The sequence below is a fragment of the Pelobates fuscus genome, chromosome 8 (genome assembly GCF_036172605.1).
Source record: "Pelobates fuscus isolate aPelFus1 chromosome 8, aPelFus1.pri, whole genome shotgun sequence".
Lineage (NCBI taxonomy): Eukaryota > Metazoa > Chordata > Amphibia > Anura > Pelobatidae > Pelobates > Pelobates fuscus.
Window position 1 is genome coordinate 14,500,834 of NC_086324.1, and position 128,287 is coordinate 14,629,120.

Genomic DNA, 128,287 nt, shown 5'->3' on the forward strand with positions numbered 1-128,287 from the left:
GTTTTATTATGTTACGCTAGCTGCTCGTGAGCGTGAGGCTTCCTGGTTATGTATCTTGTAGCCACGCTTTGTGGGCTTAAACATATATATGCTTTAATAATAATTTAAAGAAATCTAATAGCGCGGAGAAACTGTAAGTAATCTCTAGTCTTATACGTAGTTAACATGTAGCATAGAAATTAAACCAACACTTATGCAGCATGTGTATAAAAAGTTATTGTAGTTGGCCTGTGAGATAGGTGGCAGCCATCTAGTGGAGCTTATGCAATACTGGGTACTTAAATGCAGATAACGCTCCCATATCATCCTTGCATATTTATAGCGAAGACATATAGAGCAATCAAAATGAATAGCAAAAAAGAGAAAAGAAATAAAAACTAAACAACCAAGATGGCAATAGCCTAGGACTCTGTGGTGATCAGATTAGGGCCGTCTATGACACAGCTACCGTGTGACCCCAGTGTGCCGGGTCTCCATCCGTCCTTCCCGTTCCGGACTCAGTCCACCGGCAAGGCTTTCCGTGGCCCTGTGGGCACTCAGAGGCAGAGTCTGTTTGCAGGACCCCCACACCTAGAGTCCGAGAAACATCCGCCTCCTGCACCTCCCCAGCACCTCTCAAGCCTCAGCGGAGTGTGTGCCCCCCCATCCCTTCTGGCGCCGGCCACATACTTGGGGTGGGGGGGTGCGCGCCTCCCCAGGCCACCGGTCCGCCGGAAAGGCCCACACACCCCCGGTCCACCGGGCTCGCAGCACCCGGGGCAGGTCCAGCCGAGGACCACCACAGACTCGGCCAGTCAGGGCTCCCACTCCTCCAGTGGGTCGTCAGTCAGGGGAGTCCATCAGGGTGCCAGCAGCATCTTTGGCCACCCGCGCTGTTCAGGTTAGCACCTTTTCCCGGGAGTAGGCAAATGTGCGGTTGTGGTGAGGTTGAAGTCGGTAGAGTGCAGCTGCACCTAAGTCCTTATCCCCTGTCACCATAGTCTCTGTCCGGGGGCTTCCTCATACCTCTTCCGCCCCGTTTGCTGGCGGGCTCCTTGTCGGCAGCCTTTGCCAGTCCAGGAGGTTGATCTGGGCCCAGCACGGAACTTCCGTCTCGGCCCGTGTCCCCTCCATGAGGCCGGGATTACCCCCACCGGCCGGGGGGGGGGAGCGGGGCCGCGCCCCGAGCCAGCAGCATCGGCCACCAGGATAGGGTTCAGCTTTGTGTCTATTTCTTGACGCGGAGGATCGGCATGCGTACTGACCGACTCGTGGTCGTCCGAGTCTGGGCTTGCGGCCGTGGGTAGGCCTTGAAGGTCGTTTGCGGTGCTTCCAGCCTGCTTTTGGGTTCCATTTGGTAGCATCTTAAAGCTGGTGGTTTCCTCCACCCTGTTTCAGCGGGTATTCTGATCTTTGTGCCTTCTGTGGGCATTATAAAGCCTTTTTTTGGTTGTTGAGGACTGGAGCTACTGTATTTTGCTTCCAGGCAGCTCGGCGGCCGGCCCCGCCCCCCACCAGTAATAATGTAAAATAATGTTACTATATTGAAACGAACCAAAGGATCATTAATAACTGTACATGTGGAACAGTGATATGAACAGATACAAATTTTAGATTTAGCAAAACAAGAAAACTGAAAATAAATAGCTTTAAATGGAAAATGTTTCTAGTTTAGCAATCTTTGCATCAATTTTGCAAATCCCATTTCAAGTCTTCTCAACTCCTGATTTCTTGATTACGCTCCTGCCTGGCTGAGGGAATAGCAGTGTTGAATGCCAGATGCAGTGTCTCACTCATTATCTATATCATGGGTCGTCAACCTGGTCCCTACCGCCCACTAGTGGGCGTTTTAGGATTTCAGGTGGGCGGTAGGGATTTCCAGGTTTTGACGACCTGAAGACCGGGCGGACGGGTGCGAGCCGGCGGTACCCCTGCGACTGGGTACCGCCGTGACAATTTGCGGCCCCGGCCCGCGCGGCAAACCGCCGGGACCGCATATGGAGGGGTCCATCGGGTGGCCCATGCTGTCAGGGCCACCCGATGGATGTGGATTGTGAGGGGGCCCGGTCAGCGCTGGGCGCTTTAACAGCGCAACCGGGCCCCTTGTGATGACATCGCAGAGCTGGGAGGAAGTCACTGCACGTCACTCCTCCCAGCTAACACTGAGAGCCGCGCGGGAGGAAGACCAGGGAGTCAGAGTGGGAACTCTGACTCCCATCCACCTGAGCCACCACTGGACCCCAGGGAAAGTCACCCTCCTGAATCTAAAAGGTAGGAAACAGGAGGGTGACTTAAATATAATGTGTGTGTGTGTCTTTGTATGTATGTCTTGTGTGTGTGTCTTTGTATGTCTTGTGTGTGTGTGTGTCTGTATATATGTGTGTCTTGTGTGTGTATGTATGTGTGACTGTCTGTTGGTGTGTGTGTCTGTATGTATGTGTGTGTGTATGTATGTGTGTATGTGTGTGTGTGTGTGTATGTGTGTGTGTGTGTGTATGTATGTGTGTTGTATGTGTCGTGTGTGTGTGTCCGTATGTGTGTGTGTGTCCGTATGTGTGTGTGTGTCCGTATGTGTGTGTGTCCGTATGTGTGTGTGTCCGTATGTGTGTTTGTCCGTATGTGTGTTTGTCCGTATGTGTGTTTGTCCGTATGTGTGTGTGTCTGTGTGTGTGTCTGTGTCTGTGTGTGTGTCTGTGTGTGTGTGTCTGTATGTGTGTCTGTATGTGTGTCTTGTACGTGTGTCTGTCTGTTATAGTGGACTATATAGTAAGTGGGCTACCTAGCTCAGCCTTCCTACTGGGCATTGCTACAAGGAAGGTTAAAAAATAGAAAAAAGGGGAAAAAAAGGTGGGGAGGGGAATTGAGGAGGGAGAGGAGAGGAGCTGACGCACAAATGAGAAATCATATTGTGCACAAACAGAGAAGTTGTCTGAATATCACTGAAAGAGACCTTTGTTTGTTCCTTACGAAAATCGAACCAGATATCAAATATTTAGTCTCGCAGCATCAACCTCAAGGATCTCATTAAAGGACCACTCTAGGCACCCGGACCACTTCAGCTTAATGAGGTGGTCTGGGTGCCAGGTCCTTCTAGGGTTAACCCATTTTTTCATAAACATAGCAGTTTCAGAGAAACTGCTATGTTTATGAATGGGTTAAGCCTTCCCCCTATGTCCTCTAGTGGCTGTCTCATTGACAGCCACTAGAGGCGCTTGCGTGCTTCTCACTGTGATTTTCACAGTGAGAGCACGCCAGCGTCCTTTCCTATGTGACCGGCTGAATGCGCGCGCAGCTCTTGCCGCGCGTGCGCATTCAGCCGACGGGGAGGAGAAGAGGAGGATCGGAGGAGGAGAGCAGAAGGAGATCTCTCCGCCCAGCGCTGGAAAAAGGTAAGATTTAACCCCTTTCCCCTTTCCAGAGCCGGGCGGGAGGGGGTCCCTGAGGGTGGGGGCACCCTCAGGGCACTCTAGTGCCAGGAAAACGAGTATGCTTTCCTGGCACTAGAGTGGTCCTTTAATCACTAGTAAAGGTAATTTCAATTTACTTTATTGTTTTCTCATTAAACTTTATAAAGTAAAAAACCTTATAAACCTGCATTAAGTAGAAATAAAAAGATATATGTACGTACATTTATTTTTTGTAAAACACCCTCCTTTCTAAAAAAAAATCTGCATTTGCGCGAAAACTGGTGGGCGGTAAGGAAATTTTTTCAACCAAAAAGATGCTGTGGCGGTACCAGCCTTGCCACTGGGCATTGGAGAAGACTGATTGCCAGCCTCCTGCCATGTGACTATGGCCCCTGAGATGTATTGCCTGCTCTCCTGTACTGCTGAGGATTGCTACCCCTTAGGTGGATTTGGCTATGGAGCTTGTGTAGTGCCCTCTGTTGGTAGCAACAGTAATATGCACTACCTGAATAGCAAGACTGGTAATTTGCATATTCGGGTAGATTTGCACATTGCTAATTTTGCATGCAGGAGAGATATTTGTGTTAATTATGGTCTTCCCCACCTATTTATAAATATGTAATTATGTTATAATAAGTCACTGAATGTTGCCTGCTATGATTTGACTGTTTGTAATTTTATTGAGTTTTCACCGCAATGTTAATGTAATGACCAAATGGGCTAGTCCCAAGTAAAATAAAGATTTAGTCAGTTCTACTTCACCCTCAATTTGGAGTCCTGTCTCTTATTGGGGGTATCTGCTACAAGGGATTGCTATGCTCTGCATATTTCCTTGCTATAATCACTCCTAAGCTCTTTTAAGAGCTTGTTCCTGCTTCGCTCTGGAAGGAAGAGAGGTTTGTCCTGCGGTGGTTGTGTTGTCGGCTAGAGTGCTTGGAATCCTCAAGAAGCGCTAGGAGCATCCATCAACGGAGGTACCCAGTCGGGGTGCCAGGTGATCCGTTACATTGGTGGCAGCGGTGGGATGGCTTCCTAGCCTTGGGAAAACCAGCACTACTTCAGAGATGGAAGGCCGTGCAGTATCTCCCTTTGATGCCAGGCTCCAGCAGCGACTACAGGATGTGATGCGCAGTATGGAGTATCCTATCCCAGAGGAAAAAGAGACAGAGTGGAGGGTGGCGCTTCGTACCGATCTCTGGAAGGAGGACATCGACGAAATTCGACCCTTCCGGTTCGAGGAAATCCTGACCACTAACCAGCGCCAAGCAGAACAACTAGAGCTGCGGATGCCATTATTGGGAAACCAGCCCTCAGAGGAATGGGTAAGCGAACTGGAGACGCTAGTTGAGACTGAGGTGTGGCTGGATGATTCCTATCGGGCCCTGCGGTGGCATGCTTACCACCTCTACCCATGGCTGATCGAGTACAAGTGTATTGAGGGGGAAGACTACGATGGCCCTGGTTTGTTGTGGGATACTATTGAAACTAGTCTCTGGTTCGGAGACACCGACATTGCTCGCTTCTGGTCCATCCGAGCTGAGCGGGCAGACAACTGGGACCTTACGGAGATCGATGCCATTCAGCCAGATCTATCTTTTCTTGCCAACCGGGAGTGGGAACTAGAACAGGATTATGTTTCCCTATTCCAATGTATAACGCCGCCTGTCTCTGACATGATGGGGCTTATTGACTGTATGCCACCGGAAGCATTGAGTTTAGTTCTTCCTCCCCAGCAACCAAGCCTGTTATCAGGGGACCTTGGTACTGTACCACATATGTCCCAACCAGCACCAGAGATGGAAGATCTTATTGACTTGTCCTGGGAAGACACCCAGCTGGCAGGTGGAGATGGGACCGAGGTCTCTCTACCGGCCCTACAGGGATGCTGGGCAGTCGGCCCAGATCCCCAGCGGCAGTATGTATCCCAGGGAGCTGAAGGTGCCATCCTTCCTCCCCAGCGGCAGTGTGTGTCCTTAGGAGAGGAGACAGTTGGTCCCTCTTCCCAGCAGTCCAGTGAGTCTCAGGGAGCCGAAGGTGCAGTCCTTCCTCCCAAGCGGCAGTGTGTGTCCTTAGGAGAGGAGACAGTTGGTCCCTCTCCCCAGCAGTCCAGTGAGTCTCAGGGAGCCGAAGGTGCAGTCCTTCCTCCCCAGCGGCAGTGTGTGTTACAGGGAGCTGAAGGTGTCGTCCTTCCTCCCCAGCAGCAGTGTGTGTCATTAGGAGAGGAGACAGTTAGTCTCTCTCCCCAGCGGCTGAAAGTATGTATGGGAGAGGAGCTTGTTACCCCCTCTCCCCAGCAGCTGAAAGTATGTATGGGAGAGGAGCTTGTTACCCCCTCTCCCCAGCAGCAGCTTAACCCACCAAGGGGAGACAGTAAGCTCCACAACAGTGCAGATGGGACCGTGGTCTCTGCACATGCACCACTAGGGGTAGGGACAGTCGGTCCTGTCCACCAGCAGCAGGGCTGTTTAGCCAAAGGGGAGACAGTCGGTCTCCCCCTCCAGCAGCAGGACTATGTAACCAAAGGGGAGACAGTCGGTCTCCCCCTCCAGCAGCAGCCCCAGATCCCGAGAGAGGAGCCTACCAACTCTTCTTTTCAGCATGGCTCCAACCAGGCTACTCCCGTGGTAGCGCTGGCACTCAGCAACCCACCAAGGCAGCCTATCAGTACCCCACACAGCCTTGTTGAGGCACCTGGACATGGACGAGCTAATCTTTTACCCAGGTGTAGTAACCATGTATTGTGGGTAGGCTGTATTACTGTTTGTGCTTCGTGGGTGGGTTGCTGGACTAACCAGGGCACTGACCGGCAGGAGGTCAGATACCCTGTTAGTCTGTTTGGAAAAGGGGAGAAATGTGGCGGTACCAGCCTTGCCACTGGGCATTGGAGAAGACTGATTGCCAGCCTCCTGCCATGTGACTATGGCCCCTGAGATGTATTGCCTGCTCTCCTGTACTGCTGAGGATTGCTACCCCTTAGGTGGATTTGGCTATGGAGCTTGTGTAGTGCCCTCTGTTGGTAGCAACAGTAATATGCACTACCTGAATAGCAAGACTGGTAATTTGCATATTCGGGTAGATTTGCACATTGCTAATTTTGCATGCAGGAGAGATATTTGTGTTAATTATGGTCTTCCCCACCTATTTATAAATATGTAATTATGTTATAATAAGTCACTGAATGTTGCCTGCTATGATTTGACTGTTTGTAATTTTATTGAGTTTTCACCGCAATGTTAATGTAATGACCAAATGGGCTAGTCCCAAGTAAAATAAAGATTTAGTCAGTTCTACTTCACCCTCAATTTGGAGTCCTGTCTCTTATTGGGGGTATCTGCTACAAGGGATTGCTATGCTCTGCATATTTCCTTGCTATAATCACTCCTAAGCTCTTTTAAGAGCTTGTTCCTGCTTCGCTCTGGAAGGAAGAGAGGTTCGTCCTGCGGTGGTTGTGTTGTCGGCTAGAGTGCTTGGAATCCTCAAGAAGCGCTAGGAGCATCCATCAACGGAGGTACCCAGTCGGGGTGCCAGGTGATCCGTTACAGATGCATTAGTGGGCGGTAGGTAAAAAAAGGTTGACTACCACTGATCTATATATTAGTATTGGGTGCAGGTTTAGTTTCCAGATTCATTCCTGGGCAAGTGTACTAGGCACCTGATTTAATGCCTACAGTGTATAAATTGTACATACTGCAGAACAGCACTTTTCACGATTACCAGAACAGTTATGAAGCTGTAGAAAAACATGATGTACTGGTTCACACCAGTTGTGGGTTGCCCTAGATTTAGTCCCAGGCAAGTAATGTTAGAAAAGAAAGTTAGAAACCCCCTGCACCTAAATATCACTGCTGCACCTGTCTCAATATTTTATGTAAACCTTTAACCCCTTAAGGACACATGACATGTGTGACATGTCATGATTCCCTTTTATTCCAGAAGTTTGGTCCTTAAGGGGTTAAAAGCATAGATCATTTTGGCTATTAGATATATGCACCCATCTCTTGACCTCTGCATACTTAGTCCAATACGGCTAATGACTATCATACTGGCTGGAGTTTTTCCAAGGTGAGCCGCTTGAGACAGGTTACACTATATTTTGAATTGCATTGAAGACCAACGTATCAGACTCCCATATCGAGGTCACAGCTCAGTTAAAGGGACACCAAAACAATTATCTTATTTTTGTGTATAGATCATGCCCCTGAAGTCTCACTACTCCGTTTTCTGCCATTTAGGAGGTAAATACATTTTGTTTCTGCAGTCCTAGCCACACCTGGCCTTTCTGTGACTGATGCAGCCTGCATGAAAACAAAAATGGATCCATTTGTAATCAGATGTAACTTACTTTAAAAGATTTAATCTCTTGTTTTGTAAATTAAACTTTAATTACATATGGGGGCTTCTGCAGGGTCTAGCAAGCTATTAACAGAGCAGGAGATAAGACATTTTACATTAAACAGAATTTGTAATAAAGGAAGTATAAACATTAGATGACTCTTTACAGGGAGTGTTTAGGAGAATTGGCAGTGAGACTGCAGGGACATGATCTATACACCAAAACTGCTTTATTAAGCTAAAGTTGTTTGGTCCCTATAATGTCTCTTTAAGCCATAAGTACAAAGTCACACAGGCAGTCTGTACAAGTAGCAAAACTTGAGATAGATTATGTCCTGATCATTGTAGCAAATAGTGGTTTACTGTTAACCTTTTGAGAGTTCCAGAACTGAAATAGCAAAGGAAAGAAATCCTTCCAAACTTTTTTTTCTTATTTTGCTACGAAGGGATTTTTTTTTTTTTATTAAAGGGACACTACAGGCACCCAGACCACTTCTGCTCATTGGAGTGGTCTGGGTGCCACTACCCTTAACCCTGCAAGTGTAATTATTGCAGGTTTTTATAAACTGCAATAATTACCTTGCAGGGTTAAGTCCTCCCCTAGTGGCTGTCTACTAGACAGCCACTAGAGGGAACTTCCTGGTCCCTAGCACTGATCATCTGTGCTAGAGCGTCGCTGGACGTCCTCGCGCTGTGAGAGGACCTCCAGCGCCGCTCTATTCCCCATAGGGAAGCATCGAAATTCATTTTTAATGCTTTCCCATAGGGTGCGCCAATGCGCATGAGCGGCATTGCCGCGCATGAGCGGCATTGCCGCGCATGCGCATTGGGACTCCTCGGCCGGTGGGCGGATCAGTCTCGCCCACCGGCTGACGGAGGAAGAAGGTGGAGCGGCGGGGGGGGGAGGAGCTGCCTGAGGTAAGTGACTGAAGGGGTTTCCACTCCTTCAGTAACCGGGGATTGGGAGGGAGAGGGACCCTCCAGTGCCAGGAAAACGGATTGGAGTTTCCCTTTAACAATGTAGTTGTCAGATTGCACCCTAAAACACCCTTAGAGGGAACATGAGAAGAACACTCAATGTATGTTAATTCTTTTTCAGGAGTACCTCTCCACCGAGGATTTTAGTTCTATTTTTGGGATGAGCCGCATGGATTTCCAGAGTTTGCCAGAATGGAAGAAGCAAACAATCAAGAAAGCAAAAGGACTCTTCTGATCTGTTCTTTCCCCCATCCTTTTGTTTTAATACTCCCAATTTAAGATATTTCCCTGAAAATCCTTTCAAGCCTTACCAGAGCTATTGCATCACTCACAGCGAGGATACATGTCTGGAGCACAGACTGTGGTATTCCTTCATGCCATTGGCTGGTTAAGCATGATGTGAGCTGCTGACCACAGCAGTGGGAGTGCCAGAGGTTTGCTACCTAATGAAAACTGTGCTTCTTATCTTTAAACTTTAAAACCAGAGCATTACTCTGAAGAGAGAAAAAAAAAAAAAAAAAGAATGAATACATCATTGTTGTAAAATAAAAATGTTTCCTTTTAAACTAAAAATGTTTCCTTCTTGGTAAACACCCTTTCTCCATCCCTGTACTGAGGGGGTTAAATAAATAAAAACTAATAATAATAAAGTCAACAGGGCATCCGCTACCCAAAGGGATGCTCAGTAATCTTCCCACAGCCAACAAGCATTTTTGTTTTATGATAAAACACAAAAAACTCCAAAGAAAAACTCTGGAATTCTCCAGGAATTCATCGGTCATTCTTTGGGCAATCAGGCAGATCTGGAACATGTGGATACCATTTAGATTTGGTACATTACAGAGGACAGTACCAGGAAATGTACCATCAATCTCCAATATCTAAAGAAATAGTTGTTCTAACATTAGTGAATATGTTTTATATATCTATTTCACACAATGTATTTTAATAATCAGATCATATGATTCCAGTAAACATACATAAATGGACACGCTAAACGCCTAAAATACTTTAGCGGTCTACTTTACATGTGTCCTCTTTTTCAGAGGTCCAGATTTTAATAGAAATTGGCACTGTTATAAATGAACTCTGTTACAACCCCTTGGGGCTTTCAATCAGACAACCGGTCCGGTTACTTCCTGGATGTCTAGCACAGTGGAATAAAGTCAAGAGGACTTGAGCAGGAATTGCTCAGAGCACCCGTCTTACAAATACTTCTTATTGAGCTGCATTGGGAAGTCTGTGATTGGACAGCCACTGAAAGTCTGGGTGGGGTTAGAAGAGAGGATGCAGACAAAAGATTTGCAGGTGCTGCAAACTGTTTTTAGATATACTTCCAATTAAAAAAAACAAATGCATAATTTCATTAGGGGCATTTCTACTAAAATTGGTAATTAAAAAAAATCCATTGTGTTCTACTTTAATGAGACAGGATCAGCCACCAATAGTATTTAGAATACATCTGTACGGGTAGGCCTTGGTAATCCCACAATCCAGGGAAAACTCGACTAATCAAGAGGATATGAATCAGAAACCGTCCTCTTTTCGGCATTCATTCATATCCAGCATCTTTTTATGATCAGACCCTTCACAGCTTCCACCTTTTTCCTAATCAAAAGGGTATGTTACAAGTCCATACAGTATGATATGATTTCCTTTTGTTAGCTAGATTTAAAGCGAGAGATGGAGGGTGTGTTATAGTAGTCTAGGTTGAAAAAGGATTAATGCCCATCAAGTTCAACCATGAACTTGCACAACTGATGCACAAAAACTCCAGAGTAATAAATAGAATAGTAATGCCCAAAATATCCATTTAATAGATGCACAAATCCAGAATACAATCTAGTATTAAACACATCTGAGAGTCTTGTGTATCACTTTCTTTAACCGTCTCTGTTCAAAACTACTCTTAAATATACTTTTTTTTTTTTTTTTTATAGAACTGTAAAATGTTTTTCTTACCGATCCAGAACCAGTGACCAACCTTGCAAACCATAATCAGTGTGGAGTCTTACCACTTCTCAATAAGTAAACTCATGTATTCATTACTTGGGCCAGAACAACTTCTTATGTGAACCCTGTGGCCATATTATCTACAATTATGCCAAACATTATTCTGACTTACAGACTGCCTATGCTTAACTCCCTTTTAGAGATTACATTAGATTTTTCTTCCCAAACTGCATTAATTTGCAGGTCTACAATAACACTCATCTGGGCACATAGCTCCCTCTTACAGAGAACCATCATGAAAAGTAAATTTTAATAGTCAATGCATATCTTATCAAATTAAATATTATATTACTTTTTCTATTATGTCCTTTCCAGCTCAACGACTTAAAACAGGTGTCATCTTCAGGCTGTAGTGTCCTCTTAAGTATTTTCATTTATTTATATATTTTTTTTACTTTCATTTACTTATATTTACAAGCTTCTCACCTGGTTGCAGGTTTGATAAAAGCTGCCCTAGTTAATTAGAGGTTCAGGAAGGCATTTTAGTGGGTTCTATAAACTAGGTAAAACAAAGGGGCACGCTGGGTATACAGAAGCAAAGTGTTAAGAAGGTCCTGCTTAAATGAGTTTGTCGCTAGTATTCTCATACTGCGGCAATTTATGCCCAGCTTTAAAAAAAAAAAGTGTATGACCAGTTACATCAGCTATGGCACGTGTCATACTGCTTCCCATATGGCATAACCTGAACATCCACTTTAACTGGTCATATTTCTGCCCATTTCAATTTCCTCCGTTACACTATTAAGATTCCAAATACTTTTAATGCTCTGCAGATCCATCAGATGGCACTGCTGTCCAAAGCTACATAGTGGAAGGTTTTACCAGACACTTTGTTAGAAATTCTCTAAGACCAAAATATTTGGCTAAAGGGACACTAGTCACCAGAACAAATACAGCTTAATGCAGCTTGTTGTGCATAGCATGGCATTTCAATGTAAACACTGTCATTTCAAAGAAAAGGCAGTATTTACATTGCTGCCTACAGACACCTCCAGTGGAAGTCAGACAGACACTAGAGGTGCTTCTTGGATCAGTGCTGCACAACGTGAACCTCCCTCTACACCATATACACTGAGTAGGAAGAGTGTGAAGATACACAGACAGCTTGGAATGTACAAGTGTACGGATAAAAGAGTCAGAATTGATCAATTTCTTTTATGAATCTGGGAAACCTGTGCCTGACGTGTTTTAGAAGTTCACTTTGTACTGAACAGACTGGCACATGTCCAATCTCTGAGCAGAGCATTAATCAATTTGTGCTTTATCAGCACTTTATACCTGGGCAGTGCTGGTTTCATACTCCACAGATCAGCATGACAGGTTCCTGGTTGGCTATGCTGCATTCTAGCATGGGCAGAGCTTAGAGACTGTAAAGCCTGTTAATTTGCAACATATGTGAAAGTGTTTTGGGTTTTTTTTGCATTTTTAAAGACATTATCTATATATTTTGCACCAAAACTCGTCACTTCATACTACATTCTAAAACAGTGGCTTCCTGGAAACAGATGTATAAAAAAAATGTCATAAACCTCTGAGAAATGCAGCCCAACAATAAATAAGAGGGCTAAAAAAAAAAAAAAAAAAAGGGCATCCATAACATGGTGTTGGAACATATTGCTATAAAAACTGCAATATTTATAAAAATTTTCCATTAAAGAGAGAATCAGTTATCCATCTTAGCCTGGGTCTAAAAACAAAATTTATATTTATTCAACTTCTTTATAGATCCGGGACTTACAGAATATGGACAACATAAAACAGTTTAAAATAGTTAAATATAATAGAAATATGTACATCTCGGGAAAAAAAAAAAAAAAAGCAATCTCTCTTGATTACATTTTATACAAATAACATTTCAGAACCAAAACCGTGTAAGAGAACAGCAAGGCCCAGAAACACAGCCAAGAACTTATTTAACCCCTTATGGACCAAACTTCTGGAATAAAAGGGAGTCATGACGTGTCACACATGTCATGTGTCCTTAAGGGGTTAATAAAGCAGTAATGGACAACCACAAGTTTCCCTGACTGAACAACTCATAAACCTGACCAGAATAAACCCCTCAAGAACTTAAGAGAAAATCATAAAAACGCACATGCTGCAAGAAAGAAACATCAATAAGAATTGACAAGAAAAATACACAACTACCACTTGAAATCAAGGATAGATACGTAGTGTGTTGATTGTCTAACACATCGAACCATTATAAAATCTCTAGTGACAGCTGCCGGCAGAGAGACATCTCTCGTTTTATCATATTGCTTTTATTCAGCACAGGGGAGGGAGGGGTGTGCTTTTAAATCCAGTTGTCATACTTGAAAGTAACAAAGATAAGTCTATGGAATATAAATGTATTATTTAAGAAAAATAATGAAAAACAGATTCTCCATAGACAGCAACACAGGTTGAAGTTAAGTTTGTGTAACAGCATTAATGCCACCAATCTTCAGCTGCATACAAAAAATAAAAAAATCCGTTGATGGATTTGTTACAATCAAAAAAAAAAAAAAGGGAAAAAAAAGCCTCAATTGTAACAAATGTGCTATAAGAAATAGGGCAGTGTCGGAACACTGTCTGTAGAAGGCAAATTTAAAGTACTTTATCATATCTTATTGCTGAAGAAATGTCAGTTTAAGCTGCCACTGTCCCAAGGCGGAGCTTAGTGATTCCACAGGCAAACAAAAGATTTTTTTTTTGTCTCTCGTTGTAAAGCTTTGAAGAAACCATTTGTAGGATTCCCCAGTGTGCCCCCCTTATATACTGCAATTTCTCCAGAGGCAACAGGCTACACCATGTACAAGTTGACAGATTTCTGTGACATCCAGAGCCCAATGTCAATGTGGAGATGCAGTGGCCATACAGGCTCTTGTAAAGCAAGCTATAAAGCTTTAGGAGCAGTGCAATGAAGAGATCGGAGCTTGAATGTCTCACAGAGGTGGTCTGGCTGGCCTATTCTGCTCTGTGGGTGCAGATTGGGATTTCTTTTCTTCTTCAACAAGTTCATCAAAAACCGCCCTGGAGGGAGGAAACCAGATAAATAGGCAGCACATTAATGAAAACCTGCTTAAACACAAGTTAAAATAGAATATATTTAGAAAACTCAACATGCTGTTGTACTAAGCACAAATTAAACAGACTACATCAGTCTAAACAGAAGAAATCTTCTACAGTACCATGAACAAAGGGAAACTGCTTACTTGTCCATGTAAAAGAAAATGTATCCGCTTTGGTCTCTGTCATTCATCACAGTGCTCTCCTGTGTTCGGGAAACAGTCAGGTCATTGTATGTAAACCAAGCTTGCTTTCGGACATCATACACATCGCTGATGTAATGACCTAAAATAGAAATTGGATAAAACGGAAAAAAATGTAAAACAAAAGTTACAAACACAGAATGCATATTTTTTTTTTTAAAGAACTGAGAATCTTTGCAGCAAAAATATTTCAGTCTCAATTTTTTTTTTTTTTATATCAAGCACTTTAAAATACCTACCAGAGGATGAGGAGTTCCCAATGTGACTGACTACACTGATGAGACGATATGAATGAGGAAGTTCTCCAGTCTGCAAGAAGCGGTAACAGGACAATTAACTTTAATTACTGAACACTGTATATTTTACTTTCACTGTAGTTTTCATCATACATTCCCGAAATTATTGTATTCTTAAATTAGATTATCCGTTAACACCAGTCTAATGTACAGCATCCATGGATAGTAAACTGAACAGTGCCAGGGAAGGAAATTTAGCAATGAATACGGACACCCCACTAAAATATGTCCAGGTTTCAGTAGTCTTCTACAGTTTTGCAGCATGATTACCAGGAAGATCTACCAATTAAACCCCACATCTGTTTTCTCTCTCAAGATGGAAGGAAAAAAAAAAATGTACCTGTGCACTATCATCCTAAATCCCAAATTTATATCCTAAATTTGATTAACTTATGCTTTTAATAAGAGTATAAAGGGCTTAAAAGTGTAAACGCTTTTCTCTAACCACATCTGCAAAAGAAATGCCTTTATAAATGCACAAAAGCGATAAAAACTAAAGTGAAATAAGAACTCCAGTGATAACATTAATCTCATGCTGCAGGTGCCTAAACAGTAGGTGCTAGTTGTCATTGTTACCCGATGAGTGTTCTTGATGTTGAAACCCGGGTTAACTGGACTACAGATATTGACATTAGGTTATCTTTGGGCTATTTTACTTACTTCAGCATTTTTCTTCAGCTCTTCGGCTTCTACTTCAGTATACTCCATGTCAAGGATATCTTCATTCCCAGAATCGTCTTCAGACAGCATTCCATCTACCAAAGAATTGTTGAACTCTGCAAGTTATCATAAAAGACAACACTTCAAGAACAGATATCCAACAAAGGGAAAATCCACTAACTTTTTGCTAAAGGAACACTGCAATAACCATAACAGCACCCTATAGTGGTTATGGTGCCAGGAGGGCCCTAGTACTGTCCCAGTAAAAGTCAAACAGTTTAGTGTTAGTTTGACTCCTTTCCTGGTGTTTGCTGGGCACCTCTCCCTGCCTCCACTGTAGCCTCATTTTAGCTCACTGTAGCTCTCCTGAAGTCTGAGAGTTACTTCTTACACCCTACCACTACGGTGTGCAGTACGGTGCATCTTACTTTATACAATGTAGGGGAAAATCCCAACCACAACAAAATAAAATGCACTCACAAGCAATATTTACAGCCCTTGTTATGAGATGTGTGTGTCTAATATATTTATATAAATAATATAATACATCTCACCTTGTAAACTAAGCTCAGTTGCTCTCTTCAGGTCATCATCTTCCTTTAGCTCCCAAGCCTCCTACAAGATAAAATGATTCCTATTTTTAGTTTTGGATATTTCCAAACTCACAGGAAACTAAAGAGATGTGCAATGAAGATAGTAATTCAACCACAAAAATAAAGAATATATTGTCAATTCAGAGAGGATATTTCACACCTGTAAGATTATTTTTCCAAGTTTAACATTTTACAATCAAGACATTTAAAGGGGCAAACCACTACAGCATGCTGGGTCATAACATTTGCCTTTACCTGGATGGAATTTATTGGCTGTGACCATCAGCTGACAGTCAGCCAATAGAACTCACCCAAATAGGAGCAGGATTGACAGGAATTCCTGTTTAAGAAATATCTGCATAGGATACCTCTCAAGTGGGAGATCCTGAATATGAGTTGTACCATGACCCATCAGAAGACCCGGAGTAAGTTTCAAAAATATTTTCTTAAAAGAACACTATAAAGAAACACTATACACAAACATGTATTCCTGACCCTATAGTGCTAAAAACCACGATCTACCCCCCATGTCCCCTCCCTTACCTTCCTAAATATAGTAAAATCTTACTTTTGTTCAAGTCTGCAGCTGCAGGCTCTGCCCCTGTTCTCCCTGTTTGGCTGACATCATCAAAAAAAAAAAGTGTTGTTCTGAGCCAATCCCTGGCCAATCAGCATCTTGTCATAGAGATGCATCGAATCAATGCATCTCTATGAGGAAAGTTCAGTGTCTGCATGCAGAGGAAGAGACACTGAATGTCAGTTACACTATGCAGCACTGCCCCAAGAAGCAACTCTAGTATCCATCTGAGGTATGGCCAGTGGCGTTATCCTTAGGCCAGGAGTAGGCAACCTTCGGCACTCCAGATGTTCTGGACTACATCCCCCATAATGCTGGCAAAGCATCATGGGAGGTGTAGTCCAAAACATCTGGAGTGACGAAGGTTGCCTATGCCTGCCCTGCAATGTAAACACTGCATTTCCTCGGAAAATACAGTGTTTACGGCATTAAAAAGCCTGAAGAGAATGATTGTACTCAAAAGAACAAATAAAATAAGCTGTAGTAGTTCTGCTGACTACAGTGTCCCTTTAAGGATTATATTAAGAAAAAAAATACATTGTTATATAAATTACATTCTAACTCAAGTACCATAATTCAGGGAAAGGTCCCATGGCTGCCATATCAGAGAATTAATTAGATTCATAGGTAAATAAGTAATACACTTACATGTTCTTGAAGAGACTGAGCAAGTGCCTGCTGAAGTTCCTGTTCCTCTCGCTCCCTCTCCAGATCATACTGAAGCCAATCCACATCATTTTGGGTCCCCTCTGGAGTCTTGTTCTCTTTATTCTCATCAAAGTCCTTAGATGTTTCATTGAACTGAATCACACCTGGCACACGAAATGAAAGAGATCAGCTGTAGAATTCTATGTACGATGTTTACATTCATTATAGTTTATAGCTTACTCCAATCAGAATAATGTAATTATTTCATGTTATGTTATGAATACCTGTCTCTTTAACAGCCTTGGGTTTTTCATCTTCCTCCAAGTTATTCATAGACTCCTGGACATCTTCATCACCTCCAAAGCCTGTATCTGGGCTGCCAGTGATCTCCCCTTCAGCAACACCATCACAAAAGGAAGCCTCTTTCTTTCCAATTTCCAGGACAGCTTCCATTAAATCCTCATCATTAATTGTGTCAAAACCTGTATCTGCCAGCGCTGGACACTTTGTACTCTCCATTATAGATTTCTACTCACAGACACACAAAAAAAATAATATTTAACTCACTAAGAGAAGTTAAGGTGGTGTAAGCAAAATAAATAAATAAATATCGGCTAGTTGCTGGTAAATTTCATAATCTATAGAAGTGGCAACATGTTATATTTGCATAGAAAATGCATTTTTAAATGGCAATATTGTTAAATTACCTAGAAGGGTTTAAATATAAGGCATGCAGCAGCAGGTGTATATAAAATACTGCATGCAACAGCAGGTGTATTTAAAATACTGCATGCAGATGGTAAAAAAAATGTTTGGGGGGGAGAATAATGCAAATGCATAAGTAATTAAAAACTTCATCATGCAATGGGCAGTTATTACAGGAAACAAATTATTTCACACAAATCTAGATAAGAACAAAAGGAATAATTGGCGAGATATGGAACAAACCCATACCTTTTCCTGGTCATCGGTGAGTAGGTTCTTTGTCTGCACATCATAAACCCTTTGACTTTGAGAAACACAGCGTCTAATTTGCTCGTCCTCACTTTCAGAATCCAGGCAAGCAGGCAGGCTGTTGACCGATTTAAAAGTGTGCTTTCTAGAGATACACACAGACATAAAACATTAAGTGAGCCTAATTACTTTCATCACTTGTTTTGCCTGTGCAGTTAAATAGGTGTTATGTTTTTTTCTAAACGGTCATAGATTTAAATAGCAAGCAAAATGAAAATAACTAATGAGATCTAAATATAAAATCAAGTATTTAAACAGACACTCTAGGAAACAACACATGAAGTACATTTGCATATGGCCTCATATGTATGCCGTATATTTCTTCCTTTCTCACATTTCAATGTCTTTAGTTTTAGGCAAGAAAAAAAAAAAGGAGAAAAAACTTTTTGCATTTGTCTGCAGTGCAACTCCACCCCTTAGCCACACTCCCTCTTTTTACAAAGCAACTTCCTTATCAGACATACTTTGAGTAGGTACTCAGCTAAGCCAATGAGAAACCAGTATGAGCAGAGTTGCTGACATGCCTTAGAGCAAATCACTGCCCTCTTATCTGCCACCCATTTCCAGCACAGCTTTGAAATACTATAAAGATAAGAGGAGGAGAGTAATTGGCTGTGGGGCAAAGGAGAAAAATACAGCATGAATAAGACAAAAAATCATCAAATGCACTTAATTTGTGTTGCTGCTCCTTTAAAAGAGGTTAAGTAAATTCAGAACACAAACACACACACAGATTTCGTAGTGCACCACTGCTGTGCATACAAGTCAAGACATTTGGTGAACACATACCTGGTGGGGGTTGAAGAGCTCAAAGAGCAAGAATTAACAATTTGTGATGTTTTTAGCGGCCTTGAGTTCCTGTGTACAAATTGAAGGAAAAAACTATAAACGCCAAAATAATGACAAGACAAAATAAAACAGGTCTACCTCAGGATTTGATTAAATGAACCACACTTAAGAATCAGATGGATCTGTCATGTGCCTATACTTAACACTGGATTTGTTTAAGCCATTCATCGGGTTTTCAAACTAAACTTGGTCTCAATTTCCTTGTGCACAGTGAGCATATTGCTTTATTAGGCAGTTTCAAACGCTGCATTTTTTTCACTTTGGTACACAGGAACACAATGAGGAAATCTGCATATCCCTGTGTTCTACCTGACTGCAGACGTCAGCATTATATTTTGTATTTAAATAGTACCGGTCTCAATAAGGCTGTAGTTTGAAGAAGGTTTAAAACTAGTAATGCAGTTTTCAAGATACCTGCCCACACACTAAAAAGTCATGTTTTCAAAGGCAATTTACATTTATGTACAATATCGCTTAGATGTAAATAATGTGATTAATACAGTTATAGGATGAAATAAATTTTCAAACTGAAAAATGCAAAGAAAAGAGTAGATTTTAAGTATAAACCAACACTAAAGATCCACAGCTTGTGTTTTATAGGAAATAGCACAACTCAGCAAGGTGCAATGGAGATCACCACATTATTTATTTGAGTAGATACAGCAAATACAAAACACATTGAGAAAGGTCTTTCTGCTCAAAACGTCTGTTTTGTTATTGCTGTATCTACATAAATAATGGGTGTAGTGGTCTCTATTGCACCTTTGCATCAACCCCTGCACCGTGCCTATTTCTTCTATTGTGCCTTATATTGCTGTGTGCAGCAACACGGTGTTTAGGCTGTTTGGCAGCATTGGGTTGAAGGTTGTTACTTTTCCCTAGGTAGTGCAGTAGCCTATCCACCTTTTTCTTCTTTTTTGCTTTATAGGAAAGAAATGGTAGATATCCATTTACATTGCATTCTGTGCAGTCCAGCCCAGGGACAAAGGAGTGCGTGTGCTTTCTGTGCAGTGCGAAGACAAAGTAAGATATCGAGGGATGATAACTTGCTGGCCCACTTTGTTATTAAGAGACAGAAGCACATTAAAGCTGTATCGTTTCAGGTGAAGGATAAGGACTCTGAGGGAAAAAAACAAAACAAAAAACCCATAAGCTTTAAAAAATATAAAACATACATTTAAATGGATTCTATAGTGTTAGGAATACAAATCGGTGTTCCTTACACGATAGAGACCTCTGGTACCCCCTCCTCTCTCGCCACCCCACCCCCTGATGGCTAAAGGGTTAAAAATCAGTAATTTACTCGATTAAAGCAGTGATTTCCCTCTGTGCTGGGTCAGTCCTTTGCATTAGGCCCTTCCCATAGGAAAGCATTGCCCCAAGCATTGCAGAGTGCGAGGACGTAAAGAGTCAGGAGACCAAAAGTCGGTTAGCCACCAGGAAGTATCTCTAGTGGCGGTCTGACAGTTACTAGAGGTAATCTTAGTGCTGAACAGGACACACAGAGAGGATAGAAAGTGCAAGAATCGTCTCCACTCTGTGGAATTGTAGTGCAGCGCTAATTTAAAATAAAGTCGACTCACCCTATTAGTATTGGTATGGTGGTTCAACTTAATTGGACATATGTGGAAAAACAAAATAGAAAATATATAGTGCAGGGTTGTTTAAACCACAAATTAGAGTTGTCTGTACAGTGGCACACTCACATGGTAACGAGCCTTTTTAGAAACAGGCCCTAAACTTTCCGGCTGGTATGTTATAGGGTAACATACACCCCCCTTTTTTCTGTCTGGATCTCCTCTCCGATCACACTTCCAATGTATATGGTGGAGAAAAGGAGAGAGGGATCTCTAAGTGAGATCTGCAGGTATAAAACACACTTTTAAATATTATGAAATTTGCTCACCTGGCTCAGAGCCTTCCAAACTGGCTCTGAGTTTCAGAAGTTTGTGTCAAATAAAGGGTGACAACCCCCTCTTGAGCCTGGGCAACACCAAACACTGGATCCGCTTTTTGGACGAAATGCACAAAAAAGTGCTTTTAATAAAATTAAAATTGAATGCAATTCAAGTGCATATAAAAGTACAAATAAAATACAAATAGAAAATATATATAAAATGTCCGTTTGGATCCTCCGAAACGCGTTTCACCTATCCTGTAGGCTTTTTCAATCGTCATGGTGTTGCTTCCTGGTTCCGGTATTTACATCATCAGTCTGGGACTTCCTCTTCAACTCCAATCCTATCAGAATGCGCCTTGGTGCTTGACTCCTCCCTTTCACAGCTCAACTCAATGATCTTACTCCATTAGGTCATCAAAAGATAGACGGGACTACATATCCCGAAATGCATTGCGGCCGTATTGTTCTGTCACTTCCGGTTCGGCAGAAATGACAGTCCCATCACACTTAGCAACACTATAGCGAATTTCGCTCAAATTTAGAAAGAGGAGGGGGGAGAAAGATTTATACAGCATCAATTGGGTAAAGAACTGAATCTGGTAAATGTAAAATAATGAAGAAATATGACTCCGAAATCCACAAGTATATGCATAGTACCTAACCTTATGAAATTCAAAAATCCCTTATATATACACAACTATATACAGTACAAAAAAACCCTGATGTTGAATCAAAAAGAGGACTAATAGCTTCTAATTAGGCAAGGATCTGAACCGGAAGTGACAGAACAATACGGCCGCAATGCATTTCGGGATATGTAGTCCCGTCTATCTTTTGATGACCTAATGGAGTAAGATCATTGAGTTAAGCTGTGAAAGGGAGGAGTCAAGCACCAAGGCGCATTCTGATAGGATTGGAGTTGAAGAGGAAGTCCCAGACTGATGATGTAAATACCGGAACCAGGAAGCAACACCATGCCGATTGAAAAAGCCTACAGGATAGGTGAAACGCGTTTCGGAGGATCCAAACGGACATTTTATATATATTTTCTATTTGTATTTTATTTGTACTTTTATATGCACTTGAATTGCATTCAATTTTAATTTTATTAAAAGCACTTTTTTGTGCATTTCGTCCAAAAAGCGGATCCAGTGTTTGGTGTTGCCCAGGCTCAAGAGGGGGTTGTCACCCTTTATTTGACACAAACTTCTGAAACTCAGAGCCAGTTTGGAAGGCTCTGAGCCAGGTGAGCAAATTTCATAATATTTAAAGGTGTGTTTTATACCTGCAGATCTCACTTAGAGATCCCTCTCCTTTTCTCCACCATATACATTGGACGTGTGATCGGAGAGGAGATCCAGACAGAAAAAAGGGGGGTGTATGTTACCCTATAACATACCAGCCGGAAAGTTTAGAGCCTGTTTCTAAAAAGGCTCGTTACCATGTGAGTGTGCCACTGTACAGACAACTCTAATTTGTGGTTTAAACAACCCTGCACTATATATTTTCTATTTTGTTTTTCCACATATGTCCAATTAAGTTGAACCACCATACCAATACTAATAGGGTGAGTCGACTTTATTTTAAATTAGCGCTGCACTACAATTGCACAGAGTGGAGACGATTCTTTCACTTTCTATCCTCTCTGTGTGTCCTGTTCTGTTTTCTAAATAGTGGGTGATTTTTGGAGCATCCACAAAGTGTTCAAGCTGCTATTATCTAAAACAATCATTAAATAATAAGCGCCTGTAATTCACACATTTGTCTTTCTCTGAATCTTAGTGCTGCAATGTAATCATTTCAATGAGATGAAAAGGTCTGGGTGTCCCTTTAAAAGTAACAGGGTGCAAGAGAAGGTTGTGGAATAAAATGGGGGATAAGTCTGCAACCCAATGATATCACATTATGAGAAAATTCTTACATGTATCATGTTCCAAAGCTGCAAGCTTATTTCTATAGCCTTTCAAGTTCTCCCATAGATAGTGTCTTAAGTGGGTTGTTGAGACATACCCCAAGGGTTTGCAAATACTGCGCACATAAATGTTTCTCTCATATGCCTCAGGGTAAATAATATTCATATTTATGCCCAATTTGTAGTTATACTACCTCTAGGGTCAGCTTTTATTCTACCTTTGAACCTGGAAGTATTCCCCCCCCCCCCCCCCCCCCAACTGTTTTACTAGAAATTAACAGAAAAGTTGCCAAAAATTATTACCTAGGCAATCTGCTGAATTTGTGTGTTACAGTTGCAGATTTTCCATTACATTTTTCACAAGAATATTCCAGGTCTTCCATCTGTGAGGAAAGAATACGTAATGTATTACGGCAAATGCGTGTTATTCAAATATTAATGATTCAATTCTTCTAACTGCTTACATACCCTGAAAAAGAGGTCCAAAGAATCCTGTATGGATCTGCAAGGCAACAATTTCTTTCTCCGTGGAAGATCAATAGAAAGGTCATTAAACTGTTCACGTTTAGTGACTGTTTCACCACACCTGTGGAAGTAGAATATAGAATAAATACTACTGCATATTATGCTGATACAGGACTTCTATTTAAAGGATACCAATAAAAAGGTTATCATCCAAAAAGTAAAGATAACCAGTGCTTACATTTTACAAATGATTGAATGTTGCACCTCAAATTCAAAATTGCAGATCACTGGGCAGGTGTAAACACGGGTAGCAGTGACGTCATCATTTGGTTTTCCACCTGAAATATCCTCTCCTGAAGAGGGTTCAGTCTTCCAGGTTTTGTTTAGTTTACCCACATCTTCTTTGAGCTGGTCAAGGCACTGGCTCAAGAACTCATGGGCATCCTGTAAAGAGTACTGGCTTTAAAACCAGATCAGACAAAAAGGCTGCACAATATCCCAGTAGTAAGGTAACAAGATGAAGGCAATTACCCCCACCCCCTCTTAAAAGAGATCAATACATTTAAAAAGGACCTCACTCCAAGAGTATATTTTAATTTTCTATTTAAAGAAATTGTACATAACCAAGAAATAGTTTTTGTACCACAAGATAACACAAAAATGCAATATTTACCTAATTTAGTAAACTTTAGTATTTTATGGTGGCACATTTAAAAGGACCTTGCAATTATGTGTCTAAGACAAAGCACACTTCAGATTTATTTTATAATTCAATCTATACTTTGCCAACAAAATGAGGAGATTTTTTTCTATCAGTACGGATTTCAAAGACTGACATGTATTGTGTATATTACAAAGCATTTGGTTTAATCACAAAAGAAAATATGAGCACAAAGCATACTTACATTCTGCATGTAGCCAGAAAACCGCTCTGCTGTGGCCGATATGGCATTCTTAACTTTCTTAAGAAGTTCTTTCTTATTCTCAGGGCTGCAGACATCCTTCTTGGCCAGCAGAATGGCAAAACGTCTGCAGTATATATATATATATAGATATATATTTAAAAAAAAAAAAAAAAAAGGCAGAAGCATCATATATATGTAATGAGCCAGTAGCGTAATGAAGCAAGTAGCAGAATGACCCTCTAAGCACCATCACCACAATAGTTTAGTGGTTTATGGATGCCAGGATGGTGCCATTACCAGTGATGTATTTTGGATCTTTGCTGCCCTAGGCATGACGGAACTCGGGCACCCCCTAATTTACATTTGCCCCACCCCTTCCTGTCAAGGCCACTCCTCTTCCCATTAAAGAATAATACACACTTTCAGATACACACACACACTCACTGATACACACACACACTCACTGATTTGACACAATCTGACAGATACACACAATCACGCACACATTTACTGATTATTACTGGTATTTACACACACAATGACGCAGACACACCCACCCACAGGCATACAGAATCATTCAGACACACACACTCACTGACAGGCACAAAAAGTCACACAGGCTCCCCCTCAGACACACACTGACAGACATACAAAATTGGTGTCTGGGAGTGAGTGTAAGTTTTAGATTAGGTGTTTTTAATAAAACTTACAAAATTGATCAGCATCAAAGTAGCTGTCTAGTAGATAAGGGAGTGTGCTGGACTTTCATTTTTACTGTACATATTGGCCACCAGCAGTACCCAATATAAGCATGTTCACGTAAATGCAGCCAACTTATGTTTTCTTGCAGACAGAGAGGTGCGCAGACAGAAGCGCGCACAGACACACACACACACACGGCAAAAATACACCACTGGCAATTACACTGAAATGTAGTGGTTACACTGCTTAAAGTACCAATTGAAATGGGGGCATCATTGCTATTTTATGCATCAACATAGAATAAAACCAAATATACAACATTCTATAATGTAGACCCACAAATTTGAAAGTGCAGCCTATTGCTGGTCATTGATCCATTTGGATCAGAATCCACGCACTGTGGGAAGTCGTATTGTGTTTATCTCACCAGACTTTTTTTTTTTTTTTTTTTTTTTTAAACCTAGTGCCCTTCCCTCCCCCCACCCCATGCATAGAAATGCTAAGAGAGACTGCATACCTGATTAATGCATTCATTGGGATTTTTTTATAAGGAATCCCTTGGCGGAGTAAGTCATTTGCAAATGGTTGAAGGGAAAACAGAGACTGTAATATTGCATTCATATAGCAGGTATTCCCCAAATTCGAAAATCTAAGAAGATACAAAAGAAAATGTTTGTAAGAATGACATTGCTTAGTGATATAGTAATGAAGAGATATTGCAACATGTCTAGTATACTGCACACTTATTATAATGCAAACATGTTTATTTCAATGGGAGATTAGCTGAATAGTGTCCCCAGGAGACCACAAGCTAAGTGCATGCAAAGAAAATTAAGTATTAGAAATCAGACAATATCTGAAATATATATAACACATAGGGATGCTTGAATTATAAGTGGTGTGACAGATAAGCCCCCCATATATGTAGTGTCACAAGAGGAAGGCAGATAACAGGGCATGTGTGCGCTGCTGCCATCGTCTGAGCAACCCCAGGCCAGGAGAGCAGCCGCTTCTCCCGCCCGACGCAGACCAGGCCTCAGGCTCAAGCTATGGGCAGATGAGATCTTGTTGGGTCCCAGACCACCACTCTAGATGTCCTCTGTCGTGAGGACCAGACAGGTGGCCGGTGGAGTCCCCAGTAGAATTCAGTAATGCTGTAGGAAGCTTGTATAAGCAAGATGTGAGAGCTCATGCAGAACACGTCGCATTGCCCTGAAAGTCAGGCCCCGTCCCCCCGCAATATCTTCTTGATATGGGAGAGGCTGTTCACAAAACTGAGGGTATATATTAAAAATAAAAGTCACTTCCATCTTGGGACTTTTATTTCTAAGTGTAGGCTCATTTTAAAAATGACGAGGAAACCGTAAACCCAGGGAAAACTAAACAAATAAAAATACTTCAATATAGGTAAAATAACAAAAAAAATAGCTGAGATTTCATGACAGCATCACGGTTTGTGTAACTCTGGCCTCATTACTGTACTTAAGGAAAATAAAGTACTCAGCCTCCTCAATGTGTTCAAACGGCAAAACCATCACTTCACACACTATACCACCCAATGGTATAAACAGACACATGACAAATTAGTACATACCCCTGAAGTGGCTGTGGCATCCTTTGTTTATTCCACCCAGGATAGTCATGATTGGGTTTCAGCTTTTTTGCAGACAATGGGCTTGTCTGTGGTGGGAGGATTAAACTTCTCTTAGCAGACGGCAGCTGACTAGAGGCAGATCTGGTTCATTTTGGAATTGCAGATAAAACAAAAAAAACACACATTCTGTCAAATATGTTCTATTTTAATCAGCAAAATGTTTGGTGAATATAGGCATTATAGCAAGGAGCACGTGTGTCAATTTTATTCACTAAACAAGGAAAGGTGGGAAAAAGCAAACAAAATACTTCCGTTGTGAACATCCGAAAGACGTGCATTTGTAGACTGGCAAAAATATTTAGAACGGGGCTCAAATTCTGCAATGTTGAATAATAGCAACCAAACAAAAATGGGATAACACTCCAGGACATTTTAATTATACAAATAAAACGTGATTTTTTTTTCTGTCAACATTTCAGTTTTACAATAGAAAACTATATAGCCGTCAGATCTGCCCTGATTACAGTTTTATTATAAAGACTTCGAGTGCTATTTTCTTTGGTTGCCTTTGAGAATGTAGCCCTCTGAATGCACATTTTTTTTAATTTTGTTTTTGAAAACATGTGCCTTCAACTTACAGTAAATAAAAATAGAGATATACAAAACACAATCATTTTCCCTATTATATTCGCCATTTGAAGATTGGAACATGCAAAATGGATAGCAGGAAAAAAATACTGTAAGACATTTATATGATAACATGCAATTCACACAATCTTTTCTGCTGGTGGCGGTTAGCATATGCTTACCGGTCTGTGCACACATTCCCAGGAGTATACTCTTTCGCAGTCAACCTGCTACTGTAAAAGGAAGACGACTGTAAAGGCATTAATCCTGTAAGATAATAATTATGTGTTGTAAAATACGACCATTTAATAATTGCCTTTTAATAAAAGTGAGTAGGTATCAAGGACACATTGGAAGTATTTCCCAAAACATTAAGAACTACATACCTTGTCTGCCCTCCTCAGCCAGTTTCAGAGTCAACTGCTTTTCTCGGCTGCTGTTTAAAAATTTGCGTGCTGGGTCAGTTAATGCCTTATTTGTGCTAAACAAGAGATTCAAACATAGCAAATGGTTAGGTTGAAGAAATTTTTCAAAGTTAAATAATGAACATCTCATGATACACAAGGAGTGGTAAAAAAAAACTTGAAAATAATCACACATAATAGAAGCCCAGATTGTACGGCCTTACAGTAACAGTAACTACGCAGAAACTGTCTGAATGGTATGCATGCGGAATATGAATGGACAGCATAAGAAAGACCTTGAAAACCATTTTTTATGGGACATTTTATTAAAATACATCAAATGTTCTCTATTTACACCTGTGTCACTCAGAGCACATGAAAACGTTAAAGCAGTCTTGCCTTTTACAGAGAATGGATCAAACAATAGCTTCCAATGTAAAGTTAAACACCAATGCGTTCCTATTATGCATGAGAGCAGGATACAAAGCAAATCTCTCATATGTCTGTCACTAGAGTGCATATGTATACAATCATCAAGAGACAGTTTTATACAAGCTTTTCAGTATGAGGAGACAGGTTTGATAAACTTCAAGAGCTGGTGTTTTATATTAAAACTTGGAATGCCCTTCTACCGTCTTATTGAAAATAAAAATAAATTATATGCATAAAACGTGTCAGGATACCAATATCTAAGTTTTTGGTAATCTCTATAATCCTCCAAAATTTACAATAAACAAATATATATATATATCAAAAAATCTAAAAAAAAATCAGCACAGCAAGGAACTGGGGGGAGGGGATCAGTACCCTGCCAATAAAAATGTAAAAAAGGCAATCAATAAGCTTTAACGTTGAACTATAAAGCCAAGCAATTCAAAGCCAAAACTCCAAGCAACCCTTGACCCATCTGATGAAAATTTGGAGCAAAAACATACGTCGATGAATCATTCTCTTTGGGGTAATCTTCGCCTATCTCTGGGCTTGGAGTCTGCATTCGTTTCCTTTTTTCACTCCTGTGAGTGAAAAACACAATTCGAAATGACCTAGGATAAACCCAAGTCTCTGAAAGCCACCAGACTTAAATACCAGATGTGAACCTGAACAGAAAATCTCAGCAAGTATACTTTAATGTCTGAAATAGCAATCATAATAAACATCTATACAGCTTTTATTTTTTTTAAATACCATGTGTTGTAAAATACGACCATTTAAAATTACTTCTTAATTCAAACAGACAAAATCGACTGATATTTACACTTGCAGAGGGGGCCCAATACATCTTTCAAGTGATAAGAAAGTAAAAAAAAATGTTAAGGACAAAACGGAATAGATAAAAAATAAATAAAAATACCAGCAGCACTGGACAAATTTTACAGTTTGGCTATTTTAGCCTCGAATTTGCAAATCCCTAGTCCTTTCTCAAGAGCTCCCAGCGAATAAGCCTGATAAAGAATAAGGGGGATCTGGGATTTTACCGTTAATGTGATGATTTGAAATTACCTTAAATTGGTCCAATTACTTTGGTATTTCCTTGAGTGCCACAGAACTTAACGAAAACCTAAATCACTAGGACTGTGTTCATGTTGACACTAAGCAAGGACTGATTTACAGTTACCTTTTTTTTTTTTTTTTTTTAAAGAATAAAACTTGCTGGTTTTCTTAATTCTCAATACCTATTTTCAGAAAGACCAGTTCTTTGGGGTGTAGACGTCATTGGGGAGATGCCTGTGCGACATGAAGTGATGCCGCTAGGAGACGTTTTACCAGCTGCTCTTCCCGTATGGTTTATTGACATCTTCACTGGAGTTTCATCCTTTGTTGCAAAGCTAACCCTTTTAGATGGAGTCTTTAAACAAGAGCAGGAAGAAGTTTATTTAAAAACAAAAATTTAAATGGGAAACATAGCAAGGATAATAATCTTGATCTTTACACACCTGACTTTTGACGTTTGACATTGGTATGTTTAAATCCCTCTGGCTGCTTCTGTTTCCCAAAATGCCTCCAAAGCTTCCAGATCCTTGGGCAGATTTCACTAGTGTAATACAAGAGTTAATAAAGAGACAAATGCGGTATGTGCAGGAATTGTTCTAAACGGTCTGTTTATTCCCCACCACAATATCAATTTTATAATAAAAGGAGAACTGTGACTTCCCAGTATACACAATATGTTAACTTGTCGCCATATTTAAAAAAATAAAAATAATATATATATATATATATTTATTTATTTGTGAGGTGTGAATTTTATTTTATTTTTTTTTGAAACACCAACTATTAACTGAGCACTTTTATATTAGCTCTCTGTCAATCGTTATTATATGCTCTGTCCTTTACACCTGGCAGACAGTATAGATATATAATACAGCAAAGGGGAGAAATGAAGGGGGGCAACAGATGTTATATAAATAAAAAGTTATGCCTACATGGGAAAAGGTGAGAATGCATTTTAGTAATTTAGGCGACTTTTCAGAATGCCACATTACACATAACCCCAATGTTTCTATTTCTAATGACGGAGCTTGGACTGAATCGGATTGTGAGATTTTTTGCTAAATCTTTAATATAAATTTAAAGAGACAAATGAAGCATCATATAACTACAGGTGTACACACGTTGTAGAGAATTTGTGGTGTTATTTACATTCAATTTGCTACATTTAGAACAAATTTGCACAGTTTGCAAAATTGCAATCATGATTGTAATTCACTGTTTAGTATATAAACTCTACAAGGTTATTCTACACTAAACCGGAATTTGCCGCTTTAGTCAAGTTGGAAAAAGAGATGTAGTTTATTTTTTTATTCTTTATTTTTGGTCAAGTAATAGCATAACAAAGTGATTCAGAATGCATGAATTCACTGTACAAATGGGACAAAAACGAGAAGGTAATGGTACATGGCATCTCATCCAAAGTAAGCAATTTAACATTATGTCTTTAATCCACGTCATGAGCAGTTTCATCCACTCTGTTAACTGTGCACTTAATAAATACAAAAATGTATGTTGTTTTTTGGAACTTGGTTGAAAATAGTAGAAAGAGAAGATATACCTGAAAGGTCCCTTGGCTCTTGTAAGATAGATTTCCGTACCCTGGGTTGGATTGCCTAAAAATGCTCACGACACAGATAGTATGCATACACCCCATCTCGGAGTAGCTTTTTAGAAATACCTATTAATGAATCCTTAGGTCTAGCCAGGGACAGAACATTTCAGGAAAAGGACTGATAGTGAGCCAACGCGTGGAAAGTGAAAAAGAAGAGGATAGGATAGTACGTAGTGGTCGACTGCTAGGGAGGGGAAGATGGAGAGAGGCCTACAGTTCTCCACCAGCTTTCTACTTCAGTCTATCAAGTCACTTGAGTTCCAAGGGTTCCCATATCTTCTCAAACTTATGTACTGTGTTTCTCACCTGCGTTGTCAGTTTATCCATCAGACAATAGTCCTAAGGACTTGAGAGACGGAAGGAACAGTAGGCAGTAGCCAAATCTGGGCTATGGCCCGTTTGGTTGCTAAGGTGACCTTCTAAAGCAGTTTGTTCTGCTCAAGTCCACCCATCTAATGGCTTATTCAGGAGGCACACCCACGGTGTTCGGTCCGGTTGCCTGTTAAAAAGTTTTTCTAAGACGTCTTCTACTGTGGACCAGAAAGGTCCTATCTGTGGGCAGTCCCACCACATATGTAAGTGCGTGCCTTTGAGAGTGCAACCCCTCAAGCACAAATCGGTTGGAGTCTGTTTCATGCGGTACAGTTTTACCGGGGTAGTATACCATTGAAACAGTAATAAAACATTGCTCTTGCAAAGTGATGCATACGGAGGAAGAAGCTGCCGCTTCACAGATATCTTGCCAGTCAATGCCTTCCAGCACCTCCCCCAATTCCGCCTCCCCCACTGTGAAATGTAAGTCAACTGTCCCCATTCCTTTGTTTCCGTACATAAATAAGCTTATAATGAAGTTATGAGATCTCTCCGGGGGATTACATTCAGACACAGGCTTTCATAAAAGGTCCAATATTTATGTGCAGCCTCTTTGACGCATGTCTGCTTTGCAAAGTCTCTGATCTGTAAATATCTTTAAAAAAATAAATAAAAAAAGTCAGATGGAGTAAGTCGCGCGCATTAGTATCAAAGGATACTATCGGTCCACCTTCATATAAATAACAGTCTCTGGAGGCATGCCCTTTCTATATTTTTAAATTCTCGTGCTGACATACCCAGAGCGAATGCCCGGTTTCTTAGTAGTGAAGTGATTGGGGACGGGAATGAAGATAAACGAATTTATAAGCGGCTGCATCCCAAATTCTGAAGGAGTATGGCCAGGCAAGTTGACCGTAATATTACTCTGCAATCTCTAGGAACCCACATGTAGTATTGGGGAAGGTCTGCACCAGTCATTAAAGAATCCAAATCTACCCATTTCCTAACATCCACCGGTGCATGCCACATCCCTTTTCGAGTAAGCTGTGCAGCCAGATAATAGTAAATATGAGTTATACCCAGGCCTCCCCTCGGTTTAGGGCAGTAAAGGACTTTTCTGGATACCCTGTGTCTCTTGTTCTGCCAAATAAACCCCCCTATAGCGCTTTGTAGGGGTGCCAAATATGTTTTGTTTTTTTTCGTAACCAGGAGTGCCTGAAACAGGAATAAAATATGCGGCAATATGTTCATCTTTACGGAGTGAACACGGCCTATTCACGATGTCTGTTTATCAATCCAATTTTCCATATCTCTAATCAATGTTTTTAATAAAGGTCTATAGTTAATTTCGTACAATTTAGAGAGGTCAGCTGTTAAATTAGTCCCTAGGTATTTGAGAGAGCGATGTGCCATCTGAATGCTATAGGTGGATAGAATGAGTGCCGTGCCAAGGGGAGGGTGCTAGATTTATTCATATTCGCTTTATAGCCTGAGATAGTGCCATTCGTAGTCAGTAGATCCTGGAGTACTGCCATAGACCCTACGGGGTTGGTAAGTGATAATAGGACATTATCTGCGTATGCAGAAACCAAAAACTGCTCGCCCCCAACATTGACTCCGTGAATGTCCTTGTGTTAGCGGATAGCTTGTAGGAGGGGTTCCAGAGACAATACAAATAGCAGGGAGGAGAGAGCGAGCATCCCTGACGCGTACCATTACCCAACGTGAAGGGTACATTAGGGGCTCCCGCGAAAGAGTTGGAGTTTTTAGATAAATATCTGCCATGGCAGATTTAAATGGCAATTTAAAAGTTTAGTGAATGACCCTAAAACAATAGAAGAAAAACAAATGCAGAGGCAGACACATTTAATCATAAATGTGCCTGTGAATAAAAGGAGAAACTCAATAACCAGCAGGCCAATACATAAAATCTGTTAATGAAAAAACTACAGCATCAGTGCCTGTGGATGTTAAAAAAAAAACAAAACAAAAAAAAAACCTAATGTTTCAGTGCTTATAGGAATAAAGGCCCATAGTACCAAAGATGACTTGCAGAGATATGATGGAGATGAAACACTAGCGCAGAATTTGGAAATTCTTCAAGAGCAGTAATCTGGCTAGTGCAATGAAGAGACAGGAAAAAAAAATATGGGAAAAATATATATATATATATATATATATATATATCAAAGAAGATTTCTCATTTCTACACCATACTGTATTTACAAGGAGGGTTTGTGATATTGTAACTGAATTTTCTGCAAATATATTTTAGAGAAACCAAAAGTCCAAAAGGAGAAGAGGATTGTGGTTCATACAAGACAAACATTTGCAATGGCCACGTTTCATTTTCCCCAATGTACAATACAATATGATATGATGCAGCACAGTTTTAGTCATACTATGCAGGGTGAGTGACAGTAATGGTTAACTGTTGCTCCTCAAAAATGGGATAACTCTTTTAGAGTCAACAGTTGTTCTAGTCAAGGCTCACAATTTCCACTCCCCACTAGTATGGACCCTACAGGCTTGCAGTAAAGACCTGGCTAGTAGCCTACTACTTAAAAATGCTAAGCCCTGGTCAAGTCTATTGTTTTATTTTATATAGCTTTATTTTTAATTTTGTTGACTGACAACTAGGCAACTTGATAACTTTAGGAACTGTGCAAACCAAAAGTCACAGACCGTGGTGGTGGGAATATGGGTAAGATGTCAAATTATGCAAATAAATACAAATCACACCTGTTCTCTCCTGTGAAATTTTTTTTTAAAAAAAACAACGGCAATTTAGCAATAATTAAATAAATAAAGCAGCATTGCCTTCTTACCTGTTGGACCTTTGTCAACTGAGTCCAGGAAGTGTTTCAACACCTCTGCATCTTTCATTGGAGCCTTATCTACCGTTATGGCACCTGAATCTTTCAATGTGAGCATTAGCCTGCTCTGTTTCATTCCAGTTGGTCTCAGAACAATGTTTTTGATGTTTTGACTTAGCTACAATAGAAACAACATTGCAAATTACTGTAAATGATACTTTCCTGACTAACAACAATCTGGACTTTATATTGTGATTCATGATATGCTAATGATGTTTAGACTGTGGTTCACTTTCTTTTTTTTTTTTCTTTCAATAGCACGTACAGGTGCACATCAGTTTATGGGCTTACGCAGAAGCCGACATTTTCGACATTGTGGCAGAATACAGCGTGACAATCACAATATTATAAGCCTCAGCTTTCTTATCAAAACCGAAGGCGCCTGCCGGCCATTGAAGTTTTTCGTAAATTTTAACTTCACAGTACCCCTTGTGAGTATTTACATCATTTTACTTTCAGCTCAACCAGTAAACAATCTGTTAGGCTAAGGAAGAGGCCAAGTAAATTACAAACCCTCCTTCAGAGACCTTAGTCCTCTGTAACTTTGTAAACGTGGGTCTGAACCCAGACTTGGCACTCGCCGTTTGTAGGGGAAATTTATATTAGGTATATACACAGGCTAGTGGGCTAAAAGTAGTTAGCTATCATATGTGCCAGTTAAAACCCCTAACTGTGCTACCTAGTTCCTCCGTTCGCTAGATCTAGCCTGAGGAAACAGTGTGAAGCGTAGAGAAGAAAGAGAAATGAAGAAGGAAAGAACTTGAGAAGTATGTAACCAGGTCAGAAAGAGGGGAAAAGGGGACATATAGTGTGGTTCACTTTCTTAAAGGACCACTATAGGCACCAAGACCACTTCAGCTCAATGAAGTGACCTGGGTGCCAGGTCCCCCCCTAGTTTTAACCCGGCAGCTGAAAACTGCTATGTTTACACTGCAGGGTTAATCCTACCTCTAGTGGCTGTCTCTCTGCCACTAGAGGCCAGTTCCGCGATTTACACGGAGTAAATTACACTTATTTGACCCTGGATGTCCTCAGGGAGTCCAGTGTCAAAAAAAAAAAGATCCTCACAGGAAAGCATTGAGTAATGCTTTCCTATGGGCAGGTTTGAATTTGTGCGCGCCTCTGGCCATGCATGCGCATTGATCTCCACTCGGAAGCTGACGTCGATGGAGAAGGATAGGTCACCAGTGTCGAGGGATCCCAGCGCTGGAAGGTAAGGTAAGCAAATAAATGGTTAATTAACCATTTATTCACCACGGAACAGGGCCCTAGTCTCTCTATAGCATTAGGATTAAATATTTGTATTCCTAACTCTATAGCAAGCATAGGCAGCCTTCAGCACTCCAGATGTTTTGGACTACACCTCCCATGATGCTTTGCCAGCATTGTGTGTGTAAGAGCATTATGGGGGATATAGTCCACAACATCTGGAGTGCCGAAGGTTACCTATCCCAGCTCTATAGCATGGGTAGTCAACCTGGTCCCTACGCCCACTAGTGGGCGGTTTGGGATTTAAGGTGGGCGGGTGGTGGGTTCTTCAGAAAACACCCGGTGGGCCTCCATGTCCGTGGACCAAGGCCGGCAGGGGAGATCATTTCATCTCCCTAGCCAGCCCATGCAGAGCCAACCTTGCTGTAAGTCCTCTCGGGCTGTTGAGGAGATCAAAGATCTCCCTCAATGGCCTGCTGGTACAAAGTGAGAGAGGGAAGGGCCTGGGAGGTTCTGTGTTCCTCCTGCAAGCAGGCTGGTCCGAGCAGTGCTGCGCGTTACCATGGCAACGCTCCGATACAGCGCTCGCAGGAAGACATTAGAGTAAGCCTGTAGACGGAGGAGCTACAGGCTTGGAGCTACAGGCTTAAGTGAACATGCCACCATTGGACCACCAGGGCTTGCAGCATTATATCCCCCCTCCCTGGTAAAATGCAAGAAGAAGGGAGAGGGAGATCTTAAGATAGATTTTCACATTTCACCCACATACACACAGCATAGACCCTATGCACCCCACACAGACTGTCCCCTCACATACATTGCCCAATCACACACACATCTTTCAAACATACATAGCACCTCACAGACATACAGAAAAAAGTAGAATCGAAAAAAAAAAAGGAAATAAATTGATAAATTTAAGTACATTTAAAAAAAAAAAACCAAAAAAAAAAAACCCTCCTTTCTAAAAAAAATAAATAAATCACACTTGTGCTATAAAACTAGTTAATGTGGCACTGGTGGGCGGTAAGGACATTTTACCATCAACAAAGATACAAAAGTGGGCGGTAGGCAGGGTCGCCATAAAAAATGTTGGGGCCCCTAACACTGCTCAAGGTCCGGTCCCCAGGGGGCCGGCCTCCAAACCCCGCCCACAGGAATACACAAACACACGTAGTGGTACAAAAAAGGACACAAACACACGTACTGGTACAAAAAAAGGACACAGAAACACACATACTGGTACAAAAAAAGGACACTGAAACACACGTACTGGTACAAAAAAAGGACACTGAAACACACGTACTGGTACAAAAAAGGACACAGAAACACACGTACTGGTACAAAAAAGGACACAGAAACACACGTACTGGTACAAAAAAGGACACAGAAACACACGTACTGGTACAAAAAAAGGACACTGAAACACACGTACTGGTACAAAAAAGGACACAGAAACACACGTACTGGTACAAAAAAGGACAGACACACACGTACTGGTACAAAAAAGGACACAGAAACACACGTACTGGTACAAAAAAGGACACAGACACACACGTACTGGTACAAAAAAGGACACAGAAACACACGTACTGGTACAAAAAAGGACACAGAAACACACGTACTGGTACAAAAAAGGACACAGAAACACACGTACTGGTACAAAAAAAAGACACAGAAACACACGTACTGGTACAAAAAAAGACACAGAAACACGAACTGGTACAAAAAAAAGACACAGAAACACACGAACTGGTACAAAAAAGGACACAGAAACACACGAACTGGTAAAAAAAAAAAAGGACAGACGTGCGCACGGACACACAAAAGGTTTCAAATAAGGTAAAATGTTTCAAATTATTTTTCTGTGATTTTAGAGGGCTATTCACTTTGATTTGCTGGACTGAAAGATTCTTACAATAGACTGAATAGTATTAAAACAGCACTGTCAAACCCCCCCCAAAAAAGAGAATTTCATAAAAATAAAATCTTAACGAAATACTCATGACAGTTTTGGAATTTCACTGAAATTGCTACCCAGTCAAGAGAAATACATAGACAAAGTACGGACCACTTGATCTTGATACTTCTCAACACAAGGCGGAGCATGTGTGTCAATCCCAGTGGCCATCACCAGTGTCGGCTGCAAGGAATTGGCTGTGTCTATGGAGGATCCGACATAGACCTCAATGTTGTACTCTTGCACATGCACGAGAGTACAGCAGTGATGTCAACCCCCAAGGAGGACTGCTCCGGACCAATATGACGGCATCCGTGAGGGACAAATGCAGGTAAAGTAAACTCCTTACCTGCCCTCCTTGACCACCAGACCCCCAGAGGCAATGTCACCTTTGGGGGACTTTACAAATTCAGCAAAACTCCCCAAATCATGACAGTGCTGTTTTAACAAGCAAGAACAGTTAAAAGGACAAAAAGAAAGTTTTATAGTATTTTATTTTCACATTAATTGGTATAAAAAAAGATTCCGAGATAATTACCTGAAATTTTGCTGGCACACCTCCAGCATTAAAGTTTACAACCAGAGTGAATTTATTGTCTTTCTCTACGACTTCACAGAAGCCTTCCTTCCATTTCGATGTTCCCATGTTGAGACAGTGGATCCGAATCGAACCCCGCAGACTGAGTGAAGTCATTTGTATATATATGTTTTAAATATAATAATAAAGTGCAGAAAATGTAAAGCCTAAAAATAAACAGATATTAACAAATATAAATATATTATAAATCTACTAATAAACCACCCCTTTAAACCTTCCGCTATCAAACCACATATGTACTCTTTCTTCAATACTAGTACTACTTGCTTCTTGTTAGCAATCTGAAATGCTTTTAGTGGTCTGGAGAGTCCCTTTAACAACTAATAGAATAATCCTTGCCAATATCAGTACTGGCATGATGTGGGATATCACCCTGTAATATTGATCCTTCAAAATGATTTACCTGTTGATCATACTGGGATTTGTGCGGGGCAGTTGGCAAAGCTCAACACCGATGTCAATCGGCAGTAGGTGGGTCTCCTAAGAACAGCCGGCATTTAGAAAATCACGACTACTCTGCCACAGCGACTCGAATGGATTTAATGGGTTGCATGCAGTGATATTTTGGGCGCTGCATACAGCTCACTATATCTGGTGGGAGAAGGGATTTAAACCTGCTCCTCACACCAGACCGCTAGGGTGTGTCATGACGCCTCACATTGTTAAAGCCTGTGCATCGTAAGACGCCATAACACATCCTCACGTCAGATTTATTTACTAAATACAGAACAGTAACGAACTGAAAATCGAAATGCCACATTTACTCCACGATTTTGCGGACTCAGTCTCTCTGAAATCTCTTACAGCCATAACCCCGGCAAAGCATGATGGGAGATGCAGTCCACAACATGTGGAGTGCTGCCCACCCCTGAGATCCTGATATAGGTTACTGGGTTCCATCTATAGAGCTGCCCGGTATAATGTGAATAGCTCAATGTTACTGGGTTCCCATCTATGGGGCTGCCCGGTATAATGTGAATAGCTCAATGTTACTGGGTTCCATCTATGGGGCTGCCCGGTATAATGTGAATAGCTCAATGTTACTGGGTTCCATCTATGGAGCTGCCCGGTATAATGTGAATAGCTCAATGTTACTGGGTTCCCATCTATAGAGCTGCCCGGTATAATGTGAATAGCTCAATGTTACTGGGTTCCATCTATGGGGCTGCCAGGTATAATGTGAATAGCTCAATGTTACTGGGTTCCCATCTATGGGGCTGCCCGGTATAATGTGAATAGCTCAATGTTACTGGGTTCTATCTATGGAGCTGCCCGGTATAATGTGAATAGCTCAATGTTACTGGGTTCCCATCTATGGGGCTGCCCGGTATAATGTGAATAGCTCAATGTTATTGGGTTCCCATCTATGGGGCTGCCCGGTATAATGTGAATAGCTCAATGTTACTGGGTTCCTATCTATGGAGCTGCCCGGTATAATGTGAATAGCTCAATGTTACTGGGTTCCCATCTATGGAGCTGCCCGGTATAATGTGAATAGCTCAATGTTACTGGGTTCCATCTGTGGAGCTGCCCAGTATAATGTGAATAGCTCAATGTTACTGGGTTCCATCTATGGAGCTGCCCGGTATAATGTGAATAGCTCAATGTTACTGGGTTCCCATCTATGGGGCTGCCCGGTATAATGTGAATAGCTCAATGTTACTGGGTTCCCATCTATGGAGCTGCCCGGTATAATGTGAATAGCTCACTGTTACTGGGTTCCCATCTATGGGACTGCCCGGTATAATGTGAATAGCTCAATGTTACTGGGTTCCCATCTATGGGGCTGCCCGGTATAATGTGAATAGCTCAATGTTACTGGGTTCCCAACTATGGAGCTGCCCGGTATAATGTGAATAGCTCAATGTTACTGGGTTCCCATCTATGGAGCTGCCCGGTATACTGTGAATAGCTCAATGTTACTGGGTTCCCAACTATGGAGCTGCCCGGTATAATGTGAATAGCTCAATGTTACTGGGTTCCCATCTATGGGACTGCCCGGTATAATGTGAATAGCTCAATGTTACTGGGTTCCCATCTATGGGGCTGCCCGGTATAATGTGAATAGCTCAATGTTACTGGGTTCCCATCTATGGGACTGCCCGGTATAATGTGAATAGCTCAATGTTACTGGGTTCCCATCTATGGGGCTGCCCGGTATAATGTGAATAGCTCAATGTTACTGGGTTCCCAACTATGGAGCTGCCCGGTATAATGTGAATAGCTCAATGTTACTGGGTTCCCATCTATGGAGCTGCCCGGTATACTGTGAATAGCTCAATGTTACTGGGTTCCCATCTATGGAGCTGCCCGGTATACTGTGAATAGCTCAATGTTACTGGGTTCCATCTATGGGGCTGCCCGGTATAATGTGAATAGCTCAATCTTACTGGGTTCCCATCTATGGGGCTGCCCGGTATAATGTGAATAGCTCAATGTTACTGGGTTCCATCTATGGGGCTGCCCGGTATAATGTGAATAGCTCAATGTTACTGGGCTCCCATCTATGGGGCTGCCCGGTATAATGTGAATAGCTCAATGTTACTGGGTTCCCATCTATGGGGCTGCCCGGTATAATGTGAATAGCTCAATGTTACTGGGTTCCATCTGTGGAGCTGCCCAGTATAATGTGAATAGCTCAATGTTACTGGGTTCCATCTATGGAGCTGCCCGGTATAATGTGAATAGCTCAATGTTACTGGGTTCCCATCTATGGGGCTGCCCGGTATAATGTGAATAGCTCAATGTTACTGGGTTCCCATCTATGGAGCTGCCCGGTATAATGTGAATAGCTCACTGTTACTGGGTTCCCATCTATGGGACTGCCCGGTATAATGTGAATAGCTCAATGTTACTGGGTTCCCATCTATGGGGCTGCCCGGTATAATGTGAATAGCTCAATGTTACTGGGTTCCCAACTATGGAGCTGCCCGGTATAATGTGAATAGCTCAATGTTACTGGGTTCCCATCTATGGAGCTGCCCGGTATACTGTGAATAGCTCAATGTTACTGGGTTCCCAACTATGGAGCTGCCCGGTATAATGTGAATAGCTCAATGTTACTGGGTTCCCATCTATGGGACTGCCCGGTATAATGTGAATAGCTCAATGTTACTGGGTTCCCATCTATGGGGCTGCCCGGTATAATGTGAATAGCTCAATGTTACTGGGTTCCCATCTATGGGACTGCCCGGTATAATGTGAATAGCTCAATGTTACTGGGTTCCCATCTATGGGGCTGCCCGGTATAATGTGAATAGCTCAATGTTACTGGGTTCCCAACTATGGAGCTGCCCGGTATAATGTGAATAGCTCAATGTTACTGGGTTCCCATCTATGGAGCTGCCCGGTATACTGTGAATAGCTCAATGTTACTGGGTTCCCATCTATGGAGCTGCCCGGTATACTGTGAATAGCTCAATGTTACTGGGTTCCATCTATGGGGCTGCCCGGTATAATGTGAATAGCTCAATCTTACTGGGTTCCCATCTATGGGGCTGCCCGGTATAATGTGAATAGCTCAATGTTACTGGGTTCCATCTATGGGGCTGCCCGGTATAATGTGAATAGCTCAATGTTACTGGGCTCCCATCTATGGGGCTGCCCGGTATAATGTGAATAGCTCAATGTTACTGGGTTCCCATCTATGGGGCTGCCCGGTATAATGTGAATAGCTCAATGTTACTGGGTTCCATCTATGGGGCTGCCCGGTATAATGTGAATAGCTCAATGTTACTGGGTTCCCATCTATGGAGCTGCCCGGTATAATGTGAATAGCTCAATGTTACTGGGTTCCCATCTATGGAGCTGCCCGGTATAATGTGAATAGCTCAATGTTACTGGGTTCCATCTATGGAGCTGCCCGGTATAATGTGAATAGCTCAATGTTACTGGGTTCCATCTATGGAGCTGCCCGGTATAATGTGAATAGCTCAATGTTACTGGGTTCCATCTATGGAGCTGCCCGGTATAATGTGAATAGCTCAATGTTACTGGGTTCCATCTATGGAGCTGCCCGGTATAATGTGAATAGCTCAATGTTACTGGGTTCCATCTATGGAGCTGCCCGGTATAATGTGAATAGCTCAATGTTACTGGGTTCCATCTATGGAGCTGCCCGGTATAATGTGAATAGCTCAATGTTACTGGGTTCCATCTATGGAGCTGCCCGGTATAATGTGAATAGCTCAATGTTACTGGGTTCCATCTATGGAGCTGCCCGGTATAATGTGAATAGCTCAATGTTACTGGGTTCCCATCTATGGAGCTGCCCGGTATAATGTGAATAGCTCAATGTTACTGGGTTCCCATCTATGGGGCTGCCCGGTATAATGTGAATAGCTCAATGTTACTGGGTTCCATCTATGGAGCTGCCCGGTATAATGTGAATAGCTCAATGTTACTGGGTTCTATCTATGGGGCTGCCCGGTATAATGTGAATAGCTCAATGTTTCTGGGTTCCATCTATGGGGCTGCCCGGTATAATGTGAATAGCTCAATGTTACTGGGTTCTATCTATGGGGCTGCCCGGTATAATGTGAATAGCTCAATGTTACTGGGTTCCATCTATGGAGCTGCCCGGTATAATGTGAATAGCTCAATGTTACTGGGTTCCATCTATGGGGCTGCCCGGTATAATGTGAATAGCTCAATGTTACTGGGTTCCCATCTATGGAGCTGCCCGGTATAATGTGAATAGCTCAATGTTACTGGGTTCCCATCTATGGAGCTGCCCGGTATAATGTGAATAGCTCAATGTTACTGGGTTCCCATCTATGGAGCTGCCCGGTATAATGTGAATAGCTCAATGTTACTGGGTTCCATCTATGGAGCTGCCCGGTATACTGTGAATAGCTCAATGTTACTGGGTTCCATCTATGGAGCTGCCCGGTATAATGTGAATAGCTCAATGTTACTGGGTTCCATCTATGGGGCTGCCCGGTATAATGTGAATAGCTCAATGTTACTGGGTTCCCATCTATGGAGCTGCCCGGTATACTGTGAATAGCTCAATGTTACTGGGTTCCCATCTATGGAGCTGCCCGGTATAATGTGAATAGCTCAATGTTACTGGGTTCCATCTATGGAGCTGCCCGGTATAATGTGAATAGCTCAATGTTACTGGGTTCCCATCTATGGAGCTGCCCGGTATAATGTGAATAGCTCAATGTTACTGGGTTCCCATCTATGGAGCTGCCTGGTATAATGTGAATAGCTCAATGTTACTGGGTTCCCATCTATGGAGCTGCCCGGTATAATGTGAATAGCTCAATGTTACTGGGTTCCCATCTATGGAGCTGCCCGGTATAATGTGAATAGCTCGATCCCAGACCGGCTGGGTTATCGGGGGAGTTCAGTCACATATCCCGCTCTATGAGGTGGGTAACCATGGAGGGACCCTCAGTTGGTTTCCATGGTGACCCAGGAGCCCCCCCAGATCCCGGTCTCCCCCCTCACCTCTCTGGCCGGGCGGTTCTGACACGGCGCCCCCTGTGCTTTCCTCCTGTCAGAGCGCCGGGGGAAATGGCGGGAAAGTGCGAGTCTCCCTCACACGCAGCTCGCGCAGCACACGGCGACCGAGACGTCACAGCGGCGCGCGCGCTAATGACGTCAGAGGAGCCGGCTCGCGCCTCTCTGCGATTTATTTCCCGCTTCCTCCCGGCCGTTCCCCGGTGATGACAGCCGGCGCGCGCTGCCGTGAGGCGGGATTGTGGAAATGATGCCGGGGGGAGATGTTCGGTGATAGCGCGCGGGGTCAGAGGTCAGAGGCGCGGTGACGCACAGGGGGAAGGGGCGGGGCTCCGGTTGTTGTGGCGATTGAGAGGCGGAGCCAGCGGCAGCGCGGGAGGCGGCAGGACAGACCGAGGGGAGCGGGCCCCGAACATGCACAGCCTGGCCACGGCGGCGGTGAGACAGCCCGGAGACCGGGGGGCTGCACGGAGAGACAGAGACAGGGACAGGCCGGGGGGTGGTGGTGAGAGAATGGAGGCCGGCCTGGCAGTTACTGAGAGAGAGAAAGGGGAAGAGAGAGAATCCCTGCCTCCAATACCCCCTCACTGCCCGGGGTAACATTATATCCCCCTCACTGCCCGGGGTAACATTATATCCCCCTCACTGCCCGGGGTAACATTATATCCCCCTCACTGCCCGGGGTAACATTATATCCCCCTCACTGCCCGGGGTAACATTATATCCCCCTCACTGCCCGGGGTAACATTATATCCCCCTCACTGCCCGGGGTAACATTATATCCCCCTCACTGCCCGGGGTAACATTATATCCCCCTCACTGCCCGGGGTAACATTATACCCCCCTCACTGCCCGGGGTAACATTATATCCCCCTCACTGCCCGGGGTAACATTATACCCCCCTCACTGCCCGGGGTAACATTATATCCCCCTCACTGCCCGGGGTAACATTATATCCCCCTCACTGCCCGGGGTAACATTATATCCCCCTCACTGCCCGGGGTAACATTATACCCCCCTCACTGCCCGGGGTAACATTATACCCCCCTCACTGCCCGGGGTTACTTTATATCCCCCTCACTGCCCGGGGTAACATTATATCCCCCTCACTGCCCGGGGTAACATTATATCCCCCTCACTGCCCGGGGTAACATTATATCCCCCTCACTGCCCGGGGTAACATTATACCCCCCTCACTGCCCGGGGTAACATTATACCCCCCTCACTGCCCGGGGTAACATTATACCCCCCTCACTGCCCGGGGTAACATTATACCCCCCTCACTGCCCGGGGTAACATTATATCCCCCTCACTGCCCGGGGTAACATTATATCCCCCTCACTGCCCGGGGTAACATTATATCCCCCTCACTGCCCGGGGTAACATTATATCCCCCCCACTGCCCGGGGTAACATTATATCCCCCTCACTGCCCGGGGTAACATTATATCCCCCTCACTGCCCGGGGTAACATTATATCACCCTCACTGCCCGGGGTAACATTATACCCCCCTCACTGCCCGGGGTAACATTATACCCCCCTCACTGCCCGGGGTAACATTATACCCCCCTCACTGCCCGGGGTAACATTATATCCCCCTCACTGCCCGGGGTAACATTATATCCCCCTCACTGCCCGGGGTAACATTATATCCCCCTCACTGCCCGGGGTAACATTATATCCCCCTCACTGCCCGGGGTAACATTATATCCCCCTCACTGCCCGGGGTAACATTATATCCCCCTCACTGCCCGGGGTTACTTTATATCCCCCTCACTGCCCGGGGTAACATTATATCCCCCTCACTGCCCGGGGTAACATTATATCCCCCTCACTGCCCGGGGTAACATTATATCCCCCTCACTGCCCGGGGTAACATTATATCCCCCTCACTGCCCGGGGTAACATTATATCCCCCTCACTGCCCGGGGTAACATTATATCCCCCTCACTGCCCGGGGTAACATTATACCCCCCTCACTGCCCGGGGTAACATTATACCCCCCTCACTGCCCGGGGTAACATTATATCCCCCTCACTGCCCGGGGTAACATTATATCCCCCTCACTGCCCGGGGTAACATTATATCCCCCTCACTGCCCGGGGTAACATTATATCCCCCTCACTGCCCGGGGTAACATTATATCCCCCTCACTGCCCGGGGTAACATTATATCCCCCTCACTGCCCGGGGTAACATTATATCCCCCTCACTGCCCGGGGTAACATTATATCCCCCTCACTGCCCGGGGTAACATTATACCCCCCTCACTGCCCGGGGTAACATTATATCCCCCTCACTGCCCGGGGTAACATTATACCCCCCTCACTGCCCGGGGTAACATTATATCCCCCTCACTGCCCGGGGTAACATTATATCCCCCTCACTGCCCGGGGTAACATTATATCCCCCTCACTGCCCGGGGTAACATTATACCCCCCTCACTGCCCGGGGTAACATTATACCCCCCTCACTGCCCGGGGTAACATTATATCCCCCTCACTGCCCGGGGTAACATTATATCCCCCTCACTGCCCGGGGTAACATTATATCCCCCTCACTGCCCGGGGTAACATTATACCCCCCTCACTGCCCGGGGTAACATTATACCCCCCTCACTGCCCGGGGTAACATTATACCCCCCTCACTGCCCGGGGTAACATTATACCCCCCTCACTGCCCGGGGTAACATTATATCCCCCTCACTGCCCGGGGTAACATTATATCCCCCTCACTGCCCGGGGTAACATTATATCCCCCTCACTGCCCGGGGTAACATTATATCCCCCCCACTGCCCGGGGTAACATTATATCCCCCTCACTGCCCGGGGTAACATTATATCCCCCTCACTGCCCGGGGTAACATTATATCCCCCTCACTGCCCGGGGTAACATTATATCCCCCTCACTGCCCGGGGTAACATTATACCCCCCTCACTGCCCGGGGTAACATTATACCCCCCTCACTGCCCGGGGTAACATTATACCCCCCTCACTGCCCGGGGTAACATTATATCCCCCTCACTGCCCGGGGTAACATTATATCCCCCTCACTGCCCGGGGTAACATTATATCCCCCTCACTGCCCGGGGTAACATTATATCCCCCTCACTGCCCGGGGTAACATTATATCCCCCTCACTGCCCGGGGTAACATTATATCCCCCTCACTGCCCGGGGTTACTTTATATCCCCCTCACTGCCCGGGGTAACATTATATCCCCCTCACTGCCCGGGGTAACATTATATCCCCCTCACTGCCCGGGGTAACATTATATCCCCCTCACTGCCCGGGGTAACATTATATCCCCCTCACTGCCCGGGGTAACATTATATCCCCCTCACTGCCCGGGGTAACATTACATCCCCCTCACTGCCCGGGGTAACATTACATCCCCCTCACTGCCCGGGGTAACATTATACCCCCCTCACTGCCCGGGGTAACATTATACCCCCCTCACTGCCCGGGGTAACATTATACCCCCCTCACTGCCCGGGGTAACATTATACCCCCCTCACTGCCCGGGGTAACATTATACCCCCCTCACTGCCCGGGGTAACATTATACCCCCCTCACTGCCCGGGGTAACATTATACCCCCCTCACTGCCCGGGGTAACATTATACCCCCCTCACTGCCCGGGGTAACATTATACCCCCCTCACTGCCCGGGGTAACATTATACCCCCCTCGCTGCCCGGGGTAACATTATACCCCCCTCGCTGCCCGGGGTAACATTATACCCCCCTCGCTGCCCGGGGTAACATTATACCCCCCTCGCTGCCCGGGGTAACATTATACCCCCCTCGCTGCCCGGGGTAACATTATACCCCCCTCACTGCCCGGGGTAACATTATACCCCCCTCACTGCCCGGGGTAACATTATACCCCCCTCACTGCCCGGGGTAACATTATACCCCCCTCACTGCCCGGGGTAACATTATACCCCCCTCACTGCCCGGGGTAACATTATACCCCCCTCACTGCCCGGGGTAACATTATACCCCCCTCACTGCCCGGGGTAACATTATACCCCCCTCACTGCCCGGGGTAACATTATACCCCCCTCACTGCCCGGGGTAACATTATACCCCCCTCACTGCCCGGGGTAACATTATACCCCCCTCACTGCCCGGGGTAACATTATACCCCCCTCACTGCCCGGGGTAACATTATACCCCCCTCACTGCCCGGGGTAACATTATACCCCCCTCACTGCCCGGGGTAACATTACACCCCCCTCACTGCCCGGGGTAACATTACACCCCCCTCACTGCCCGGGGTAACATTACACCCCCCTCACTGCCAAACATTATTATATCCCACTCGCAGCCCGGGAGGTTACAAATTAGGAGGTTAGAATTTGTAGTTGAATCACACTGTAATTAAAGGAAGCTAAAGACTCCTTTTCAGGAAGTGTGTAGTGAAATTATGAGAGTCACAGCCAGGGGATGTGTGGTGGCTGCATTAATATGGTGATCTGACTCCTAAATGAAAGAGAAAATAGAGCAGTGAGACCGCATGGGCATTATCTATACACCAAAACAGCTTCATTAGGCTAAAGTTGTTTTGCTGCTTAGTGTTCTTAATGTGTTTTGTTTTTTTATTGTATCTAACAGCCTGTGCCAACAGCACTAGCCCAAGTGGATCGAGAGAAAATTTATCAGTGGATTAACGAGCTGTCAAGCCCAGATACCCGTGAGAATGCCTTATTGGAGCTTAGCAAAAAGCGTGAATCTGTTCCAGACCTTGCACCAATGCTATGGCATTCCTTTGGCACGATTGCTGCACTTCTACAGGTTTGTAATAATTAAAAAAAAAAAAGTGTGTATATATATATATATATATATATATATATATATATATAAATTGTTATTTTTTTTTTTAATTTTTGTCAATCTTACACCACTTTTAAATCTTTCTCTGTGGGTTAAATTTAATTGTTTCTATTTTCCTGTAGGAAATTGTGAATATCTACCCATCAATTAACCCACCTACTCTGACCGCACATCAGTCTAACAGAGTCTGCAATGCATTAGCTTTACTGCAGTGTGTTGCATCACATCCTGAAACCAGGTATTGCTTTTCTTCATCCTATTTCTATGGTGTTTGTCTTTTATTGCAGTAGATGCTATTGTGTATAGCGCAACAATTGTGGACCTTTCAAACCGCAGCTGGGACTATATTATTCCTGGTCAGCCATTAATCTGTATTGTTTTGAATTATTTTTTTATTATTATTATTATTAAAGTATAGTTTGTACTGTGAGAGGTACCTGACTGCTTTCTATTGTCAATCAATTACCTTTTAGGTCTGCATTTCTCGCTGCCCACATTCCTCTGTTCCTCTATCCCTTCTTGCACACTGTTAGCAAGACTCGACCGTTTGAATACCTACGACTTACCAGCCTTGGAGTAATTGGTAAGCTGTGATAAATAGTATCTATAAAATGCTTCAGTTATTATATACATATATATATATTAAAAGTATTTATCCCCTTACACTTTTCATTGGTTGGTTTCCCATTGTAAATGATATACCATTGTTTTATATATATTTATGTATATACACACACCCCTCACGTTGTTTTTTTGTTAACTTTTTCATCATTTTATAAAAAAAATTTATAGTAAATTATGATATGATGAAAAACAGAAATTTTTACTCACTGTAATTTTTTTCTTAATATGGTGATAGTACCTATGGGTTGTGCTTCCTAATTGGGACAAGCATCTGCAAGATAGGTGATTAGAAAAGTCCCTCACCTTTACCCTATAAATGGCTTCCCCGGCAAACCCACCTCAGTTGTTGCAAGAATACACACCTAAGCCACACACTGTAAGCAAAATTGTAATTTAGAGGGAGGAAGATTTGTACTGCCACCATATTAAGAAAAAAATTATTTACGGTGAGTAAAAATTAGTTTTTTCTAACATATGGTGGCAGCACGTATGGGATATAGCAAGATTTCCAATTGGGTGGGCCTTATGCCTAAACAGCTTGAAGTACCTACACCCTAACGAAATTTTAGAGGCCGAGAGTATATCTAGCCTGAAAATGTCTGACGTTTTTTTAAGGTGCTAAAAAGTGGCCAAGAAGCAGCCATGATGATTTCTTCAGGTGAAGCAAGAGTTTTTCTCTGCCCACAAAGTGGCCATTGCCTTTGTGGAATGCACTGTGAAAGACACTGGCGAATCAATACTACTAAAGCATAGGCCATTATGATAGACGAAATAACGAGAAATAGAATTACGAGAGGTTTCATTCCCCTTAAAACTTTCCTAGAAATTGACCACAGGTGATCTGATCTTCTGAATTTGGCTGATATTGATAGGTACATCTGAAATGCCCTTTTTTAACTCTAGAATATGCCATCTAGTTCCAGCAGGGAGGTGGCATAATTATAGAAGGATGAGCTAATTAACGGCTCCAAAAGATAACTCTGGAAGAATTGAAGTTTTAGGATGAAACACAACTTTCACCTTGATGGAAAATAAGAAATTCCACTGAAGTAGATATATCCTGAAGCTCAGTTTCTCTCTTGGCAGAGTTAATGGCCACTTAAAATGCTGGTTAAGCTTTAGCATATTAAAAGGAACCACCTCCAAAGTAAAAGGGGACCTGAAAGACTGAAGAAAGATCCCAGGAGGGAAACAGAACTTCCTGTGTGGCCGAAGAAGCCTATTGCTTTAATGGAACTTGTAACCAGCATATATGAAGACCAATCCCTTCTCAGAAAGAACTCAGGAAATACAATTTGGTCTTAAAGTGACTCTCCAGTGCCAGGAAAACAAACGGTTTTCCAGGCACTGCAGGTCCCCTCTCCCTCCCACCCCGGGTTAAAACCCCTTCAGTAACTTACCTGTATGCGGCGCTGGGTCAGGCTCCGCCTACGCTCCTCCACGCGCATAAGGCTTTCATTGCTTTCCTATGGGGATTTCGGTGACGCTGGAGGTCCTCACATAGCGCAAGGACCTCCAGACCAACTATTCCACGTGAACTATCTGTCCTGTACAGAGAGGCAAACCTGAGAATCTTCATGTTCTCCCTCTTTGCCATATGGTCTATCCCGGGCACTCCAAATCTCTCTGTAGACAGTGAACATGATCAGATCTATAGACCCTTACTCTTGATCCCAATTTCTTGTGTTGAGGTTGTAGGTGATGACATTGTCGACACATCATGAGTGGAATGCAGAGAGGACCTCCCAGAGATCCTGAACCCAGTACACCGTTTTGGTACATAGCTGAAACAGACCTTGCCTCTGGCACCGCCCTGTCTGTTGACGTGAGGGCAACCGTGTCGTGGTCTGACCGCATTGTAATAGGTCCCTTAATCAACCAAAATCTGAATTGGTGAGGGGAGTGAAGAACTGCCTTAAGAGCTCTGGAACTGGACTATTTTTCTTAGGACCAAGAACGCTGGCACATGAGAGAATTTAGACGAGCAACCCAGCCTGTGTTAGATGCATTCTGTGGAGAAAATTACTCCTTCTATAGGCTGAAAGGACAGCTTCTGCTTTTTTTGAAGAGAGTCTAGGAGACAGAAATCCAAGATTTCCACACTTTGACCCAGATCAGAGAATGTTCCATGGTAGCGCCCAAATCCAGATTTTGCCCAGTTGACCGAAGGAATTGAAGATGTCAGACATCCGAGCAATCTCATTTCCTGTCCTTATGGAGGAATTTTTGCTTCATCAGTGATTGGACCTTTTCTTTATGAGTGCATTAGATGCATAGATAATGTTTTAAGGTTAACATGAACCTCAAATAACTCTGTTTCCTGGAGAAGAAGAAAATACATTATCGTCTTCATATCCAACAGTGTTGCTGTAGCGCTCTGCTAGCTACCTAAACATACTTAAAGGGCAACCGTCCCGATTAGCAATAAGTAGCCAAACTCCCAACTAGGGGGAATGCGTTGTTCCCTAAAATATGGTGTTATGGGAGTGTTTTGAAGAGCAATGAAATCTCTTCAATCCACTTATTATGGCATTTTTTTTTTTAGAAAACTTCTTGAGGGGCCGCAATAGGGATTTGTGGAAATATATCTCTATGATCTATATACACCATGAAATTCCTTTCTGCAGAATCAGTTAAAGAAGCAGAAATTTTGATTCTGAACCTCAGGAGAGGAACCAATTAATTTCAATTCATAACCGGTTTAAAGGAATGTTTTTAGAGTTTGATAACCAGGAGTTACCTGAGGAATCTAACGAACTTCATGATTCACAGAACCATATCTCAAACTCCTTGAATCCAACAGGAACACTGTTTCTGTAACTAGAGTATTAGATGTGCGTAAGATTATGGATTGGGTAGATTTGAAGAGTAAACAGTGCCCTCTTTAACTAGATCAAGAAACCAGTGATTGGAAGTAGGTTCTACTAAAAAGGCAGGCAAGAAACCTTCAGATATTTACTGGTTCCCAAATGCATCCTGGGAATGTTAAGTGACCCCATTGAATGGTACTCCAGTCATCTACTTCAAAGGGATGAAGGGCTGAGTCAGCCCTGCAGGGGAAATTAACCTGTGAACCCCAAGGGTTGAACAAGGTCTAAACCCACTGAGCTATCCATACTTTGTATAGAAATGCATGGTTACGCCTCCAAGCTTCTATGCGTCTGAAACGCCTACCCATGTCGGGCCTAGTTTTACTTTCCTAATGGGAGTAAACGGGGCACCGAAAAGGACGGTGATCTGCCATCCAAGCTTAAGCCACCAGGATAAAAGGGAAGCAGCAGATCAACCATGATCTTGGCTGTCATTGTCAAATTTTATTAGTCAAATCCATATAAAGTATGTGATAATCACAAATAAAACCAGAAACCGAGGAGCTGCTTATCAGGAGACTTAAATAACCTCCATTAACGATTGTAAACCATTTAAGTTTTGGACACTGCTGCACCTGCCAGCAAAGACCCATACCAAAACCCAGCAGTCTGGAAAGATCGTGTGCAAGAGGTCTCAGCCTTCATGACGACAGGGAAAGCAGCTACTTCTGCAGAATTTTATGGAATCCCAGTGTACCTGGGGGTGTAACAGTCACCCATTTGATGGTAAACATATTAAACGTCGGGCAAGAAAGGCTTGTTACAGTGTTTCCATCTCTGCATATAAGAAAGACATGGGGTTTGAGGAACCGTTAACCCTCGTTAAAGTTTAGCAGATTTATCCTGCCCCATGACCGATTCATTCCTAATGAATCTTCTCCGTACATCAGGTGGGAACCAACTCCACACAGTATGATGAACCAGACATGTCTTCAGAAGAGGTAAATAAACATTTGTCAGACATTAGAAGTAATCGAAGGACGCTTCTCTTCTGTCTCTGCGGAACATCTCCGGCAGAGCAGCTGATAAACTATTTCATTATCTATAAGATTCAAAGATAGGAATGATTGCATATTGTCTGCTTACTTTTACCTAAGAAATTGCAGCACCCTGGTCATTTTTATAAACCCCAGAACCATATTAAGAGGAGTAGCACAGATACAATAAGCTATAGCTGTGTATAGCCGAGGCATTCCACGGTGTACAAACAGTCCATATTGCACATACAGTCCACTTTCTGCAAAACCATTTCAATCATAACTTGCATTTTTAATCAGAACAGATTTTTAAAGCAAAGATTAGCCAATCTTACCTTGAAAACCTCTGAGCCGTGTGGGGGGTTGGTGACAGGGGGAACCCTTCTAACAAGCTTCCTGCTGCCAGAGGGAATAGCACAGCGATACGCACTTGGCGGTTTCCCGAAAGTTCCGGTTCGCGCATGTGCAATAACTCAACCGGAACTTTAGTGGAACGCAACACCACCCGGGAATAATGAAGGCGTCCCCTTGCCTGCCCATACTCTCCAAGCCGGAACATACTCTGCGCAGAGTTAAATAGAAAGGGCTCCGGAACCTCCACGGACGGAGCCATGCCACTCAGCCCTACCCCGGACCGCAACCTGTGTGCCTCACCTTCAACAGACGCTTGATCCATCTCGTGCTGGGAAAAGGAACTGAGGTGGGTTTGCTGGGGAAGCCCTTTATATGGTAAAGGGGAGGGACTTTTTTTTTAATCACCTATCTTGCAGATGCTTGTCCCAATTAGGAAGCACAACCCATATGTACTGCCACCATATGTGGATAATGGTATCTTTAGAAAGAATATGTAATGGCGAGAAAAACTATATACAATATGTGTGGGCACAACAAAAAAAGAGTAAGTGAAAAATTACAGCTAAACACAAACACCGCAGAAATGTATAAACAGCCCTGGTCCTTAACGGTAAAAAAAATTGAAAAACAGTCTGGTCACTAAGGGGGTTACATTAATCAAACTTTATTGTTGCTAAAGTATTTTCTTTATCTGTTCTAATTTGAGCCAATCATTAGGCAGTAGGCGAAAATGGAACTCATAGAAGTGTCTCTCCAGAGCAGTGATGGATAACTGTTGTACTGCAGATTTGCACAAAGTACTAGATGCTCTGCCAACCTGGTCCTCCTCAAGCTAGTCAGGATCTAGTCTAAACTGAAAAACAGTCAACACAAGTAATTTACGTACAGAGACAGGAGTTGAAGAAGACCCTGCTCAAACCAGCTTTTTTTTTTTTTTTTTTTTTATAGGAGCACTTGTCAAGACAGATGAACAAGAAGTTATTAATTTCCTCCTAACCACAGAAATAATCCCACTGTGCCTGCGTATTATGGAGTCTGGTAGCGAGCTCTCCAAAACAGTATGTTTTGTTTTTGCTTTTTCGTTTTCCTTCTTTGCTCTTAATTGTCGCTTTCCTTTAATTAGCTGGTTCATGTTTTTATTTCTTCCTATCTTTGCTGCTGTGCAGCTTCCTGTCTCTCTCCTGTCTAGTGTAGAGTTTCTTAATATTGTAAGGTACATGCCTTATCAGCAGTAGTGTCTAATTACTGGTAAGTTTGCCAATTCTTCTAAAGCACATTTTTTTTATATTTCTACAGGTTAATCCTCTGTAGCTGAATTTGTAAATGTTAGAAATATTAGATTATGTGAACAAGTACAAAGTTCTTGTTTTTTTTTTTTGTTTTGTTTTTTATGCACATTACTCTCCGATATCTTTTGCTTGTCACTTGTTTTCTAATTGCACATGGCTAACGCTTCTCCTTCTGTCTGTCTGTGGTAGGTTGCTACGTTCATCCTTCAGAAGATTTTGCTGGATGATACAGGTTTGGCGTATATCTGTCAGACCTATGAAAGGTTTTCTCATGTTGCTATGATTTTGGTAAGACTTTACTTTTGTTTTGGTTAAACTAGTAGAGGTAAATAGATTCTACTATGGTTTGTCTGATGCTTGCATTACGTCATAATGTCTTTATCACAAATTAGAAAATAGTTTGGAATTGAAAGTGGAATTTAAATTTAAGTTCCATATACCTGAACTGGAAACATATGGGAAGGGGCTAGTTTAAACATGCCAGTCTGTTGGGAAGAAAAAAACAGTAGTAATAATAGTGGCAGATCTGCTTTAAGTGAAGGTCAGACAAATGTGTTGCACTTCGGTTACCTAGATTGAAGTGTATGTCCAAGCAGAGAGTGGTTGTGCCCATTTTTAACATGCTTCCTCAGTCAGGGTTTATAAGGGTGTACAATATGCTGTGTGTTGCAATGGGGTTGTCCAGCCGTGTCCCTTCTTTTTATCCTTTTCTTTGTGTTCTTTCTTGATTCTTACTTTTTTTTTTTTTCCTGTATGTTATGGTTGGATATGTCTAGTAGGTACATTAGGTCAGAACACTGGGGCGTTAGGCAATATTTTTAATCCCATGATTGTTTGCTTGTCCTAGAATGAAAAAGATAAATACGATGTTTTGATATGACTATTCATCAGATACTGGTAGTGAATAAATCTAACAGCCTTTCTAACTTCTTGTCACTTAGGGTAAAATGGTGCTGCAGCTTTCTAAGGAGCCATCCGCCAGGCTACTGAAACATGTTGTCCGTTGTTACCTTCGCCTGTCTGACAACCCAAGGTAACAGAAACGTTTGGTTGTGTGTATGTATGTATGTATGTATGTATGTGTGTGTATATATATATATATATATATATATATATATATATATATATATATATATATATATATATATATATATATATATATATATATATATATATATATATATAAATAAAACAAATCTCTTGTGTTCACATTAGGGTGACTGTTGGTATGAGTGTTAGGGCTCTTTTTGTCTGGTCTTGTCTGAAACTAGTAGCCGACAGTTACCATTATTCATTTAGAGCCTCCAGGAAGTGTAACTTCAGTTAATCTCTAGCTGACCTTGATAGGTATGTCCTTGTCCTGCTGCTACCTGAGATTGCGTCCTCCTTTAAAATTCAGTTGGACTACTTGTTTGGATTGCATATCCATCCAATACAGGGAAAATATAATTAGGGAAATGGGAGAAGTCACTGACTTTGTTTTAAATTCTATTATTTCTTTTGTTTAAAGTAGGGGTACACAACCTCTGTGCTGAAATGGCCAAATATCAAACATGACCTACTATCGATCTCAAAGAGCTGACTGGCAGATTGCAAATAAGAGTGTCAGCTCTAGAACTGACAAGTGGCATGCTATAGGTATTTTACCACAGACTCCCGGATTGTGGCTGCATGTTGAGGTGTTAGAGTGAAGTTGCAGTTCCCTGTGGAGGGGATGGGATATGTCCTTTTTTTTTTCTTTTCAATGGCTCACACAGGAGCAGGTAATGGAAGTTTACCTTTAGAGATTGTGCAGTGGAAATGAGTGCTCCCTGCCATGCTGCAGGACAGAAAGTACCAAGGTGTCTGAAAATGGATATTGGGGCTGTGGTAGAGACATACTTACACATACATTGTGGGAGGAAGAGAGACAGACACACGGAAGGATTGTTAAAGGGAGACAAACAGAAGCGGGTTTGTAAGAGAGAAACACAAAAGGGGGCGGATCTGGGAGGGACTCGCAATTGTGTGGTGAGAGAGAGAGACAGAGAGAGAGACAGAGAGAGAGACAGAGAGAGAGACAGAGAGAGAGACAGAGAGAGAGACAGAGAGAGAGACAGAGAGAGAGACAGAGAGAGAGACAGAGAGAGAGACAGAGAGAGAGACAGAGAGAGAGACAGAGAGAGAGACAGAGAGAGAGACAGAGAGAGAGACAGAGAGAGAGACAGAGAGAGAGACAGAGAGAGAGACAGAGAGAGAGACAGAGAGAGAGACAGAGAGAGAGACAGAGAGAGAGACAGAGAGAGAGACAGAGAGAGAGACAGAGAGAGAGACAGAGAGAGAGACAGACGAGGGTTCTGACATTAGAAAGATCACTTCCAAGATTTAAGCAAAATCATCTCATTGACTTCATATGTCCGTAGCCCCCGCAATTTCAGCCATTCGTATGGCCTCCTTTCTAAAATGGTTCTGCCCCTCTAGCTTACAGAGACACATTTGTGAATAACCTAGAGACATGTTTCACGCTTTAGGATCCACGAAAGATATTTGAAATGTTTATACACTGAACATGCTGACTGCAGGAATGTCCACCAGAGCTGTTGCCTGTGAATTGAATGCTCATTTCTTTACCGTAAGCCGTCTCCAAAGGTGTTTCAGAGAATTTGGCAGTACATCCAACTGGCCTCACAACCGTAGACCATGTGTAACCACACCAGCCTAGGACCTCCACATTCAGCATCTTTACCTTCAAGATCGTCTGAGACCAGCCACCCGGACAGCTACTGAAACAAACTGTCAGAAACTGTCTCAGGGAAGCTCATCTGGATGCTAGTCGTCCTCATCGGGGTCTCGACCTGACTGCAGTTAGTCGTCGTAACCAACTTGAGTGGGCAAATGCTCACATTCAGTGGCGCCTGGCACTTTGGAGAGGTGTTTTCTTCACAGATGAATCCCGGTTTTCACTGTACAGCACAGGTGGCAGACAGAGTGTATAGCGTTGTGTGGGTGAGAGGTTTGCTGATGTCACGGTTCTGTAACAAGTGACCCATAGTGGCAGTGGGGTTATGGTATGGGCAGGCATATGTTATGGACAACGAACACAAGTACATTTTATTGATGGCATTTTGAATGCACAGAGATACAGTGACGAGATCCTGATGATTCATCCATGACCATCACCTTATGTTACAGCATGATAATGCACTGCCCCATGTTGCAAGGATCTGTACACAATTCCTGGAAGCTGAAAACATCCCAGTTCTTGCATGGCCAGCATATTCACCGGATATGTCATCCATTGAGCATGTTTGGGATGCTCTGGATCGGCGTGTACGACAGCGTGTTTCAGGTCCTGCCAATATCCAGCAACTCCGCACAGCCATTGAAGAGGAGTGGACCAACATTCCACAGGCCACAATCAACAACCTGATCAACTCTATGCGAAGGAGATGTGTTGCACTGCCTGAGGCAAATGGTGGTCGCACCAGATACTGACTGGTTTTTGGACCCTCCCAATACAGTAAAACTGCACATTTTAGTGTTGCCTTTTATTGGGGCCAGCCTAAGGAACACCGTTGCAATAATCATGCTGTCTAATCAGCATCTTGATATGCCACATATGGCAAAGGAGAACACAGATTTAGACAGATTTGTGAACAATATTTGAGCGAAATGGGCCTTTTGTGTACATAGAAAAAGTCTGAGATGTTTGCGTTCAGCTCATGAAAAATTGGGTCAAAAACAAGTGTTGTGTTTATAATTTTGTCCAGTGCATAAAATGCTCATTTGTTTACCATATGTGACTTTTCTTTCAATGCCATGATTTTGTTAAACTGTGTATTTATATATGTGCAATATGCTTCTGGCTTATTGGTCACTCTCACTCACATGTTTTCTGTTCCAGAGCACGAGAGGCATTGAGACAGTGCCTTCCCGACCAGTTAAAAGATACCACGTTTGCCCAGGTACTGAAGGATGATACCACAACCAAACGCTGGCTGGCACAGCTGGTTAAGAACCTGCAGGAAGGTCAAGTCACTGACCCCAGAGGAATACCTTTACCTCCTCAGTGACATCCTGCCCAGGATGGAGGAGAATGACAGACGCAACTGTTCTTTCTAGACAGTACAAGTGGGTGACACAAGGAGAGAACATTTTGAGCTAAGAGAGATTTCTGATACTTGGTCCTTAAGCTCACTTGCTTTTTGGTGATGATGTTCTTGCATGGAATCAAGGAGTAAATTACCAAATGCCTGAGAAAGCGAGAGTACAGGTTTTTACACCAGCAATCCAAAAATCAGAACTGTAAGCGTATTGTTTTCTTGTTGACCAAGACTCTGCTGCTTCAGTGTTTTTTGTAATCCCTCCTGAATGATGTTGAGGAGACAGTAGTTGGGTTGTAGTCTTTGTCCAATGGGCAACTTCTGGCTCCTGACGTTTACAATAAAGCTAAAATAGTCAGACCTTACCTGGAGCTGTTTTTGTATTGTTGATGGACTGGGCTTGAAACTAATGAATCACGTCATTGTCTGCCTGCTATTTGCTACAATATATTCATCCTCTTTTATTTTGGCTGCAATTTTTTTTACATTTTATTTTATTAAATAGGGGATGAATTTGAAGCAAGTTAAATTATCCTTTTTTTTTATTATTATTATTATTATTTTTTTTTTTTTTTTTTAAACCACCATGTGTTAAAAATGGCCTATAATCGAATGAATAGGCTAATCTGATTCCAGGTTCTAATAAGTTTGTCTTTCTTCAGGATATTGAATATATATACACATATATATTTCCTGAATTATGCAACCAACTTTAATTTCACCATGCTGCAGTTTCATAGATTATTAAAAGCACTTACTTGGGGAACCTTATGTTCTTTATTTTGGGTTTTTATGAAATATACTTTTTTGGGGGTCTAAAATGTTTGATCACTATAGCCTATCCCATGTAGTCTTCTGCCCATCAACTCACTGACTTTTCTGATCTACAAACTGTAATAGGACTACTGCTGTACCGATGTGAGCTTCATTTTTTGGCAGAGCATATTTTAGTCTGTAGCAGCTGGAGGCCCAGATATTTTCTACCCTTAAATTGCACTAGTATGTGGATTTAGAGGAAGGGTACATCCTCATGTTCTGCTGGCTCTTTGGCGTTCTAATTTCTCAGTTTAAACTTCATGAGTTTTAAAAGTCTGGAAGTCTTGACTTGTACTTAACCTTGCCATGTTGGGCCAATCTCTCAAATAAAAGAATTGTTTAAGATCAATGTGTAATCATTTGAGGAGAACACCCTTCGTATTCTCAACCTGTCATTCAATCCTTCTTGTCATTGAATCCTTCTTATCTTGCCTCAACCAATTGCAACATCTATATTATACTTTCGTATCAGTCTATAGAATGATGGCATATAATCTAAATAGCAAACAGTGTGTTTTAAAGTAGGTCTGTCATCAGGGAAAATAGCTTTACGGCAAAGCTGTTTTTTAGTTTTATGTTTTTCTTCTGTTCGTTTCTTCTTTATACAGCTTAAAATTCTTCACATCTAACTTTTTTCTAACTGCTTGTGAATGCTGAAGCCCTCTTTGTCTTAGTACATTTATCTTGACTGTTGAAAGTCGAGCCCAATTTTAGAATCTGTTAAATAAAAAAAGCGGTGCATAGTCCAATGCAAAAATGTGGCAAATCTGCTGTAATCACTTTATTTATTTTTTATTAAACCACTCTGCTGTCATTTATTTACCTTCAAACGGTTCCATAGGTTTCAATAGTTTTGAAATTTTTTTAAGACTTTTACATTTACCCGTGTTTAGAACAAATACTCCAACATGTACCGTATTTTTCGCTCCATAAGACGCACCTCACCATAAGACGCACCTAGTTTTTAGAGGAAGAAACCCAGAAAAAAAATATTCTGAACAAACTGTCCCATAGTGTTTCTTACTATGGGACAGTTTGTACAGAATATTTTTTTTCTCCCCTGTCCCATAGTGTCCCCCCCTCCCATAGTCTTCATCTCCCCCCCCCTCCCCATAGACTTCATCTCCTCCCCCTCCCCATAGACTTCATCTCCCCCCCCTCCCCATAGACTTCATCTCCACCCCTCCCCATAGACTTCATCTCCCCCCCCCTCCCCATAGACTTCATCCCCCCCCCATAGACTTCATCCCCCCCCCATAGACTTCATCCCCCCCCATAGACTTCACCCCCCCCCCATAGACTTCATCCCCCCCCATATTCTTCTCTCCCATACTGTCCCCCTCCCCTTGTCCCATAATTACTTACCTGTCTTGCAGCGTTGGCCGGCAGCACAGGGCGCACCGCGGTAGTGGAACTTGAATTTCATGTTCCGGTTTCCGGCGGGACTGAAAGGAAGTGCACACTCAGCTTGTGCACACTTCCTTTCAGTCCCGCCGGAAACCGGAACATGAAATTCAAGTTCCACTACCGCGGTGCGCCCTGTGCTGCCGGCCAACGCTGCAAGACAGGTAAGTAAAGCTTCATATTCGCTCCATAAGACGCACAGACATTTCCCCTCACTTTTGAGGGGAAAAAAAGTGCGTCTTATGGAGCGAAAAATACGGTACATGGTATATTTCCTCACTGGATGTTAAAGGCACACTACAAGCACCATAACCACTACAACCCACTAACAGTCTGACCACTTACTTGGGGATTCCCAGGTACCAGTCACCTACCCTATTTACACTGGAGGAGTGCCTGGGCCCTTCTGGCACCATAGCAACTTCAGCACAATTGGAGTGTTCCTTTAAAAGGTTTGTCCTATTAATTTTCTTTTTTTCTTTAATATAGTTTATAGACATAGGTGTTCTACTTTTTAAAACAAAATATATATATATATTTATTTTCCAATCTTTACATACTTTAGAGATTCAGTTGTTGTATTTATGCTGTTCTTTCTTCCAGCCGCAGCCTATTAGAAAACTCAAAATCTTTTGTACATTTTGCATTTCATAGAGAATACCGTGTGTATATATCCCAGGAAGGAAATGATGCATTTATCAATGTTGTCAGATGAAAATTTACTTTCCTCATTCTATTGTGACAGCATTAAGGGGACACTGTAGGCACCCCGACCACTTCAGCTCATTGAAGTGGTCTGGTTGCAATGCCCCATGTCCCTTAACCCTACAATGGTAATTATTGCAGTTTTCTTCAATAATTACAACTCTAGGGTTAACTCCTCCTCTAGTGGCTGTCTACCAGACAGTCACTAGAGGGACTTATGGAATTTGGTCTGTTATCTGACGCTGGACATCCTCACCCTATGCATGAGGACCACAAGTGTCAGATTTCCCCCCCATAGGAAAGCATTGAGTAATGCTTTTCTTAGGGAAATCCTAATGCAAGTGCGGCCATTGCCGCGCATGCAAATTAGGCCTCCCCCTGACGACAGAGGAGGAGTGTGGGCAGAGCTTGACCCAGCTGAGGGACATTGGCACTGGATTCAGGTAAGTGACTGAAGGGGTTTTAACACCTTCAGCCATGAGGGAGGGGGCACTGCAGGATTCTACAGCCATTTTCCTGGCACTAAAGAATGCCTTTTAAGTATAGTCACCAAAAAAACTTGAGCGAAATGAAACAATATTGGTGTGTTGATTATGCCTCTGAAGTCTCACTGCGCAATTCGAAATTTAGGAGTTAAAGGAATACTATAGGGTCAGGAACACACATGTATTCCTGACCCTATAATGTTAAACAAAACTATTTAGCCCTCTTAAATAGTATAAAAACCTCCCCTTTTTCCAACGCTGTGCAGGGCTCCTCTTGTCAATGTGCAGCAGGGACCTTCAGTGTCTCCACGTTCTGCATGGTGGCTCTGAACTTTTCCCATAGAGATGCTTTGATTCAATGCTTCTCTATGAAGAGATGCTGATTGACCAGGGTGGTGATTGGCTCCGCCCCAACCCACCTCCTCGGCTGACATCAGAATTCATTATCTCCGCCAATCACAATGCTTTCTCAATTCTGATGATTTCAGCCAACGAGGAGGGGTGGGGGCATAGCCAAACACCGCCCTGGCCAATCATCATCTCCCAGCATCGGTATCACTACTGGGCGCACGAGGGACATGTGCAGAAAGAGCACAATGTTCCAATCACAGCAGCAACCACTGGCCACCAGGAAGAGGATCCCGTCCTGCCCACCCAGAGCAAGATAGGGAGGCTGGGTGAACCTCTTAAAGGGACACTCCAGGCACCCAGACAACTTCTGCCCATTGGAGTGGTCTGGGTGCCAACTCCCATCACCCTTAACCCTGTGAGTGTAATTATTGCAGTTTTTTTAAACTGCAATAATTATCTTGCAGGGTCAAGTCCTCCGGGTTACCTTCTGCGTTCTTAAAACACGAAAAGTGTTTTAAAAGACACTGCTACGCATGAGGACCTCCAGGGTCGCCGGAAAGCATTGAATAATGGTTTCTAATGGGGAGGTCTAATGTGCGCGCAGTCATTGCCGCGCATGCGCATTAGGTCTTCCCAGATGACTTCTATATGTCTGTGATATTGTGTGTTGAGTATCTGTATAGGTCTGTGATTGTGTGTGAATGTCTCTGATTATGTGTGTATTTGTGCGTGTCTGTGATTGTGTATGTCTGTGTATAGGTCTTTGGTTGTGTATGTGTATACAATTGCATGGATTTAGTAGATGGCTCCCTAATTTAGTATACGTAAAGGGAAACTATAGTGCTAGAAAAACAAAGATTTTTCCCTAGCCTTATAAAATCCCTATAGTACCCTCTTCTCTCATTGTGGCCAGGGGAATCCATAAAGTTGGACACCCATGCTTTAACCCCTTAAGGACACATGACGTGTGACATGTCATGATTCCCTTTTATTCCAGAAGTTTGGTCCTTAAGGGGTTAAAGTTGTAAACTACATTCCATTGATGCTTTTCCAGCAATATGGCTGTAAGAGTATTATGGGAGATGTAGTCCAAAACATCTGGAGGGCGGACGGTTCACTACCCTTGCTTTAACCCCTTAAGGACCAAACTTCTGGAATAAAAGGGAATCATGACATGTCACACACGTCATGTGTCCTTAAGGGGTTAAAGGGACACTATTAGCATCCAGACCACTTCTCATTGAAGTGGTTTGGGTGCACTGTCCCCTTAACCCTGCAATGTAAAACATTGCAGTTATAGAGTGCCTCTAATGGCTGTCTATAATTGACCTATTTAGAGTCATGGATTCATCATTGATGTAAAAGGAGACTTGGTGCTGACAGTCTTATGAAAACCAATTTTGACACATGAACTAGCTGGATTTTATTATGCCATTGGAAAAGTTTCTTTGAATATTTTAAAATGCGCTCATATCTTTTAAATAAAGAAATATAATGCAAATAATTCATGGGTGCTTAAAAATAAAAAACAAAATACATATTTCAAATGTGACATATCTTCATTTATAAGTTTAGGAACTCTGTACAAACTTACATTTATTTTAGAAAATAATGCATTATATCTCTGATGACAATATAACCACATGTTAATTGTTTACTTAATTATCCCAAATTCCCTTCTTACCCATTCCCACAGTCCCTCGCTGCATTGTTACCCTGTCCTACTAATGGTAAAATGTTAATAAATACCATATACATTACATTTTACTGTAACGAATCACAACAAGATGTGTGCGATGAAACCAGACTAAAATTTAGTGAGTGAAATGTATTTTCTTGCAAAAAAAGCCTCCCCCCAACCATTCTAAATTGGTGTCCTAAAATGTGCTGCTCTTTTGTTCCTATCAAATTCCAATTTGTAAGAAGACCAACCATTTATCAGCGTGCTGTAAATGGTTTCAGTATCCTTGGCTTTCTGTTGATAAAGCTTACACCTTTCCTCTCTGATTACTGCCACTTTCTTATACTTGGCAAAGTAAAAGCCCAACGTACCAGAGAGACATCACTGCAACTGGCCACTTGTATTAGTACGACGGAAAGTCTTTGACCTCTCGATCGTCTTAAGACTGAACAGCTTCCATGTTCCGGGACGGGTCCCTACAGGTAGCCAGGCCTATGATCGTCTTTCCTCTTCTCATTAATATTGCAGATAAACAGCAGTCATGATGGAAGTGGGGTTTCATTTTCCAGTGAGAGAATGCTATATGATGGGAGTTCTGTACAGACTATTCTTGTGTTAAACATAAATGAGGTTATTTGCTAATGTGGGAATTGTGGAGACTTGACAAGGGAATCAGAATTTGTGGGCATAAGCAGCCGAGCTGGAAATATAGCTTAAGTTACAGAATTTTTCCATTTCAGCTATCTTGACATACATTTTGCAATCTCCTCATTTTTTCCCCTCACTTTCTGGTTACTCTATTAGTCAACTAATGGATGCAATCAAGTGTTTTTTGGTTAATAGCACTCTATATAGATGGCTCTCTAATAAAGTTTATTATTAATGAACAATGTGCCGTTAATGTACTCACATGACATTCTTCATTTTACACATAGTATTTGAAATGCAGCATCTTAAATTACTTCTAGTGTTTTTTTTGTTATTTATTCATAAATGTAACTTTTAAAGTTAATTAGGTGTTCTTGTCATTTAAGTTTAACCATACATATAATCAGCCCATTTCACCCCCCCCCCCCCTCCAGTGAAGAAAACTTTGATAGAGGCTATCAGGCAGATCAGCACCTCCTGAACGCAGCATTATGTCACACAGTGTGAGTGACAGCCATAGACAGCATGGTTTGTGCTTCTTTAAGAATGGATAGAGAGAGAGATGAGGCAAGGAATGGGCAGGGCTGCACATAATTATAGTAACTGATCCTGTCCTTCAGTCCCAGACTCACTCACTGCACACACATAAGGGAGCAGAGTCTGCAGAGCAGGGGAGAGACAGGGGGAGCTGCAGGACCCCCTCCCCCAATTACAGCCCTGAATTACCTGGCTGTAGGTGGGATGCCCCTGACCCAGGTATGGTACTCACAGCAAAATGTGGGGAGGGAGGGCGGGGGTCTACCTGTGTATATACGCTGTCATGTGTTGCTTGTTAGAAATACTTTTGCAATTACCCCATTGTAATAAATGATAATGACATTTTTCAAACACTTGTCCATCCTAAAGCGTCAGACTGGGTTAAATGAGAGATAAAGGGATACATTTCAAGTTATTTTTTTCATGAAGCGTTTAAAACTTTTGGATGATTTTGTGACCTGGAGGGAATGACTTAACACATCAAGATGATAAAATAACTATGTCATTTGTATATTATAAATATCCTCATGTTTTTCCTCTCCCAGTTTCCCTTAACTGCCCATCTCTCCAAATAACATGTTAAACTATTGCCGTACTATTTAATATTATCATTTCACCCTCTAGCATTGTAGTGTCTGCACCTTGCTACAAATTGAAAAAAAAATTCTAAAAAATATTAAAATTTAGGGTAATAATTTTGTTTATTTTTTGCTCTTGCTTGAGCCCAAATGTTCATATTTTTTTTTACATTTATACTTTTTATTAACCATTTAAATATAAGAGGGAATTCTCTTTTACTTTTCAAAATTCAAGGAAAATTACCAAAATTGTATTTGTACATATATATTTTAGATGCAAGCAGTGTAAATAAATCAGTGTATTACGGTGAATAAAATATGACTGTAAATGATAAATGCTTTTAAGGGGCTATGTTTGGGGATCATTAAATGCAATATTTGTAACTTCAAGAAAATAATGAGCCTTTCTCGGCTCTACCGCAAGCTGTTCTGCAGCAGCTGCAGTCTTTCACAAGCTTATTTTCAAATGCCTATAATCTCCTGGAGTTATCAAGCAAGGTTTCCTGTTAAAACCAATCTATACAGTAGAGGCAATTTCTGTCAATGGGCTGGAATCTGGCCAATTTTTATTCTCAGACAGGTCTAGTTTAACCCTTGAGTGTGACTGGTTATTCTCCTTATAAATTCTATAGACAGCTGAGACATTAGATGGTCAGCATTTACTTACTTATTTAGCATATTTTGACCCTAACGCTATTTATTGTTGGACCTCACCGCCCGTAACTCCCACTCCTCTTTTAACATATTAAATATAGCAGTTTTGTGTAATAATATGATAGCAGGTAGACTGCTGGGTAGCTTTATATCATCTTAATGTCCGCTCCCCTTAAGGCCTCATCTGGTACATCATTAAAATAGATTTAATATTATTTGCCCATCCTCCTCCTTGTGTTTCTGAATTGCACTTGGCCTTAAAACACTGGACATCTCTGATATAAAGGATTGCTGATGACTTGGCACACTAATGCAAATGCAGTTATCCCTGTAGAAGAGAGGATAACACACCAAGATTAGAAAATTGCCAACGCAAGGTCACTCAGAATTAATCCTGATTTCATCAGGAAAGCAAAAAAAATAAATTATGAAATATTAATCTTGCAAATGGATGGACTGGGGTACATCCAGGTGATATTTATTTATGTAGGGCACTATTATGGTTAATGCGAAATGGAACACATCAAAATATATATTTTTAAATTTCTTTTACCAATTTGCCATACTAGCAGAAGTGGAATACACTACATTTACAAAATATATTTATATATGAATCCTGTATATCGTTTAGATCTTAGGCATAGCAGTTTGAATTTTATTGATCACATTTTGTGTATACTGATTTGCATATAATTGCATGGCATTCTGGGAGTGTAATGTAAATAATGATTGCATTTCTTAAAGAAGATTTTCTTTTACCATATAGAGAGAGTGATAACGATAGACAGACACACAGGCATTAAGTAAATACTGGATCTTCTAACAGTAACAGCCCTTGAAGCAGTTTTGAATGCTACCTCCACTCTTTTAGTGACAAAAAAAGACCTAATTAATGTTTGGCAGTAGTCCATGTTTTATCCAAGAACCCAATGGGAAAAAGTTTGCAAGTCTCTGTATCCACAGGCAGCTGTTTAGGAATTAATTAAGAAGGGATGCATTGGAAGATATGAGCTTGACTTCTTCAATTATTTTCAAAAGAATTGCAATTCGTCTGCATTTTGGCCGATTGGCGTTATCCGGATTCCATAATTAGAAAAACACTTTATGGGTATATCATTAACAAACGACACAAGTAATGGTCAAACAGTTTTGTTTGATTTGTGATTTAGAGTCCGGTATGTCACACTCACAAAAAAAATATATGTATTCCTAAACACCGCTGAATGCAAATGGGAAAACAATAAGCATTCTCTGCTTCCCCAACTACTAGACACCAGGAAATGTGCTCCAGCCCATGTTCCACATGCCTACTATTTGGGACCCAGGAGGCAGATTTGGTGACTGTAACTGTATGTGGCTGTAATTGTATGTGTGACTTCAACTGTAACTGTTTGTGTGAGCCTGTAACTGTATGTGTCTGTGTTTGTTCTGACTGTGCGTCTGAATGTATGATCGTGTGTGTATTTGACTATGTGTCTGTGAATGAGTATGTTTGTTTGACTGTGCGTGTGCATGTGACTGTGTGTATATAATTGTATAATGCTGTGAAATAGGGCCACGGAGCCCATAAAAAAAAATGTCAGATGTGTATAAAGTTTGACCTGGAGCTCAAGAACGGGAGTACACTGTCACACATGTAACCATTTAGCCTGTGACTCTGTGCGATTGTGTGCCTGTGTATGTGTTTGTGCATGTCCATGTTTGTATGTGAATGCAAGTATGATTGCATATCTGTGTATGCATGCATGTCACGTGTCAGTATGTGGGGGACAAAAAATAAGAGGGTTAAGAAATAGGCAAGAGATAAGGGGGTTAAAAGATGGAGAAAAAGTTACGTGGGTTGGAAGACACACAAAGAAAGTGAAAGAAACACACAAGATTTGAAGGGGTTTAGGAGAAACACACAATGAGAGTTAAGAGATACACACAAAGAGATGAGTGAAGGGCCCTGGTGAAAAATTTAATTAAATATATTAATCCCTCTTCTGTATTTACCTGTGTCGGTTTCGTCCATACTCCACAACCTGTATCCTTGATCAGAGTGCCTCCCTCTTACCTCCCATTGGAGCATAGTAAGTGAAGGGGGAGTTACAGAAACAATGTTTACATGTCTCCTACTAATTTGCAATGTGTGTTTGTGTGTGCGTTTATGTATTATGTTCTATTTTCAGAACCTTGCCATAAGTTAAATGTAGCTGTGTTGGTACCAGTTTGAAATTAAAGCAAGTATTCAGTTCCTTTTGTGACAGTGTCTAAGTGTGATCCTTTACAGGAGCCCAGTGACAGAGTCTCAGGGCCTGGCCGCTGGCTGTACTGCTCCTTGGTGTTTGGGATCAGCTACAGAGTTTTAACACCTGTGAGCACCAGAGCTGGGCCTCCGAGCCAAAAAGCATCTTTAAAAGGTGATGCCAGGAGTAGGCAGAGAGATTGCTCCCTGCCAGAGTGGCAGAGGAATCACTGTAACGGAGCTCCAGTACTCTGCATTCTCGGGACCCTGGAGCACTTGAGACCCAGTCGCCGAGGCTTGACTGGGATCACTGAGGGCATTTTCCACACTGGACCAAACACCAAATGACACTTAAAACAGCAACTAAATGTAATACACATAGCACTCACATTTAAGCCCCCAACAGCCTCATTTACATGCAATACATTCCACATACCCTGCACCAATAATGGGCACAGGGTGACCAAAACACAAGAGGAATCTTGGGACCCACAGATAGTGTCTCTCTTCCGTCCCCAGTGACGGTGACTACCGTCACAATCCCTATCTGTCAGAGAAGATGGAGCAGGAATCGCTGCCTGCCAGAGAAGATGGAGCAGGCCAAGGGATCACTACCTGCTTGAGAGGACAGGGCAGGCAGAGGGATCACTACCTCCCAGAGAGGATGAAGGGAGCAGAGGGATCGCTACCGGTCAGAGAGAACAGAATGGGGAGAGGGAGCACTACCTGTCAGAGTGGATGAAGCAGGCAGAGGAATCACTGCCTGCCAGAGAAGATGGAGATGGCAGAGGGATCACTACCTGCCGGAGAGGACAGGGCAGGCAGAGGGATCGCTACCTGCCGGAGAGGATAGAATGGGATCTCTACCTGCCAGAGAGGATGGAGCGGGCAGAGGGATCACTAGCTTCAAGAGAGGATGGAGAGGGCAGAGGGATCGCTACCTACAAGAGAGGACGGAGCGGGCAGAGGGATCGCTACCTGCCAGAGAGGACGGACCGTGCAGAGGGATCGCTACCTGCCAGAGAGGACGGAGTTATAGGGCTACAACTACCATAATTCACAGGAGAGCAGGCTCAAACCATTGAGTGGCTAAGGAGTGAATTTGTCCCTCTCCAAAAGGTGGAACATGTTTTATGTAGGATCTTACTGAAACATTACTAAGTAACATTCCAAGTAAAAATGAGACAAAGTATCTGTCGTCTGCACAAAAATAATATTAGAAAAATTAACATTTAATAAAAACAAAACATTAGTATCTGACCAAGTGCTATCGTATATTTCGTTCCTAAGAGAAGCGGGATATAGTCCATGGCCTGTCATCTTTACTTAATGGTGGCCACGCTTAACTTTGCTGTGGGGGGGGGGGAGAGCTGTATCTGCTGAAATCTTAGCCCAGCCCCCGTTGGGAATGCATTGGGATAAATATTAAAGGACGACTCTGGTGCCAGGAAAACATACTCGTTTTCCTGGCACTAGAGTGCCCTGAGGGTGCCCCCACCCTCAGGGTCCCCCTCCCGCCCGGCTCTGGAAAGGGGAAAAGGGGTAAAACTTACCTTTTTCCAGCGCTGGGCGGGGAGCTCTCCTCCTCCTCTCCGCCCCGTCGGCTGAATGCGCACGCACGGCAAGAGCTGCGCGCGCATTCAGCCGGTCGCATAGGAAAGCATTTACAATGCTTTCCTATGGACGCTTGCGTGCTCTCACAGTGAGAATCACGCAAGCGCCTCTAGCGGCTGTCAATGAGACAGCCACTAGAGGATTAGGGGGAAGGCTTAACCAATTTATAAACATAGCAGTTTCTCTGAAACTGCTATGTTTATAAAAAAATGGGTTAACCCTAGCTGGACCTGGCACCCAGACCACTTAATTAAGCTGAAGTGGTCTGGGTGCCTAGAGTGGTCCTTTAATACTTCCTCCTAAACACCGTGCAGTGATGGTAACTGTTTCTACTGATTGACCTTGTTCATCCTACGATCAAAAGACAAACAGCGGCCTGTATTTAATCTTTTCAGCTGAGGATCCGATATGCTCTGGTATTGAGGTTCTGCAGCAGCTGGGTAATTTGGTTGTGCAGACACACATTGGTGGGTTATAGATACAGTGTGAGGCTACAAGATGTTTTTATGGCCACTGGCCGCATCAATGCCAGCCACAGTCTTTTTATATGTGACTCAGCAATCAATAATGCGAAAAACCTCCATCTACATAATTACGTAACTAATGCATGAATGCATTCAGTGTCAAAGTGGTTTTGATCAGGGTTAGATGCAGACATTGAAGGCTGGACATGAATGTGTTGGCCCCCTGGCTCTCCAAGGGTTAAAATATTTAGCTGGAATTAGAGAACGCAATAAATCACATTTATACAGTACTTGCAACCAGCAAAGTCCCTTACTTAGATTATATGAGATAACCCCCATACATCAATCCTCATACAGGAACTGTTACTAATCAGATTGCCTGATTCCTTAGAGGGAGCGGCTGTTGTATTTTCTGTATGCTTTGTTTAGTATAAGCAGGATATGCAGTATGTACGCCTCATTATATGTGTTGTGTCACGCTGTGTTGCTCAGCGAATGTACTATACGCAGTTAGCAAATTGTCTATGTAAATACTGTTTATATAATGTCAGTGATTTGGGCCAATGATTCTCAATATTAATTTCATAATTATTAGACACTGTTAAGGTATTATCTAGAACAGGCCTGTCCAACCTTAGGTAATCCGAGGGCTGCATGCAAAGTTATAAATCCTTTACATATTACCTTATTACATTAGACCTTATTAGTTATTCAGTCTGCATATTAAGGTGTAGCAGCCGTACAAGATCAAATCTATTTAGTAAAGAAGAATTGTCACTTTGTAGCTAATTGCTCTAGGCTGTGCTGGCATCCCATGTAAAAATTGGGATGTAATATCTAAAGGGGATGCAGTGTGTGTAAAGGGTGCAGTGTGTACGAGGGGTGCAGTGTGTATGAGGGGCGCGTGTGTGTAGTGTGTGTATGTGTGTGTGTGTGTGAGGGGAGCTGGCATCCCATGCAAAAATTGGGATGTAATGTCTAAAGGGGATGCCGTGTGTGTGAGGGGTGCCATGTGTGTGTAGTGTGTGTGAAAGGGGGGCAGTGACTGTGAGAGGGATGTGTGTGTGTGAGGGGTGCACTGTGTATGAGTGGTGCATGTGTGTGTGAGAGGGGTGCAGTGTGTATGAGGGGTTGTATGTGTGTAGTGTGTGTGAGAGGGGTGCAGTGTGTATGAGGGGCGCGCGTGTGTGTGTGAGAGGGGTGCAGTGTGTGTGAGGGATACATGTGTGTGTGTTCAGTGTCTGTGAGAGGGATGCGAGTGTGTAGTGTGTGTGAGAGCTGTGCAGTGTGTGTCTGAGGGTGCATATGTGTGCATGTAGTGTGTGTGTGAGGGGTGCAATGTGTGACTGTGTTATGGGGCCTATATATTGTGTGGGGAGGTTAGAGGAAAACTCATATTTATTTTTATTTTTTTAAAACAAGTAACTTTATGTCCATTCTACATACCTTTTTCTCAGGGAGTGGGGGCCTTGCAAGCCCTGATGGTCCGGTGGTATGCAGTATCTCTAGCCTGCAGCTCCTCTGGCTGTAGGCAGAGTTTAGTCCTCTCGAGAGCTCCTCAGAGCTGTCCAGCTTGCGGGAGGAACATTCACCCTCTCGGCTCCTCCTCTCCCCTCGGCCTCCGCCGCAGCGAAATGCCTTGGAAAGGTGAAGGATCTGTGATTTCTTCACTGGCAGTGAAGGCACGTAGCAAAACCAGCACTTGGATAGCACTGGCTCTGAATAGGCTGGCAGGGGAGATCAGAAGTCCGCCTGTGGCTTGTGTCATTGGACACCCCTGATCAAGAATATCACTCACCCTGTTTGCAGGACGCTTACCTCTGCTTAACAACTGTACTAACAATTTATATGTCTACACTATATCTCTATGTCTCTGCCAGCCTTTCACTTTGTCCTTTAAGAAATCAGTAAAATAAAAAAAAATGTTAGGAAAGGAAAATAACGTACATTGAAATTCTTTTCCCTAGAGCAGTTTAACCCTCATCTCACCTCGCACAGTTTGCACGTCTACATAATCTTTACTATTATACAGTTATCACCCCATACGGAATACTTTAATTTTAGGGGTGTGACTGGGGGTGTGGCCAGGGGCAGACTGTTCTGAGACATTTTAGGTGACTTGCTAATGAAAATTTTACAATTAAAATGTAATTTAGAAGAACAATGTATCTTATTTACACAGACTGATTTCTAGACACATTTATTGTAGTTTAAAGACCCATTACTGGGAGTATTATCGCTGTGGAGCTCTGTTATACACTCAGACACATTACTGGGAGTATTATTGCTGTGGAGCTCTGTTATACACTCAGACACATTACTGGGAGTATTATTGCTGTGGAGCTCTGTTATACACTCAGACACATTACTGGGAGTATTATTACTGTGGAGCTCTGTTATACACTCAGACACATTACTGGGAGTATTACTGCTGTGGAGCTCTGTTATACACTCAGACACATTACTGGGAGTATTATTGCTGTGGAGCTCTGTTATACACTCAGACACATTACTGGGAGTATTATTGCTGTGGAGCTCTGTTATACACTCAGACACATTACTGGGAGTATTATTGCCGTGGAGCTCTGTTATACACTCAGACACATTACTGGGAGTATTATTACTGTGGAGCTCTGTTATACACTCAGACACATTACTGGGAGTATTATTGCTGTGGAGCTCTGTTATACACTCAGACACATTACTGGGAGTATTATAGCTGTGGAGCTCTGTTATACACTCAGACACATTACTGGGAGTATTATTGCTGTGGAGCTCTGTTATACACTCAGACACATTACTGGGGGTATTATAGCTGTGGAGCTCCGTTATACACTCAGACACATTACTGGGAGTATTATAGCTGTGGAGCTCTGTTATACACTCAGACACATTACTGGGAGTATTATTTATGTGGAGCTCTGTGATACACTCAGACACATTACTGGGAGTATTATTGCTGTGGAGCTCCGTTATACACTCAGACACATTACTGGGAGTATTATTGCTGTGGAGCTCTGTTATACACTCAGACACATTACTGGGAGTATTATTGCTGTGGAGCTCTGTTATACACTCAGACACATTACTGGGAGTATTATTGCTGTGGAGCTCTGTTATACACTCAGACACATTACTGGGAGTATTATAGCTGTGGAGCTCTGTTATACACTCAGACACATTACTGGGAGTATTATTGCTGTGGAGCTCTGTTATACACTCAGACACATTACTGGGGGTATTATAGCTGTGGAGCTCCGTTATACACTCAGACACATTACTGGGAGTATTATAGCTGTGGAGCTCTGTTATACACTCAGACACATTACTGGGAGTATTATTTATGTGGAGCTCTGTGATACACTCAGACACATTACTGGGAGTATTATTGCTGTGGAGCTCCGTTATACACTCAGACACATTACTGGGAGTATTATTGCTGTGGAGCTCTGTTATACACTCAGACACATTATTGGGAGTATTATTGCTGTGGAGCTCTGTTATACACTCAGACACATTACTGGGAGTATTATTGCTGTGGAGCTCTGTTATACACTCAGACACATTACTGGGAGTATTATAGCTGTGGAGCTCTGTTATACACTCAGACACATTACTGGGAGTATTATTTATGTGGAGCTCTGTGATACACTCAGACACATTACTGGGAGTATTATTGCTGTGGAGCTCCGTTATACACTCAGACACATTACTGGGAGTATTATTGCTGTGGAGCTCTGTTATACACTCAGACACATTACTGGGAGTATTATTGCTGTGGAGCTCTGTTATACACTCAGACACATTATTGGGAGTATTATTGCTGTGGAGCTCTGTTATACACTCAGACACATTACTGGGAGTATTATTGCTGTGGAGCTCTGTTATACACTCAGACACATTACTGGGAGTATTATTGCTGTGGAGCTCTGTTATACACTCAGACACATTATTGGGAGTATTATTGCTGTGGGGCTCTGTTATACACTCAGACACATTACTGGGAGTATTATAGCTGTGGAGCTCTGTTATACACTCAGACACATTATTGGGAGTATTATTGCTGTGGAGCTCTGTTATACACTCAGACACATTACTGGGAGTATTATAGCTGTGGAGCTCTGTTATACACTCAGACACATTACTGGGAGTATTATTGCTGTGGAGCTCTGTTATACACTCAGACACATTATTGGGAGTATTATTGCTGTGGAGCTCTGTTATACACTCAGACACATTACTGGGAGTATTATAGCTGTGGAGCTCTGTTATACACTCAGACACATTATTGGGAGTATTATTGCTGTGGAGCTCTGTTATACACTCAGACACATTACTGGGAGTATTATAGCTGTGGAGCTCTGTTATACACTCAGACACATTACTGGGAGTATTATTACTGTGGAGCTCTGTTATACACTCAGACACATTACTGGGAGTATTATTGCTGTGGGGTTCTGTTATATACTCAGACACATTACGGAGAGTATTATAGCTGTGGAGCTCTGTTATACACTCAGACACATTACTGGGAGTATTATTGCTGTGGAGCTCTGTTATACACTCAGACACATTACGGAGAGTATTATAGCTGTGGAGCTCTGTTATACACTCAGACACATTACTGGGAGTATTATTGCTGTGGAGCTCTGTTATACACTCAGACACATTACTGGGAGTATTATTGCTGTGGAGCTCTGTTATATACTCAGACACATTACGGAGAGTATTATAGCTGTGGAGCTCTGTTATACACTCAGACACATTACTGGGAGTATTATAGCTGTGGAGCTCTGTTATACACTCAGACACATTACTGGGAGTATTATTGCTGTGGAGCTCTGTTATACACTCAGACACATTACTGGGAGTATTATAGCTGTGGAGCTCTGTTATACACTCAGACACATTACTGGGAGTATTATTGCTGTGGGGCTCTGTTATACACTCAGACACATTACTGGGAGTATTATTACTGTGGAGCTCTGTTATACACTCAGACACATTACTGGGAGTATTACTGCTGTGGAGCTCTGTTATACACTCAGACACATTACTGGGAGTATTATTGCTGTGGAGCTCTGTTATACACTCACACATTACTGGGAGTATTATTGCTGTGGAGCTCTGTTATACACTCAGACACATTACTGGGGGTATTATAGCTGTGGAGCTCTGTTATACACTCAGACACATTACTGGGAGTATTATTGCTGTGGAGCTCTGTTATATACTCAGACACATTACGGAGAGTATTATAGCTGTGGAGCTCTGTTATACACTCAGACACATTACTGGGAGTATTATAGCTGTGGAGCTCTGTTATACACTCAGACACATTACTGGGAGTATTATTACTGTGGAGCTCTGTTATACACTCAGACACATTACTGGGAGTATTACTGCTGTGGAGCTCTGTTATACACTCAGACACATTACTGGGAGTATTATTGCTGTGGAGCTCTGTTATACACTCACACATTACTGGGAGTATTATTGCTGTGGAGCTCTGTTATACACTCAGACACATTACTGGGGGTATTATAGCTGTGGAGCTCTGTTATACACTCAGACACATTACTGGGAGTATTATTGCTGTGGAGCTCTGTTATACACTCAGACACATTACTGGGAGTATTATAGCTGTGGAGCTCTGTTATACACTCAGACACATTACTGGGAGTATTATTACTGTGGAGCTCTGTTATACACTCAGACACATTACTGGGAGTATTACTGCTGTGGAGCTCTGTTATACACTCAGACACATTACTGGGAGTATTATTGCTGTGGAGCTCTGTTATACACTCACACATTACTGGGAGTATTATTGCTGTGGAGCTCTGTTATACACTCAGACACATTACTGGGGGTATTATAGCTGTGGAGCTCTGTTATACACTCAGACACATTACTGGGAGTATTATTGCTGTGGAGCTCTGTTATACACTCAGACATACCAACAATATGGAGCTCTTAGTAAAGAGGGATAGTAGGATAGAAAAGTGAGACAGAGGAATATGGGTCCAAAATAGGGACTGCCCCGCCACAATCTCTCTCCACCTCTATTTATACAGCTCTTTACTTATTGAGTTTTAAAACCCCACTTATTCTAAACTGGAAACTTGTTTGAGCAGTGCCCTCATTTAACTCCTCTTTCTGTTCTCCACAACTTGCGTGCCATAATTTATTTGTTTGATTTCATTTTTATATCCATTGTAAAACCCTGTGGAATAAGTTGGATCTCTGTAAATAACAGTAATATTGATTAAATGAAAACAAGGTCCTTTAATGGCAACTCTTATCTTGGTGACTGAACATCCAAATGATCATTCAGTAACCCCAGTGATCAGACTGGAAGACTGGAGACAGATATTTCCCCCACTTTGGCAGTCAGTGCTCTTCTAAAGATATATTGCTGCCAAAATCCAATGATTTATTATGCATTCTCCATTAAGAAGCACAGACTATCTGAGAATCAGAACATATAAATAGAAGCTGAAATATCTATCTATGAAGCTGCGATAGGACGAATTAAAAGAAGATGGAAAGGTCATCGATTTGCTGCCCCAATGTTATCACTCTCTTCTATACATGCCTTTAACAATTATTTTGTCAGATGCTCCACCACCCTGATTGCCAAGCTAATAAATGACACACATCCTGAAACTACAAATGTGGATCAGGCCGCACTAAATTGTCAAGTTAATTTTTAGACCTGTACCTACTATTGTCATTAAGAAACACCTTAATATTCTAAAAATGAAAAACCAGTCAGACCTGATAATATCCACCATTGTGGCATGCTAAAATAACTAAACTGGTTGTTGCTGGAATCCAGACGCACCCTTCATCTCTCCAGCCTCGTGTTTAAGAGCTTTTCTGGAAAGCTCTCACCATACCTGAGCAGAATGCTCTCCCTGGTTGTTCCCACCTCCTATAACCGCCGATCCAGTACCAGCACTTTATTTAGTCCGATTCTCCTTCTCCTACAAAGCGCCGCAATTATGGAACGATCTCCCGCACAATTTAAAATGTTCCCCAAGCCTAAAATCCTTTAAGAGATCCCTTTCTACATACCTCAAAACAGAATGCACCTGTCATGGTAGATTATATATTTCTTACCTTTTTCTATGTTAAATTTTGTATATATTGTGTATTAATATTGTTTTTGTATTTTGTTGTACCCTATTGTATCAATGCAATGATTTGTGGACCCAGGACATACTTGAAAACGAGAGAAATCTTAATATATCTTTCCTGGTAAAATATTTTATAAATAAATAAATAATGTCGATGACATCAGAAGATATCTGGATCTAAAACTGACTTTAACAGTCACCCAAGAACCCACTTATATCATGCAGACTGTGTTTATCTAATAAAATGTCTAATATGGAGATTCTATAGTCCTACAGTAAGTCTAAATATACTTGATAAGTCGATACTCCATATGACAGATGGCCAGATCAGCATGTTGGGTGAGTTTGAGGTGTGAGGAAAGGCATAAGATACAGAAAGATTCCATTAATGCAGTTTGTAGCATCCGGTTTGTCGGTACTTGAGATAATAAAACCTCATTTTGGGATTGTGGTAATAAGAAAAATCAGTACAAATTGAGATGGCATGTTATTAATCCAAGCAAGTAATACCAGCATGCAATAGCTTGAGCTACAGTATATCTTGCGATATCTCATTTGGTGAATTAAAGAGAATAACTGTAACGTTGGTATACAAGAAAAACATCACAGGTGCCTTAATGCTAAAGAATGGCAGTTCAATTTAGAGTGACTGAAGGTTATCTAAGATATTCAAAGCCGGGTAGGAATTATCAGGATAAGTTTGGCTCATAACCCATGCATGCTACTAAATTAGGAGTAAATGATTATAAAATATTTGATAAAGTAGGAATATGGTCTATTGGTTTAACAGTGAAAAAAACATGCGTGATTATTCCCCCAGGAAAGCACTAAAAAACACACACAAAAAAAACCACACACACAACGTCATTGGAGGAGATGCAGACAGCACCAGTCCGAGACTCCATCAGCCATTGCTGCAGTTTGGGAACTGTAGGCCTCTAGATATCCATCAATGTCCCAAAAGAGTAAAATGCTTTATGTAGGTCAGCATAGTAGCACCACAAATCCGCCACACTCAAAACCCAGTGTCATGCTCCCGAGCAGGTCAGAGAGGAGACGGTTACAAGGGTTACTGGTTAAAACTTTATTTGTGTGAGGGGCAAAATAAGGCCGTATAAGGAATAAAGGGGAAATAAGTCGGTTGAGGTGTGCTGGAACGGACATCGTAGTAGGCCTGTAATAAAAGAGGGCAAAAATTGAATACCTGTCAGAAAAAAAACCAATCAACAAAACCTAATTGCCTAGCTGTATGGGAAATGCCGGACGAGGAAATAGTTTCCCCGCACTTTAACCGGCCCTAATTATGCAGGGGAAGTAAGGTATATTAAATGTGTTGGCCCCCTAGGGTAGACTAAATGTGGGGGAGAGAAGGTAATCAATAGACTGCATGTATAGGTGAGACTTCCTAAGTAAATGCTGCAAGAAGGACATGGTGGTTGTGGAAAAGTATGTGAGACCCAAGAAAATGTGGAAGCGGAATAGCGGCTCAACAACTAGATTACAAAGTTAAAGTGACTAGTGCCCATCAAGTACAGCCTTCCTCACAGTTGTGTTTAAAACAGTTGATCCAAAAGAAGGCGAAAAACCCAGTTTGAAGCGCTGCCAATTTGCAACAAGCTGGGAAGAAATTCCTTCTTGACCCCATAACGGCAGTCAGATTTTCCTTGGACCAAGCAGTAATGGCCCTACCTTGCAGGTTGATGCCCGATTCGTAGTGACAGGCATATAATAAATCTGATAGTGAATGAGATACTTGGATGTTATTGTGAAATCTGTAAATTTGAAAAAACCCTGGAACCTGAAACGTTTTGAATATGCTAATAATCTGGAATAAGGACATGAAACTGCGTACAAATGGTAAAAAACCTGTACAACATGTGGAGTTGTGAATCGGATTGGTAGAGTTGATGCAAGTTAGAGGTGGCAAAAGAAGCAAAACCAAAATGCAGACAACATAGCTACAGGAACCGTATCGGTATACACGAAGAAGGAGCCTCAAAGGGGAAGAAGGCCCGAGCATTGGAAAAAAGAGCCAGACGCGAAAAAAGGACGACCACGCGCTAACCAGGCTGGCAGCCCATGGTCGGGACCCCGAAAGGTGCTGGACGCCAGGATCGGAACCAGCCAGAGTGGCAGATGCCAGTTACCCCAAACTGCCATCTGACACGCGAGAACCGCAGCGAAGCAAGGAAGGGCCCAGGACCCGAAAAATGTAGGAATAGCCAAAGCACCACAGCGTGAAGGGTACCAGACCAAGCCAGAGAGCCCGGGCGGACCATACCACGCCAACGCCTAGCAGCCGAGACCTGCTAGAAAAAACGAATAGGCAGCGCATAAGCGACCCAATGCGTGTGGGTATGTGTATGTGTATGCTGGCATACTAGCTAATACCAAAAGGCGAAACAATTAAAACTAGGTTTGGTGACAGGTGAGGCCCTGCTAGATGCCAAGCGGCGGGAGAGGCTCTATCTATGAGTTGGCGCGAGGAGATAACGTGGCCACTGAACGTTGTGGCGGGGTGTCGGCCTCTCGGTGACAGTTAAACATAGGATTGAATGGGAGTGACAGATGAGGCCCTCCCTATGCCACAATGCGAGGCAACGAACTATGATTTGGCCCGAGGGGCGTAGTACCTCCACTAACCTAAGGCGAAGAAGCCAGGGGGAAATTACCACTATTGGACACCTAGTACCCTGACAGCCAGCAACAGCTAACTAAGAGGGGAGGGTAAAGCGTGAGAGAGGGGACGGTAATGAGCAAGAGAGGGGACGTACTGTGGGAAATGAAAAGAAAAGGGGGGCGGGATAAGAGGGAAAATCGTAGGGGCTGACCGTAACTGGAGGGCAGAGTGAGCCCGGCGGAGACCAGGTGGTCAGGCTGTAGGAGTACACAAGGGAGATAGGAACGGGATGCGCGTGTATAGCCCACAGGTCTCGTAAGGCCAGAACACGTTCCCGGTAACAAAACATAACGCTTCTGGAAAATAACACGGTTATGGCAGGCAGACATGGCCCATCCAAGCGAAGAAACGAAAGCCTGAAGTAAAACGCAGGACAGACCACGTGACGGAACCAAAAATCGCTCGTTAGCAGCAACCACGTAGCTTAAGCGTATCTAAACGATCGTAATGCAGTTCCATAGACTTACGTGTCCCTTTAAATACATACACCATAACTATTAAAGATTAATATACATCGCCAGGATCTGATAGGTGCCAATTTTTTAAAAACATTTTTTTTTTTGCAAAATTAAGTGACTGAAACTAGATTACACAACGATGTGGCATCTAAATCTGACATCACCCTGGGAAGAACTACCCTGATTAGCTAATTAATTATGAACTGCCCTTATGCAGCATATGAATGATACCTACAGCAGATCAACTTGTTACATGCATTGCCCATCAGCATACAGTAGTAAGATCCGTCCATGAACAAGCATGGTGGATCTGGCAGTCCTATCTGTAATAGGTTATAGAAGACAAACTTGTACACATTTATAAAGTACAATTGCCTAGATAATTTTATATTTGTGTTTTTTTTTGTTCTTTTTTACTTAGCCTGCAGCCATTGCTTTCTTTGTTCTAGTGTCCGTGCAGACATTAAGGAATTATGAAGGGGCAGTTTACTGTAAACAAATCTTTCAAAAAGCTAACAGTGATCTCTGTAATAGGTTAGAGCTTGCCTGTCATGTTGGCAGCTACATGGATGCGCGACCGCCAGTGAGTGCGTTAGTGCACGTGCGCCAGCGCCGCGGGCAGCAAGGGGGCTGACAGACGGAAAACAGCGCACAGCAAGCCGAGCCAAAAAACGCGGAGGCGAGCAGAGCCGCAGCAGAGCCGAAAACCTCCCCCCAGAGTCATGGCTGATGGGAGTGGCACGGAGGGCGAAACACAATCCGTCGCTACCTACCCACAAGACAACAGGAAGCAGGATGCCCGAGGATGCCACTAGAAACCCCCGGACGGCAAGAGAGGGAGCCGAGCCTCAGGAGGACTGCGGACAAACAAGCAGCTGGGAAACAGCAATGGAGCCACGAGGACCAGGTAAGTGGGAGGTAAGGACGGCCGAAAATGGCGACATGCGAGTCGCTGAAAAACGTACGGGACGGAGGAAGGTGAGTAGGGGGGGTTTAAATAGGGTAACATGCCCCTCCCACAACTGCAGGCCAAGCCCTTTACATTTGTCGTATTAGACATAACAAATTTACTGAAATAAAGAATAAAGGGCAGTCTGCCACAAACAGGATACTTTGTGAGAAAATACAGGGTTTAGGCGATATGCCACAAACAAGATCTTTAGAAAGTAAATTAATAAAGTATTTTGTATACAAGCAGGCTTGAAGTTATACCAAGTAGTTAGGGATTTCCAGGATACTTTGCAATGCAGCTAGTTACAGGTAAATACCCTTTAGGATAAGACAATACAGGATCATGCAGAGTTGCAGACCATGAAACAGGTAGGTATATTCCAAAATAATATAATGCAGGTTGCTTACAAGATCATGCAGTGATGCAGCAATTGAAGCAGTTAAGATTTTTCAATGAAGGCAAAACGCCACAAATCAGGATTCTTGGAAGCTGATAAGGAAAGTCTTTCGGTAAAATGAAATTCGGGCAAGTTCAGGATGAAGTAATGCAGGTTAGTGCCTTTCAGTATGAGGAAATGCAGATGAGTACAGGATGAGGCACTGCAGGTAAGTTCTCTACAGAATGAAATCATGTAGATAAAATACAGGATATTACCAGGAGATTCTTTATCAGAGCATAGACTTCAATGTCAAGAAGTCCCCTGTTGTGTGCTGGGAGTAGACTTATCAAGCCTCCTCATTAGTTAATCCAGGTGAGGTTATTACGGTGAGTGAATAGATTAGTGGCTAGGGAGGCTACTAGAGAAGAAAATCATGAAGTTCACTTAAAGGGCCAGTAATAAACAAGAAATTCTTACATGTCAGTTTTGAATCCTGACACCCAGGCTGTTCCTGGAGCCATCTCCTTATGCCCATAGATCTTTCCATTAAATCCTGATTCCCAGCTCCACAGCGTCCATAGAGTTGAGAAAGGGGGAAGGTGTTTTTCCATTTATTTTAGTGTAATTGCGTAATGCCCCGAGACGTGTTGTGTCTCTTTTAGCAACAACACTGTCTGAATTTAGTACAAAGTTAGTGCCAGTTCCTCTAAGTACAGCTTGCCACTCTTGCAATATTGACTGTTTTAAAGCTCCAGAGTTTCTCCCTAGTGGGATTTGCTGGGGTCTTCTCATGCCACAAGCTGTCGAGATAAAATTGGCTAATGCAGGCATTGAGCGTCTATTCGTCCTCATCAGTTGTTCGCAACAAATCCCATTATACTAAACCAAACTGACTAAGGGTCACGGGAGTTGTAGTAGAATAATAATAACATAAATGACAACAGGAACTTTATTGCCATTAATGTACAGTCACGGCCTGTGATTTGACATTGGATTTTTTGGGAGCTATTCCGGTTTGTATAGTGTTATTAAAATGAAAGCTTTCGTAACATCCCTCCCTTTGATTGCTGCCTATAAATATCACCTGTGTTTATTACTCGGAGGCTATTGGGTGCAATGTTCTTGGCGTAGCAGCTATTACATTACTGACCTTATTAAAAGAGAACGGTTTGTTCCTTCAGCATCCTCTGGTAGAGATACCAACAATCTGCACTGGGATTGTAGGCTATATAAATATTTTATTGTTATTTGTACTTTGAATTAGTCTTTTCCTCTTTTTTGTATTTTCCCCATTTCCTTTGGACGGTAATATTGTTCCCTTTTATCTTAATTTTCCTGTTGCATTTACCAGTATGCTTGGTGCTTTGTTCACACATTGTCCTGCGCTGCAGTATGTGTTGGTGTCTTTTGAATTACAGTAAGTATATTTAAATATTTATATGATCCTATTATCAGCATATATAATTATTATTATTTATATAGCGCCATCAGATTCCGTAGCGCTGTACAATGGGAATAATGGAAATATACACCTGGTGTCTCTTCCTTGCTCTAAGGAATCTTCAGCTTAAAATAGTTTCTTGTATAATTAACATTACGCTCGGGGGGATTCACTCGCCTAATCCAGACAGTATCTGGGAGTTAGACCATTGGGCAAGTGGGTACCCTATGAAACTACTTACCTGCAATAACAGCAGACATATTTTTGGAGGCAGGATCTGTACCTAGTATACTGTCAGTCAATTATTTTTAGGCAAACTGGAATCTTTTCACTACCGCATTGAATTGATAATATACAACCGAATCATGGGGTGTCTAATTTATACTTCTAGGAACAGCAGTTATTTACTACAATGGGTATAGAAACAGACTTTCCCAATCAAACAATCATAAAGCTAATACCTTTATTGGTAAAGTAGAAATCACTGTTTCGTAAAAGGGATTCATGTTAAAAACTGTCAGCCTTAAAATGTTAACTTCAGAAAATGACCAGTCCTTATAGCAACACCGTGAATGACCTCAGCTACATTAAACAAGAGTTATACATTGTGCTATTCAGTACATTATTGGGAAAACACGCAGTGTATCACACACTATAATCCCATGGACTTTGGGTGGACCCTTGTGGATACTGGAGATTCTATTTAGAGTGATGTAATGATGTTATGGTGTAATGATGTCATGGTGTAATGACATCATGGTGTATTGATGTTAACAATGTAATGTTGTCATGGTGTAATGATGTTATGGTGTAATGATGTTATGGTGTAATGATGTTAACGGTGTAATGATGTCATGGTGTATTGATGTTAACAATGTAATGTTGTCATGGTGTAATGATGTTAATGGTATAATTATGTTGTGGTGTAATGATGTCATGGTGTATTGATGTCATGGTGTAATGATGTTAATGGTATAATTATGTTGTGGTGTAATGATGTTATGGTGTAATGATGTCCTGGTCCACCTATTGTACAGCGCTGCGGAACATGTTGGTGCTTTATAAATAATATCATTAATAATAGGCAGAGGCTGAAAACACTAATTCAGTAAATACTTTGTTACAATTGTTTTCACCTGTTACCTCCCTGTTACTGTGTAACCTTCCTGTTGGCAATGAATGTATCAGTGTTACTGTATGTTTATATCCGAGTGTCACTCATTGCAAGGAGCATTCTATCAGTAAAATATGATGGATATTTAACTCCGATGTTAATTCCCCCAGCAATATTGTAACTTGTCTCCTTTCTGAGGAAGTTGCCCCTTGACAAGACCCATCCTAATTAAATGACACACAAAGGTGGATCTGATGCAGAAAACTCATTAAATGACTGCTTGTTGAAGTGGTAGAAAAACGATCCAGTCAGAATCCTGAGACTTGGGAGCGAGCCAGCTCCACTATCTACCAGCTGCAGGTCAGACTCAGGCAAAGCTCCATGTGTTTACCGGAGAAAGAAAAAGGTTGAAGGTTACATCGTGTAGAAAGTAAAGACAGCCCTATCTAATAGATCTGGGGCACGGGGCGTGCAACTTACAGGGACCTGGCTCTCATTAGAGGTCTAGACCTACTGCGTGAGGCCTGTCACTCTGAGTAAAAGTAATCATTAAATTAAAACGTACGTGCTATGTCCTTATACACAAAAAACAGGCGTGATTACATCTCAAAGAATTGGATGATAATATGGCCCAAAGGCTAAACATGGACAGCTATTCCTCTCAAATAACTGAGGAAGTATGTTTGTAGATTCTCTGAGAGTGATAACCAGTTATATATTCCTTATTATCAGTCAGAATATTGGAGGAATCAAGGGGTTTCCTATTAAGAGGTTAAATATATAAGGACGACAGAGGACACTGGAGATGATCCGATAATGCAATCTTTAAATTCCAAGATTTATTCCGAAGCAAACAAAAACTCCCAATCGTTTTTACGCTAAAGCCTTTTAATCACTTTGTCCTTTTAAAATGTGATAAAAACTTCAAATATTGAACAAAGAATGGCATTTTACACTTTGCAGCATACAGAATTACCAAGCCCTGAGTTGTAGCTGAAAGCAGATTTTTATCCTTATGGGAAATAATTCAGGAATCATCCTCGGCTTCACTCCAGAGTAATTCTTGAGCTATTTGAGTTTTTTTTCAGACGTGTGATTTGTATGCATTTCAAATTGGAAGTCATCAAGATACCTATGGCGGGTGTTTGGTAAATGACAAAGTATAAATGGACTTATACCCTGATCCGGGTTGTCTGACCAGAAAAAGATTAAGATCCCATGGGTCCCTTGGCATGTTACCAGTTTGGGCCATCTTCATTCCTTACATGGGGATGGTTAATGGGGCCAAGCAAACTCATGTTCCGGGGCCCCGGGCTCTAGGCGGCTGCCTATGGTCGACTTATAGTTAGTATTGCTCTGAATGTGATGTGAGATAGTGAATATATTCTAGACAAACTGACTGATCTTTGTCTAACTTGTGGCCATTCGACCTGTAGTCTATTGTCACAGTCTGACGCTGTCGATACCTGGCCTGTTACCCTCTGAAAGTGCCATTGAACACAACCCAAGAACTCAACATACTGGATAGAAAATGATTGGTGTGTGTGTGTTGGATTTGGCCATTTGAACTCATACCGAGCCTTAACAAAAATCATCAAAACACTAATTCATAAACAACTATAATGATTCTTAGATTTAGTTTTGTGTGGTTGACGTTCACTGGAAAACTAGTTAGGTCTTATTTTAACACACAGTACAGTAAATATTACAGGATGCTGTACAAATTCTCACATTGTACGGTTTGCACAACTTGTCTGTTTAGCTGGTATTTCTTTTGGTTAAAAATACTACAGACGAATTTGGTGAAAAGTGATAAGCTTGTCAGATAACAGCATATCTCTCCTCTTGAGTAAGAATTATTTTGAGACAGCTCTCATGTCTTCAGAGATAATGTCCTATAACCCATCTCTAAATGAACCTGACCACCGCTGAGTTATGTGCACTGTAACAGTCTCCATACCTTTTATGGCAACACAAGTAGCTGGGAATCTCCCAGACAAGGACCCTGAGACAGACAAATCTGTCCTAAAACAATGTACGGAAGAGATGCCTGCAAACACCTCTGATCCAGAAATTCAGCAGAACCGTCTGATAAAGATTTAACTGAAGACAGATAAGGTTTCTTCTTCCGGGCCAAGCGAGGAAGGGAAAATTGGCAACCGGTACAGCAGTCAGTGTCCTCCAACACAAGTGAGAGACAGCCATTCGGCCAGCTCTCTTACACCCATGTCTCCTCACCAGAGGTTTACAGGGGTCTTTAATAAACAGGGTTCCAGAATGGTAATTAAGAGTTCTCTATTACTTATGTAAATTAAAAAAATATAAAGTTATAGCTACAGAATATAGAAATGTACCTCTGCTGTGAACTCGACTAATAAAATTCCAACTGTCTTTAGTAATAACAAAACACATAATGGCTTACTTTTTCATGTTTAATGCCATTGCTGGAAAGGGGAGAATGGGTCATCACTTTGGAGAAAATGTGCGTAAAGCTATCACCGGGTGTGAAGGTACTTTCTGTCGGCTATGGTTTGTAAAGATGGGGGCTTCCAGTCCAGACAATCTCCAGGCTTTATGTTTTATGAATTGGGATATGACATTGACGAAGAACGATGAATAGAGCATTTCAGATCCATAAATGGCTCACCTTATGTGCAGCATATATAGAAATTATGAGAAAAATTACATAGAGATAGTATTTGGTCCCAGCCAGGCTAACCCACATAGTAAATACCAAAAATAGAAAGTGGTGCCACTCAGACACGAGCTCCATGCTACATGCGTGGTGGATATGCCCACCGATATCTACGAACTGGTCTAAAGTACACATGTTGCTATTTAGGGCAACAGGGGTGACTATACCACCAACGGTTGAGTCCTATTTATTGCTTTTGTTGCCAAACAACCTACCCAAACAAACTCTGAAACTTATATTTATAATATTAATAGCGGCAGATACGATGAAGGCTAGGACTCGGAGATCTACTGCAGTGGTAGCAGAAACAGATATAAAAGTACAAGTTTAACTAAATTGCTTCAATCAAAAATGATTCTTAAGCACTGTTTCAGGATCAAGAAACTCATATATGTATGAAACAATACTCAGATATCCAAAATGTTTTCATGTCTGACTACATGGGCAAGCAGAATTAAGGGAACCACCTCAGAATCTACCCACCTCTCCTCTCCTTCCCCATCCCCCGCTTCATTCTCCCTTTTATTGTTTAATTTACCACTATAAGATTTCATTTCAGTTTATTTCATTTCCTTTCACTTACAAATAACCGCAACCTTTGTGTATACTAATTATGCAACGTCATTGCATTTCACGGATTGCAAGATGTGTCTTGTTGTGTCTTTTTTTTTGCATAAGACTCAATTAGAAATTTCCAAATTGAAAATTGAAGTTGGCAAACCTTTCATGTAGGAGGTGTGTAGCAATGAATTCAATGTATCCTTATTTAAACCCCAGGTTTGTGCTTCGGTGGTTTGGTCAGAAAGAGTTATGTAGTCCCCATTTGGTTTTCTAGTTCAGGGCAACCTTTGGTACTCCAGATGATGTGGGCTACATCTCCCATAATGTACATCTCCCATTATTTTCTTAAAGCCATCAGGGGCCAAACGTCAGGGCACATGTAGTCCGCAACATCTGGAGTGCCATAGGTTGCCTACACCTGTTCTAGAGGTATGTTTTACATGGGGTGTGTTAAATAATCCTATTCGACCCTAATAGCCCCTATCTCGCCCCTCTCCTTATTCATGAATTCATTATCAGTAAAAGATTAACATGTCGTAATAACTTCTAGGCAGATTATATATTTTTTTTAAAACTGTCAAAATAAGACATGACCAGTTTTTAACAAAAGTTTAATTAGCCTGCCCTAGGGCACATGATGAGTTAAAACTAGCTAAATAGTATTCTTTTGCACTCTGTTTTGGCTCTGCCCAAATTTAAAGGCTATTCCAGATGTGGACCCCTTGCTCACTGTGCTTAGAGGGGTATCGGCAATATCTCACTGACAAGTAGAGATGTCGCGAACTGTCCGCCGAACCGTTCGCGAACATTTCACCGGCGAACAATAGTGTGTTCGCGGCGAAACGAACATACGCAATCTCCGGTCCGCCCCCTATACGTCATCATTGAGTGAACTTTGGCCCGGAACCTCACAGTCAGCAGACACATTCCAGCCAATGAGCAGCAGACCCTCCCTCCCAGGAAGTGTCTGCTGACTGTGAGGTTCCGGGCCAAAGTTCACTCAATGATGACGTATAGGGGGCGGACCGGAAATTGCGTATGTTCAGCGGACAGTTCGCGACATCTCTACTGACAAGGTGTAACAAGGCCCAAACGATCGTCTGAGGTTGTTGTATCTCTTGTACATAGAGAGATGACCTACTTTTCCGATCTGGACTGCCTTTTTGGGTGGGACCAGTCTGAAATGCAAATTGCCCTTTTAACCTTGTAATTGGCTCAAGATGAGCTAAAACAAGCTTGAGGTCTGAGCGGGGACCCACCATGTGGCAAGCTACATGAGCTGTTGCCTGTTCTCAGTATTCCCTCGCACCCTGTTTTCGACCTATCAGTTTGAATTAATTGATAGACGGAATCCAACTTGAAATGCTGTCAGTTATTATAATCTTATTTTAAGCACTTCATTCACCCTATTACAGCCATGGAATCAGTTCTTGGAGGCACATACTTTGAGGAACCTTGAAACACACTAGTGTCCCACGCTAGTTGAAAACCACTGCCCTAGACCTCAGAGCCCCCTTTCCTGAGATGGCCCTGGGATAGGAAGGGTTTAAATAGTTCTTAATTTTTCCTGTTCGGTCTGTTGGCTGAGAGGCAGTTGAACGGCAGTTGAACGGCAGGTGAGTGGGTCAAGACAGGTGACAGCAGCTCAAGAATTAAAATCCACTTGTAACATAAATTAATGAAAAAAAGAGGATCAATTCACCTCCCCAACTACTGATTTATTTTAATAAGAAAATAAGCGTAACATTTATTTGAAATGATGAATGCCTAGTTATAACATATACTGTAAATGTATGCTATTTGTATTTTAATGTATTGTTTTATAGAAATATTTTGTAGGAAAAATCGTTGTAGAGATTAGATGGTATTTTTTTTTTTTTTTACATTGCATTACTTTACTGCGCCAGAATCTGAAATATTTGTATAGGAGCAAGACTACCAATGATGCCACTAACAGCAGGTTTGGAAAAAATAGATTAATAAGAATAGTTAAATATCCCTTATATGTTTGGGATAAAGCCTGAATTCAGGGCCAAATTACATGTATGTGGCTGCTGTGCATCTTTAGGCTTGAGTAATCTGGACATCGTCCTGGCATCATTTTACCCGCGTCAGATAATATGGTCTGTAACCGGCAACAAAATAAGGATGACGAGGATCCTGTGTAATTTTTACTTCTTACAACAAAGCAGTGGCTCGTCGCGGGATGTCGGAGAGGCGGAGAGTCAATCCAGCGCCGAGGGACATTGGCGCGGGTATCACGTAAGTAAATAAAGGATTTTTAACCCTTTATTTAATGCCGGTGGGGAGGTGAGGCAGGGTTAGCGATAGTGTCAGGCATACACATTTGTATTCCTGGCACTATAGTATCCCTTGTAACCAAAATGCAGCTTTATTGATCCATCGTTAAAATATCCATCACAAACATGTAGCCCTCGCCAGTCTACGTGTTTTTTTTTTCTATGAAAGCACCTTTCTTAAAACTTTCTGGCCAAGCCTGTATTGCATGCTTACGTTATTATTATTATTATTTTATTATTTATATAGCGCCATCAGATTCCGTAACGCTGTACAATGGGTAACATCCAGTCAATGTGTTACTTGTGTTACCTGTGTACTGAGTAACTTTCCAGTCCACTGTGGCCCCAGAGGCCCCATTCCTAAGCCAGCAGGAGAAATAATTGATTAAGTAATATCGGGAATTATGGTGTGATGGTGCTCATCAATGTGCAGCTCTGAACATTAAAAACAATTAAAGAAAAAAAACATTGTTTGCATAGTTTTTGCTTCAACTCTCTACTTTAGAGCTGTGGCAATGTTTGCGCCTTAGAGAGTCCCTATAAGTGCGTTTTGATTAACCCCTTAAGGACAAGAGACAATCAAGGCTGTCATCAACGTAGTAATGATGTGCTACTTATTTACCAACAGGAGCTCTGCAGATCACATGATAACTGATGTGGGCATTCCAGGGGAGATTTATCAAAGTGGCAAGTTCTGGAAAGTCCAGCAAAGTTATAAAATAGGAGCAAAGTAAAATGAAAGAGGTCCAGGCCCTCCTTGGTTCAAGACAGGCACTTCATTGTGGTTCCAATAAAGTGCCTGTCTTGAACCAAGGAGTGTCTGGACCTCTTTCATTTTACTTTACTGAATTGGGAATCTGGTGTTTGGTTCCGGTAGCAAGCACCCTAGACTTAAAATAAGGCCAGGGACGAATTAAAAGTATTTTTAAATATTGGGCAGACTAGATGGGCCGAATGGTTCTCATCTGCCGTCACATTCTATGTTTCTATGGCTCAGATTGATGGGAGTGAGTGCAGTTCCACACATATTACAAAAGGATAAAATAGGAGCAGTCACCAATGGAATGTGCCTGCTGGCTTTCTTGGTTTCCGTAGTGATTGTACTACTATTAACACTTTTTATCATTTTTCGGGGCACAAGACTTCCATAAAACTCTCCCTCTGTGTCAGAATCGAGTGTCTAAGGACCAGAATGCTAAGATCATTGATCCTTATGGGTTACGTTGGCAATTGTGCTGATATGTTATTCTCATTTTCCTGCAGATACTGAGAAAACCGAGGGACTGACCTCTGTACCATGGCCTCTCCGTGCTTTTCCCGTAAGTAGGAAGAATTATTTGGTGCAGCCTATTATTATTATTATTTTATTATTTATATAGCGCCATCAGATTCCATAGCGCTGTACAATGGGTGGACTAACAGACATGTAATTCTAACCAGACAACTGAACGTACAGGAACAGAGAGTTGGAGGGCCCTGCTCAATGAGCTTACATTCTAGAGGGAGTGGGGGAGCTTATATTTTCCAATATATTTATTGACATAAAAAGCCATGCTTTCTGGAAGTAAATGATTAGTGCACTCCAGGGGTGTGTAAATAGAATCAGAGGAGATCAACAAAATAAACACAGTTTCTATTGGATCTCCTGAGTCCTGCATGATTGACAGCCTCTGACAGCATATGGATTCTACATACTGCTGGGCAACACACGTTATGTACTGCCCTAAAATGTGTGGACCTTCTAGCTTACCAAGAAAACATTGGTATAATTTCAAAACTCCATCATATTGATTAATTATTGTGATAACAGGACTCACAATTTCACATCCTACGCTAGTAGACAGTAGACTCATTCACCCCTGCAAACCTACAGGATTCATGGCACAATCAGCAGGGTATGGTTCTACTCTTCAGGGCTGAATTTTCACTAGTCAATGGCTAGTGGGCAAGTGGAAATTGTGTGCCCTAGTGATTAGATTTTCCAACTAGCTTCATGTACGTCATATTGATGTCCTCTCGTTGAGGCCACAGTTCCCTTACAGCTCACCAATATACCTTACTTTGTCATGGCAGGACTTCACATGGATGAGAACTTGCAGGTGATGCAGACTGGGTCAATGATGAGAAAAGTAAAATCCAGAAACTGGAAAAAGCAACGATATTTCAAACTACAAGAGGACTGCATGACCATCTGGTACAAGTCAAAGAAGACTGGGAACACTAAGTCCACCTGTGAGTTACATGTATCTATCGTATATAATGTCCGAAACACCGTGGGTGGAGGATTCTAGGTAGACCGTGACTTGTAATGATCACAAGTGATAGGAAATGGAAAATTGAACCCTGGGGCCATTCACACCTTTACTTAATATATTTATCCTTGTAAGCATAGCTCCCAACAATTGTGATGGGGAATTGGGACTAGGTGGGTGAGGCCCTTATGGTCCTATGATGTCCACTAGTGGTGTCCATCTGCCCCGGTGCTGTAAAAACACTCACTATACTCACAGATTTAAACACAATAAAACACAATACATCACAAGCAGAGCAAACAAATATGAAGTTGTTAAATATGGATATATGTTTAGATGTTTTTATGCCGGCAATGTCCAGTTAATAAATTCATTATAGTTACCATATCTGCCTTATTTTGGGGTTAGAGACCAGGGGGCGCCTTAGAATTTTGTGCCTACAGGAATCCAACATGTCAATCCAGCCCTGGTCAAGGCAGGCGCACATCAATATACATCAGAAAAATGACAATAAAACTGAGGAAGGCTAGCAGGAGACAAGATACGTTTTATAATGATAAATAATCCTAAAGCATTAAAGGCAATGATAACAAATTAAACCTGTGGCAGATTACACGTCCGGACTGCTGTGATATAAACTGCCATTTTTTTTTAAAACAAATAATGTGAAGATTTTGGAAGGTAAGGCTGATTTAGATTGATTGTTGGTAGATGCACAGAGTGAATAGAAGAAAGGCGTTCATAGATAACCCCACGAAAGAACGGGGTTCATGGAATATCTGGATCTTGACGAAACATTTTCTTGCAGTAAAAATGGCAATTTAGTAATTAGTTTTACACCCACACAGAACCGAAGCCAAGAATAAAAGAGAGAAAATTAAAGAGACTTTTGGATTGCAGAAGGAAATATTTCTCACTGTCAGGCATTTTTTATTGGCAGCAGTGAAACCATGCCATTAGTCGGCATTTATAGCAGCCAGTGGCAGCAGGCTGCGTGTGTGAGTGACTGGTTCTGGCAGGAGACTCTCCGCAGTTCCGGTAATGTGCCTGCGAGAGTCTCTGCTCAGCCTCCCCACTCACAGCACAGCATCAGTGAGGTCAGCACTTAATGCATTGCAGGGAATCGAGTGGTGAGGGCTTTTACAGCTAAGTGCTGGGCTTTCCACCTGCAGGACGGTCAGATGTGGTTCCTCGCTGTCAGACGGTGACTCCATGTCTGTTTATTGGTCTTTGGATCCAATACCTGCCATGTTCATCTAAAATAGCCCTAATATTCCTGTAACCGTCTCTTTCTGCCATTCAGTAATGTGTATATCAACTCAATAGTTAATATTGACAAACCTGCAGTGTTTGGTCCTGTGGGAATCTGTATGGGATAGAATATATATGGAAGACTAAGTGGTAAGGTGATCACAGCCAACACCAGATACTACTGTGACCTACTAAAAATATGTACAAAGAATATACACGTGCCCCTTACTAATGTAGGGGCCTTCAGATGCAGTGCTCAAATAAAACAAAACGATTTAAATAAATATAGTGTAATATTTTATAGGGAACAGCAAATTAGAAATAAAGTGAGATAGATGCACTCACATAATACAGAGCCTACATGGATAGGCTCTAATCTCATGCGCAGATGTGCACTCAGGTATCAAAAGTTCTCTTGAAGCTTCTATCAGAAGAATGTCAAACGAAAAACAAAAGTATGGCATCTAGTGTAGTAAGTAGGAGGTAAAATAGTATGTCAGGAGACAGTAAAACTGTTCCCCTTAAATAGAATAAAACAAAACAACATTGGGGAGTATGGTTCTTAAAATACTTGCTACAATCACCCAGTGTCAAGTCACACAATATAAACACACAATAAAAGTGAACAAACTATAAAAGATGGTTAAGAAATACAAAGAACAAGGCAGACCATAGTGTGGTATAATACATTTCATTGACACACATGTTTATTTCTCACATTCAACTCACATGTAGTTGAGCCTATTTTAGCAGGCTCAGACTTAAGTTCTCCCATAGACATTATTCAATGGATAAGTTGTTCTTGGGTCTAGTCTTAAAATGTAATTTAATTTAATCTAGTTTACCCTGTGACTTTTTATGATCTCTGTGATAATTATTTGGAATGTGTACCTTCTTCTTTTCTGATTACTGTGGCTGTCCTTTGTCTCAGTCTAATCTGCCTGTTTTCTGTTAGTTTCCATTAGTGATATTGAGACCATTCGAGAAGGCTACCAGTCTGAGGTCCTGCAGAGCATCGCCGATGAGTTTCCATCTGACCTCTGTTTTACCATCGTCTTCCATGGCCGACGCCGGAACCTCGACTTAATTGCCAACACACCAGAGGAGGCTCAACTCTGGATTCAAGGCCTGGAAAAACTAGTAGAGGCTGTGACAAAGATGGATCAAAAGGAGAAGATGGACCAGTATCTTTTCAGTAGTTTATTAACCAAAATCAATGCAAGCTACATAGTCAGAGGGTAGATCAGGAATCATATTACCCCGTGTTAATAATAGTTTTACTGTTATGGTAACCTGGGTTAACGATTTCTCCTGCAAGCCACCTAACATGTGATGAGTCTTTAAGTTCTACTCAGAACAACTTGCCAAGAGATTCAGATGTTGCTTTACGTGAAGAGACTAGTAGCGTTATCAAATTGTGTCTTGTATTAATGCTCAGTAATTGCAGGCTCATTAGAACCATTTATATCTTTAATTAAACGATGATCAGAATGGCACTCAGTGGATATATTAATTTCAGAAAAGCAATAAAAAAAATGTAATTGCTCAGTTTATATGACGCATAATTATTTAATCAGAAGGCTGCAATTTTACAATTCATCAGGCTGATAACGAAGATAATTGTCATGAACTTTTATTTATTTTTTAGGACAAAATATAAATATTCTTTAACAGTGGTGGCTCTTGAATTTGCGAGCCATTTGGGGAAACTAAAACATGAGTCCCTCACTATCACCAACAGTGAAAGTTGCATTGTGTGTGTATATGGAGCTGTATCTATATTAAACGGCGGCTTTCAGCGCTGGATACTTAGACTTAGTCTCTGTATTCATTGTTCAGGTGCTTACAGCGCCGTGGCTCCCTCTGCCGCTGCGTTGTGAGCTCTCAGACTGTAGTTATGGCATAATTTGAAACTAAATTAATTTGTAATTAACAAATGTAATTAGCAATTATGCTAATCGTGTATAAGCGATTGCGGTGTATGGTTGCATAGCCTGGCAGACATGTATACATAAGTTCTGGTGTGAACGGATTATTGGAAACAGAAATTAATATTTTGTTTGGGCAAAAAAAAGCTTTTAAAAAATAATTTACCAAATAAGAAAGTTACAAATAAGAAAAGAGTGTCATAGACATTTTCCCCACATATTCTATAATCCTTTTCCATATATATTATTCTATACGTTTCCCCGTGTTCTGTACGTGTATGTATAATATATATGTTATATTATATATGTTGGAACTTTACCTTTGTATTGCCCATACCATACCACCGTCACATTGCAGCCATAAACGCTCGCCTAGCTCGCCGAATTAGAGAGCCACCTCTGTTCTTTACCACAGCTCCCTCTAGTGTCATGAGTAAGGAAGTCACATGTGGACAATGTCTTTCCTGCTGAGTTAAATGTAGGAAATAAGAATTACATAATTACAGGGAAATAAAACTAAATATGCACCAGGGAATACAATGAAAGCACATTCTGAAATAGCTCTCGATGATGCCTGAATTCAATAAAAAGTTATTTACAACAGTATGTAATGAACTCCAGGAAAGCAAGAATTTTAGAACAATTGCAGTATAAATGATCAGTTTGCAGAATCTATGATGACGCCTGCTTTGGCAGCTACACAGTCCAGCCTTGCTGATTGTTCCCAGGACCTCTGATCAGATACAGGAGGTGTGACTTCAATGAAGATACATATTGCTACTCTGATAATCATCTATAACTATAGCAAATATGTACAAAAACAAGATGGAGCCTTTAATTAATACTGGCCCGTCCTTTTTTTACCCCTCTTTATGAGGCTGTCTTATCCAATCAGGGTGTATCACCTTCGGAAATTCCCTTAACATGCCACAGATGGATTGGTGATTGGTTTGTGAAGGCAGACAAAAACAAGGATGGCCGTATGAACTTCAAGGAGGTCCAAGACCTGCTGAAGATGATGAATGTTGATATGAACGAACATCACGCCTACCGTCTGTTTCAGGTATGGAAAAATACAAAATCCGCCCTGGTCAATCCAACCTGATTAACTCCATACTGAACCAGAGGAAGCATGTTTTTATTGTAACGACACATTTTGGAAACTTTTACTAGTAAAGCATAGAATTTAATTTTAAGGTTATTCGTGGATTTGTCAAAATAGCTTCATGCAGTAGTAACTTCGACATCTCTGCTTCCTGATTGTGAGTTCATATATTCAGTTATCAGAAAACGTTCCTTATGTTTTTGCACCCCACTCTGTATTGCAGATGGCGGACAAGTCAGAGTCCAGCACTCTGGAGGGCGATGAGTTTGTGTTGTTTTATAAAGCTCTAACACAAAGGGTTGAGGTACTGAAAATATTCCAAGACTTCTCCAAGGACGGCAAGAAGCTCACATTGCTCGAATTTGTGGATTTCCTGCGTCAGGAGCAACTGGAATTAGACAACGCAGAGGAGTTTGCTATGGACCTTATTGCTCGATATGAGCCATCGGAAACAGGTCAGACAGAAACTACAGATTAGAACAAAACCACCTTTTTAATGCAATATCTAGATAATAGACTTGCGCATAGTGAAACAATTTGGTTTGACGCAACATTTTGTCACGTCCAAATTTTGTCCATGCAAACAATTTGGAAAGGATGAACAAAAAGGACCCAAAAATGAGCCTTATGCACCATATATAAATATTACGGATAAGTATACATATTTTGCAGTACAGTGATTTTTGTACTGCTTTGCTTTTATTGAAGCAAATTCCAGTTAGAATTTGGTTAACCGAATTCTGCCCGGATAAAATGGTTTATTGGAATACAGTCCACATTCAGTTATTTGGGTACATATTTCGTGTTCGGTCCCGCTGATCCCTGATTTATATCTTCATTATTTGTTTATTTATTTGGTTTTGTTATTTATTTGATTTAGTGGCTGTCCCCTTATTATCAATAATCTTTTTTTGGGGTTAGACGGCCTGAACTCCAAATCACAAACCAAATAAACCAGCTTGTCCATTGGTTGGCCATTTCGGTTGTTTCGTGATTTGGTCAAGAATTGGATCACCCACCATTCAGTCAAAATTCTGACAAACTGTAATTCATCTGAAACATAGCATGAAAAAGCCCCTCTGGAAATACATTTAAATAAAAAAAAAAAAAAAAAAAAAAAAATATATATATATATATATATATATATATATATGTATATATATATATATTTTTTTTGTGTATGTCTAATCAATAACGGTTTAAATGTACCCTGAATGACTTGTATTGTGTCCCGATCATTATTAACTGGTTTAATTAAAACTCTGTGCCCGGATTCTAGCACAGACACTCCATGCCATGAGCATCGATGGCTTCCAAGCATACTTGTGTTCACCAGAAGGATCCATCTTCAACTTCGAACACGAGCAGCTTTTCCTAGATATGACACAACCGCTGTCTCATTACTTCATCTCATCCTCTCATAACACGTACCTTATGGAGGACCAGCTCCGAGGGCAGAGCAGTATCGAGGGTTATATCAAGTGAGCAGCTTCATCTATTCTATTCATATTGGACCAATAATGGGCAAACGCTGACATTCCAGCCACTGTGGACCCCAATCATGCCATATTGATGTGCCTGGTGAAGTTACCAGATCCGCTATAGTCTTGGACACATGGAATTTGTTCTTTACAGTTGGCATGAAAGTTTGCATGTTTAAGTGCAGAAAGCAAATCAATTAACCGATCAATGCTGTTTCTTTGATATTCCTCCTTGATCAATGTTTTTATTTCCATGCTAGAGTGCACCAATCTTACATATTGCAGGGTAGCACTTTTCATGTACTGCCCATCCCAGTATAGCAATATTTGGTGTCCAGGAAAATGTGGCAGACCGGACAACTCTAGTGCTAGTAGCTTCTTATCATTGTTCTGGAACAGAATACACTGCCTGGCCAAAGAAAAAGTGGCCACCAAGAAAAAAAGGTCATGCTTGATGCATGGCAATTATTTGACCCTTCTCAAACATCTTTTCCACGACCACAGTATGTGTCTTTCGACGTGGTTGTTTAAGAAATGAGAAGCTACTCATTGCATCAGTTGGGGCTAAATAACTTGTTGCCAGCTGAAAGATAATCGCCCATGCAGTAACTATCCAATAGGAGGCTCTTACATATTTGCTTAGCTAAATCCACGTGGCAACTTTTTTTTTGGCCAGGCAGTGTATAATATGAAGTATTCAGCGCTCTTTCAACATGGGATTATAATCTAACATAAAGAGCACTTTAACACAAAGTACTACGCAGGACAGCCAGTGAGCTTACACTCTATGTCCAGTACGTTTATGGCCTGATTAATATCTTCCAGCATATTTGAGGAGTACAATTATACAAACTGAATGAAACTGTGTGCGGCCTCCTGTAATGCAATGTTTGTGTTTAGTATTGTGTATCATCCTTTCAGTGCAATGCAGGGGTTTGGAAAGGGATCTTTGAATTCACACTGGTATTCTGTTCTCCGCAGGGCTCTTAAACGTGGGTGTCGGTGCGTGGAGGTCGATACCTGGGACGGTCCAAACGGAGAACCCATGGTGTATCACGGGCATACATTTACCTCCAAAATCCTCTTCAAAGATGTGATTTCTGTCATCAATAAGTATGCCTTCAGGGTGTGTAACTAAAATAGGAAACTGTTCCTTTAAATGCAGAGACTACTTACACCTGCAATGTAATAATTCATGTATTGCTCACCTATAGTGGAACTGTCAACCGCAAAGTATGTGGATGATAAGCCCACCTCCAGCCAGTTATGCTGGCAAAATCCATAGCAAACTTATAGGTTTAACAGTGGGGAATGTTAAAGGAATACTTGACAGGTGTATAGTCGCCATTTGGGCAGTCGGAATCCAGGACAAACCACCCCCATAACCTAACCCAATAACACACAGACACTAAGTATTATGGGGAAATTTGTCCACAGCTTTATTAACCAATAATTATAATAATAATAATAATTATAATAATAATAATAATAACAATAATAAATTAACATATTTAACATGGGTCATTGCCCCCCATACTCCGCCCCCTGGCATCCTGTTCCTTCGGCTACCATACAAAAGGCAATGACCCCCATATAATAACACCTATACATGTTTATAACATATTTATCACATACACCAACATTCCAAAGTACCAACCAACCATTAACCACGGCAGGGGTATACCCGGATACCCCTGCCCCACCAGGTTCTGAGTCACCTCCAGGACTCGAAACCTCTCAACCACCGATGACCACAATCTGTTATTCCACCTCACGTTCATCCAGGGGAGCCTATTTTCTCTCCTTCGGCTCCCCGTCCCGCCGCTGTGAAAGAAACGGGTTAAAACAAACACATAACAAACAAAGGGAGGGTGGGTGGGACAAACTCAACCGGGTAGAAAGTTAGAATGACTCACCTAAGATGGCTGCTCATTTAAATAGCCCATCCTATTTACCCATAATCCAACCCTTGCTTACTTCCTCCTAAGCCCGCCTCCTAACCCCTGTCAAGGCCTTTTTCCGCTTAGCTGCGCTCTGGCTACATGGGGCTACATGACAGGTGTATAGTCGCCATTTGGGCAGTCGGAATCCAGGACAAACCACCCCCATAACCTAACCCAATAACACACAGACACTAAGTATTATGGGGAAATTTGTCCACAGCTTTATTAACCAATAATTATAATAATAATAATAATAATAATAATAATAATAATAATAACAATAATAAATTAACATATTAAACATGGGTCATTGCCCCCCATACTCCGCCCCCTGGCATCCTGTTCCTTCGGCTACCATACAAAAGGCAATGACCCCCATATAATAACACCTATACATGTTTATAACATATTTATCACATACACCAACATTCCAAAGTACCAACCAACCATTAACCACGGCAGGGGTATACCCGGATACCCCTGCCCCACCAGGTTCTGAGTCACCTCCAGGACTCGAAACCTCTCAACCACCGATGACCACAATCTGTTATTCCACCTCACGTTCATCCAGGGGAGCCTATTTTCTCTCCTTCGGCTCCCCGTCCCGCCACAAGCTCAGACCTTGACTCCTTAAGCTGTCTGAGCTCCGCCACCCCGAAGAAACAGAGCCATCCGGATACCATCCTGCCAACCCAAGTTGAGCAGGTCCAAACCAACCTCAGAGAGGTGAACACCATCCGAGCGGTAGTATCCTGGCAACCCTTCCTCCAGCTCAGAGTGCCTTACTACCACGCCCCCAACCTTCCGCACAAAGCTTGCCATCAAGCTATTCACCTTCTTCCTGCACCTATCCATAGCTAACGGATCCCGAGCGTGCCGCCACCGGCGCCTCGGGACAATCTCCGACCAAACCAACATGACCCCCGGAAGCAGGCCCCTCAACTTATTGATGTCCTGCTTCATCCACTTCACGAGCCGCCGTTGCGGCGTAAGACCCAGGTCGTTACCCCCAATATGCAAGACCAGTAAGTCTGGCGCGTATCCCGCCGCCAGCATCCCGAACAGTTTACCACAAACATCCCCCCAGCAGAAACCCCGATACCCAAACCAGCGAACTGCCAACTGGTCCCTCGGAAAACCCAGCTGCTGGCCTTGCGCTCGAGCTGCGGCCCTCCTCTCGGCCCAGAAGACAAACGAATGGCCCACGATCCATGCCTCACGCCCTGGGGGGAAAAAACAAATGATGAGGGAAGTCCGACAGAGACCCCCACCCCAGCCCAAACAACACAGAGAACCGTTACAGTACAGCCCGGTACAAGTCGCTCAACCCCAACATATATACAGTTTTTTTTTTTTTATTTTTTTTTTTCTTTTTCATAAAACGGTCCCCAAATCTATTATTCCAACAGACCCAATCGGACATAGGAACGGAATCTTACTGATTCCCACCTCCCGATCCGTTTTACCACCTCGTCCCCCAATCCCAATCGAGCCGCCTCCGTGGCAGCCCCAATACGGAACGAGTGTGTTCCAAATCTTTCGGCACGAAGCCCTAACTTCCCCAAGCCCAACCGAAAAACTTTCGTGAACTGAAACCGGGAGAGGGCGGATCCGTCGGCATGCACCAACAGGGAACCCCCCATCACCGGCCTCCGCGCCAGGTACTCAGTCGTAGCAGCCAACGGGCACAAAGCCGAGCCCGGCAAGGCCCCCAGTGCCACGTCCCGGCCCACGCCGCGGACATCCGTTTTGGACCTGCCAAGGTGCACCACCACCTTCCCATCTAAGACACGAACCCCTGAAAATCGCAAGCCCCCTTGCACCATCTTATTAGCGCTTACCAATTCCCCAATTCGAAATGCCCCAAAAAACGCCAAAATAAACGCCACCTTAAACAGAGAAGCCTCGAACCCATCGAAACAGAGTTCGGGCAACAAACCCACCAAATCCCCCAGTAGTCGGACTGACACCGGGCGCCTGGTATCCGGCGACCTGCGTCCCTTGCGATATCCCTTCAGGGCCTGCCTGATAATGAAGGTCTTAGTAAAGTCCTCCTTCCCATGCCATCTGAACCAAAACGCCATTGCCGCCATGGACCTGTCCACCATGGCAGGCGACGCCCTTTTCGCCAGCAACTGACAAGTGTACCACAGGAAAGCATCCCGCAGGGCCTCCCCGCTGTCCATGGCCAGCCCGTCCAGCGACCGCTCCCACAGGCCCCAAACCTTATTGTACGAGGCCCAAGTGGCCGGTGCCAGAGAAGCCTTCACAAGTCCTCCAAGCAGGATGTTCCCAGCTGCCAAATCTCGTCCGGGCAAGCCTGCCCGTCCTTCGAAGCCCCCGGCGCCACCAGCCAGAATCGGGACCACTGAAAACGAGACAGAGCGTCAGCCACCTCATTCAAATAACCGGGAACATGCCGCGCGCGAAAAACAACATTCCGAGACATACACAGCAACACCAATCGCCTAAGCAGCCTAACCACCGGCCTCGAGGCCGCAGACTGACGATTCACCGCGTGAACCACCGCCATGTTATCTGAGAAAAAGACCACTTTCCGATTACGCAGCCTGTCGCCCCATAGTGCCATCGCAACCACTAACGGGAATAACTCAAGGAAAGCCAAGTTGCGCATAAGAGGGCTCGAACCCCAAGAGTCCGGCCACCTCTCCGCACACCAGCAGCCACCAAAGTATGCCCCAAAACCCACACTGCCCGAAGCATCCGTGAAAAGCTCAAGCTCGGCCGATGACTGGCCCTCCTGCCTGAACAACACTGTCCCATTAAAATCCCGCAAGAAGGCATCCCAAATGCCCAAATCCTCCTTCATGGCCGCCGACACCCGGATGAAATGGTGCGGGGACCGAACCCCCGCAGTAGCAGCCGACAGGCTGCGACTGAAAACCCTACCCATCGGGATTACCCGACACGCAAAATTGAGCAGCCCAATCAAAGACTGGAGCTGCCGCAGAGTAACCTTGCGCGTCCCCGCCACAGCGGCCACCGCCCCTCGAAGCCTGTCCAGCTTATCCCGAGGCAGCCTGCACTCACCCAACCCAGAGTCAATCTCCAGACCCAGGAAACTCAGACACGTGGTCGGGCCTTCAGTTTTATCCGCCGCCAGCGGAACCCCGAAGTGGCCCGCCACCCACTCAACCGTCCGCAGCAGGCGCAGGCATTCCAAGGAATCAGCCGGCCCCACGCACAGAAAATCATCTAAATAATGTACAATAAAACGATTCCCTGCTTCCACCCGTACCACCCATTCGAGAAAAGTGCTAAATTTCTCAAAATAGGAGCACGAGATGGAACAACCCATGGGCAGGCACAAGTCCACGAAGTAGTCCCCCTCGAAGAAACACCCCAGCAGGTGATGACAGTCCCGGTGGACCGGCAGCAGTCGAAATGCGGCCTCAATATCCACCTTCGCCATCAGAGCCCCACGCCCGGCCCTCCGGACCAAATCGACCGCCCGGTCGAAAGACGCATAAGACACCGAGCACAAGTCCTTATGAATACCGTCATTCACCGACTCTCCCTTAGGGTACGAGAGATGATGAATGAGCCTAAATTTACCCGGCTGCTTTTTGGGAACCACCCCGAGTGGGGAAATCCGCAGGCCTCCCAGCGGAGGTACTGTGAATGGGCCCGCCATGCGGCCGAGCCCGACTTCCTTGCCCAGCTTCTCCCTAACCACGTCCGGGAAGTCAGCCACAGACTTCAGGTTGCGCAGCCTTCCCGATCCCCCCTCCCGCTCCTGAAACGGAATGAAAAACCCTTTTTCAAAACCCGCCCGGAGCACAGCGGCGTCCGCCCTGTTAACGTAGCGGCTTAGCCATGGCTCCATCGCGCTTAGTCTCACTGGGGTTAAGCCCAGGGGAAGCGGATGCTCCCCCTCCACCGGCCGCGGCCGCCGCACCGGCGCCACCGGACTTCCCTTTCTTGAAGCAGCGGTTGAGCCCATGAGCGCCTCCGCAGCCGGAGCACTCGTGTTTGAAGCGACAGGCGGTCCCCCATTTGCATTGGCCCTCATTATAGAGCCAACATAAGCCCTTTGGTAAGGCGGCCGACGAGGCGGACTGCCCCCTAGCGCCGGCCGAGTTCTGAAAGGGCTGCGCCTTTTGCGCCATCATTAACTTCATCCATAGCGGCAGGTCCATTTGGTCCCACCGCATACCCGGGTTAGCCGCCAACCGCTGCCTAAACTGCTCATCGTACCGCCACCACGCCAACCCTCCGTAAGTCCGGTACGCTTCCCAAATGCCATCCAAATAACAAAACAGCGAGGAGCATAACCCCGGCGATTTCTCGCCGAGCACGCTAGCTAGTACGCAAAAGGCCCTCAGCCAATTCCCGAAGGATTTCGGAATCTTGCGATACCGCTTCCTTTTCTCCTCCTCCTCCTTCTTCTCGTCCTTCTTATCCTCCTCCTTGAGGTCTATAAAGTCCTCCAAGGGGAGGAGGGAGAAGATCTCACAAAACTCCCCTTTCCATATTTTATCCTTTACCTCCTGCTTCAAATGGACCCCCAGCGGGCCCGCAAATGACACATACGCGTGCTGTCTAGCCGCGTCGGGAATGCCCCCTGTCAACTCAGCCCTCTCGCTCCCAAGCTCCCCTACTTCCTGCGGCAACACCACATCCCCGCCCGAACTAGGCCCTGTGGAGTTCCCACCCCGAGAGCCCGCAGCCCCAACGCCCGGAGCCCACACCTGACCGATGCCGCTAGTGTCACCCCCCGCCCCCAATGAGTGGAGTAGTGCCTGAAGTGTAGTAATTAATGCGGTAGAGTGTAGTGACCCACTGGACTCACCGGCCAAGCCCCCCGAAACCGGGACGGCGGGGGCTGCATTGCGGATCGCCCGACATCCAGGAAGAGGAACTTCCGCCGCTGTCTCGCCCACCCGGTGCCCAGCCTGCGAGGAGGCGGAACGGCTCCGAGACCTAGGACAAGGAGAAGAAGTCCTGGGTAGGGTGTAACGGACATCAATACCCCTCCCGTCACGACCCCGGGAGCGCCTGCTCTGCACCGAAGCCTCCCGCTGACCTTTACCACCACGTGGCACCCTGGACCCCCTGGGGCTACGACTCCTCCCGTCTCTACTAGTAGGCCGCCCCTGCCGACCATACCTAGGGGCTGCCGCACATTCCCCTGCTGAGCTGTCCGAGGGGGAGCAGTGCCGACCCGACCTCCCCCGCGCCTCCCGGGACCCCTGCGACCTAACGGGTGATGGACTATCGCTACCACTCTCAGGATCCGGGCCCCCCCGCCGCCCGACCTCTACCGAGGATCCCGGTCCCCGACCTCCTGCCTTCTTCCGACTGGCCACCTCCGTAACCCCCTTTCCTACGCCTACTCCCCCTGCCCCTTTACCCCTACCCCCTTTCCGACTAGACCCCGACAGCCCGGACCTACCTGCCACCCTTACGGGGGACCCGCTATCTGACCCGGCCACCTCTGGAGACCCCCCCCCGCCCCTGGAACTCACACCTTTCGACCTACGTTTGCGCTTAGGGGCCCCGGGACCCTCCCCCCTTGGGACTAAGGCCTGGGCACCCCCCACTGGCCTACTCCCGCCTCTCTCCGTGGCAGAGCTCCCCTTAACAACCTTCCCGCCAAGAGGGCCCTGGCCGGAGCCCCCTGCACTTGCCTGCTGCCTCCCAGGCCGGTCATGCGATCTCCCGGCTCCGGCCTCGTCATCCTCGGTACTCTCCGATGGGGGGGAAGCCCGCCCGGACCTCCCCTCCGTGGGTCTTGCAACGCCAGGGGGCCGCCCGGCCACTTCCGACCCGACAGCAGCAGCGCCCCCGTCCACGAAATCCTTCTGCCTCCGAGCGCTCGTCCGAGGCTCCGTCCGCACGCGGGGAGGCAAGGCCTCAACCACGCGGCTCCCGGGCCTGCTGCCGGTCGCAACCGGAACCCCACTGCTACCGGGAACAACTTCACCGGGCCCCATGCTCGGGCTCAGCCTCCTCGGGGGCCTCCGGGCCCTGACCGGTCTCCCGCCATCGCCGTCCCGATCCGCCGCCTCCGCTAGGGCAGGGCCGAGCTGTGCCCGTAGCCAGTCCGCACCCTGATGCCATGCCGCCGACCTGATCCCCTCCAGCAATCGCTCCACGTCGTCCATCGGTCCTGCAGAGGAGACAAAGAAAATTCCAACCGAGCAAAGTCCGCGCACACCGAGGTGAACACAAACTCAACCGGGTAGAAAGTTAGAATGACTCACCTAAGATGGCTGCTCATTTAAATAGCCCATCCTATTTACCCATAATCCAACCCTTGCTTACTTCCTCCTAAGCCCGCCTCCTAACCCCTGTCAAGGCCTTTTTCCGCTTAGCTGCGCTCTGGCTACATGGGGCTACAATAGTCACCTAAATTACTTTAGCTAAATAAAGCAGTTGTAGTGTATAGATCATTCCCCTGCAATTTCACTGCTCAATTCACTGTCATTTAGGAGTTAAATCACTTTGTTTCTGTTTATGCAGCCCTAGCCACACCTCCCCTGGCTATGATTGACAGAGCCTGCATGAAACAAAAACTGGTTTCACTTTCAAACAGATGTAATTTACCTTAAATAATTGTATCTCAATCTCTAAATTGAACTTTAATTACATACAGGAGGCTCTTGCTGGGTCTAGCAAGCTATTTACATAGCAGGGGATAAGAAAATCTTAATTAAACAGAACTTGCAATAAAGAAAGCCTAAATAGGGCTCTCTTTACAGGAAGTGTTTATGGAAGGCTGTGCAAGTCACATGTAGGGAGGTGTGACTAGGGTTCATAAACAAAGGGATTTAACTCCTAAATGGCAGAGGATTGAGCAGTGAGGCTGCAGGGGCATGTTCTATACACCAAAACTGCTTCATTAAGCTAAAGTTGTTCAGGTGACTATAGTATCCCTTTAACACAGTGAAGGAGTTTAAGCATGCGTGGGATAGGCATAAGGCTATCCTAACTATAAGATAAAGCCAGGGATGAATGAAAGTATTTAGAGAATTGGGCAGACTAGATGGGCCGAATGACATGTGTATAACATTAAGAAAGGGCGCCTAAGGGTTGTAGTTAAATAAAAGGAGATGATTATAGCCAACTTCTTCAATGATCATCCATTCCCATAGGTGTCGGAATACCCCGTCATTCTGTCCCTGGAAAATCACTGTGGAGTGGAGCAGCAGGATGTGATGGCACAGCACCTGAAATGCATTCTGGGAGATAAACTTGTGACGAATACCTTAGATGGACGCGTCCCTGTACACTTACCGTCTCCTGAGGTAAGTACATTGCTGCTGAGTGTTAATGTCAAAATCTGTTCCTATAACACGTCATGTTCTACTGAGCAAAACGCCAGCATTGACCAGGTAATCCGGATATTGTGCATTTTGCAGATACACATTCTACCTGTATAATAAAAACATAAATAAATAAATGTGAAAAAGGAAAGGGTTGGCCCATAAGATTGTCTAGTGTAGCTGGACAGGGAGGGGGTAACCCTCAAAGGTAGAGAGTACAAATGAGAGAAATCTGTCCTTAAATTGAAACACAATATTAGAATATTAGTATCAAAAAAGACATTCCTAAGTAAATATTAGTGTCAAAACTAACATTCCTGAGGTGAACCGTCACTAGCGGAAAAGTGTAGTGTACTATAGAAATAAGAGGTAAAAATCAATGCTTTAATATATCGAAAAGACGTACCTAACGTAAACTGTCACCAATTCTTAGGTACAGTATATGCTGGCTGATTATTGACTAGCAGTCAGAATAGCTGACACAAGAATATAGAGGCGTATACATAGGGGGTAGAGGGGGAGAGGAGGGAAAAAAACAACATAGAACGTAAACATAAATTGTTTACTTATTTATCAATAATAAATAAATAAATAAATACTGAAAGGAGCTCGTGTAGCATTTACTAGAAGGACTCGCAAGTCTGCTCGTACAGACATGAAAACAAACAAAATTGTAGCACGATATATATACACACAATACACACACAAGATGGGTGGATAGGTGAGTGCGCTGGATCTTTTCCCCCTGGTTTTATATATCTCTACACTTTTTAAAGAAAAACTCCAAGCACCAGTAGTAGTCAAACTGTCTGTGAAAAGAGGTCCTCTCGGTAGCTCCATATGGTCCAAAAACTGTGGAAAAAAGAATTACGTTTAAAAATTAAAATTGTTTTTAGTCATCATAGAAATCAAACACCTGGAGCCTAATGGACAGAAATGAATTCGCTCAACAGGAATTGTAAATTTTCTAATTAAATAGCTGAAGAGGCAAAATCTTCCAACTCGGCTATTCTTCCATCTTGGCAAATTTAGGCCGCAAATCTGTGAGTCTTTTGTCCGTTCTATTCAAATCTCCAGTAAGTTAATAAAAAGGCTTTAAAGATTTTACCTTTAGGAGTTTAGGTTGATTGCACGCTAACAAAATATAGGACAATGCTGCTACATTGGGGATTGTATTATTGTTCAAACAGAGCTAGGTATCAGGTGTCAGCTCAGAACATTACACGGTGCAGGCTCTGGCACGCAAAGGGTTAAGAGTGGTGAAAGCGTTAAACCCAGCTTGAGCTTGAATTGAAAGTGATATACTTTGTAACAAGAAGGACAATTCAATGAATCATTAATATGGTGTTCTCCTGTGTGATTGTCTATCCCTCCAAGTAAATGTTTTACGGCCTGGCACATTTATCGGAGATGGGTAATGCAGAAATTAATAAATAATATACAAGTATAATATCTATTCACCGCAAGAAAGCAGCAAGTAATAAAACCTTGATGAAGGTTCTGGTATCCCAAACGTTTACATTCCTTTTTTTTTCTCTATCTTCAGGAGCTCCGGGGAAGGATACTCTTAAAAGGCAAGAAGATTGGGGGTTTGATAGATCAAGCAGAGGAGCAGCACGAAGACGCAAACATGGGGGACGGGTCAGAGGAGGACGATAATACTGAAATGGATGAAGATAATCTCCGAAATGAGGATAAAAAAGCTTCAAAGGCAGGTCCAAAATCTCTCACCTCTAACCAACACACAGAAATCTTACTGTTGTCACACGCATTTGTAGCTCAAACTACAGACATACTGGTAGTCAGTGGGTGGGGAGAGCGAATGAGAGCTCTGAGAACACTTTAGGACTTCTTTGCAGGCTGCAATAGCAGTCTGTAATGTCCTGTGTAGTAGAAATATTTGGTGCAACTGTACTTACTATATATTTTTATATTTTGTTATTATTTTCATTCTAAAAAATATCATAAATATCACAAGAAGGATATTCAGACATATATAGTTGCAGTGTATGGTATTTACTGCCCTAGTGCTCTAGACAGAGATGCTGACAGGTGAAGGCCAGTGTTATAGTAGACAGCATGGTGAAGTGGGGCTTAATGAAATGGTTTGTGAATGCTTTCAAATATATACATAGACTGTTACACAACGCAGCTCTTACAACTTGTTCGAACATAGGTATGTATGTTAGTATGTATGTATAAAGTCTTTTGGGTGTTTCTTTTGTTCCTTAGAAGGCAAAAGATCGCCTATCAGAGGAGCTGTCCGACTGCATCATTTATTGCAAGAGCGTTCCTTTTGAGAGCTTCAGACACTCAAGAGCTCACTACCAGATTTACGAGATGTCTTCATTCACTGAATACAAGGCCAGGAAACTGGTCAGGGAACTGGGTGAGTCTCACACCACTACACAAATTTACTCTGACGTGGAGGTAAAAGAAAAGTTTGGACAAAGATCTGATGATGGTGCAGATACTGTGAAATGAATATGTTTCTGCTGATTCTATTGGTTTCCATGGTGATTGCTTTTCTTTAAGAAATTCACTCACTTCCAGGGACACTTTTATAAACCGCCCCCCTCCGCTGCTCACCATCAATATGATATTTTCAGTGGGGCATAAACAGACTGAAGTCTAATTTCATATTACTATGTTTTATAATATATGTCATGTATTTTGTTGCTTACCTAACTTGCATTCTTGACTTATTCATGCACAGGGTTATAGTTACCAGAAACACTACCGTTTAACCCCGCTCCCTGCCTCTTACCTGCGGGCTAGAACGTGGAGGGACAGTGTGTAGAAACGTGACCATATAGGGGGGCAGTGTGTAGGAAGGGACAGTATAGCAGGGCAGTGTGTAAAAAGGCGACAGTGTGGAGGGGCAGTGTGTTGGAACACATACACACAGGAAAACAGTCAAACACACAGTTACAGTCACAAACAGACAGCCACACACAGAGGCAGACAGTCACATACACATACACACACACACATACATTACAGTCACATACAAGCAGACAGTCAAACACACAGAGACAGACAGTCACACACACACACACAAACACACACACAAACGTTTTAGTACGGCTGTATTGAAATAGAATATCTAAATTAGTCCCTATTAAATTCTCTCTCCCCCTAGGTAATGAATTTGTCCGTCATAATGCCTGGCAAATGACCCGAATTTACCCAACTGGACTGAGGACTGACTCCTCAAACTACAACCCGAAGGACATGTGGAATGTTGGATGCCAAATGGGTATGTCCACCAGGAGACAGACAAAGCAAAGGACAATGTTAGAACTCAGACAAAGTAAATGTATTGATTGGAATAAGTTACAAAAACTAGCTCTGGGGAAACCATTAACATTTAAACAACCAGTGGAAAATCAATCTAGCATTATAACGTTGTCCTATGAAACCTCTTCAACCAATTTTGTTCAAATGGTATTTTTTGTTCATTGATCCACTTTTTGGTGTGTAAATATATTTAAAATAATGGCCTTTCTTTCTGGTAGCAATTTCAGAATGTGTATTGGATACGGCTTTTCCTTGCTGCACAAATTTATGGATGGCTGACATCAATCATAATCAGGGTTATTCAATAAACCAGAAATCCAGCAATGTTTCCAGACTGACTGTTTAGGCCTCCAATGTTCAATAATGTGGGTTTTTGTTGGCTGGAGGTGGGATAGGGTGGACGTGCAAATAATGGCTAACAACAAGAACAGGGTTTATGTGCAGAAAACATGCTAATAATTTTGCTAAACCTTGCAGGATTTGTGGAGAGAGACACATAACCTTTAATATTATACATAATATAGATACTGCATTGGTGGGGCTAGTCAGGACTAATTGGAGCTTACACACTTTGCCAGTCACAGTGCCCCAAAGAATGTCACTAATGGAACCCTAGTGAGACATTGTCACTAATAGAACCCAAGTGAGACATTTGTGAAACATGGCTCTGAAGTGGCCAAGATACAGTCTTGATTCCATCTGTTGAGTAATCCCACTCTGTTACTCTCCTACTTAGTGGCACTGAACTTCCAGACGGCTGGGGTGGAAATGGATTTAAATGATGGACTCTTCCGGCAGAATGCACATTCCGGCTACATTCTGAAGCCTTGGTTCCTGAGACACGTTGAGTCGACCTTTAATCCTGAGCAACCACAGGACACTGATGGATTCTCCCCCGTCAACCTCTCGATACAGGTGACCCATTTCTGCAGCAACTTTATTTTTTGGAAATGGGCAACTGTAAACCCCCAAAATACCAAAATATATTATTTATTTCATAAAATGGTGTAAAGACAAAGGTCGGCAAGACAGCAGATAAAATAACATCATAGGGTCATCCTTGTTTACCCCAATTCACAATCATGATGATAATAGATAGGGAATCTGACAATAACCAACTTTGTTGTCCACAAAACATATGTTGATACATATCATCTGGAGTTGACATCTGCTAGAGCTCTCTGGAGCTTCCACTTTGTCAAGTTCATCTGCCTGTATAATGTGGGAAAAGGGCCAAGAACATGAGCTGCCCAAACTAGTTCACACGTACCTGCCAATCTATTTAAGGATTTCTCTGTTTTGTTTTGTTGGTTTTGTGGATAATATTAACACAACCTCATATCTATCCATCCATGCCAACTGGCTTGAGTCTGGTGGCATACAGCAGCTCTGATCCCACTGTATTAGACCATCGAGACTGATACTACAAAGTTGACCCATATGCAAATATTAGCTACCTGTTTCATAACTTTCAGGCTTATATGCTAGTATCCAATTGTAACAGATTCAAATCACAATTGCTAAATTGCATAAACTAGCCAAGCTGTAACTATAGCTGAACAGATTTTCCAAATGAGTTCCTTAATGTCTACAGTTTGTAATTCAGATTTCAATGTGCTCCAGTTCAGCTTTGTGTCATGTATACCTTTTGCTAGCAGTGGAATTTAGGAAAAAGACAGTCACAGTCACAGATGCCGTTTCATGACGATTTGACCTTTTTATTATGGCTTTCAGTATTGGTATCACTATAGAGGGTCATTGCAAAGATCAGAATAAACTTTTATGAAGACACTCTGATTTCTATTCAGTGGAGGTCAAATTATGTATCTAAAATAAAAACTAATTGACTAACATTTTCTCATGGAGCAGTTCGATAAGCTGCTTTTTAACATTACACAGGGGTGCAAGCTGTTTCCACATTTGCTGTCACTTTCTATCCAACTATTTCAATGTGCATCCATAGTTCAATTTAAAGAAATGGACAGCGACACATAGAGGGTGTATTTAAAAGGCCATGTTTTCATTGGTAGAACCCAGAAGGTAAGATAATCACACAGACAATGCTTTGTGGTTATCCTAATCTTCTGTGTTGGATTGTACTATGCTGGTGGCGATTTGTGGTTTGTCTATTGGATGGAGGACCAAAATGTGTAACGTTCATGCTGAGGCCGTGAGGCTCAGTTAAGATATAAATCGGAGTGCAACGCTCACTTCTTCTGCACTGTGTATCCATAGTGTTCCATTCACATTGCTATTTCTTTGGTAACAGAATCTTTGGAAAGACCATTATTTGCATTTCTTTACTGATTTCTTCTGCTGTAAACGTTTCTTGAATTGCGCAGGTTATAAGTGCTCAACAGCTCCCTAAGGTTGAGAACAGCAAAGAGGGATCCATTGTGGACCCTTTGGTACGAGTGGAGATCTTTGGAGTTCCCATGGACCAAATGAAACAGGAGACAAAATATATAGACAATAATGGTAAGTTGGTGTCATTAGATCAGTGTTATTTTAGGAGATGCTAATTAACTTATTACATGTTAAAGGGACACTATATAGCATTCTATCTTGCTGAAGTTGTTTATGAGTGAAGAGTGTGTCCTCTTTTTCATTTAAGAAAAAGTGTGTATTTCAGTAGAAATTGGCACTTTTATAAATTAACCTTATTACACCACTCGGCCCCCCCAGGGCTGTCAATCAGACAACTGGTCCTTTTTCTTCCTGGTGGTTTATCTCAGTGGAGATACAGTCAAGAGGCCAGAGTGCCAGACTTGCAAAAACTTGATCTGCATTGGGAAGTCTGTGATTGGACAGCAACAGAAAGTCTGGGCGGGGTTAAAAGGGCTTGTAAAATTTGAAGACAAAAGATCTGTAACTTTTGCAAGCTGCTTTTAAATATATCCCAATAAAAAATGCATAATTAAATTTTCTTTAAATTCAAAACAGCTGCAGTGCCATTTAAGGGATATCTGCTAAACAGTTCTGTCTTTAGTATTTGGGCAGTGGAGTGTTCCTTTAATAATACTTCCATTAGCTGCCAGGTAGTGCACTATGATGTCTTGATGTCTACAAGACTCCATCTATTCTGATTTGGGCTCTGGTGGAAATTATTTCATTTGACCATAATTGTCATTTAACTGAATGGTATTATTTACAAAACGATTTATATTTTTTTTGCAAAGGATTTAATCCTATATGGTACGAGACGCTGCAATTTAAGATCCACGTTCCTGAACTGGCCCTCGTCAGGTTTGTGGTGGAAGATTACGATAAAACAACAAGGAATGATTTTATAGGACAATACACATTGCCCTTCAAAAGCATCAAATCTGGTGAGAAATGTGAACGTCTCTGTGACTGGCATACACATATACACCTAGTCGCACTGCGCACAGCATGTTAATTAAACAGACAGTCTTTCATTGTGGACGCAGCTATCTTGGTATTGTATAATAGTTATCAAAGCATCCTGTGCTCATGTGGTGTCAGCAACCAATCAGAGTCTGTGATTTGCAGAGTAGTTTACAGCTGTCCACTCAGAAAGTAGACCTACATTTTCTGCTGATACTCAGTGTCAAACTCCTAAAATGCAAAGTTTAACCATCTTCTAAAGAAAATTCAATATAAATATAATAATATATCCAACATAAAGCAAACGAGCAATCAATGCCCTCTCTTTGTGAAAGATGTCGAGTACAGTGTTTGAGAGGTTTTATTTTACATGTGGTATAATTTATTATTTTGATTTATATATATATATATATATTTTTTAACCCAGGTTATCGCCATATTCACCTTCTTTCAAAGGATGGTACCAAGATCCCTCCAGCATCTGTATTTGTTTACATACGAATTACCGACACAAGTCTTCCTCCTCCTCTGCAGCCAGACACATAGACTCGGCCTAGGGGTGCCGCCACGTCTCGGCGATCGAGGCTGCAGTGCCAGTACCCGAAATTCCAGACTATAACTTTATATCCTGCTATATTTTGCACGTCTTAACCAAAACACTATTGTTGTACATAGTTATACATATTTCAATTATTTAACTTTATTTTTAACGTGTATATTGCAAAAGGTTAATACTCTGGTGCTATTCTGGTTCTGAAGCTACTTTCTCACTAGAAGAGCATCCAATCTTTCTGGAAGGCCAAGTCATGCATGGATGGGCAATATCGCCCCCTGCAGCAACAACAGTGTTATTTACCCAACCAGAGAAAACGCACTAACAGTTCCAACCTTTGTGGCATAATACCGAAGTATTACATTCTTATAGAGCGAAAGTGATTACAGTTACCGTATTAACAAACTATTAAACATAAATAAACATAAAAGTATTAAATATTAACTTTACTTGTTTACAATGGGAAAATGTTTGTGAAAACTGTGTAGTGAGTGAATATTGTGATACTGTGTGTTAAAAATTGGAACATATTTTATGTAAAAAAAGAAAGAAAAAAATGCTGCTTCTTCCAATAAAGAAGTTATCTCATCTAATCTGTGTGTGGGTGAACTATGTATTCTCAAATCAAATCAACCCTTGATAAAGGCAGCCAGTTGGTGCCGAAACGTTGGGGGGGTTTGGTGACTCGTGTTTCTGTCTGAGGCTTGTAAGGATTTTTGTGGTAATTTATTACTATTATTTTATTGTATCTGCCTTTACTTCTGTTACTTTGTTTATATTTATTTTTTCTTATATGTTTACATTCTGGTACTTTTTTGTACATAATAAAATTTAAATATTTTTTGGAGATTGTTATGGTGTGCATTCTATATCCTATATACAGGTGAACTATGTATTAAAATATCAGTCTACGTACCAAGATAACTTTAGTGTAATAAAGTGATTTTGGTCCCTGCAGATCCGTCCTTGGCCACCCCTGCAGGTCCAGCCCTGGCTGAGTCTCACAAAGCCTCCCTCCGCACTGTCTGAAAAGATAGTCATTTGGTCCCGATCTTACATTTAACATGCAGAGAGTGCTGATGTAGAATGTTTAACACGTAAAATAACCATTATGTAATTATTTTATATAGGCAGGCAAGATTTCAGAAAGTTAGAAAAGAAGTTTTGAAAAACTTATAAATATTTAACTGCATTGTTCAAAATAAATAAACAAAAATTCCCTTTAGAGTACTAGTGAGATAAACTATTACACATTCACAAAACAAGACACCTGTACATACAACTAGGTACAAGCAAGCAACATATGTATAAGAAAAATATGTTACCTTACCATATAAAAGGTACCATATAAAGTGTTTTTATGCTTTCCTATGAATGCTTTTCTATGAATGTATATTTATTATTTGTGTCAATTTTAATGCAAAGGTAACATATTTTTCTTATACATAGCTTGCTTGTATCTTTAACCCCTTAAGGACCAAACTTCTGGAATAAAAGGGAATCATGGCGTGTCACACATGTCGTGTCCTTAAGGGGTTAAACTAGTGGAGTCTGAAAAAGTTTTTAGTATCCCGTCAATATGATAATGAGGTTTTTCTGTATAGCCAGTAGGAATAGTTTTTACAATATGTTACGCCTTTGGGGTGGATTTATAAGGACTGTGTGTATGAAGGAAGTCAGATCTGAAAAGCCGATCACTCGGCGAAACGCGTCATCTGACCAGGAGTAGACGTCATCACGTACACTCCGCCTCCCGGAAGTTTTCTGACTGCAATCACAGCCTCATCTGGAGCGTGTACGAGCACAACGAACAGCCGGCGGTTACACGTATTCTATGCAGGACTGTTGCTACAAAGGATCCGGTGATATTTGCTACAAAGCATTTTTAACTTGCTAATGTGAAATAAACAATGTTCATTTATCTTTACTGGCTGCAGTGGAAGTCTATACATTTGGGCTACTAAACTTATCTGCTCTATGTTTGTAAGTTAATTTCCTATTTTATTTTTCCATCAATTTAGTACTCTTTATCCTACAATATTATATACTATATATGTTTTTTGTCCTTTTCTATGTTCTTCAACTGGAGTTGTGGCTTACCTCAGAAATACTATTAGTGTAAGTTACAATTAATTTATGCACTATGTCACTTTAAGTGGTTCTTTGCATTTTACACTTTTAGATATATCACATATATGTGCTGATTTTATACACTTTATCACTTGTGAGTGAAGCAGTATATTGCACTTTATATTGTACATTTTATACTGCTAAATGAATTTGCACTTTCATTTTTTAAATTCTTTATTTTTGTGTGCAGAGAGTAATACAAATAGCTTTGCAAGGCCACAATAGCATTAGCAAGCATACAATAAGACATGCATAGCAGATTCATGGTCTTGATAAGTAAGCACATTTTTGTTAATAAGATGATTGCTACAGGCTAGATAGCATACGTCCAGATTGCTATATTGCAGTAAATTCTCAATTTTGTTTACCAACTGGACTGTGAGAGTACATTAAGGAACTGTGTAATACAACTATTATCAAAGAGAAATGGTCCTAAGTGCTATCAGGTGTATGTCGCGTAGAGTATAGGCTGGCTAGAGGACACATAAATCAGGCTTAACTCGTTGAGCAGGGTGGGTGCCATTTAAGTGGGACTGTCATATATGCGTGAAAACCTGTCATTTTTGCCAGTAGGCAAGTTACACTGAGGTTATTGATTGGAGACATGTTAAGACTACACAGAATACCAAGAACCAGTCTCAAATAAAAGGGAGAGTTCTAACAGAGTAGTGTAGCAGGGGAAAGTTAGGGTAAAGTAAGGGTGGAAAGAATAGAAACCGCTGGGGTCCCCCAAACAACATGAAACTTTCAACAGCTCAAATACACAAGCCGAGATACAAATGTCCCATAGCCAGTCAGTTTCAGCCCACACCAACCCAATAGAAGTTAGGTGAGAGTTCCAGAGTCACTTGACTTGCAGCTCCATCCGTTTTCATCGATCATCAGCTTCTTGTACATGCCATGTGTTCCCGGGGAGTGCGCCATGGAGGGGATAGAGACCCCAAGCAGATTGCGTTTTGGGTGTGTGGTAGTGCAGCTGGGCTTCCTACGGCGCTGGTCCCGCTTCGGTCTCTCCCGCAGTTGCCGTTTCCTCGTGTGGGGCATTCTGCCATGTGAGGTCGGCCATCCCCTGAGGAGACCTCCCGCCATCTTAGGTGAGTGTGGCAGGGGCTTCCCAGTACTCATGGTTGCTGCAGTACCGGGTGGATCTCGTAAGAGTGGTTTGGGCGCTGTGTGTGTTTTCGGGCGCTGGCTTATTCGGAGTCAAAATTCCTGGCATAGCTGCTCGAACTTTGCTTCAGACATAGCTGCCCAGTTCTGGTGCTCTGGGATGGATTGTTGTGATGGGGGTTGCAGGTCGGCGGCCATCTTGAGCTCACCACGCTGTCTCAGGATCAGCTTCTTTTGGCTCAGCTGTGAGGTGAGTTCCCCAGCAGGGACCGGGATATCCCCCACCGGTCCAGAGGGCGGGGGGGGGGGGGGAGAGAGAGTCGCTGTGAGCTACACGGCCCCAGGTGGGAGAGCGGCCGTCTCTCCTCACCGATGGGTCCACAGTCTCTTTAGGCCGCGTGGCCAGACGATGAATTGCTGCTCCAGATTAGGATTTTTGAGGGTTATAAACGGGTTATAAAGTCCCCTCCGGTAGCGTTTCGTGTTCTGGATTGAGTTCCGTTGCTGCTTAGTCTGTTTAGACCATTTTAAGACGGTTTTAAGATTTCAGTGGCCGGAGCTGCTAGCAAATGCGTCCGGCCATCTTGAGAGTCAGGCCCCGCCCCCTGCACTTTAAATTTGAATGCACATTTTTTCTGTTTTTACTACAATTGGAGTGTTTTGGGGCTAATACACAATATAGGTGCTGCACTATTTTAAAAGTTTTTATTTTGTGTTTGAAATAGTAAGTGCCAAGTTTTTAACTTGTTTATTGTATTTAAATTTTGAAATCATTCTATTGCAATTATAGAGAAAATCTCAAAAGGTTTATTGGTAATAGGAGGTGATCTAAATAGTATCTGTGATCGTGACAAAGATAGAAGATCAGTTAAGTTAATTAAAGACGGTAAATATGAAAACAATATTAGAATTAAGGCTAAACTTTTTTTAAATTCTCTTTTAAAAAAATAATCTTTATGATGTATGGATGGTTCATCTTCCAGAGGAAAGAGAATATTTTTTCTATGACCAACAACTCCAGGATAGGAAACATCACATGGTCAGAACACGCACCAACGTTTTTAAATCTTAAAGGCAATAATCAATATGGTTCTCGCTCTAAATGGAAAATGAATTAATTTATATTAAAATCAGAAGAGAGTAAACAAGAACTGATTAAACAGGCCAACGACTTGTTAGAGTTTAATGATAATGGGGAGGTTCAAGATAGTACATTATGGTGCACTTTGAAATGTTTTTTAAGAGGATATTTGATTTAAAAAAAAAAGGGATCCTGGATGAAGAGAAAGGAAGGTAGAGAAATTGCAGAATTATATATATATAATCTCTGGCAAAACTAAAAAGACAAAATAAAGTTATTCCCACAAAGAAGGTTGCAGATGAGATAGAAACCATCCAGGGTAAAATAACAAGAAAATGCGCCTAAAAGGTATTGGTATTATAACAACAGGCCTGGAAAAGAACTGACCAGGAAACTAAAACTATATAATCAGCAACCCAGAATAAAACAAATAATATTTAATGGTAATATTTGTATTTCACCAGCACAGATAGGAAAGGCATTTAGCCAATTTTATAAATCACTTTATAATCTACCGGATTCGATGGCCAAAAATGTTGATATGAGATCATTTCTAAATGACCTGCATCTCCCTTCCCTATCTCTAGAACAATTAGAGAGTTTGAATCATCCTTTTACATCAGAAATATCATCAGCAATAAAGGAAATGAAAAGAGGCACGGCTCCAGAGACGGATGGCGTCACAGCTCTATTTTTTCAAATTCTCGATCCAGTAATTAATCCACTTCTAAGTAGAAAGTTTAACTCAATTAGGGGAAATACTGGTTTCCCTTTAGAGATGATGGAGTCCAGTATTTCTCCTATCCTAAAACCAGGAAAGGATCTGATGATATTAACCTTTTTTTCCAAGATCTTGACAGAGACTTAATCGAGTGATCCATGAACTTATTGATCCAGACCAGGCTGGATTTACGCCGGGTAGGTCAGGAGAAGAGAACACCCGCAGAATCTTCAACATTTTAGAGGAAATCCATCTTAAACAAACCCCTTCCCATTTTAATGGATCTCAATGCCGAAAAGGCCTTCGATTGAGTAAACTGAAGGTTCATGCTGGAGACCCTGCGGGTGTTTGGTATAGATGGCATATTGGAGCAAGTAAGGGATCTCTATATGAACTTAATGGTGAAAGTCAGGGGACCTTACATTGACTAATTCATTCAAAATCCAAAATGTCACACAACAGTGATGCCCTTTGGTACCTCTACTCTAGGCCTTATCAATCGAACTGTTAGCTGCTTTTATTAGAAAAAAACATAGAAATTAAAGGTATAAAGATTGGCCAGCAAGAACATACTATTACATTATATGCAGATGATGTGCTACTTTCACTCTCTTCTCCAGAATTTTCAGTACCAGCCCTCTTAGATGCAATAGATCTATTCTCCCCGTTGTCTAATTATAAATTAAATCTTTCTAAAACTTGACCTTTTATATGACTGATCAACTGAGGAAGGACATAGCTGACTTTGGTCAGTATGATATACCGGTACATCAAAAATCTATAGACTATTTAGGAATTAAGATCAGACCTAAAATACTGGAAACTGTTGCAATGAATTATGAAACCCTGTGGGGGGATCTTAATATATTATTGACTCAATGGAAGAGATTAGAAATTTCATGGCTGGGACGCTTTGGTGTATTGAAATCATATGTACTCCCAAAACTTCTTTACTTGTTTAGCGCTATACCATACCAAGTCTCAAACTCTATTCTGAAAAAATTCAATTTGGCATTTTCTAACTTTGTCTGATCATCTAAAAAACCTAGGATCCCAAGTACAGTCCTTAAGAGAAGTACATTACAGGACGGCTTGGGATATCCAGATATATATCGTTCCAATTCTTCCATGATAGCATGGATGAGAAGGAAGGAGACTAACTTTGGCTGGTAAAACATTGAAAAACATAGAATAGGAATCTGTGAGACATACTTACTAAGTTGGTCCTCTCCCAAACTATTAAAAAAACAAACTACAGATGGAGAGCCATTTAATAGAGTATTGTGTTATCAGCACATAAAATTAGGAAGATATATATCTCTAAACACAAAAAGAATTCAGCGCTAGTAATCACAAAATTAGTTGAGGTAGGCAGCAACCCAAGTGAAGGAAAACCCCTCAAGTCCTTCAGTGGATAAATACAGATGGACATGCTGCCGCTACATATCCTACAAGCGGGGATTATACCGCTGTATGCTATCCACACCAGAGCTGGCCATAGCTCCCTCAAATGTGAGTTCTTTACCTTTCTCTACCTATTGCACATTGAACCACATCAAAATTGAGAGCACTATTGTTGCTTTCGATTTTCTTTTTCCGAGTTCTGGACTACCAGACGGTGCTGACGGAGACCCCTCCCTACATATCCCATAAGCGGGCATTATACCGCTGTATGCAATCCACACCAGAGCTGGCCATAGCTCTCCTGAATGTGAGTTCTCTACTTTTGTTATCTATTGCACCCGGAACTTTACATACTATACCATTAGTCGCCTCTACCTCTTTTGTATTTGCATATATACGGAACAGTCAACACTAGACGCATCCACCTCCACAGAGAAACTCTATCAAGTATCCCAGACCATCTACTGGTACCCTAGCAATATTTTACTGGACTATCTACCCTCATTTGGCACAGCCCTTTCATATCTTTCTCTCCATCTAGATATATATCTGTAATAACATCTTTACTAAACATGCTCCAATTGAACTTTTATCCCTCTATATTATAGATTTTAATTTAAATTCATGGAAATCAGTAGGAATTAATAGGCTGGGAGATCTATTTAACTTAGATAAAATGATCCAATTTCCAGATATTGTAAAAAAAAAAAAAATTACCTGCAAAATAATGATTCAATTATTTCAGGATTAAACATTTTTTCACAGTAAATTCTATATCCTATTCAAATATATGGGATGATATTTTCGATATACCATCATCAAAAAAAATTAGTTTTAAAAATATCAAATATTCTTGCCAATTCAAAAATAATTGATAATCCTAAAGCTTTTCAAAAATGGGAAATTGATTTGAATTTTATAACATGACAGGAGGCTTCATATTTGCTTAAGTCTCTCTTTACTAGAACTCCACAGCAGTAAAAAACACAGAGAGTTAAACAACCAATCAGAAAATAGTAAGGAGACCATATAACTCCCTTCCCAGCATTCCATTTCCTCTTTCTTTACTGCTCCGCATCAGTAACAGGTCAGAGTACCACTGCCTCCTGCTTTTTAGTTGGTGGCTTTGGGTTTATTAATTCTACATTCTTCATATACCTTTATTGTGGGTTTATGTATTTTATGTATTTTACTTTTCTGTGCATTTAAGATCTGGGGACTCCCTTTCATTCCGGTGTTCTACCCTCTGGGGATCTCTATCCCCGTTTTTTCTCACTGTCCCCTTTTTTCCTCCCTTTGGCTGTCACACCTTTTTTCCCTGCTCGGGGGTTTCTGGAGGCTGGCCCGTTCTGCCTCCTCCGATCCCCCCGAGCACCGGGATCGCGGAGTACGTCTCCAGCGGTCCGTGAGTTTTTTTCCCTCAGCTCCGGTCGCGGGGCGCTCGTTTCTGAGCGCTCTCCCGCCGACCGGAACTTTTACCACGTGGCCGCACCTCGCGGCCGCCCCGATCCGCGGACCGCGTGTGTCCGCCGGGCGGAGAAGGGAGCTCTTGCTCTCGCCCCCTCCCCCGCCCGTTTGATTCTCGGCGCCAGGCTCCCTGCTACTCTGCCGGCGCGGGGGGCTCCCACTCACACAGACCGCGGCTGCAGGCCTGTGTGGGGTCTGGGAACCCCCTCTCTTCCCCTCCTTGGTCAGTTTTCGTCCCATTTGCGTATGCAGGGACCCTTTCTATGGCCCTGCTCAGGTAGCATTTATTTATTGATGTACTGTTAACACCTCTAGGTACAGGGCGTTCAGTGTCCCTTAAAGGTGTATGCTCCATTTTATTTACATTGGTATATTGGGGTCCCCCCCTTTTTTCCCGTGTTGACCCTGAGTATATTTCATCCTACACTACTATTTGAGAGCACGTACCCAGTTGCTTCTAGCGCACATGTGACTGTACATACAATATTGGCCTGCTGACACCGTGCATATTCTGGCCTGCTGTGTCTGTGCCCATTATACTGGCCTGCTGTGTCTGTGCCCATTATACTGGCCTGCTGAGTCTGTGCCCATAAGATTGGCCTGCTTTGTCTGTGCCCATAAGATTGGCCTGCTTTGTCTGTGCCCATAAGATTGGCCTGCATTGTCTGTGCCCATAAGATTGGCCTGTTTAATCTGTGCCCATAAGATTGGCCTGCCTTGTCTGTGCCGTAAGACTGCCTGCTGGGCCTGCGCCTTTGCCGGCCAGCCCTGACTATATTTACGCTCGGACCCCCCGCCTGTGCCCTATTACGAAGCCGGCTCTGACCGTGCTTAACCCCCATCGGCTGCTGGCCTATATTATTCAGTGGGGAGTTTACGCGGGGGTCCTCTGGGGCCATACTGTTGTCACTCATACATTGCTCTCATATTAACCGGGTCTCACCTGTCATTTTTACTCCAGGGTCACGCTGCTGCTCTGAAATGGACGCTTCGACCCAAGAGAACTTGCAGGCTATGATCAATGCGGCCGTCGCCGCGTCAGTGGAAAAATCGCTCTTACGCGCTATGCCCCAGCCACCCCAAGAGAGGGAGGCACCGGAGGCCCAGCGCATGCTGGTCGAGTCCGACCCCGACTCTCCAGACAGGAGCCAGGCACGCGCACCTAAGCGCTACTGGAAGGGTGCAGGCCCTGAGCATACTGCCCGGAAGGGCAAGGCTCCTGCTAAGCGACCTAAGCGGGCGTCCGCTTCCTCTCCAGCACGCCCGAGATACTTCCCCGAAGAGGAGGAAGATTTCACCCTTCCCGCGCCTCTATCTGTCCTGGATGAATGGCGGGCGGACCAGTCCCCCTCGGAGGACGAGGGCGGGTGGGGTGGGGAAGATTCGGAAGAGGAGGCATACCATCAGGATGCCGACGAGACCACCTCGGAGAACCTACGCGCCCCTCTGGGGGAGGACGTGTTCCTGGATGCCACAGGCGTGCCCCTCTTTGATCCGCGCAACATCCGGCACCCCCGGTCTCCCGAGTGGTCTCTGCCTGATCACCTGGCCCAGTTTGTTCACTATTGGGTCCGCAGACCCCTCGACTGGGCAGTTCGAAAGAGGCTGAGGGCAGAATGCCCGAGACCTACCTTGCCAGACAAGGTCGCTGTAACACCCGAATTTGATCCGATGGTCTCCACCTACTTGACCCGGACTGGTCGCGACCCCAAGAAAGGGGTCGAGCGCAACCTCCGCCTCGCACAGGATAAAGTGCTGGACGTGCTCGGACCGCTGTCACGGATCCTGGCCATGGCGGACGAGGCCGTCACTCAGGGCTCACCCCTGGACGCTACTGCCATCAGGGATTGGGCATTGCGCTCTGTTTGCCTGCTGGGCAACTCCAACTCGGCCCTGTGCACGGAACGGAGAAGAGCAGTCCTCATGCGCATGGACGGCAAGTTGTCGGAGCTGGGTTCCAAGGAGTTGGGCCCGTTAGCCAAGGGCCTTTTATTTGGCGAACCCTTCATCAAGGAGCTCCAGAGGCATGTTAACCTCTACACCACCCTGAATAAGGCGCAGACTTCGATAAAGAGGGTGTTTCGTTCCCACTCTGCACGTGTTTTTGGCAGGGCTGGTAGGCAGCGGGGTCGTGCCTCCAGCCGCTTCTGGCCTTCGGGCCAACGAGGATCCCGCTCTCCATCCTTCTTCCCCAGCTACCGCCCGGGGTCCTTCGCTTCCTGGAGGTCGGACCGCGGCAGAGGTAACCGCGCCCGTGGTCGGGGCAGAATGCCATCAGGTGAGACACATGACACCACACGTTTACCACAGGTATTTGCATGCCGGCCGTTTACGTTTTTGTCTCGACAGGTGGAAAGACATCTCCTCGGACGCATGGATCCTCCAAACGGTCCGGGGTTACGTCATAGACTTCCATTCCCCTCCTGTTCAGGAATCCCGCCCCCGGACGCCGGTATCGTCGAGGGAATCAAAGGCCTTGGTGGACGCCGAGATACGAACCCTCTTCGACAAAGGGGCGGTTCAGTGGGCTCCGGACGACGGCGGTTTCTTCAGCTCGATTTTTCTGGTCAAGAAGAAGTCTGGAGAATTCCGACCGGTTATAAACCTGAGGAGTCTCAACGCCTTCGTTTCTTACCACCACTTCAAGATGGAAGGCATCTATCTACTACGGGACCTCTTGCATCAAGGGGATTGGTTCACTCGCCTGGATCTGAAGGACGCATACCTGTCTGTTCCGGTGGCGACGGAGCATCGTCGTTTTCTACGTTTCGTTTGGGAAGGAAGGCCTTGCCAGTTCACCTGCCTTCCCTTCGGCCTCAGCTCGGCTCCGTGGTGTTTCACCAAGCTGCTGAAACCGGTGATATACCTGGACGACTTGCTTCTCTTCTGCGAGGACGCCTCCAGGCTGAAATCTCAGACGGCCTTCACGGTCTCCTTGTTCGAATCCCTGGGATTTGTGGTCAACCGGGAGAAGTCAGCCCTGTCACCAGCGCAGGTGGTTCAGTTTCTGGGTTTCGAGATCGATGCGGTTCAGTGCATCCTACGACTTCCCCAGACGAAGATCACGGCCATTCGGAAAGAGATTCGAAGAATTCTACGCCAGGTCACGATTCCTCTCAGGGCTCTGGCGCGAATAGTGGGTTTCCTGTCCGCCTCTATCCAAGCCATCTACCCGGGCCCCCTTCACTACAGGGCCATGCAGCGCCTGAAGGCGCGCTTCCTGCGCCGGACGCCCTCTTACGACCAGCGAATATCCCTCACGCAGGAAGTCAAGACCGAGCTCCGATGGTGGCTGTTACACATGTCGGCCTGGAACGGCAAGGCGATTTTCGGGCCGACCCCAGACTTTGTCCTAGAGTCGGACGCGAGCTTGTGGGGCTGGGGTGCGACCTGTGCGACTGCCTCCACAGGAGGCCCCTGGTCGAACACGGAGGCAGGATACCACATCAACTGCCTGGAGATGATCGCGGGGTCATTCGCTATACGCAGCCTTGCGGGCCACCTGTCGGATTGCTGCATCCTCCTGAGGATGGACAATATCTCGGCGGTGCAGTATATCAACCGCCTGGGGGGGGCACGTTCTCAAGCACTGACGGAAGTCACGAAGGAGATATACAATTTTTGCCTTCAGCGCAATATCACCCTCCAGGCGGAGTATCTTCCAGGAGTATCGAACCTGACGGCAGACTGGTTCTCCAGACACTGGAGAGATGCCAGCGACTGGCGACTGCATCGGCAAGTCTTCCTCGAGGTGGCGCGACGGAGGGGCCCTTTCACGGTGGACCTGTTCGCATCCAGAACGAACTTCCAGGTCCCGAGGTACTTCAGCTGGCTCCCGGACCCGACGTGCACGGCGGTGGACGCCTTTCTTCAAGACTGGCCGTCACAGGGAACCTATGCTTTTCCGCCCTTCACTATGATACCCAGGGTACTACTTCAGCTACGACGTCAACGAGTGTCGTTAGTATTGCTGGCACCTCTGTGGCAGGGCCAGGCCTGGTTCCCAGAACTGTTGGAGCTGTCTTGTCAACATCCGCTCCTTCTCCCGGCACTACCGACACTCCTGTCAGACACTCGAGGCAACCATCACCCCCTCGTTCTGGAGGGCCATCTCCGTTTGGTGGCTTGGACTCTTTCTGGGGCTCCTGGAGGGTCGAGGACCTATCGGAATCGGCTAGGGACCTCCTATGGGACTCGTGGGCCCCAGGCACGAGAAGATGTTATTTATCCGCCTGGAACGTTTGGTGTCGCTGGTGCGTGGAACGGAGTGTCGATCCCTTTACAGCACCTGTCCCCAGCGTTCTGAATTTCCTTTCGCAACTGTTTGTCCAGGGTAAATCTTATCGCTCAGTGAACGTGGTCAGGTCGGCCATCTCGGCGGCTCATGTCCCTCTCCTAGGGACGCCGATTGGACAGGATCCTTTGGTTTGTAGGCTGTTGAGAGGGATCAGACTGTCGCGTCCCCCGGCTCCTAAATATACATCGCTCTGGGACGTTCATCGGGTCTTGGATTTCATTCAGTCTTGGCCGTAAAATCAGGATCTTCCTCTACGACAACTGTCGGCCAAATTTGCGCTTCTGTTATGTTTGGTGTCTTTTCGTCGGGTCTCCGACGTTAGGGCTTTCGATGTTAACGCCTTCTCCTTTTCCCCGGACGGGGTGACCTTTTCAATTACAAGGCGTACCAAATCTGACTCTTCTACAGTCTTCTACCCATTTTTTCGAGAAGCCCCTAGGCTCTGTGTAGTTTCTACCCTGTCTCGTTATGTGGCTGTCACCAAGCCGCTTCGACCCTCTCAATCAGGACAGCTGTTGATCTCCTACGTTCGCCCTCATAAACCGGTTTTCGACCGTTACCCTGGCTCGCTGGATCAGATGGCTCCTGTCCTTGGCCGGTGTGGATTCGTCGTTCGGTGCTCACTCAGTCAGAGGTGCGGCAGCATCTGGAGCACTGATGGCAGGTGCTTCTCTTTCCGAGATTCTACGTTCAGCAGACTGGTCTCGAGAGGACACCTTCCGGAGATTCTACTTCAGACCGGCGGAACATGCATCGTTGGTTCTTCTGAATGAGCGTTAAAACAGCAAATATGAAGCCTCCTGTCATGTTATAAAATTGTAGATTATGCTAGCTTTAGTGTACCTATAATCTTAATTTTATTAATGACAGGAGGCGAATATTTCCCACCCTTTTTCTTTTCCCGACCCTTGGTTTTTTTCTTGGTTATTGCATGTTTGTTGAATAAAGAATTACTCTACCGATCAGTTTCTATAGTGGTTATTTCGGTATTTTCTAATCCGGGGGCGGGCCCGATAGACTTGGTGGTTTGCTCTTACAAATTGTGTTGGGTGGCTACATGATTTTAGACGTACACTTCATTGGCTAATCACCCTTTTCGACTGTCTTTCTCTCGTTTCAGTGTAAAGTTATCAAGATGAGGTCAAGTTCAAGTCTTCGTTTCGGTTGAACAGTTTCTGCATGGATCGTTATCTATGTCAAGATGGACCTTCTGTTATATTGTGTTATGCTTTTCCTTACTATATTTGTTGTCGCAGTTAGAAAGAGGAAATGGAATGCTGGGAAGGGAGTTATATGGTCTCCTTACTATTTTCTGATTGGTTGTTTAACTCTCTGTGTTTTTTTACTGCTGTGGAGTTCTAGTAAAGAGAGACTTAAGCAAATATTCGCCTCCTGTCATTAATAAAATTAAGATTATAGGTACACTAAAGCTAGCATAATCTACAATTTATCATTCTCAATTCAGACATGGCATCAAGCCTGGAACAGGACTAGAAAAGCAGTTAATCGTATTAACCTTTATGAACAGTTTTATAAGTTGGCAGACAGATGGTACTTGGTCCCCACTCGTATAGCTAAATTCCAAAGAAACTCTAGTGATTTTTGCTGGAGATGTAAACAAAAGATGGGAACACAACTCCATATTTCATGGGTGTGCTCATACCTAGATAGATACAAAAAAAAATTATCAGAAATTATTACAAATTCACTAGATTTTCCCTATTCAATAACATCTCAGACTTTTCTCTTGCATTTAGACTTTTCAGTTACAGATAAACATACCATATTTCTCATAATAGATATACTATTGGCCTTTAAGATATGTCTAGCTAGATATTGGAAAACACAAACTGTTCCATCATGTCCTGCGATTAAAACTCAAATTAAGTTCCAGGCAGCCTCAGAGAAACATTTCTATAATAGAGATTTATCGACTGAAGTATTATACGACAAGATCTGGTCAAAATGGTTTAATATAAACCAAACTCTAAACTTCCTTGCCCGCGAGAATTATACGCAGTGAAACCTTTAAAACTCCAGAGATCTCAAAAATATAGCAGCTAAGGAACATCGT

General features: G+C 43.0%; 4 protein-coding genes across 6 annotated transcripts in view; 3 read left to right on the forward strand and 1 right to left on the reverse strand.

The window, feature by feature from the left end:
• Positions 1-9,255, forward strand: part of VIL1 (villin 1) — a 74,594-nt gene extending 65,339 nt beyond the window's left edge. For both annotated transcript variants that reach the window (XM_063429268.1, XM_063429267.1), the window contains exon 20: positions 8,818-9,255. In XM_063429268.1, the coding sequence (XP_063285338.1) occupies positions 8,818-8,931 (114 nt within the window). In that variant the 3' untranslated portion in view covers positions 8,932-9,255. The remainder of the gene's footprint in view (positions 1-8,817) is intronic.
• A 3,702-nt stretch (positions 9,256-12,957) lies between these two features.
• Positions 12,958-37,292, reverse strand: USP37 (ubiquitin specific peptidase 37). 2 transcript variants are annotated; one of them, XM_063429269.1, is made up of 23 exons: positions 37,108-37,292; positions 33,353-33,518; positions 29,044-29,141; positions 28,783-28,955; positions 28,045-28,122; positions 27,092-27,186; positions 26,888-26,972; positions 26,079-26,219; positions 25,002-25,133; positions 23,783-23,906; positions 23,116-23,321; positions 22,881-22,998; positions 22,716-22,795; positions 19,555-19,719; positions 18,541-18,609; positions 17,692-17,836; positions 17,022-17,265; positions 16,738-16,901; positions 15,474-15,534; positions 14,920-15,035; positions 14,203-14,272; positions 13,907-14,045; positions 12,958-13,724 (listed from the first exon to the last, which is right to left on the reverse strand). In XM_063429269.1, the coding sequence occupies exons 1-23, from the start codon at positions 37,261-37,263 to the stop codon at positions 13,637-13,639; spliced, it is 2,913 nt and encodes a 970-aa protein (XP_063285339.1). In that variant the 5' UTR covers positions 37,264-37,292; the 3' UTR covers positions 12,958-13,636. The 2 variants fall into 2 exon arrangements, with proteins under 2 accessions (XP_063285339.1, XP_063285340.1); XM_063429270.1 differs by lacking the exon at positions 28,045-28,122.
• A 5,553-nt stretch (positions 37,293-42,845) lies between these two features.
• On the forward strand, positions 42,846-58,828 carry CNOT9 (CCR4-NOT transcription complex subunit 9). The gene is made up of 8 exons (XM_063429271.1): positions 42,846-43,074; positions 47,253-47,432; positions 47,594-47,709; positions 47,945-48,054; positions 53,245-53,354; positions 53,775-53,873; positions 54,527-54,618; positions 57,469-58,828. The coding sequence occupies exons 1-8, from the start codon at positions 43,051-43,053 to the stop codon at positions 57,635-57,637; spliced, it is 900 nt and encodes a 299-aa protein (XP_063285341.1). The 5' UTR covers positions 42,846-43,050; the 3' UTR covers positions 57,638-58,828.
• A 5,310-nt stretch (positions 58,829-64,138) lies between these two features.
• PLCD4 (phospholipase C delta 4) lies at positions 64,139-114,511 on the forward strand. Its single transcript, XM_063428552.1, has 16 exons — positions 64,139-64,513; positions 90,817-90,872; positions 91,627-91,785; positions 94,012-94,240; positions 95,918-96,047; positions 96,313-96,544; positions 97,369-97,570; positions 98,552-98,696; positions 106,632-106,784; positions 108,349-108,513; positions 109,035-109,191; positions 109,945-110,061; positions 110,839-111,017; positions 112,445-112,580; positions 113,282-113,431; positions 113,878-114,511. The coding sequence occupies exons 2-16, from the start codon at positions 90,851-90,853 to the stop codon at positions 113,994-113,996; spliced, it is 2,295 nt and encodes a 764-aa protein (XP_063284622.1). The 5' UTR covers positions 64,139-64,513; positions 90,817-90,850; the 3' UTR covers positions 113,997-114,511.
• Positions 114,512-128,287: the final 13,776 nt, after the last annotated feature.

Bases quoted from the DNA above. Each gene is read 5' to 3' on its own strand.
- PLCD4 (XM_063428552.1), top strand. From the start codon at position 90,851: ATGGCCTCTCCGTGCTTTTCCC. The intron at 96,048-96,312 runs GTATGGAAAAAT...TCTGTATTGCAG, and splicing joins ACGCCTACCGTCTGTTTCAG to ATGGCGGACAAGTCAGAGTC. The intron at 112,581-113,281 runs GTAAGTTGGTGT...TTTTTTGCAAAG, and splicing joins AAAATATATAGACAATAATG to GATTTAATCCTATATGGTAC.
- USP37 (XM_063429269.1), bottom strand. From the start codon at position 37,263: ATGACTTCACTCAGTCTGCGGGGTTCGATTCGGATCCACTGTCTCAAC. The intron at 28,123-28,782 runs GTATTGAGAATT...TTTCACTCACAG, and splicing joins ACTGGTCTTTCTGAAAATAG to GAGTGAAAAAAGGAAACGAA. The intron at 13,725-13,906 runs GTAAGCAGTTTC...TCCTCCCTCCAG, and splicing joins ATTTTCTTTTACATGGACAA to GGCGGTTTTTGATGAACTTG.
- CNOT9 (XM_063429271.1), top strand. From the start codon at position 43,051: ATGCACAGCCTGGCCACGGCGGCG. The intron at 47,433-47,593 runs GTTTGTAATAAT...ATTTTCCTGTAG, and splicing joins CGATTGCTGCACTTCTACAG to GAAATTGTGAATATCTACCC. The intron at 53,355-53,774 runs GTATGTTTTGTT...TGTCTGTGGTAG, and splicing joins GTAGCGAGCTCTCCAAAACA to GTTGCTACGTTCATCCTTCA.